Here is a 141,288-nt window from a genome sequence, read left to right as displayed (position 1 = left end):
AGTGCTCCCATCCCCCACCCTGCTCTGGCGGCTTGGCATCGGTGGGATACCAAGCCCGGAGCTCCCGGCTGCTCCAGCCACCCGAGCCAGCCCCACAATTGTTTTTCCACCTGGAGCGTCCAAGGAGTTGCTGGCAGCCAGGCCAGGCAGGGGAGGCGGGGGGCGGTGTTGGAGGAGACATCAGTGGGCGTGGGAGGAACAGGCTTCACCCTTTCCATCCACAGGGGTGCCGGTACTGGGATAAACTGGACGGCACTGGTCAGGGCCCACTTTCCTTTGACCTTAGGTGAATGACTTAACCGCCCCAGTCTTTTACTTCATGCATAAAATGGGGATAATATTAGTAACTGCCTCTTGGGGTTGCTGTGAGGAATAAATGTGTCAGCTCATGTAAAGCACTCAGAACCGTGCCCAGAAGCAAGTGGTCTTGATGGCAACCCTTGCTATAGGCACTCTAGGCTGGATGCGAGGGTTCTGCCGCACACAGCTGCCTGGTGCAGGCCGGCCACGTCCACTGTCTCTGCGTACCATGTGCACCCACAGCAAGCCTCTGGAGGTGACAGCCCCTCACAGAGGCTGCAGGAAGGAGAAGCGGAGTGGGTGGCAGCTCCCTCCCTTGCTTCCTCGGCTTTCCCTCCCTTTCTTTCTTCCACCAGCCTGGCAGGTGCCCCCAGAGGCAGGGGATGGGTCCCCTGACCTCGGGGAGGACCCCCAGCCCCATCAGCCGCGGAAATGGTGGACCCACGGGCCCTGGGCTACTGCCATGCTGCAGCCCTCAGAGGAACTGAGCAGGGACAGGGCCAGCCTGGGTCACCCGATGCAGCTGCACAGATGTGAGGCCCGGCATAGCCAAGGTGTGGTCAGGCCAGGTTCCCCTGGGCCCCGCTGTGGGAACAGGCTGTCCCGACAGCCTGGCTGCCATCCCTTGCTGCGTTGTTTGGAAGATAGAGCAGTCATCAGCCCCAGCCCCCGGCAGCCCCACCCTCCCCTCAGCTTCTGCAGCTCCCAGGCCTGGGACAGTCCCTGGCTGACTCAGGTTGTGTACTGGGTGGCCTGGGGCAGGCCCTGACCCTCTGTCGGCCTCCATCTTTTACCTCTACTGAGAAGCCGGGGGCGGAGCCCTCTGTCCCCACTGCCCTTCCAACTCAAGGCCCAGGGAAAAGGACAGGAGACACGTGGTGGGGTCTGGGGCCAGGGTGCTCACATGTGCTTAGTGAGCACCAGGAGCCACCTTAGAAGGAAGGCGAGGGATCTGTAACCTTGGCCAGGACAGCCACGCAGGAACTGTCTCCTGGACCCAGGAGGAGCAGAAGGACCCAGCCTTCTAGGCAGCAAGGGAAACTGGGGCAGGAGCCCAGTTATAGGGCCTAATAAACTTGATCTAGGAGGAGGCAGCTACTGCATGGAGACTTGGGCTCCAAGGTCCTTGTGAATCCAGGGCCCAAGACCATCGACCTCCAGCCCTACCCACTGATGGGAAGGAGGCTGCCATCTCTCCCACACCCGCTCAAGTGAGGCCCAGGCCCCACGCATGGGAGGCTGGTTTCAGGGGCATTGAAAATGGGTCCTGGGTTCAATCCTGCCTGTGCCACTTCCTGGCTGTGTGACCTTGGGCAGGTCCTTTCTCTCTTTTTCTCCATTTCTTCTATAAAGCGGGACAGTAATGCCACCAACACAATGCAGTGGAGGTAAAGCTTGGCTGTCACGTACACCAAAGGCCTGGTCTGCAGTCTGAGCTCTGTGCCTCTGTCTTCCTTCGCCTGCTCTTATCCATCCAGAGGGCCTGAGGAGGCAGGCACGGGTGGGGTTTGCTCTGGCACTTGCTTCGGAGTCCTTGGATACCTCCGGGCGAGTTCTTGATGCTTTTCCCAAATGATGCCAGCCCAGGGATGGATTCTCTGCCTATGGGAACTTGGGTCCATCCCAGGAATGTAGGCCAGATGGTGGGGAGGAGAAAGTGCAGGGTGGAGGCTCAGCCAGCATTCTACCAAGATCTCTCGGGCACGAGATGAAGAGTGGGCACCCGCCTGCAAAGGCAGTGCCAGGGACTGTCGGCCTAGGCTCAGCACAAATGTTGGGGCTGCCCCCCGAGGGTTGGTGGCAGGAGGCCCGGGGAAGCCTGCAGGCGGGAGCAGATATGTTCTGCTTGGAAGGATGCTTGGGAGAAAGCCAGCTCCGGGAGCTCCTCGTGTGGCTGGACACATGGGGTAATTCCTGGGCTAGGGGAGGAAGGTGGCGCCTGCTGAGGGGAGCGGAGGGCATCTTGCCAGGGTTGGCAGAGTCTAGGGCCTGCGAGCTGGGACCAGGCATCAGGGCCTGGGGCCAAGGCCTTGGGAGGGCTGGCGAGACCCAGGCAGGCCCCAGCTTGGGGGCCTCACAGACCAGGACTCTGGGTTCACTGTGCCTTGGGTGTCTCACACTCAGCCCTGAGTTGTCTTCAGGGCTGGTCCTTCCCTTCCCCCAGGCTGACCCTGGAGGGGCGGCTTCCTGGGTTCGGGGAAGCTTGGTGACAGTGCTTCGGCTGACTTTGTCTCCAGAGTCCCCTCTTCCCTCCCCAGTGATTCCAGGCCTCTGGGGTGGGCGAGGCCGGGTGATCTGCCGTCCTCTGATACCCTGGCCCCAGCATTACTGGAAGTCCTGCCCCCAGGTCCTATGACACATAGGGCTCTACTGTTTGGAAAACATTCTAATGAGGACAAGAGGGAAATAAACACAGAGAGTCTGGGGAGTGGGACAATGGTGTGTGTGTGTCTGTTGGGAAGGCCTTCCTGTAGTGGTACTGATGCTGCCGCCCGATACCCACAGGATTAGGGTGAGACTGCACTGCCCCTACCCCAAAACTCCATCTTTGCCCCTCCTGCCTCCCTGGCTGCCTGGCAGGCCTCTCCCAGCACTGTGGGAGTTCTGCTCCCATTCTCCTCCATCTCCTCTCCCAAGAGGCAGCCAGGCTGAGATTGGGGGCCCTTTCCCTCTTTGGTCCCCTGTCAGGAGGTGGGCTGAGGTCCCCAAGGAATCCCCACCCCTTGGCAGCCTGAGCATTGGAGAGACTCCTGGGGAGGGCTGGGGTGGGGCTGGGGAGCTGGGCACCCACGGCAACCCCAATGGACCTCAGAGCGCCGCAGCCCCTGTCTCAGCTGCAGGAACATGGAGAACGTGGGTGGAGCTCCATGCTAACTTGCAAGTCCTCTAGCTCCGACAAGAATCAACCCATCAGCTTCCCTTCCTCCTAGAGAGGTCCACTGGCTGCAGAGCCTCCGAGTATCTGGACCCAGAGCTTCTAGCCCACCCTTGAGCAGCCCAGCAAACTCAGTGCTCTGAAAGCTCAGGGGCTTTTGGCCTGAGGAGCTATTCCAGCCCAAGAGGGCTTCCTGGAGGAAGAGACGTTTGAGCTAAGCTTTGGGAAGGGCATTCTAAGCAGCAGGAACAGCATGTACAAAAGCCCAGGGGCACGAGAGAGCACAGCCCCTTCCAGAAGTGTCAGGTGGCCGTGGCTAGAAGCCTGAGAGACTGAGGACAGGGCAGAGCTCTGGTATTTTGGATGCCTTCTCCCCACTTCAGGCCTCATCTTGTTTTGGTCTTCCCCTGACCCCGACCTGGGCCCCTCCCTGGCTCTGCTAGTTGCTTGCTATTAGTCTTGAGCCAGTTACCTTTTCTCTCTGAGTCTCAGTTTCCCTATCTATAAAATGGGGTGGATCCTCCCTCCTCCCACAGCTGTTGTGAGGAAAACACCAGCATGAACTTGGCTAAACCCTCTCCCAAGGCCTGGTACAGAGTAGGGCTAACAAGGGAGAAGTGAAAGAACAAAACAGCAACATCAACATAGTGTTTTCCCCTCCTTGCCTTCCGTTGGAACTTCTGTCCTCAGGAAACCTCAGTCCCGTCTCCAGGGAAGAACAGAGATCCTGGGCCTGAGGGCTTCTCTGTTTTGGCCTCTCTGTGTGATGCCAAATGAAATCCACCTCCCTCCCGACCCTCAGTTTCCTCATCTGTGAAATGGGAGGGAGGAACCACGAGGCGGTTTGCAAAGGACAGCCAGCCCCTCTGCAGGGTGTCCTCCTTTCTGTCATGAGGAAGACCACCTGGATCGCCTACACCGGGAACACTGAGGCCCACAGAGAAGGACGGAGTCCCTGCCCTGCACATGCTGTGTGGCCCTGACAAGTCCCAACACTCCCTAGGCCTCTGTCTCCCTGCTCCTGATCTTTCAGGCTGTTCTTGGAACTCCAGGGACTCCAAGGCGGAGGGGCAGAGAAGGCTGAGGGGAGGAAGGGCGCTTGCCCTGGGCGCCCAGCTGCCACTGGGGTGAGACAGTGCTGTGCTACCTCAGGGGGCCCCCACCCCAACTGCATGTCCCTGCCCCCAAAGCCCTTTCCATCCTTCTAGCCCCACAAGGCAGGTATCAGTCCAGAGATGACACTGCTAGACCCAGGGAGAGGCTGGCAGTGTGGCCAGGAACTCTGGGTGACTGCTTGGTGCAGCACCCCTTCCTGACAGCCCCACAGGACACTGGACTCTCAGGCCAGAAGCCCCACTCCCAGAGGGGCCAGCGTGTGAGCTGCCGGGAAGAGCAGCTGTCCCGGGCAGGGAACCTGTGGGGGTCCTGAGTGGGGAGGTCATTTTACCACGCTCTCTACTTCTGCTAGAAACTTTCTGAAATAAAATCGTACAGTTCAGACCCTGGAGAGCAGCACACACCTGCCCATTGTGGCATGAACCCTTCCACTCAGGCCTTGGTTCCTGACTATTTTCTCTATGAATACATTAATTATAAGGAAGTGATCTGCCATATGGGTGTAAATGTGGCAATCTGGTTTACAATTTTGTGTCACATAAATGTGAGCCAAGAGGCAGAAACAACCCAAATGTGCATCAGCTGATGAATGGATGAGTAAAATGTGGTGTCTGCACCCAACGGAGTATTATTCAGCCATAAAAAGGAATGAAGGACTGAGGAGCCCTACCACGTGGAAGAACCCTGAAAACATCATGCTGAGTGAAAGCAGCCAGACACAAAAGCCCACAGAGTGTATGCTTCCATTTAAACCCACAGAGGGTATGCTTCCATTTGTTTCCAATGTCCAGAACAGTAAATCCATAAAGACAGAAGCTAGATCAGCAGTTGCCAGGGTGGGGAGCAGTGAATGGGCAGTGAGTGCTAGTGGACGTGGGATTTTTTTGTTGGGGTGATAGAAGTGTCCTAAAATTGATTGTGATGATGATTGTATAATCCTTCAAATATTCTAAAATCTACTGAGTTGTACATTGTATTTGTCTGTTCTCATGCTGCTAATAAAGACATACCCAAGACTGGGTAATTTATACAGGAAAGAGGTTTAATGGACTCACAGTTCTGCATGGCTAAGGAGGCCTCACAATCATGGTGGAAGGCAAAGGAGGAGCAAAGTCACATCTTACATGGCAGCAGGCAATAGAGAGCTTGTGCAGGGGACCTCTTCTTTATAAAACTGTCAGATCTTGTGAGACTCATTCACTATCGAGAGAACAGCATGGGAAAGCCCACCCTTCATGATTCAATTACCTCCCACCAGATCCCTCCCACCACACGTCAGAATTCAAGATGAGATTTGGGTAGGTACACAGCCAAACCATATTATACACTTTAAATGGGTGAATTATATGATATGTGAGTTATATATGAATAAAGAGGTCTTTAAAAAGACATGTACTCTATGTGTTAATGTGAGTATGCCAGTATTCAACTGTAAGGTGTTTTGTATTGGAAATTGTGAAAATAAAAATTATGGTCTTGGAGTCAGTGTGCCTGTGGCCCTAGGTGTGAGACACCCTCCCTGAGCCTCAGTCTCCTCATCTGTAAAGGGGGATAATACTAGCACTTCTCTCAGAGGGGGCACTTGTGAGGATTCGGAGGGGGAAGCACTCCAGGCTACCCCAGCTCTTACTGTTATTGTCGATGTTATCCTTGTTGGGCTGTGCCAGGAGGCCCTGCCCAGCTCTGGCTGATTTCACCCTGAGTTCGGGCCCTGCTGCCATGAGATAGCAGGTGTCTACCGGTAGTACCTGAGAGACTTGGGTCCTCTCCTGACTCTGTCCTGCACAGCTGTGTGCCTTTGGGCAGGCTGGTGAGCTCTGGAAGCTCAGTTTTCCCATCTGTGAAATGAGAATGAAGCCAGCAGAGCTCCCCCACTTCTTCCTTATGTCCCCTCCTCAGAGAAGCCTCCCCTGTGCCCTGTTCTAAAAACAGCCATCCTGCTACTCCCTCTTCTTTTTCCCCATTGCATTTTTTTTTTTCACTTGCCACTTCTGGACACAGATGTGTTGACCTACTTGTTTTTATCGCCTTTCTCCTTTCCCTGGAATGAGCTCTGTGAGGGTCTCAGGCAGCACCGGGCACATGGCCAGTGCTTGGGAATGTCTCTGGAGTGTGGAATGTATCCCCAGGTGTCGTTGGCCAGGACAGGGAGCTAGTGTGTTCCCGCCTCAGGGCCTTTGCACTTGCTGTTCTTTCAGTAAGTATCCACATGATTTGCTCTCTCATTTTATGTAGTTCTTTGCTTACCTATCACCTTCTCAGGGAGGCCGTGCCTGACTTGCCTCATATTTACCCTCCCCTCGTGCCAGCCCTGCCCAGCTTCCCCCTGCTTCCCATGTCACCAACTGACGTTCTGCGTGTTGGCTTACGGACGGGCCTGCTGGTGGTCTCCCCACACAGTGGTCAGCCCCAGGCCAGCAGAGATCTGTGCACCTTATTGCCTGCTGGGGCCCCTGTGTGCAAAGTCAGCACTCAGCAAGTATGTCTTGCATTAATGTCATTTATTTCCTGGAGGAGTAACCATGCATGGAAACCCCTTGAAAAATGCCTGGAAGCATAGACACCAAAACTCATGACCATGGATCTCTCTGGGCAGGGAGGAGAAGCCCTGGTTGTCCATTCTGTGTTCTAAGGAGAGGCAGGCAACTGTTCAAGGGGCTGGGCCACAGCAGGAAATGGGGGACAAAGACCCTGACCTTCGTGGGGCCAACAGTCCAGTGGCAGAGGCACAAATAAATCCATGCAACACAGAGCTTCCCAAAGTGTGGTCCGCAGACCCCCAGGAATCCCAAGGCTCTCTTAAAAGATCCACAGGGTCAAATGGTTTTCATAATGATCCTAAGATATCATTAGCCCCTTTCCCTCACTGACATTTGCTCGAATGATGCAGAAGATGAGGAGAAAAGCACAGTCGGGGCCGTGGTGCACCTGTTGGTGGCCCCTAGAGTCTTCACCAGCACACCTGGGCCACGTCCTTGCTAAGCGCACAGACTAGCAGTGGTGTTGAGCCTGACCCTTGAGTGCACATCTTCTGAATATTCTTCGTGGCAAAGTGGGAAGTGCACATAAAGCAAGCCCAAGTGCGATGGTTCTCAGAAAAAAGGCACATGTGAGATGTTTGAGTTGTCAGCCCAACTAGCCAGGTTTATGTAGAACTCGAGGGTTCTATAAAAATGGCAAAAGCTATGGTTATTCAGACTTGGTATTGTGGCAGATATTTTCTTGAAAATGATCGAAGTGAGCTGTCACTTCAAGGAAAACAATTGACAGGAATTGTTGCCAGTGAAAAGATTTCAGCTTTCAAGTGAAAATCAGAATGTTAGAAAACTGGCCAGGTATGGTGGCTCACACCTGTAATCCCAGCACTTTGGGAGGATTGCCTAAGCCCAGGAGTTCGAGACCAGACTGGGCAACATAACAAGACCCCATCTCTACTAAAAATGTGAAAATTAGCTGGGCATGGTGGCGTGCATGCCTGCAGTGAGCTGTGATTGGGCCACTGCACTCCAGCCTGGGTGACAGAGTGAGATCTTGTGTCAAAACAAAAAAACAAACAAAAACTTGTACCAGCACCAGAAGCCAATACTTACAGACTTTTCTGATGAGATTGGCAAGGATATCAGCAAACTGTGATGTTTACTTATTGAATAATAACATTTGGAAGGTGAGTGAACCAATATTCTTTAAATGATCAACCCATGTTGTTACAATATGTGTGAAGGTAAAAAAAAAAAAAAAAAAAAAAAGCCATTCAAAGAACGAGATAGACAGGCTGGGCGAGGTGGCTCACTCCTGTAATCCCAGCACTTTGGGAGACCTAGGCAGGTGGATCATTTGAGGTCAGGATTTCAAGACCAGCCTGGCCAACATGGTGAAATCCCATCTCTACTAAAAGTTCAAAAATTAGTTGGCGGGAGTGGCACACACCTGTAATCCCAGCTACTAGGGAGGCTGAGGCAGGAGAATTGCTTGAGCCTGGGAGGCAGAGGTTACAGTGAGTCAAGATTGCGCCACTGCATTTCTACCCCGGTGACAGAGTGAGACCTGGTCTCCAAAAAAAAAAAAAAAAAAAAAAAAAAGATGATGGATTTTTGTGTAACCAAGTATGAAAAGCTCTTCATATGGTTCCAAATTCCACATCATGAATAAAGTTTAGGAAATTAACACTTGTTGAGTTTTGATGTTATAGCAAAGAAAAATATTCATAACGATCTGAAAAGTCTATTAAAAAACTCCTCCCTTTTCTAACTGCATATCTGTGCAAGGCCAGATTTTGTTCACATAGTTCAATAAAACCACATATCGCAATGAACTGAATGAAGAAACAGCTATGAAAATCCAGCTGTCTTCAATTAAGTCAGACATTAAAAGGATTTGCAAAAGTGCAAAACAACACTACTTTTCCCACTGATTTCTTTGTTTTGAAAAATGTAGCTTTTTCATAAAAATGCTTTATGTGAACATGTATTATTTATTACTTTTAAAAATAGACTGATAAATATTCTAATAATTCATCTGTCTTAGTTTCAAATACAGTAAATATCAGTTTTCATAACTCACATGAACTACAGCTCTTTGAAGTCCTTGATAATTTTTAAGAGTATGGAGAATAGGCTTGCCAGATAAAATGGAAGTGTGTCCTGTGCAATATTTGGGAAGTAGTTGTCCTAAAAAAAATTACTTGTTATTTATCTGAAATTCAAATTGAACTGGGCATTCTGTACTTTTATGTATGTAGTAAATCCGGCGACCCTACTAAAGGGATCCTGAGAGCAACATATTTGAGAACTGCTGGTTGGGAAGAAAAATATATCGGGTAAGAATTCAGAGTGGTCTGCGTGATCAGGGCCCGTGTCATCGGGGCCAGCCACACGGGGAGGAGGGCTGTGGTTCGGGGCTTGGTGAGGTCAGGGCCTGGAGTCTGGATGGGGCTTGGGGAGCTGGAGACACAGCAAAGAGGGAGGGAGATGTGGTCTCCTACTGCGCTCAAATCTGTTCCAGGAAGGAGGACACCTCTATGTCCAAGAAGTGGGCTTGCAGAGAGGCAGGAACAAGCCCAGACTTGCGAAGCTAGTGTGTGGCATCAGGAGCAAACCCTCTCAGGCTTGACACAAAGCCCACGCCTGGCCTTTCTAGTCTCTTCTCAGCTGCGGACAGGGATGAGGATGGGAAGGGACGGCTGGCACCAGGCCTGGAGGTGGTGTGCTCGGCAGGGAGCTTCCTTCCTCCCTGACTGAAGAAAAGGCAGCCATGGGGGGCAGGGAGGAAGGGCAGCAGAACAAAGGCCTTTTGTGCAAGGGAGGGTTTTGGGCTGGCCCTGTCTGCACACAGGATTAGGGTCACCAGTCTGGTGGGGAGGCACGGGCTGACCCAGGCTGCCTGCCGGGCATGGCGTCCCTGCTGGTGTGAGGCTTGGCTGCTGCGGCACATCTGCGATGGGTGGACTTACAGCCATCTGGGCTGGGAAAGTGAGAGGGACCCTGATGAGTGTCCCTCTGGGGTCACAGGGCAGAGCCAGAAATGTCCTCATCCCCAGAGACCTCCTCCTCGGGCCAGCCCTGCCACTACTCAGATCAGGGGTGGTGGTTGCCCAGGCGGGACACAGTCAGGGTGAGGACCGAGGTGGTCTGGTGTCTCCAGGTGGGGGCCAGGGTATATGCAACAGTCTCCAGCCACAGGATCTGTGGGTTAGGTCAGAGGGTTAGGCCTGGGGGCGTCGGGCAGGACCCTTCCTCACAGCTAATGAAGTGCCAGGGGTGTGGCAGACTAAGGCAAGAGGCGGGAACCGTCTGTCCTGGGACAGCCAGTAAGGGGTGCATTGGCTGCACATGATGTGAATCAGTAATGAACCTGGCCAAAAGCCAGGCTGCTTTTTATTATCACCATGCTCTGAAAAATCTAAAAAAAAGGTGAATGATAGAATATTGGTCCTTGTGCTAAACAATTGCTGTAGATACTGTTAAGTTTTACTAACATATATGTATGCTCACATTAGCATATTCTGGTGACTTTTTTTTTCTTTTTTCAGATGGAGTTTCACTCTTGTCACCCAGGCTGGAGTGCAGTGGCGTGATCTCGGCTCACCGCAACCTCTGCCTCTTGGGTTCAAGCAATTCTCCCGCCTCAGCCTCCCAAGTAGCTGGGATTATAGGCATGCTCCACCATGCCTGGCTAATTTTGTATTTTTAGTAGAGATGGGGTTTCTCCATGCTGGTCAGGCTGGTCTCGAACTTCCGACCTCGGGTGATCCTCCCACCTTGGCCTCCCAGATTGCTGGGATTACAGGCGTGAGCCACTGTGCCCGGCCGACTTTTGTTTTAATAAACATGGAGAACTCAATTATGCAGTCAGCCCCGAAAAATGCCCATTCAATGATAAGCGTGTGTTTGGAGAGTCTGTTTGTGGTGATTTAGGATCATTTGAGCAGCTTAATGTAAACTTGTGTCTCTCGTTCCTGGCGGAGCTACCTACTCTTGCATTTAGGCAGTGGGTTTGAAATAATCAGCGACTGTGCAGTGATTAGAAAGACAAAGAAACATGGCTGGGCCTGGTGGCTCACGCCTGTAATCCCAGCACTTCGGGAGGCTGAGGCGGGTAAATCACCTGAGGTTGGGAGTTTGAGACCAGCCTGACCAACATGGGGAAACCCCGTCTCTACTGAAAATACAAAATTAGCTGGGCGTGATGGCGCATACCTGCAACTACTTGGGAGTCTGAGGCAGGAGAATTGCTTGAACCTGGGAGGCAGAGGTTGCGGTGAGCCGAGATCGAGCCACTGCATTCCAGCCTGGGCAAAAAAAGAGCAAAACCCTGTCTCAAAAGAAAAAAAAAAAGACAAAGAAACAAAAATTGAGTTATTTCAGTTCTTTCTCTGTGCCCACATGGAGTTTTTATTTGGGTTTAACATTTAAAACAGTGAAACGAATGCAAACAGAGTGAAATGGTTTTGCTTGGTTAATGCACATTTTAGTTCATCCATACAATGTTTTCATTTTGTGATTACTACCAAGAATAACTGTAAAAGTGACCTGCTCTGAGTGTCCGATGTGCTATGTCTGCCACTGGGCCAGAGTAACCACAGAGAGAACCCGGATGGGGTGCAAGACCCTGAGGTGTGCCAGGCAGAAGGTGACTCTGAACCCCAGGTCTGGGCAGGGAGGCAAGGCAGGGCTGGGGAAGGGGTGCTGAAGGCACAGCTGAAGTAGGGGTGGGAAAGAGGGCCAAACAGAGGCTGGGGTGCCACAACAGGCCAGGGTGGAGGAGTCTGCCAGGAGCCACCCCACTCCCACTTTCTGCACGTCGCATCTCTGTTAACAGGACCCTTGGCTGCTTCTGCTGGCAGACAGCCCTGCCGCCCTGGAGCTGCAAATAACAACTATTCTGCCCATGCCTCACCTCCTTCATCCTTTCTCTGCAATCATTTGTTTGACCCCAAGGGCAGAACTGGATGGAAGAGGAGGCCTAAGGGAAGGGAAGGAACTCTGACTGAATGCCCTCTCTGCAGCCCCTTGTGGCCTGGGCTTCTCCTGGGCTTCCCCACCCCTTTCCCCCCTCCCCACCCCTTTACTCCGTCCCCACCCCTTTCTCTTGGCTTCCTTCCTGGCTGGCTTCACTCTCCTGTCCCCAAGGTTTTGCCTTATCCTCTGGCTTTTTCCACCGATATCTGGACATTTCCCTCAATCCCACATGTTCCCTTCCCCTCTCTCTGTTAGAACCCCCAAGCACAGCTCCAGTTCCCATGACCCCCGTCTTTTCATCCTTGATGCCCTGGCCACTCCTCCCTGGACCCCAGCCCCTTCCCTAGGCTGGTCACCACCATCACTTAGGCTGCTCTCTCCACTCCCAATGACACTTTCAGCGCACCCCTGCTCCAGCTACCCCTCACTCCACGCAGCTCCTGCTGTGCACCCAACTCTGTGCTAGGCTCCAAGGAGGACCCCTGGGTCAGATGAAGACCTCATTGCCTCCCCAAGGGCCTCACCACACAGTGGGGTAAGGAAATCCCTCTTATCCCATCCCTCCATCTATCTCTCCCTCTCTCTGTTTCTGCATCCATCCATCCTTCTATATCTCCCCCTGTCCTCCCTTTCCTTCCTCTATTCATCTCTTTATCCATCCATCCATCCATCCAACCATCCATACCCTTTTCCCTCCATCCCTCCCGCCCTCTTTCCATTGAGCCATCCTTCCTTCTTTCAACTCATCATCCATCCATTTCTCCCTCTCTCCCTTTATCTACCTATTCTTCTCTCCCTCCTTCCATTCCTGCATCCATTCATCCTTCTATCCCTCTCTCTAGCCCTCCCTCCCTGTATCCATCCATTCTTCCCTTCTTCCACCCACCCATCTCTTCGCATCCTTCCCTTCCTCCATCCCTCCCTTTATCCATTTATTTATTCAATTTGTCCCACTTTGTGCCAGGCTCTGGGTTGGGCATGGGGGCTCAGGCCTGATTCAGACATGGTCTTTGCCCTTGCAGAGCTCAGTCTCATGAGAGAAGGGTAGTAGGAATACATCTAATGGAGAAAGCCCAGGGCAGAGAGCAATGCCTAAACTGGGCTCTGTAGGGTGACTAGGAGTTTACCAGGAGAAAGAGTGAGTGCAGGGAATCAAGACAGAGGGAAGAGTATCTGCAAAGGCAGAGGTGTGAATGATGTGGTCTGGCTGGAGGGGCAGATGTTAGGAAATGGGGAGGCAGGGCAGCTGAGCTTGCTCACAGGGACCTTGAAGGCCAGGCTGTTGCATTCAGACTCCATCCTGAAGGTGGTGGAGGCCCAGGAAGGCTTCTGGGCAGGGGAATAATGTAGGCAGGTGCATGCCTCCAGAAGGCCCTTCCTGGCCACAGTCTGGGATGCAAACTAGAGAGCAGTTTGGGATGCAGGTGAGGGCCTGTGGATGAGTCAGTACATTTCTCTCTGAGCATCCAGTCCCAACTTCCACAGTCAGATTTTCATTTGGTGTCTGCTTGTAGCCTGAGAGTTCTGGGTTCAAGTCCTGACTCAGCCACTTCCTTAACCTCTCTGCCTCAGTTTCCTCAGCTATAAAAATGGGAAGATGATGTCCTCCACTCCCCCAGCCTCAGCTAAAGGCTCACAAGCTCCATTGCTCACAGGGTCTCCGAGAGAGGGAGAATGAGTCCAGGATGGCCAGCAGTATTTGGCCCTCCACTCAGCATGGAGGAGTACAGGGAAGGGCAGGGAGCAGCAGGCCAGGCCCTGGCTAAGGGGCCACCACGTGGCTCCAGCTGTGGGAATGCAGGCCAAACCAGACCCGCTGGCTTTTCAATACAGAAAGCAAGAAATACAGATTCTTGAACTGTCCTGAGTTTTAAAGTATCGTGGCAAACAAAATGCTTTTGTGGCCCAGATTGGGGTTGCTGTGAAGATAAGCTGAGGCTGCACGTGTGGATGATGCCAACAAATGCAGCCCCTGACTCTTCTGCCCACCCACATCCCTCCCCTTCTTAAAAACAAGCCTCAGAAGGACTGAAAGCAGCCCTTCTGCAGCAAATCTCCCCAACCCCAGCGTCTGGGCTAGTGAGAGAGGAGCCAGTGTTCCTATGGTTTGAAATAATTGCAAGTAGGAACTTGAATAGATATTTGTTCCCCTATGTTCACAGCAGCATTACTCACAGCAGCAAAAAACGGAAGCAACCCAAGTACCCATCGACGGATGAATGGATAAAGAAAATATATGGTCTATTCATACAATGGAATATTATTCAGCCTTAAAAAGGAAGGAAATTCTGACCCATGCTGCAACATGGATGAGCCTTGAGGACATTATGCTCAGTGGAATAATCCAAGTCACGAAAGAACAAATACTGTATAATTCCACTTACGTGAGATCCCTAGAGGAGTCAAATTCATGGAGTCAGAAAGTAGAATGGTGGATGTGGGTGCCAGGGGCTGGGGAAGGGGGAACGGGAGTCAGTGTTTAATGGGGACAGAGTTTCAGTTTAGGAAGAGGAAAAAGTTCTGGAGCCCGATGGTGGTGATGGTTGCACGGCAATGTGAATGTACTTCATGCCACTGAAATGTACATTTAAAAATGGTTATGATGCTAAATTTTATGCTATGTGTATTTTACCACAATTTTTAAAGAAAAGTAGCAGCCGTTCATGTGAGGAAGGGAAAGGCAGGCCAGGAAACTGGCGTGTGGCACTGAGTGAGCTCTGCCTTGCTCCCCAACCCCAGGGACGGCCACCTCTATAACAAGAGAAGGCCTCGCTGAGGCTGGACAGGTACATTTAGTTCCACCAGGGTGAGGACCCTTGCTACTTTTGTGTGATGGGCCTGGCATGAGAGGTGTTGAGGGACACTTGCCTGCAAGAGCAAACTGGTCTTGAAATAGGACCTGCACGCTCATCTGGCCCTATCTTTAATTTTCTGTAGAAAATGAAATATTTAAATATACTTTATGATACTAAGGCAGTTCTTTCCACTGTAGCTTGTAAGGTGTTGCCTTCTGTTTTTTTTTTTTTTTTGAGATGGGGTTTCACTCTGTCACCCAGGCTAGAGTGCAGTGGCATGATCGCAGCTCATTGCAGCCTCCACCTCCCAGGCTCAAGTGATTCTCCCACCTCAGCCTCCCAAGTAGCTGGGATTACAGACGCCCGCCGCCTTGCCCAGCTAATCTTTGTATTTTTAGTAGAGACGGGTTTTGCCATGTTGGCCAGGCTGGTCTCGAACTCCTGATCTCAGGTGATCCGCTCGCCTTGGCCTCCCAAAGTGCTGGGATTACAAGCATGAGCCACCGCACCCAGCCTGGTCTTGCCTTTATTATACACATTTCCCTGTCTCTACTGAGGTGATCATATCACTTTCCTCCTTTACCTTGGTAAGCCAAATGCCTTGCTCTTCTAGGGTTAAGCCAAATTTGCCTTCCTGGATACCTCCTGCTGGCGGGTGATGAACTGCCTTCAGAAGTGGCTGCCCCGGGTTTGTTAGTGTTTGTACTATAGGGTGCTGAGTCTGTGTCTCTGCATGAGGCTGGCCTGTGCTTTCCTTTTCTCAAACTTACGACGTCCTATTGCTCAATCACCCCCACCCTGCTCCCCACCCAACCCTTGGCCATGCTCACCAGCTGAGCCATCTGAGCTGGACCAGACACCGAGACCAAGAGCTTGGCCGGGGCTGTGGGGCGAAGCTTCCTGAGGCCTGGGTGGGGATGAGCTGGGGGGACCTCTGGGGAGGGGAGTTAATGATCCTGAGCACGAAGCCGGTGGCCACTGGGACATAGTCACCGAGGGTGATGGAGACTTCCCTTAGCCTGGAGAGTGGCCGTCATGGTGCTTGGGTAAGTGGGGGGCTCCTGTGGCTGAGCCTTAGCCAGACTCCCCTTCCCCATAACCGCCAGCCACATCCCTGGCTCCCCTCCCATTCCTCCTTCACTCCTGGCAGCTTCCCAATCCAAGCACCACCAGTTTTGGGGCAGCCTGAACTCTCTGAAGGGAAAGAATTCTCTTTTCCCTCCATCGGTGCTGTCCCCCTTGGCTCTATGGACTCTGGTGTGCCCTAATCTCCAACTCTGGGACATCCCAGAACACTCAGATTGAAAATCCTGATCAGGCTTTTGTCAACTTCCACGCTCCCCCCTCCCCACTGGGTTTGGATGGTTGTGGCCTGAGGCACCAGGGATGGGGTGGGGAGGGTGTGGCCTGTCTTTCCCCGAGGCTGCAGACAGTGGGGAGGAGGCCGAGTTTGACTCTCCTGGCCAATTTCTGTCTCTGTAGCCTCCTGGCTGCACTGACCAGTCATCAACACCAACAATGCCTTTGGTATGGCCTTTGTCCACCAGAGCTTTTGTGATTCTTCCAGAAGTGCTATTGGGGGAGGCCCTCTCTGCATTTGGCTTCTGCTGGACCCCATCCCACCAGCTCAGTTCCTACTCCCATCAGGGTCCCCTGCTGCTGTGGTCCCCCTATGGCCAGGCATCCCTCTCTGGTGTGGAACCAGGGAGACAGCCCATGTCAGGCTCCCTACTATGGTGACACTTGACTTTCAGAAACTCATGGGACCAACCCTGCCGCCCCTCCTTGTCCTGAGGCCCTCTCCAGTTCTCCTCTCCCTGTGCCAATGGACCCAGGACACAGCACTGCCAGTCTGCTGCATGAGATGACACCCAGGCTGAGAGGGAGGTTCCTGTCTCCCCGCCTTGCAGGTGCCTTCAGTCTCCTGGAGATTTGGCTTTGGGCTTTCCTTTGGCTTTTTTTGGAGCAAAAAGGGAAGTGTCGCTCCCGTGCCATAGCAACAGTTCACAAGCCTGGTGATTTCTGAGCTCCCTTTTTCTTCTTGGATGTCTGCATATTTAGGCTGGTAGGGCTGGCCGAGGAGAGGATCTTGGGGTGTTGGCAAGGGCTGCTGGCTCTCTTTAAAATGTGGGCGTCTGGTTGCTTGTTTGTCCTGAGTTTTGGGTCCTGGCCACTAATTCCTGCAAAAGGAAAGGGCTCCTCAGCACCTCGTTCTCCTGCAGGAGGCTCAGGCAAGGCTGGTGACCTGTCTGAGGCCCTGTGTTATGTTCTGATTCCTTCGGAGTCTGGCATTCCCACCTCCTGATTCCCAGATACGAACAATCCCTCTTGTCTTAACATCTGGGGACATAAAAGAAGACCTAGAGCAAGGATTTGGGTGCAAGTAGTTTATTTGGAAGATTATCCCAGAGAGCACAGTGAGGGTGTGAGACAAAGAAAGGAGGAAGCCCACAAAGGGTGTGTTAGGCCTGGCACAGGGGCCACGCCTGTGATCCCAGCACTTTGGGAGGCCAAAGCAGGAAGATCGCTTGAGGCCAGGAATTTGAGGTGGCAGCGAGCTATGATTGCGCCACTGCACTCCAGCCTAGGGACAGAGTGAGATCCTGTCTCTAAATAAGAAGAGGCACGTTAATGAATGTCATCACTGGGAGCCGCTGGAGCTCAGTCCAGCCAGGATTCAAAGCGACAGTGCAGAGCACAGCTCAGAATTGTCCCAGTAAGAGACCTCCAGCACCGCCCCCCATTGCTTGAGAGGGGCTCCTGGGGGCACTAACTCAGGACATGCCTGGGCTGCCCGGTCAACGTGGGCCAGATGAGCTCTTGCAACCAGTGGTGTAGGTGAAAAGTCATCTGTGTATGCAGGAGCCAACCATGAGGCTGCAGGTGACCTCCAGCACCAGCTGAAGGACTATAGGCAGGATGTTGTCTGCACTGAACTACTCTAGCCATGCCTTTAGAGACCAACAACAAAATAAACATCCCCGGGGGAACAGTGCACCACAGCCCTGTCTTTCATCAGCTACTGACGCCTGTATCATAAATGTGTGCACACTGGCTTTTCACAAATTGAACATCCTTGTGGAACTGGCACACAGCTCAAGAAACAGAACCTGACCAGCTCCCCTCAATCCCTTTTGTGCCCCCTTTCAGGCACAACTACCCAAAGGGTACCTGCTCCTAACTTTTTTTTCCTTTTTTTGAGATGGAGTCTCGCTCTGTTGCCCAGGCTGGAGTGCAGTGGCACCATCTCGGCTCACTACAACCTCTGCCTCCTGGGCTCAAGCGATTCTCCTGCCTCAGCCTCCTGAGTAGCTGGGACTACAGGCGCACGCCACCATGCCCGGCTAATTTTTGTATTTTTAGTAGAGACAGGGTTTCTGCCATGTTGGCCAGGCTGGTCTTGATCTCCTGACCTCGTGATCCATCTGCCTCGGCCACCCCAAGGGCTGGGATTATAGGCGTGACCCACTGCGCCCAGCCCCTGCTCCTAACTTTTAACAGCATAGATGAGTGTTGTCTGTTCTGGAACTTCACACAAAATGTACAAAGTGCATATGCCATATGTGTGAACTTCTTTGTGTCTAATTTCTTTGGCTCTGAGTTGTGTCTGTGAGCTACATCCACCTTGCTGTGTGTAGTTGTGAGTTGTAGGTATTCAATTGTGTGGCGGCCCCATGACGCACCAGCCCATCTCCACTGTCAGTGGGTGAGGAGTGGCTTCCGGTTTGGGGAGCTGTGGCCAGCCCTGCTGGGGATCTTCTTGTTTGTGCCTCCTGCCTGGAGGACACACGCTGTCCTGATTGGAAACTGAGGAAGGGGATTTCTGGGTCACAGCACACACATATGTTCTGTTTTGGTCCCTTCTGCCAAAGTTTCTTACAATGGTCGCGCCATCTGAAACTCCCGCCGGCAGATAAACATTCCAGTGGTTTCCCTTCTTTGTCCACAGTTGTTATTTTTTGTATTTCTTGCCTCTTCCACAATTCCAGTGGGGCGGAGCCTCAGCTTTTCCATCCTCCCGCCAGCCACCCTTGTTCATATTTCACAGGTGAGAACGCAAAGGTGAGGGGAAGGAGTTCCTTACTCCACGTCACACACCCTGTGGGTGGCAGGATGGAGACTGAAGTCTCTCCGGAGGGAAGCAGGTGGTAGGGGGAGGCTGGAGGAGCATGGAGCTGATTTCGGCTGCGTGAAGTTGGCTGTGGGGTTGAGAGCCGCCTCTTCCTTGAAGTTGTCTGGCAGGCCGTATGGTGACATCTCTCCCTGCCCATTCTCGGGCTTGCTGCAGAGAGGTTGCACTGTGCCCACTCTTCTAGAGGGAAGGTCAGTATGGGATTTGGCACTTGCTGTGTGCTTTAGAAGACACTGTGGTCTCAGGCAGGAGCCTTAGGGGTGGCCGTGCTGTGGGGGTCAGGCTGCCTCTGCCCCTCCTGGCTGAGCCCAAGGGCTTACACCACCACCTCCAAGCATCCTGCATTTCTCATCTGTAAAACGGGCCTGAAAGCAGAGCCTGCCTGGCAGGTTGGCATGAGCCGTGTATGAGACAGGAAGGGGGTATGCTTTGCCTGGCTCCTGCTGCCCCATGGAAGACTCAGATGAGGGCCTGGTGCAGCCGGGGTTGGGGCAGGGGTGGAAGGGAGTTCTCCTCGAAGTCCGTGGCATCTGGCATTCCGGGCAGGGGCCCAGACATTGAGAAGGGTGCTGGGATGCTGGGATGCTGGCCGCCCACCTACCCCTCCTCCCACATGTTGGCATATGGTTTTGTTCAGCAGGAGCCAAGCTGTGGGGGGAAGTTTCCTCCAGAGAGCCCAGGGAACAAGGCCCCTTTGTCTGGTCTGGGGTCTGCCTGCTCCCTAGGCCTGGAATTATGGGTCAGACCTCAGGCTGGCCATCTAGGGGCACTGTCTGTGATGGAGGAGGCTGGGGTCACCCTCTGTTAGATGAGGAAACTGAGGCAGAGAGAGCAAGAGACTGGTCCAGAGAGCTCAGCTTGCCAGCAGTAGAGGCAGGACTAGCTCTCTGCTTCCCAATCCGGTGCTCTCCCTTCTCCACCCTAAGGTGGGTTCCTGGAAGTCCCTGGGTCGCTCATAGAGTTTGTTTGTGTTGGTGTAGGCACTCTTCTTTAACAACCCCCACTCCTTCAGCCCATCCTTCCCTCCTTCCTGCCCTTCTACCGAGAGTTTTAGAGTTTTAGAGTGTGGCTCTGTGCAGCCACATTCCCAGCTACCAGGAACAGAAGTGTAAACAAAACAGTCATGATCTTGGCCCTCAGGGAGCTTGCCATCCAGTGGCAAAGCCTGATGAACCCACTGACATTGATGTCACAGGAGTAGTGCCCCGAGACAGGCGCTCACAGGTGCTGTGGCTGCACAGTCCAGGGGGTGAGAGTGAGCCAGGAGAGCTCCCGGGAAGAGGTGAGGTTTCGGTTAAGACCTGAAGGCTGAGAAAGTAGCAGCCAGGAAAGAATGTGGCGCCCTGGTGGGGAGGGGCAGGATGCTCCTGGCAGGTGGCACAGCACAAGCAGGAGCTGGGAGGTTGCAGAGAGCAGGGAGTGGGCAAGCCAGTGGAGGAAGCAGGAGTTGGGGGAGGGGAGACCGTGAGCGGAAACAGGAAATAGCTCCCATCGAAAACGGAGACACAGGCTGGAGCCAAACCACTTTAGGGCCTTGCCGGCCAGGCTGCCGAGTATGGGCTTGACTCCGAGGCCCACGGGGAGCCACGGAGGGCTTAAAATCAAGGAGTCACATGGCCAGATTGTGCTTTAGAAATTAGTGATTGCAAAGAAGAAAGCAATGTTTTAAGGGGCAAAAGCCATGAGCAGAAATTTCACAAAAAAGAAAATGCAGATGGATGACGAACATGGCAAGATGTTCATCCTCATTAGTAACAAGGGACATGTGGACTAAAACCACACCAAGGTACCATTTCACACCTACTACACGGGCACACAAGAGTTGGTGAGGAGGTGGCACGCTTGGCAGCAACCGGTGGAAATACACATGGGCACAAACACTCTGCAGCAATTATTTGGCATGAGCTGATAAGCCTGAATATGTGCATGTCCCATACCTAACTGTATGTCTGCCCTAAAGGACTCATACAAATGTCTACAAATGTCACAGGGAGACAGGCATAAGGCGGTTATAGCAGCATTATTTGTAACAGGAAAAACAAAACATGACAAAAACCAGAAAGCAATCTAAATATCCATAGACAGAGAATCATTCAGTATGCAAGAGCTGGTCAGTAGAATACTATACAGCACTGAAAAGGAATGAAGACCACCTGTAGGCACTGATGGATGCATCTTATCTCCTCAGTGCAATGAGGAACACTTAAAGTATGAGTCTGTTTATATCAAGTTCAAAAACAGCCCTAACTGAACAGATTAGGGGTGCATACAAAAGTGGGAACACATTTAAGGAAACTCGAGGAGTTAGTGTGACTGGGAAGGGGCCCCAGAGAGGATTTCTGGGTCAAGAAGCCCGTGCTTTTCACAGGACCCCTTTCTGGTGTTTGCACGTGACCCAAATCAGCCCCTGGGCTCATGTCACATTCTCTCCTGCTGGCTAACATTTTTGCAATGGGTGTAACCTGCTTGTTTTATTATTAGTCACCAACCGCAGGCAACTTGCTTTTCCATCAGACCCTCGCGGTGTGCCTGGCCTTCGGTTCCCAGCCTAGTGGGAGCCAACGACCCTATGAGATCTGGGTATTTTTCTGAGTATCTCTGGGCTCTGATTGGTTGGATCACAGGGGCTTCCATGACTTGAGAGCCAATCACTGAGGAGCTTGATGAAGTCCCCTTGCATCTGTTGAAAACTTTAGAGAGAACATATTTTAAAAATGTGTGCTAAATACATATCTGACAGTGTCTGAATTTAATGTCCAAGAAATTGACCTGAAACTCAAGGCTGCAAATTTACCCGCCCTAATGGGGCCATTCATGGATCGCTCTCCAGCATCTGGGAACAGCCCTCAGTTTCCACGTGGAGATTCCTCCCACCCGTTCAGGCCTCTGGGCACATATATGACCTGGGCAGAGCCAATCAGCATAGCCCATCCCCGCTGCAGTGACTGGTTCAGGCCTGGGCACCTGAATTGAGTCCCTCCAACTGGGGAGAACCTTAAGACCAGTGCATTAGTGCTGCATTCTAGCTGGACTTGAAGGGTTATGAGTTGAGGGACAAGGGGGGAGAAACTTGCTCCTGGTAACATATTTGAGAGACTGGATCAAGCTGTGCTTGAAGTCCACCCTTGTACTCTGTTGGTACTGAAGTCAATAGTTCCCTTCTTGACTTAGCCTCTTTGAGTCAAGTGTACTGTGACTTGCAGCAGAAAGTCCAGACTGGCACCCTTTCCCAACTTGTCAGTCACTCCTCCTGAGCCAGAAACCTGTGTGTGTGTGTGTGTGTGTGTGTGTGTGTGTGTGAGCCTGCCCCTCCCTCTCTCTGGCTCCCAGCATCACACCGGTCTGTGTCCTCTCCCCACAGTATTTCTCCAATCCTACCATTGCCCCCATGCCACCAGCCCTGTCTGAACCCCATCATCTCCCACCTGGACTCTTGCACCAGCCTCCTGCAGTGGTTTCCCACTGCTCTCAGAATAAACATGGAGCTTCTTCCCGTGCCCACAGGCTCCCCTGTGAGGCCTGACCCTGCCGCCTCCTCTTCCCCCCAACTCTCCCTTCAGTGGACTCCTCAGCTTCCGGATCCCTTTCCCAGAGCCCACTTAACTGTCCTTGAGCACTTCCTGTGTGCCAGGCCCTGTCTGGTCCTTCCCACTGGTTAACTCGTGGAGCCCTCCCGAAGCCTGGCTATGTAGGAGCTGCTATTCCTATTTTATGGAAGAGGACAGGAAGCCCAAGTGGTCAGGAGCCTCCCGAGTCTGAGTTAGCACACAGCCAGGCAGCCGGGCTTCAGCTGACCACTGTCCGCACCACCTCCCCTGCAGCACTGCCTCAAGGCGCTTCGTACTGTGCGGGTGTGAGGTTGTTGGATTTATGTCTGTCTCCCACTAGAATGTGAGCTCCATGTGGTCAGGGGTGAGTCAGCCCTACTCATGGCCAGAGCCCTGGTGGGATGCACAGTGCCTGGCAGAGTGGGTGCCCTGGAAAGGTTTGTTGAGTAATATTAGCTAATACTTATTGAGCACTTACCACATGCAAGCCACCTCCTAAGCACTTTCCATATAACTCAGTCCTCACAACAGCGTGCCGAGGTAGGCAGTTATTTTATAGTTGGGACCCTGAGACACAGAGAGGCAACTTCTCCCAGGTCCCATGGCTACTAAGCAGCAGAGCTGGGCTTCAAACCCAGGCAGCCTGGCTCCAGAGTCTGACCTGGTAACCACGTGCTATGTCATCCCTGTGTGGGCGGATGGCTGCACAGATGGCTGGATGGACACTGAGGCTATGTTCCTGCTGGGGGTCAGGGTGAGTGGAGATCAGGGGCGTGGAGCCGAGACTGGGCCCATGTCCCAAACATGTCGGGAGGCCAGGGCTGACAGATGGAAATGAAAGATCAAGGCACACCTTGCGGGGGTCTTCTATACTTCCAGGGGCTTGGCCAGCTGGCCAGTGTGGTCCAGAGGATGTGGGTCTCCCGTCTGCTCCCTTATCAGGGCCCTGGTGAAGAGGCCTGGAGAAAGGAGGGGTTGAAGCACCTGGGGGAAAGTGGGAGGGATGAGAAGAGACCAGAGGGCAACTCAGTGAAGATACCCAGGAGAGAGGAACAGACCTGCCCACGGCCAAGCAGCTCTGGACCTTCAGCTAGGAGGTCAAGGGAACCTGGAGTCAGAGTGTGTTGGCAGCTTAATACATCACCCCGAATAACTACTGCCAGCTTAGGTCACATGGCCTGTAGGCTGGAATGTGGAAAGTGAAAGTTCTCTATGGGCCGTGCAGACCACCCTAAGGACCTGTGCTCAGTCCCAGGAATAGTCCTGGAAGAGGGGCGGCTGAATTGGCCCCAGGATACTAGAGCAGCTGTGGTGGCTCAGCCTGCAGAAGAGCAGGCTTGAGGCTTTGGCTGAAGAGAAGCAGACAGGCCAAGAGGACCAGAGGGTGGGGCCAGAACCCAGAAGGGGGTCACCTCTCTGTGCCAGGATGACTTTTCTCTCAACATCCAGAGTTGCTCAAGAAGAGAGGGTGTTGCCCTCCCACCCCATAGCTCAGTTCCTGGCTCCTTCCTCTGGGTTCAGCTAGGGCAGGGGCACCTGGGCTCTTTCCACCCAAGGAAGGGGGTTCCAGGCTCTGTCCTTCCTGGCATTCCAGTGGCCCACTGGGGCCCCAGGGCCTTAGGGCCGGTTGAGGAAACACAGAGCCTGCTGGGCCGTGGCCCCAGGCACAGGCTCTGGGCTGAGAGGCCTAGACAGAAGACCCTGGGACTCCAGGGGGCTGTGTGACTCACTCATGCTGCCTGGGGGGACCCAAGCTCAGCTGTCTCTGAGCTGTCTCAGTTTTGTTATCTGTGAAGTGGGGACACCCAGTGTTTAACCTTCAGCGGGTGGAGGACATGCAAGAGAGGCAGCTGTGTCTGAGCTTCATAAACTGTATAATGCAGTGACGATTTCAATTACCATTTCTATCATTGGATTAGTTTCGGTCTGTTAAGAAGCCCAAAGTGATTTTGCCAAGCAAAACAGGGTTAGATGTGCAAGGAAATTTTGCAGGGAGGGAGCAGGAGAAGGCAGAGAGAGGTTCAGAGGGCAGCACAATTCTGACACTTGTGCTGGGAGAAGGGGAAGAAGGATTGGGCAGGAGGAGTCTTGGAATGTGATGCAATTCCAAAAAGCTTCAGCCAGGATGATGATTGGGCCTGGGAACTTTTCCAGCAGGTGAGTGCAAGGAGTCCTGGGTCTCTCTGGGATGTTGCTGCATTCCCATTCCTAGCTCTGTGCTCTGTCGTTGGTTGGGAGCAGTTCACAGTGGCCTCAGTGCAAATGTGATGGCGGGTGTGGAGAAGCAGTCAGTGACCTATGCTGCAGAGATAAGTGGAGATCTGAGTGATACATCTTCACGGCCACCATAATCCTCATTATCCAAAACCCATCTATACCCAAGACGGGTTGGGTCAAGTCCTGCCAGGTAACCAGAGGTTACTTGGAGCCTCAGAGGCCAAAGTTTGTTATTTAAACAGAGATGTGTTTCCCTTCTTCACATTCCTAGAAGGGGAGGTTTCCAGGTATAACTGGAAATTCTTGCTCTATAACAAGGCAACCTGCTGGAGGACCAGCCATCGGCTGCATGGGAGGGGCAGCCAGAGGGGCTTGGGGTTAGATTCAAGGGCAGCAATAAATGAAGATTTGATGGATGGATGAAAAAAAAGACCTGGAATAGAATATAGGTAGCTTACTATTCTATTTCTATCTTGGAATAGAGGAAGGCTTTCCAAGCACAACCCCAAAACCATAGACCACAAAGAAAAATACTGGTCGGTCTGTCTACATCAAATTTTTAAAATTCTATGTGTAAAAAAGTACATAACCGAAGCTAAACTAGAGGAGTCTGCAGCATGTGCTTGGCAGACAATAGGTCGGCACTTCTGCTATACAAAAAATGCTTATCAGTTACTACGACCAAGATGGACACCTCCATAGTATACGTGCCCTTTGTCCTTGCAACTTCTTGGAAATAGACAAGTGCTCCAAAATATAGATTTATGTTTTTTTCTTTCTTTCTTTTTTTTTTTTAGAAATAGGGTCTCACCCATCCTGGCTAACACGGTGAAACCCCGTCTCTACTAAAAATACAAAAAATTAGCCGGGCGTGTTGGTGGGCGCCTGTAGTCCCAGCTACTCAGGAGGCTGAGGCAGGAGAATGGCGTGAACCCGGGAGGCGGAGCTTGCAGTGAGTCGAGATCGCGCCACTGCACTCCAGCCTGGGCGACAGAGCGAGACTTCGTCTCAAAAAAAAAAATAATAAATAAAATAAAAATAAAATAAAAAAAAGAAATAGGGTCTCACTCTGTCTCCCAGACTGGAGTTCAGGGGTCAATCATGGCTCACTGCACTCTCCCATCTCTGCCTACCAAGTAGTTGGCATTACAGGTGTTAGAAATAAACTTTCAGTGCTGCAAAAGAAATAGCACTCAAACGTGAAATTTCTCAGCAAGCTTCTATAGAAGGGTGCATCTTGCAGATGGAGCAATGGCGAGAGCACACAAGGGAGGGGAAGGGGTTCTTATCCCTAACGCAGGTAGCCCCTACTGCAGTGTCGTTCCCCTATTGGCTAGAATTGGACTGCACAGTCTAAGCTAATTCTGATAGAATACTGGACAGCTATTGACAGTGATTCCAAAGATTTCTGTTATAGATATCTTTGGATATTTGTTATTGATATCTGTTATTGATAGAAAAATGACCATAATATATCACATGATGGAAAATATTTATTAGAAGCTGTGGGCAGGCATACATACATACATTCATGTATATGTATAAAACAAAAGCAGTTGGGGCCGGGTGCAATGGCTCATGCCTGTAATCCCAGCACTTTGGGAGGCAGAGGTGGGCAGATCACCTGAGGTCAGGAGTTCGAGACCAGCCTGGTCAAAATGGTGAAACCCCCGTCTCTACTAAAAATACAAAATTTAGCTGGGTGTGGTAGCATAACTCCAGCTGCTTGGGAGGCTGAGGCAGGAGAATCGCTTGAACCTGGGAGTTGGAGGTTGCAGTGAGCTGAGATTGCTCCACTGCACTCCAGCCTGGGCGACAGAGTGAGACTCTGTCTCAAAAAAAAACCAAACCAAACCAAAATAAAAAACCCACCAAAAAAAAACAAAAAACAAAAACAAAAGCGGTTGAATGAGATTCTCTTGGGAAGATAGAATCTCCCAATATTGAGTGTTTTATTATATGTAGTTTCTAACTTAGTTATTAAAATCAGAGCCAGTCTCTCTCATTTCACAAATGAGGAAACTGAGGTTGAGAGTGGGCAAGAGCCTTTCTGGGACCAGGCCCCCTGTGTCTGGGCTGCCTTCACTGTCCTGCGGGCCCCCTTCAGCCCCTTAGGATTTCACAGTGTGGCCTTAGGCAAGTCTCTTCCCTCTCTGGCTGGCTGCAGTGGGGAAGGGGCTCTGAGGCTGCTCAGCCTATTTTTCCAGCCTGCTGGGGAGGTCCCAGCCTCTGAGACCAGCACCCTGCCTCCTCACCCTTCCCCCTGCCTGAAGAGTTGGCCCCAACAGCAAGGCTGGGCCAAATTTCATCACACCAGGCAAACGAATGGGCCAGCATGACTCATGAGCAAGCCGGGCCATAGGAGGTAGGGGCTGACCATTCCCAGATGGGAGTTGTGAGGCCAGGCGGCTTTCCTGGAATAAGTAGACTGCTTGGGAAAGTGCAGAGAAATCCCAGAGTGGAATAAAAGTTGCAATGCCTCTCCCCCACTCCTCTCCCCAGACACTCTATTCCATGCACTTCAGCCCTTTTTGCCACTCTGCCAAGGGGTCACCCAGTCCTTGTCCACACATCCCAGCTCCCCACTACCTCACTACGATGTTCTCCCTGTTCCTCTGGAAGAGCAGGGAAAAGCATGCTGACTCTGGAATTGGGCTGCTCCAGGTGGGGGTCCTAGCTATGATGCTGAGCCTCAGTTTCTTTGTAAAATGGGAGAAATATCTAGTACCTCTAGAATTGTGTAGAAGATTAAATGAACTAATCCATGTAAGGTGCCTGTTAAAATGCTTAGTACACAGTATATGGTTAACAGACATGAGTTTATTTTTCATCACAATCACTGCCCCCTTTACTTAAGGCAAACCACCTTTGGAGAGAGCCTAGACATCATAAAAAATAGAACCTCAATGGCAAACACCAGTGTTCAAAGGGGACTGGCAAGTGCAGGTGCTGGACTTGGTGGGTAATGTTGTCTCAGTGAGATGAATTCTATTAGCCAAGGCTCTTGGGTGATAGAAGTGAGCACACCAAATCTCAGGTACAAGAAACCCCAACTCAAATTGGCTGTAGCCTCAACTAAACCAACTCAAAAACAAAACCCCAACTCAAATTGGCTGAAGCCCCAAAGAGCATTTATTGACCCCTGTAACTGAAAGATCCAAGGGCAAGATGGCTTCAGGCTGAGCTCTAACCAGGTGCTTAAACATCATGCCATCAGAAAGCCTCTCTCTCCTTCTCCTCCTCCTCTCAGCCCTTACCTCTGAGCTGGTTTCATTCTCATCAAGTTCCCCTAAGAGGTGGTCTCCAAGCTACTGGCTTACACCACCAGCTGACCAATAGGGCAGAAAGAGTGCTCCCTCCCCTGGCTCCAGGACAGGCACAATCTGCCTTACATACAGATGCCCCTCACTAGGGCCACATACCTTTCCCTGAGCCAACCACTGTGGCTGGGGAAGGGATTCCCCAGTGGGCCACACCACATCAACCAAATGAACCACATCAACCCAGAACGGAGCCAAGAAGGCTGTGCAGAGGAGCCTCAAGGGCTGGCAGCTGGAGCAGGGGATGGGGATGGGCAGAAACCAAAGGTGTAGACTGCACAAGTCTTCTTGGAAGGCTCTGAGTCATGAGCTTTGGTGGGAGACTAGAGAACACAGCTTGTCTATGACTTCTCAGTGGAGCATTTGAGCTCGATATTGAAGTGGGAGGGGTGGTCGTTAGTTGGGTGTAGGTTAGGCTGTTAGCTATAGCAAGGCTATAAAAGACTCATGTGAAGGTACAGGCCAGGTGTGGTGCTCCTCTGCTGCCCAGGGACTCCTTCCATGCAAATGTGACTCTCACCTGGTAATACAAAGTGGCTATTTCCAGCCAGCGGGAAGGGAAAGGAAGGAGAAGACATCTTTTTCTTTAAGGCCATGAGCCAGAAATTGTCCACATTACTCTGCCCCAATTCAACAGCACAACATGTTTGTGGTCCCACCTGGCTGCCAGGGAGGCTGGCAGTGAAATCTTCAGCCAGAAAGCCATCTAAAATTTCTATAGTTATGTTTCTTACATGAAAGGTGGGGGCCGATGAGGGTTTCTGCCACAGGGTAGGAAGGATCTGGGTAGGTGGAACAGCATTCATAGTGGGATGGACAGGCAGAGAGGTGGGGAAGTTCCTGGTGTAAGAGAAGAAATCAGCTTTTCTGATTTCTGATTTTCTGATTACATCCCAGAGTAGGGCTCTGGGATGTAAGGACGGGGTGTAGGTGGGTGAAGGGCTGGAGAGGCAGTGGGGATCCAGACCAAAGAGAGCCTGAACTCAGCTCCCAGGAGTGACTGTGTGCCCACATGTCCATGCTCTGCTCGTGCTACCTGCCGGCGGCTGCCCTTGGGCCTGGGCCTGGGGTGTGTAGACTGGTGTGCAGTCCACTCTTGGGAGGAGGGAAGATGGGAAGAGACTTGTGCAGGCCTTGGGGGTCAGGGCCATTTAAGCAGAGACTTTCGGGCACTGGCATATGATCTGGAAAGGAGTAGGGGGTCATCAGGGACTCCTGGCGGTCACATCTCATTGTTCTCTTAGACTCTTCACTCTGGGGAGGGACAAAGCTGAAAGAGGAAGGCTAGAGGGAGGTACCCTAAGTGGTGTTTTTCAAATCTGGCAGCATCTTACAACCTACTAGGGATTACAAAAAAAAAAAAAAAAAAAAAAGTACTGATGCCCAACTCCACCCTCTGGAGACTGGGATTTAATTGTTCTGGAGTAGAGTCTAGACAGTGGTATTTCCAAAAAAAACCAAAAAAAAAAAAAAACCAAAAAAACAAAAAAGAGAAATTCCCCAGGTGATTCAGATGCACTGCCAGGTCTAAGAAGCCTTGTTCTAAAGCCTGGGAGCAGGTGTGGTGTCCTGGGTCTTCGTTGGGCAGCAGGACGGCAGGTGGGGCTCTCCCCTGGGGGAGGTGGGCCTATGTCTAGATATCTTTGCTATTGTGTGGAATTCTTCCCCTTGAGGGTCTTGGTGGGCCTGGACCCTGACTTTCCTAGTCTCTCTTGCAGCTGGGGACAGATGGGAGACCCACACTGCCCCCACTGTGGCTGCAGCTGCTGTTAAATGGGAGGCGGAAGAGATGACTAAGCAGGCTCAGGGCCGAACCCACTGCTGGGGAAAGAGAGGCACTGTGACCCTTGGAGGGAGCTGGAGAGAAGTCCTGGTGGGGAGTCCTGGGCCCACCATGCAAGGAGTGGGCAGCCCTCATGCTGTCTGCACCCAGGTGGGCAGCGAGATTTTGGGCCCTGTCGCTGGGTCTTTCTCCCTGAAGCTTGGTTTCCAGACACACTGTGATCACAAATCTCTTTTCTCATCCAAACAGCTCAAGTTAGTTTATGTTGTTAGTAATTAACAACAACAAACATTTAATGGAGGGCTTATGATATGCTAGACACTGCTGTAAGCATCTTAACTTCAAAACAATCCTATAAGGCAGGAACTAGTTTATAGGCTAAGACACTGAGGCCAGAGGGTTGAAGCCACCTGCTGAAGGTCATATAGGGAGGATGTGGATTTAAATCAAAGCCAATGGGTCCCAGAGCCCATGCTCCAACGCAGGCAGCCTCCCCAAGGCTACCCAGTGAGGATGCAGACCCAGGAAGCTCAGGAAGGCTTCTCTTCCCAATCCAGGCTGCACAGGTGGGACAAGTGAGCCTCATGCCTGCTGACCCTGGCGCCTCAGTGCCCAGGGAGCTGGTGAGATTGTCACTGATGTAAATAACTTCGCTGCCTACTGTGATCATTCTGTCTAGGCCTTATCAGCCTGAAACTTCCTCCAACCATGTCTCAGCCAGGCCCTGGGCCCCAAATTCCTGGTGGGTGATGCGTGCTCTGTCTGCGATAACAGCCTTGGAAGGGCTCTGAAGGGACGGCCGCTTTGGCCGCATCTCTGGCTCAGATAACAGGACGGGAGAAGTGTCTCCACTTTATCTTGTGGAAGGCGGGCCAGGCCTTGGGCTCCCTGGGCTGCAGGGTGAGTTGCATCTGGCTCAGTGCCTCCCCTCCCAGGCCTGGGCCCTGTTGGGGAAGGAAGCCTCATTAGCAGTTGCCCAGGGTCTCTATCACCCCAGCCCACTGCCCCTCCTTCCTCCACAGGAGGAAGGATTCAATCTGTCACTTACTCATCAGATATTTACTGAGCACTCCCTTGGGTCAAGTCCCATCCAAAGTACAGATAATCCCTGACTTACGATGGTTCGATTTAGGATTTTTTGAATTTAGGATGTTGAGAAAGTGGTACACACCCAGGAGAAACCCTACTTAGAATCCCCAGGCAATCATTCTGTTTTTCACTTTCTGTGCAGTATAAAATGAGTTACATGAGATATTCAACACTTCATTATAAAACAGGCTTTGTGTTAGATGATTTTGCCCACCTGTAGGCCAGTAATGGAAGTGTTCTGAGCACATTTAAGGTAGGCTTGGCTGAGCTATGACGTTCTGTAGGTTAGGTAGATGAAATGCATTTTCAACTTACTATATTTTCGATTTATGATGGGTTTATGAGGACATGATCCCATTATAATCGAGAAGCATCTGTACTTTCGGTTTGGCTCATTTCGGTTCATTTGATCTTTCCAATAACATTATAAGGTAGGCTTTGATGTCGTTATGTTCATTTTACAGGTGAGGAAATAAAGGCCCAGAGAGGTGAAGTAACTTGCCCAAGGTCACACAGCTGGTGTGTGGTGACTTTCTTAATGACCAGGTGATCCTACCTATAGTCATTTATAAATGAGTAAGAGAAATCAGCCAGTGACAAGCACTGTAATAAGAGTGCGGCCGAGTCCCAGGGTGGAGAGTGGTAGTTGCTACCTCTGCTGGGGTCTCAGGGAGGGCTTCTCTGGGGCTGGTGGCATTTCAGCTGCATCTTAATGCAGGGATGAGTCAGCCACCGTAGATCTGGGGAAGAGCATCCCAGGCATAGGGAACAGCAATGGCAAAGGCCCTGAGGGAACAGCAAGCACAGAGCTCCAATGGGGAAACCGGCCCAGAGGGAAGGGACCTGCCTGGGGTTAGACACAAGTTGGGGCAGGCCAGGCCCAGGCTGCCAGCTCAGGCTTTGGCCCCTCCATGCGCTCCTGGCTCCTCTATGGGTGGCCCCATCTGAGCCAATGGGCCCTTCCTGGCTCCACTTCCTCTCTGCTGTGTGGCCCTGGGCAGGCAGCTGCCCTGCCCTGTGCCTTTGCTCTTGGCTGCCTCACCCCTGTCCTGGGCTGCAGGGAGACCCCTGGGGGTAGGGGCGGGCACACTTTGGGCCCATGGCTGCCGCTCAGATGTGAGGTAGTGACCACCAGGCCATGTGTCTCTGGACAGGGATGGGAGAGACTCAGAGAGACACAGAGACCAAGAGATAAAGTCAGAGGGAGATGCAGAGACCAAGAGGGACAAACCAAGGGAGACAGAGAGACGACATTAGATCAGAGATGGAGACCCCGAAAGAGACCCAGAAAGGGATCAGTGTGGGCTGGGGGAAGAGACACCCCGGGGGTCACACAGTGGTCACAGGCATCAGAGCTGGGCTAAGGAAAAGGACAAACTGAGCCTGTCCCAAAGCTGGGGGCTCGGTACCGTCTGCCCAGGGACGTGCAGCAGCAGTGGGGCTGCAGGCAGGCCCCCAGGGTAGGAAGCAAGCCGGGTGGGAGGCAGGGCCTGGCCTCTGGGCAGTTTTGTACCTGGGCCCCTCAGGCCCTCACAATGTGCCTAAGGCTGCTGGGCCCATCTTCCAGGGGTGATCACTGAGGCTCAAGCTGGCTGAGGCGACCGGACCCCAATCCCTAGCCCTGCCCTGTGGGCAGCAATGCCAGGTCTGGCACTCAGAGGTTAGGCTGGGCGCAGGGAGGGTGCGGGCTCCGCAGCGAGCGCGCCGGGCGGCCTCTAGGAGCCGGGTCTGTGAGTCTGGGCTCTGAGCGAGCGGCGCCGTCACGGCCCCCTCCCCGGCGGGCGGCCGAGACCCCGCCCCGGAGGCGGAGGCGGAGTCAGGGGAGGGGGTCGGGGGCCGGCTGGTCCCGCCCCTCGCGCCTCCGCCCCGCCCCGCGCGCACACAGCCGGGGGCCGCCCGGGCTCTCGACGCGCCGACGGCCGGGCGGACGGACGGACGGACGGACGCCGAGCGCAGCGCCTCGCGGTGAGTGCACGCGGCCCCTCTCGCCCGGACTCATCCCCGTCGGTCCGCGCCTCGCAGCTCAGGACTCGGGGGAGCTCGGACTCACCGACGGCTAGGCTGACCCTCGGACGCGCCTTGCGGGCTGCCCGCGCCTCCACCCGCGCCGCCGGTCCGACCGGGTCTCGCTCTCCCGGTCCCAGCGCGGGGACGGCCCGCGAGCGCCGCGACCCAGTGTACAGATGCGGGCTCAGAGGCCGGCGTGGGGTGGAGGCCGGGGGTCCGCGGGCGGGTTCCCCCACCCCAAGTCCGCAGCTTCCTCCGCTCTGGGTCTCACTTCTCCCCCCTCCCCGGGCCAGCTCCCACCAGTCATCTCCTCTTGTCCCACTGCCCACCCCCACCCCGACCGCAGGACCCCGCCGCCCCTCCAGTCCAGAGGGCCGGGTCAACACCCTCGGGGAAAGAAGACTGGAGTCCCTGGTCTAACACTACCCCCTCCATCACCCCCAAGTCACACTCACCGCCACACACGCACTCGCACCAGCAGAAGTTTCTGCGCGCTCTGCATTGGCGCACCCACCCTCCCTGTCACCACATCCTCCCTCTCCCAGCCCCATGCTCACCTGGCCAGCTCCCCCAGGCCAGAATCTCTCACACTCATCTCACATCCCCTTAGCACACAATGCTCCACACACACGTGCCTTGCACACTGGCACCCCTGCGAGACATGCCTCTCTAGCAGACAGTTGTATCTCTGATAAACACATGTGCCCTTACTGCCCTCTGACACGCACACACGTCCGCCACACAGGGGTAGCTATCACATGCATATCTCCATCATATGTATTACACATGTGTCTCTCACATGCGTGTGCTCCTCATACCTGGAATCACAAACACTGGGAGTGCCACACACACTGTGAGTCTCACATACGAGTTACAGACCCCCACGAATTCACAGTCCCAGCCCCCCTGGCACTCCATGGGCAGTCCTCCCCTGTTCTAGGGGGTGGGAGCCGATTTTGGAGGAGGGAGGTGGTTGCTCCTGACGGAGGCTGCTTACCATGCATGGGACCTGGGTGGCTGTGGGGAGCATGGGGTGGCTCAGCCTCAGGCTGGGCCTGACTCCTCACCTCCCTGCATCCTCTCTCCCTTCCTCTGCTCCAGTCTCCTAAATAGGGGTGCCCTCCCTCCCTTTTTTGCTGCCACAAGGAGTTGCCCATATCAGCTTTGCAGTGACCACTTGGGCCAGTCCCAAGCAGGCCTGAGCCAGGCGGCGTCCCCTGACAGGCCAAAAAGAGAAAAAGGGAAGTCAAACAGGATGGTTTGGGTGCTTGTGTCTACCCTGATGCCCCTGAGGTGCTGGTCCGGGCCCTCCCAGAGGGAGCCCTGATGAATTGGGTAGCAGCTGAGAAGTGTGCCCTTGGCCTGGCATGGATTGGGAGCCGGTGTGTGTTTGTGGCTGATAGGGGCTCTGGGCCTTAACTTCCCCATATGCAAAATGGGGTGAAGGCTCCCCAGCAGGAGGAAGAGAGGGAGGGGGAGCTACTCCCTTGGGGTGCACCCTTGACTTCCCGCCCTCCCCTCCTGCAGCTGAGCTGTGTGATGGGGGTGAGCAGGGGATGAAGTCAAAGGATCTTATTCCGGAGGCACAAACCTGCCAACCCCGGCTGTGGCTGGCCCTGCATGTTTTGTTTGGCTCTCACCATGTTATTATTATTTTAAAAAATTAATTAGCTGCCAGCATTTACAAATTGGCAGTTTTCAGGTAAAAGTCCGGATTTCCGTCTTCTCTTGAAAAATCACAAGGTCTGGTAGTTCAGGATCTGCATCCCCTGGCTGGTGCTGCCCGCCCCCAACCCAGGGGATGGGGCAGGGGCGCTGTTTGGTCCGCGTCCCCACCTGGCCCTCTTATGCCTTCTCAGCTCCTGCCTGGCCTGCATGGCCTTTGTGCGGCTGTGACTGCTGCATGCATTGGGCTGATTTTGCTCCATTGCCCGCCTCAAGCATAGGCCCAGGCTGGTCCTCCATGCATGGCTGAGGAAGCCCTGGGTGGGCCTCCTACCGTTCAAGGCCTTAGTCATTGAAGCAATGAGTGGCGCCCAGGGCCCTGGGCCACAGGGCATCTTTGTGATGGTGGCAGACACTTCCTGCTAGGCTGTGGGGGACGGTGGTGTGGGGATCCCATGAAGCAAGAGCTCATGCCAGACAGCATTCTCCGAGGCAGGCTTTGTTCATCGCTTTTCTTCCCAGATCCCGCCACCCCTCCTGCAGGGTGGAACTTTTGCACCTATTTAAGAGATGGGGAAGGGGAGGTTGAGACAGGGCCTCCCAGCAGGCAAGGGGGAAAGCTGGGGTTCAGCCCAGGATCTTCTCCCTCCAAAGCAAAGCTCTTTGCCCCTCTCATTGAGCCACTAGTGGGAGGACTTGGTCTCCTTGGCCGTAGAGGGAGTGCCCTGAGCCTATCCACACCTGACACGCAATAGGTGCTTCATAAATGCTTGGAGCATGCTGATGGTGAGTGAAACTGTGTTCTCTGCAGCAAATTCGGGCCTAGGGTGAAGATTGCACAGCCACTTACATGACCTTTGATACTTTTCATCTGCTGTAAAACCCAGCCCAGGATTCCTACTTGGGTCTTGATGGTCACATTCACTGTGACCCCATCGCCACCACGTGGAGGCCACTGAGTCCTGGATGAGTCCGGGAGGTCTTGGGACCATCATGAAGTGTCCTGTTGAATGCCGCATGCAGTGTTTGCTTTGCATTTAGGAGCCGTGGGTGTGAGCATCGTTTCCTTAAACCCCTGGTTGGCCTAGGCACCTGAGATCCCACATGGGACTGAGGGACTCGGGGCCAGCGTTAGGTGGGGGTCAGCTCCCCTTCCCAGCTCATGTTCCCCTGGGTGGCTGGGTGGGCAGCATGAGGTGGGGCAGTTGCTGCATTGTTCTATCCCAATTCCTGTGGCCCTCTGCTCTCTGCCTGCCATCTGTATGTGGCTGAATTCATGTAAACTAAGGGCTTCGTTATATGTGGCCTCCTGGAAGTTTGCTGCCTGAATGAAGACCAGGCCTGTGCGTGGCACGTGGGACTTGGGGTGGGGGAAGCAGCCCTGGCTTCTTCCTTGTATCTCCTGGAGAGGCTGACCCTAGCTTTTTTATTTCTGTCCTGCTGGGGGAGAGGTGCTGGGCCTGGACGTGTGAGGTGACACGGAGGGCCTGGGGCCAGGGCTAGTCTGTGTGTGGCTGTGTTGTGCTCCTGGGTCTGGCCCTCCCTCTGCTGGGCCTCAGTCTTCCATTCTGTAAAGTGAACGCTTCTGATGGTTTTCAGTGCTCAGGGTCCTGCTGTGGGGCCGTGGGGGGTGAGATTCTGAGACTGCTCTGCAGGAGGCAGTTGGGTATGGGCCACCTCTCTGGCTTCCTGAACTCAGGGGCCTCCACCATCTGAAAGCCTTTCCCTGAGTTGCAGTTCCAACCTGGGACAGGCTTCTGGGCACTGTGTTCTCCCTGGTCCTTTGTGAGGCAGGAGCTGCAGCTGGGGGCCTGGCTCTCCTGGGCTAAGTGGGGAGTCACTTGCCCATTCTGGGCCAGGCATGGTCTGGGTAGGGGGCTCACAGAGGACAATGCAGACACTGTCATGACTCCCATACAGCTTATATTCTGGTTGGAGTGGTGAAGTGGGGTGAGTTGAATGATTGGAGCTGTATTTAGACGGGTTAGATGCTGTCAAGGAGGTAAGGCCTGCCAGGTAGCGGCATCTAGGTGGGCAGGGAGGGTGCCTTTGAGGAGGGGATTTCTGAGCTGAGCAAGGGGGGAAGGAGGGGACAGCTTGTGCAAAAGACCTGAGGTGGAGCGTGGTTGGCATGCTAGGGACAAAGAAAGAGAGGAGGCTAGAGTGGGTGACAGAGGGGAGAATGGGGCAGACGAGGCAGGCAGGGAGTTGGAAAGCTGCTGGAAAGTTTTGAACCAGAGCGCAATGAGGTCCAATTTTCATTCTAAGACTCCCTCCCTAGCTGCAAGGTCAAGAGGCTTTGTGCCTCTGTGGAGAGATTTTTTTTTTTTTTTAAGACAGAGTCTGGCTCTGTTGCCCAGGCTGGAGTGCAATGGTGCAATCTTGGCTCACTGCAAGATCCACCTCCCGGGTTCAAGCGATTCTCCTGCCTCAGCCTCCCGAGTAGCTGGGATTACTGACACCCACCACCATGCCTGGCTAATTTTTTGTATTTTTAGTAGAGACGGGGTTTCACTGTGTTAGCCAGGATGGTCTCGGTCTCCTGACCTTGTGATCCACCTGCCTCGGCCTCCCAAAGTGCTGGGATTACAGGTGCCTCTGTGGAGAGATGTTGGCAGGACTGCTAAGCTGCCTGCTCCCCTGTGCCAGGCCCTGTGCTGGGGACAGGCCTCACCTTGAGAAGCTACAGGCAGGTGGGGGAGGTCAGTCTGTCCATAGGTGCTGAGGCCTGGGTGATGCATGCCACTTCAACAGATGATGGCTCATCCTCACAGGGAATATTATGCAGCTGCAAAAAATGAAGATGCTCTCGATGGAAAGATCTTTAAGATCTGTTACGAGAAGAAAGCAAGGTGTTGACTGGTGTGTAAAGTGTGCCACCTCTTGTGTAAAATAGGGATATAAATTCACATCCGATTGTATGTGCATCAGCAAATCAGGAGCTAGTTTCCATAGTTAACTGTGGTCACCTGGGGGTGGGGGGGGGACAAGGGTGCAAAGGGAGGTGAGACTTCCCACCTCGTGACCTGTTATATTTTCTGGTTTTTGGGCTGTGTCACTGTATTGCCTGTTCACATTACATGAAATTAAAAAGCAGTTGGTGGTTGAATGTTCATTTGTGAGTTTTAAGTGAAAATGTTTAAGATGGCTTTAAATTCCCCGTGTTACTGACCTTGTTGAACAGACTTCTTCCTGGTGTGATATATGAAGTTTCCATTGTGATTAAAATAATATGTTACCGAAGTCATTTTTTGCAGTTTAGCCAGTGGACAAAAGAAAAAACCCCACCCATTCTCCCTCCCGCCTTGCCTTCACCTCTCTTCCTGTGGGTGTTTCCTTCTGTGGAGCAGACTGCAGGCTCTTTCTGCGGGGACATCACTGCATTTAACATTCTGTCCGGAGCCTGTTTTCTCAGTCTGCCCCACTGTCCCAGGGTTTGGTGACAGGTCCAGGCCCCGGGGGGCGGGGAGCAGGCCCAGCTCCTGGGCAGGGAGCAGCCGGGTGCAGGGAAGTCCCTTTCTGGCATTCTGCAAGGCTCCAATCCAGCTCTGCTACTCACATGCTGTGTTCCTTGGGGCCAGTGTGTCACATCTCAGGTCTCAGTTTCCTTCTGTGAAGTGGGTGTCAAACTCCCTAGCTCTCAGGGTGGTTGGAAAGAGGAAAAGAGGAAGTGAGGCTGGGCTTGGTGGCTCACGTCTGCAATCCTAGCCCTTTGGGAGGCCAATGCAGGAGGATCACTTGAGGCCAAGAGTTCAAGATCAGCCTGAGTAACAAACTGAGACCTCATCTCTACAAAAAATAGAAAATTAGCTGGCTGGTGTGCGCCTGTAGCCCCAACTACTTGGGAGGCTGAGGCTGGAGGATCACTTGAGCCCAGGAGTTTGAGGCTGCAGTGAGCTGTGATCACACTACTGCACTCCAGCCTGAAAGACAGGACGAGATCCTGTCTTAAAAAAAAAAAAAAAAAGGGGCTGGGCACGGTGGCTCACACCTGTAATCCCAGCACTTTGGGAGACCGAGGCAGGCAGATCACGAGATCAAGAGATGGAGACCATCCTGGCCAACATGGTGAAACCCCATCTCTACTAAAAATACAAAAATTAGCTGGGTGTGGTGGCACACACCTGTAGTCCCAGCTACTTGGGAGGCTGAGGCAGGAGAATCGCTTGAACCCGGGAGGTGGAGGTTGCAGTGAGCTGAGTTGATGCCACTCCACTCCAGCCTGGTGACAGAGCGAGACTCTGTCTCAAAAAAAAAAAAAAAAAAAAAAAAGGGAAGAAATGAGAGCACACGTTCCTTTATTCTGCAGGTGTTTATTGACCACCTGCTGGGTGCTGGGGACTGTTCTGAGGGCTGGAGTAAAGCAGTGACCAAGACAGCCCCCACAGAGCTCGCTCCTGCAGGGAGACTCAGATGGGAAACACACTGATGCACACTATAGTTAGTGTCCTTGCTGACCCTGTGTGTGAGGAGGGGCGGAAACACTGGTCCAGGACAGGGACTAGAATTGGGGCTGTTTTAGGTAAAGTGTCAGTGGGGGTCAGGACCCAGCCTTGGATGTTGCTGAGGGGAGGGACATTAGGACTGAGGATACAGCAGGTGCAGGTGATTGGGTGTGATGAGGAGCTGCTGGTGGATTCTGGTTTGGGGAGGGGTGGGGTCTAATTGAGATCCTAAAGGTCCCTTCCCCCACACTGCTGCTAGCAGGGAGCAGGCTGGAGGGCAGCCGTGGGGATCCATGCAGCAGCGTCCAGGCGAGAGAATTTGGGGCTGGGATTAGGGCGGTGGCAGCACTGGAGGTGAGAGTGGTCAGATTTGGACTGACTTTGCAGGTGGGGCTGCCAGGATTTCTTGACGGATTGGAAGTGGAGTGAGTGAAAGGGGAGGCCAGGGTGAGGCCGGCCGTCCTGCCCCGTGGTGGACAGAAACACCATGCATGGCTTCTGGTCCTTAGCAGCCCTCTGTCATCCAGTTTCCTTCCCCAGGTCCCCGAGTGTGGGCGGTGCAGGTGTCCGTGTGGCTGCAGGCAGCTCTGCCTCCAGGGCTCCTTCTGAATGCTGGGGCTGCAGAAGTCTACCTTCCCAATAGACCAGACAGAGGTGCTGCTCCTGTATGCTACAGGGGCAGAGGGGACCACAGGGCTGTGCCTCCAGCCAGGCATTATGGGGTGGTGGGGAGCAGTGGGTTTGTGGCTTCACCTCGGGAGGGCCGGGAGCCATGACTGGGTGTCGTTTGGGGGCGGCCAGGGCGGGGCTCCCTGGAGTTGGCGTTCCTGCTTTAGCAGCTCTATGAAACCCTTTGCCAGGGAGTGTGCCCAGGGCCTTGGATTCTCTTCATCACCCCACAGTGCTGGCAGTAGCCTCTGGTGTGGGCCGACGCTGTACCAGGGGCTGGTGCACAGAGGAGCGGAACACAGGGCCCCTTCCAAGGTCATCCCCAGGGGCGCCTGCATGGGTTGTTCTGAAATGCTTTGTTGGGGCCATCCTGGAGGAGAGCGCTGAAGTCATGGGAACTGGGGAGGCATCAAGCTGAGCCTGGGTAGTCAGGGAGGGCTTCCTGGAGGTGGTGCAGGCACTGTGATATGAAGGTAGAGGGGTGAGGGACACCTGGGGACAGGAGAAAGCCTGGCTCCTTTCAGAGTGGGGCTTGGAGGAATAGTGGGAAGTAAGGCTGGTGAGGCCAACTAGACCCTGAAAATGGAGGCCCTCCAGTCCTGGTCTGTGAGCAAGCAACAGGCAGCCTCAGGGCGTTCTGAGCAGAGGAGGCGCTGCCAGACTGTGAGGTTGAAGGGTCCCTCTGCAGCCCAGGTGTAGGGGTGGGCCTGGAGAGGACAAGGCGGCAGGTGGGAGGCCTGTGAGAGTGACAGGGCCAGGAAACTGAGGTGCGGGGGGGGTGTGCTTGCCTGCAGTCACATAGCGACTGAGGAGGAAGAGCTGGGGCGGGAGCCAGCTCCGTCCACCTCCAGGTCCTGCCTGGCGAGCTGCCCTCGCATACAGGGCACCACTGCACGCCCACACTACAAACTTACCTCCTCTGGGCATGTCCTTTCCCAGGGCCCCTCGTGGGTCAAGCTGTGCGTCATTTTGTGCCATTGTCTTCAGTTATTGGAATTTGGAAACGTTGCAGAAATGCCTCTCTCTCTCCTCATATATGGAGATTGTTGCAAAGCAAGTGCTGGTTTGGGGAAAGGTTATTTCCTTCCTCGAGGGCGGGGAGCCCGGCTTTCCTGAGAGGGGCTGTATTGTAGGCGGCCAGTGCGTCCCGCCTAGGTCTGTGTGCTGGGGAGGAAGTGGTGCCACCCACCTGTGCCGGGCCAGGGATGTGGAGGGGAGCACCCATGTGCTCAGGCAGACCCTGCCGGTCCCAGGTCTCACACCTTGTCGGGCCTCTGGTTGCTCATCTGTGAATCGGGGGCGCCCCCCTGGCTATGCTGACATTGTTGCCCAGGAAGAGCCTGAAATAGGAGGAGGGCTCTGAAGTGTGATGAGGCCCAGCCGGGCGCATGGGGAGCACCGTGGGCATTGAGCGCTGCCTGGGCCTGAGCCCCTGGAGCCTGCCTCAGGAGGGAGTTGTCTCCCAGCCTCAGCTTCTCCGTCCAGAAAATGGGCCTGGTGGTAGGGGCCCCCAGTAGGGTTGGTATGAAGGCTGAAGGATGAATGGAGAGCCCCAGGCCCGCTCTGGGGAGGCGGACAGTGCTGCTGGCCGTAGCTGGTTCTTGAGTGTGGCTGAGTGCAGCCACCCATGTCCCCTGTGGCTTCTGTCTTCTGGCCATGGAGACACCATCATCTGTGTTGGGGCCAGCCCTTGGGCTTGTGATCGGGGCACCCCAGTGCTTGATAAGCCTCCCAGAGTTCTTCCCTCCTTAGTTTGGGACCCCCATCCTGGCCCTGAATTCCCAGCCCCGACCTTGATCCCCAGTTGAGCTTTTAGGTGATCCAGAAAGTTCTGTTCTTCTTAGAGTCTCCTCAAAATGAAAACACATCGTCAAAAAACATTGACAAGCATGCATGTGCGTGCCCACACACACCTTCTCTCTGTCTCTTGTCTGTCTCTGAAGATCCTGCTCATCACTGTGGTTTCTTAGATAACTTCCCTAGTCCTTGGAGCAGAGACACTCACTGTCCTCATGGTTTTTGGTGTTGGCTGAGCACCTCAGTGTCCTCCCTCATCTCTATTCCCTTGCAAGGCTGTGGAAACAAATTAATTTCACCGCTTTGGCCCATGGGCGTCCCAGGGGCCCTAATGGCTGTTGTCTGATTATGGGGCTGGTAGAGGCAGAGGGCTTATATGGGGACCTGTGTACTTTCTTGGGGAATAAGCCAGAGGGTGTCAGCTTCGTTTCTGACAGAGTGGGGTTGAGCTTCACCACCGTGTTTTCGGCTGCATCCTCCTACCTCCTCTCCTTGACATCATACTTAATAACTTAATGTTGTTTTAAAAAAAATCCCTTCCCTGTTTTGCTTATACTTACTTTTTTTTTTTTTTTTTTAATACTGAATCTCACTCTGTCACCCAGGCTGGAGTGCAGTGGTGCAATTCCAGCTCACTGCAACCTCTGCCTTCCAGGTTCCAGTGATTTTCCTGCCTCAGCCTCCCAAGTAGCTGGGACTACAGGTGTGCGCCACCACACCGGGTTACTTTTGTATTTTCAGTAGAGACGGGGTTTCACCATGTTGGCCAGGCTGGTCCCAAACTCTTGACCTCAGGTGATCCACCCGTCTTGGTCTCCCAAACTGCTGGGATTACAGGCGTGAACCATTGCGCCTGGCTGCTTATACTTACTTTTAAAGGAAACCTTTGATCACAACTGTAGATAGAAATCAGGATCACTTGCCCTAAACCAGCAATACCCATAAAAATAAATATAGCACTAAAAATACAGGGCTTAGCATCCTAGCCACCTTGTATTCCCTACCATAGCCTTGAGCCTGAGCTAGTGTTGCCTGGTTTTTATTTATTTATTTTTATTTTTATTTATTTATTTTTTAGATGGAGTCTCGCTCTGTCGCCCAGGCTGGAGTGCAGTGGCGCCATCTCGGCTCACTGCAAGCTCCGCCTCCCGGGTTCACGCCATTCTCCTGCCTCAGCCTCCTGAGTAGCTGGGACTACAGGTGCCCGGCACCATGCCTGGCTAATTTTTTTGTGTTTTTAGTAGAGACGGAGTTTCACCGTGTTAGCCAGGATGGTCTCAATCTCCTGATCTCGTGATCCGCCTGCCTCGGCCTTCCAAAGTGCTGGGATTACAGGCGTAAGCCACTGTGCCCAGTGCCCTGGTTTTTAAAAAGAATGATTGGCAAGCGTCTGAGAGGTGTGGGAGGCACACCCGTGCTGCCCAGAGACGGTCTTCAATAGCCAGATTGGTTCAGAGGGATTCGCGGGGACGTTTCCTCACCGAGCGTTGGTGCTTGTCCCTGAAATCAGCTGTCCCTGCACAGTCATCTCTATCCCTGCCTGGAAAGGCCCCTGTGGTGGGGGCGTCACATACCTCACATCTCCTGGGGCCGCCTTGGCGTGTTTCGTGCTAGGCTGGGGTTGATGGAGGAGGCCCCAGCCCTCTAGCAGAAATGTCTTCTCTGAGACCAAGTGTCTGGCTCTCAGGGAGTGGCCATGTCCTCTGTGCCCCCAGCTCCATGCCCTAAGACTGTCCTGGTGGGTTCCGGCTGCTATAACAAATGTCACAGATGAGTCGGGGAGGAGATTGAAGATGGACATTTATTTCTCAGTTGTGGAGGCCGGAAGTCTAAGCCCTAGATTTCGTTCCTGGTGAGAGTTTTCTTCCCGGCATGCACATGGCTGCCTTCTTGCTGTGTCCTCACAAGGTAGGGGGCGGGGAGCAGTGGAGGGAGAGAGAGAGAGAAGGGAAGAGAGGGAGGGAGGGAGGGAGGGAGGGAGGGAGAGCGAGTGAGCTCTGGTCTTTCTTTCTGTAAGGACACTAATCTACACATGGGGGCTCCACCCATGTGACCTCATCTAAACCTCCTAATGGGGGGCCCCACCCCCTGATACCATCCCACTGGGGTCAGGGCTTTCACATAGGAATGTGGGGAGGACACAGATGTTCAGCCTGTAAGACTGGTTTAATGAACTGCCAAGGATGGAAACACTGTAACACCAGCTGCCGGTCCCTGAATGGTCACCCTGTGACCCCAAGGCAGGGTGTGGTGGGGAGGCCATGGCTTCCTGTGCATGGGATGGGAGGAGTGACCCCTCCTTGGCCCTAGACGTTGGGGTTCCCAGGGTCTGGTTGGGCATCAGCACATGATACTGTAGCCCACCTGTGACCTGGGCTTGGTCCCCCACAATGACTTCGGAAGTTGGCCTGCCCATTGCTGGAAGCAGGGGCCCCTTTGCACAGGCTTCTCTGTGTCTGAGGCTACTCAGGAGACGTAGGGGCCCCACTACATCCTCATGGAAGGACTAGTGATCCGTCAGCCCTGGGTCAAGTTGCGGCCACCAGGACTCCCTCACGCCCCATCTTTCTTTTGTCTCTGCCTTTCTCTGTGAGCCTGGTTGATTCTCTCGAAATGATGCCCGCCACATGGCAGGAAATGTGCCCACCTTCAGAACTTGCTGTTTCTTCCCCTGCAGGTGGGCTGCGCTTTCTTTTATTTCCACTTCAAGAGCTCAGGGAGGAGATGTGACCAGCCCAGCCTGGGAAGAACGTCTGCCCTGGGCCAGTCAGCTGTGGCTGGGGAGGGTCAGGGGGTCATGCATTGATGTGGCCCCAGGTGCATGTCTGGAGCCATTCCCTGAGCCTGGGGACTGAGCGAGGCAACCTGCTGCCCTAGGAGGGGTCTAGTCTACTGCAGGGACACAGTTTCATAACCCCAGCAACTCAGACATTTTGGGGTTAAGTCAGCCATGAATACAAGAAGATGGTTCTTCTTTCTTTGTTTTCACAAATGTCAGGATAATTTTGGTTACAGGTGATAGAAAGTACAATTTCAGCAAAAAAGTCATGGAACTAAAAAAGTACAGGGTGTAGCTTCAGGCATGGCTGTATCCAGGGCCTCTGCAGATGCCATCAGGACCGGGTCTCCGTCTCTCGCTCTGCTGTTCTCCGTGTTCCATACTCCCAGGCAGGCTCTGCCGTGTGGTGATCAGGTGTCCCAGCAGCTCTAGGCTCATCCTTGAGCTCAGAAGCTCTGGAGCAAGGCAGCCCCCTCCCAGGAGCATCAGCCTGGGCCATGTGACTGGGTTGTGTGACTGCTCTGACCTGTCACTGTGGATGGGGCAGGGAGACCTCTCATTGGCCATCCAGCAGTCCACGTAGCCTGAATTGTGAGGGGGTTTCCCCAGAGGAAAAAGGCTGCTGTGATTAGACCCATTGTGTAGATGAAAGCATTGCTGCTCAGAGGGTCACATGCTCCGAGGTGCCCAGCAGCCTAGTGGCAGGGCTAGGTTCAAATTTGAGCTCTGATCTCTGGGAGTCCAGAGCTTGGTCCTGCTGGCTGTCTCTCTTGGCTTTGGCAGCAGAGGCTGACTGCCTTGGGGGCCTCCAAGGCTCTTGAGCCCAATGGTTATACCACAGACTGGGCCAGACCCCGCTGTTGGTTGTACACCGGCCGCCTCACTGGCAGCCCTGAGAAATTCCTAAATTTCAGGGCCGTGCAAATAAATTGGGCACAGCAAAGGCCTGAGGGAGTCGCAGAGAGACTGGGCTGCCCGCTTCCCTGGCTGCTGCCTCCTTCTAGATGCTGTGGTGGCCAAGGGAGCCTGGGTCTGCCATAGGCCAGCCCCGCCTGCCTGTCTCCATTGGCTGTCTGTCTCTGGCTGTCTGCTTGGCTTTCAGTCTGTGCTTCTCTCCATCTCTCTGTCTTGCTCTCTTTCTGTCTCCCTGATGGATCTCTTTCCTTGTCTGTGTCAGTCTCTGTGTCTCTTTGTCTCTCTGTGTCTCTTTCTGCCTGTCTCTTGCTGGCACCACTCCCCCCACCCCGCCACCCAAGTCTAGGATCTCAGCCCTTTGTGAGACTAAAAGGCGGACGCAGGAGTGAAAGTGCTTCTGTATGAAAGGTGGACACGTACCTTGGTTGTTTAAGTCACTTAGCCAGTGACTAGCCAGGTGACTTCAGGGAAGCCTTTTCTGTTTCTGAAGGCCCTTCTGGGATAATGTTTGTGATACTCACATTCATAACTGGTCCCATCCTCTGTTCCAGCCCTGTGCTCGGGCCATACGGATTAATTAATCTACCCCTCTCCACTCACCCACCCATCCATATACCCACACACCCATCTATCCACCCACCCACCCATCCATTCACTCACCCACCCATCCACCCACCCACTTTTTTAGCCACCCATCCATTCACTCGTCCATCCATCCATCCATCCATCCATCCATCCATCCATCCATCCACCCATCCACCCCACCCTCCCACCTATCTACCTAGCCATTCATCCATCTACCTACTTAACCTACCCTCGGGGCTTGGCTTTAAAGCATGGGGTGGGATTTGGGTGTTCAGGGTTCTAGGAGAGTTTCAGGAGAGAGGGCATCACAGGTTGAGCTAATGATAAGAGAAAGATAAGGGGTTGGGAACCAGAGAGGGTTTTCCAGTTTAGCAGGAGTTGGGTGTGTGGAGGACAACAGAGGGGGATGGGTTAGGAAAGCTAGGTGGAGTTAGATGGTGAAGGGCTTTGAATGTCTCCGTTAGGAGTTTTTTCTTTATCCTTGGGCCACAGGACTTCAGCCAGGGGTCTGTGAGTGGACTCCAGGGAGTCTATGAAACTCCCTCACACAGCAGTCTTAGGTATGTGCCCATATATCTGTTAAGGCTCTTGGTTGCAAGGGACAGAAAACCTGGTCCAAGTTAGGTTAATCAAAAGGGGTTCATGTCATTGTGAAGTTCAGCTTTTCAGTTAGCTTCAGGCACGGCTGGATCCAGGTGCTGGGCAGCTATCACTATGACCCTGTTTCTCTTTCTTGGATTTCTTGGCTTTTATGTGTTTTATGAGCAGGTGCCAGCCTCTGATGGTCTCCACTTGATGACAAGATGGCTTCAGGTACCCTTGATGTTAAATCATCTTAGTCTAATACAGTAGGAAAGAGAGAAGCTGTTTGCCCAGTGTTTCACCTGAGGCGGGTCTTATAGGCTCTAATTGTCCTGGTGTCCATCTCTGAGTCAGGCACTGTTGCGAGGGGAATGGGAAGTGCTGATTGGAGCTCCAGTGGGGTGATGGGACCACAGAATGAAATCTAGGGGCTGTTCTTGGAAAGAGGCTGAATATGTGCCAGGTGGTCAGAAATCACCCAGCGTTGCTGCAGAGCTTGGTTCATTATGTGCTTTTTTTGGTGGAGCTGGGTGTGTATTATCCATAGCTTTTTTCACATTCTCCAGGGGGCCAGAGCTGATGGAGAACCATTCAGGGTTTGGAGCAGGGATGAGAGGTGATGAGCAGTCCCTGGAGGCAGGATCTCGGTCCAGGGGCAGACCATGTGGAGGATGCCTGGGGATCTTAGGACTCCTCCCACCCCAGGGGGGGGCATGGGTGTGCCTCCTTCTAGGGTCGGGTGGAGGGTGTGTGGAGCGCCAGGTGGGGAGGGCGGTGATCTCAGCCTTGGCCGTGGGCAGCCTCATTTCTCATCGCTCCCACCCTGGGAGTGTTTCCTCTTTGCAGAGGAGCAACTTGTGGGGAAGGAAAATACCAGCTCCTTTCAATGCCAAAAGCAACATTTTCTTTTCTCAAAGGTTGATTAAAAGTCACGGACATTAATCTTTGTAATTTTTCACCTGCTTATGTTGGTAATGAGATTAGTGATTGTGTATGTAGGGTCAGCTTTACCTAAAATTTAAGGAGCTTTTTATTCATTTCTTTTTTTTTTTTTTTTTTTTTTTTTTTAGGGAGCAGAGGGAAGGGAGGGGAGACAACCCTGGCTGTTCCACTTAAAAGATTATTTTTCCCAGGGTTCTCATGAGCTCACCCTGTTGAAGGAAGGCCCAGTGACCAGTGAGCATGTGAGGAGCATGGGGCACCTGCTACCCTAAGCCCCACCTGCAGCCCACAGCTTGGTCTGTACTTCACGTGTAGGGCTTGCCCTGGACCTGCTGTCTCCCCGCTCCTCCTTGGGGTCTCACACCACCAACCAGTGTCATCAGCCTCACCTGCTCAACAGAAAGGACCACAGACCTCTCCTTATCCTCCTGGCCTGGTGGTCCTTTCCTCGCAGCCAAGCTTCTGGTCTTTTGCACATCATGCTATTATTAAGACATTTGCCCATGAGGAAATGAAGGCAACTGTAGTTTTCAAGATTGAAGCCAACTTGATTACTTTGCTCTAATAATTTGTGAGTTTCAAATCACTCCCCTTCTTTCTGTTTCTCCTGCCAACACCTTCTCTGGCTTTTGTTTCCTTTTTCTGGATTGCTGCAATGGTTCTTTTTTATTTTCTTTAAAAAGTCTCTCTTTCTCTGTCTTTTAGATATGGGGTTTTGCGCTGTCACCCAGGCTGGAGTGCAGTGGTGTGATTATAGCTCAATGCAGCCTCCAACTCCTGGGTTCCAGTAATCCTCCTGCCTCAGCCTCCCAAGTAGCTAGATACAAAGTCTCTTTGAAGGGAAAAAAAAAACAAACATACAAAAGAGTACCTAAAAGTCGGTGTAGGGTGGTAGAGGAAATTCTTGGATAACCACCACCTGGGCAAAGCAAGAGGACACTGCCTGCCCCCATAGGTCCTCCAATTTCCCTTACTGGCCACTAGACTTTGATGGTGACAACTGCTGCTTGACTTTCTAGTTCTGGTTCCTACATTTGCAGTCCCTAAATGATATAGCTTAGATTTTACCAGGTTTTGTACTTTATGACTGGAATCTGTCTCAGATTTCTTTTTTATTTATTTATTTATTTTTTTTTTATTAATTTTTTTTTGCATACAAAAACAATAAACATTTTCTAAAAATACATACAAACAAAAAGATGCGTATCAAACATATCAGGAAGGTTGCACATGGGAAGTCGGGGAATAGAAATGGGGGTGGGAGTTAAAATAAATGAGAGAGGGACTTTATATGGATCAGTGATAATAACTCAATCCTCTATTTGACAAAGAAGAGGGAGAAGGAAGAGGAAGAAAAAGAAAGTGGGATAAAGGATCAGAAAGGGAGGAAAATAGAAAAAATTAGAGTATGACTCCAGGGTAGACCTGTTTTGTTGTCATTGAGTTGGTTGGTTGGTTTGTCTGTTGTATTCTTCATGTTTCGCCAAGTTGGCCAGACTGGTCTCGAACTCCTAGCCCGAAGAGATCAACCCGCCTCGCCCCCCAGAGTGCCGGGACCACAGGCGTGAGCCACCACGTCCAGCCCCCACATTGCTTCTGGCCTCCGTGGTAGACTTCCCAGACGGAGCGGCCAGGCAGAGGAGCTCCTCACTTCTACCCAGACACGGGGCGGCCGGGCAGAGGGGCTCCTCACTTCCCAGACGGGGCGGCCAGGCAGAGACGCTCCTCACTTCTTCCCAGACGATAGGTGGCCGGGCAGAGGCGCTCCTCACTTCCCAAACGATGGGTGGTCGGGCAGAGGCGCTCCCCACTTCCCAGACGATGGGTGGCCGGGCAGAGGCGCTCCTCACTTCCCAGACGATGGGCGGCCGGGCAGAGGCGCTCCTCACCTCCCAGACGATGGGTGGCCGGGCAGAGGCACTCCTCACTTCCCAGACGGGGCACCCGGGCAGAGGCGCTCCTCACTTCCCAGACGGTGGGTGGCCGGGCAGAGGCGCTCCTCACTTCCCAGACGATGGGTGGCCGGGCAGAGGCGCTCCTCACTTCTTCCCGGATGGGGCGGCCGGGCAGAGGCACTCCTCACTTCTTCCCGGATGGGGCGCCCGGGCAGAGGCGCTCCTCATTTCTTCCCGGACGGGGCGGCCGGGCAGAGGCGCTCCTCACTTCCCAGACGGGGCGGCCGGGCCGAGGCGCTCCTCACTTCTTCCCGGACGGGGCGGCCGGGCAGAGGCGCTCCTCACTTCTTCCCGGACGGGGCGCCCGGGCAGAGGCGCTCCTCATTTCTTCCCGGACGGGGCGGCCGGGCAGAGGTGCTCCTCACTTCCCAGACGGGGCGGCCGGGCAGAGGCGCTCCTCACTTCTTCCCGGATGGGGCGGCCGGGCAGAGGCGCTCCTCACTTCCCAGATGGTGGGTGGCCGGGCAGAGGCGCTCCTCACTTCCCAGACGGTGGGTGGCCGGGCAGAGGCGCTCCTCACTTCCCAGACGGGGCGGCTGGGCAGAGGCGCTCCTCACTTCCCAGACGGTGGGTGGCCGGACAGAGGCGCTCCTCACTTCCCAGACGGTGGGTGGCCGGGCAGAGGCGCTCCTCACTTCCCAGACGGTGGGTGGCCGGGCAGAGGCGCTCCTCACTTCCCAGACGGGGCGGCTGGGCAGAGGCGCTCCTCACTTCCCAGACGGGGCGGCCGGGCAGAGGTGCTCCTCACCTCCCAGACGGGGCGGCCGGGCAGAGGCGCTCCCCACCTTCCAGATGGGGCGGCGGCCGGGCAGGGGCTGCAATCCCAGCACCCTGGCAGGCCAAGGCAAGCGGCCGGGGGGGTAGAGGCTGCCGCGAGGCCAGACCACGCCACCGCACTCCAGCCCGGGCAACACCGAGCACTGGGTGAGCGAGACTCCGTCTGTAGTCCCAGTACCTCGGGAGGCTGAGGCGGGCAGAGCACTCGGCGTCAGGAGCTGGCGACCAGCGTGGCCAAGATGGCGAACGCGTGCCTGCATCCAAAGGACAAAAGGCAGGCAGCGGTGGCGCGCGCCGGCAGTCCCAGGCAGTCGGCGGCGCGGGCAGCAGCAAGCCAAGTAGATTGTAGCCTGCGCCAGAGAGGGAAAGAAAAAGAAAGAAAGAAAGAAAGAAAGGAAGGGAGGGAGAGAGGAAGGAAGGAAGGAAGGAAGGGTCTCGGATTTCTTGAAAGGGGTGTCTACAGTTTGTTCTTGAATTCCCAGTGTGCTGTGACCTAGTGGTGGCCCTGCCACCCTGTTGGGACAACATCCACTAAATGTACCAGATGTTTTGCTGAGGTCCTGGGCCCCGGATTCAGTGACTGACTGATCGCCCTCTCCTTGGCATCTCTTCTTCCTTGACGTGTGTGTCCCCCTCCCCCACCTCTATCATTTTTCTTTGTGCTGCTCACTTCCCAGCGACCACTCTCTTCCTCATTCCCTGCATTCCGGCTGCAGTGTGTCAGCCTGGTTCCTGCCTCAGGGCTTTTGCACACACTGTTAGTGCTGCTTAGGATACCATTCCCCAGATCTTTGCATGGCCACCACATTTTTGCATGATATCACCAAGTAGGTGTCGGCTGAAATGTTGCCTCCTAGGCCTCCTCGTCTGACCATTCTTGCCAAAGGAGCATGCGGTCTGTCTCTGTCGCAACGCCCTTATCTCTTCCCCCCATCAGAACATTGGCTGCACGCGGGTAGGATTTTCTTTCATCTTGTTCACTGCCATATCCCAGCACCTGCAGTGGGCTGGCTGGTAGCATCTGTTTGATGAATAGCTGCAAACTAAAGGACTCTAGCTCTACTTTCTCGGCCAGACAGACCTGTTCAAATCCTTTTACTACTTTTACTACTTACGTGGCCTTGGACAGATCATTTACTCTGTCTGGGCCTCAGTTTCCTCATTTGTAGGTGTTAAATGGTTAAGGAAAATAAATATCCCTGGAAACTCTCAGTCCAGTGATTGGCATTGTGTTGGCACTGAGAGAGTGATAGTTAGACACGAACTTGATTAACAGCTAAAATCCCTACTTGATGCTTTGTGCCAAGAACAAGCTTATTTTTCCCAGTGAACTAGATGACTTCCTCTTATCAGAGAAGGAGCACCGGGTCACCTCTCATTTCCCTTTTGGCCTTGGCTGCCAGGAAGCATACTGCTACGGGGAGGTGTCAGGAGCAGCCCTTATTTCCTGTCCATCTTCAGTGCAGTTCTTCTTCCCGTTCTTCTCCCTGTTCTTTGGTTATTTACGTTTGGCTCTACAGTGCACATGTGTGATTATTGTCTTTTATTTTGGTAAAATATACATAACATGAAGTTTACTTTTTTTTTTTTTTGGTGACGGAGTCTTGCTGTGTCGCCCAGGCTGGAGTGCAGTGGAGCAATCTTGGCTCACTGCAACCTCCACCTCCTGGGTTCAAGCAATTCTCATGCCTCAGCCTCCCAAGTAGCTGGGATTATAGGTATATGCCACCACACCTGGCTAATTTTTGTATTTTTTTTTTAGTAGAGATGGGGTTTCACCATGTTGGCCAGGATGGCCTCTATCCCCTGACCTCATGATCTACCCGCCTTGGCCTCCCAAAGTGCTGGGATTGCAGGCCGCGCCTGGCTGAAATTTACCATTTTAACCTTTTTAAGTGCACAGCTCAGTGGCATTATGGAAATTCACATTATGCAACCATTACCACTATCTATTTCCAGAACTTTTTCATTATCCTGAACAGAAACTGTGTCCCCATTAAGCAGGAACTCCTCCTGCTTCCCACCTCCAGTCCCTGCACCCACCATTCTACTTTCTGTCTCTGAATTTGGTGACTCTAGATATCTCATAGAAGTGGAATCACACAGGATTTGTCCTTTGGTGTCTGGCTTATTCACCTAGCACAGTGTCCTCAGGGTTCATCTGTGTTGCAGCATGGGTCAGAATGCCCCTCCTTTCAAGGCTGATAATGTTCCATTGTATGGAATATTTTGTTTATCTATCCATCCATTGATGGTCACTTGGGTTGATCCGTGTGACTCGAGTCTATCATGAATAACACTGTAGTGAACTTGGATGCGCAAATATTATTTTTAAAAAATTACTTTCTGGGCCTCAGGTGGTCTCAGGCCCACTTATAAATTAAGGGTAGATTTTTGGACAGTTTCTAGGATCAGGCTGTTTTCCCTGCCTCTGCCTGGTGTGTGGCTGTGTGTCTGTGCTCAGTAAACTCCATGGCCACTGTGGGTGCCCACCCAGGTCTCTCACCTGGAGGTGCACATGTCTCCCAGCGGCCACAGGCGCTGGCTGCTGATGGCTGACACCTGTGCCTTCTCCAGCTGCCTGCCCTTTGCTGGCAGGTGTCACTTCCCCGTGAAGTGCCTGGGAGGTCACTCTCCATGGTCTTTGGCCAGTGACTGACATGCCTCTGAGTGAGATGCGCCCGGGGTGCCCCCCACACTGCATGGCTTCTCGTGAGTCACGACTCCAGCTGAGATGCAGCCTTGCCCAGCTCCCCCTGGCTCTGCCTGCTTTCCTTTGCCCTTCTCCTGAGAGCTCTCCCCCGACAGACCATGCCCTCAAGCGTCCCTGCCTCGGACTCTGCTTCTGGGGAGCCCCGTCTAAGACAGTGTGCAGCTCACGTACCCCTCTGAGCACTATGGGTCTTTCATTACTGTGGGCGTTGGGTTGGATTCTGATGCAGCTGACCTACTGAGGCCGACTACACCATGTGGCTAGGGGTGGTCTCCTTGGAAGAGGGTGAGAACTCCCAGCGTCTGTCACATATAGAAGAGGCAGGTACTAACCCAGGAAACAAAGCTATTCTGGAGGCGACCCTGGGGTGGGGTGGTTGGAGGGGCAGGAGCTCGCACCTCATCCAGGCCTCTCTCCTCCTGGTGTGGACAAGAGACGCTCAGGCCTTGGAGTGTTCAGGCTGGTAGAGACGACCCAGGAAGCCCAGCGATGCCAATGGGAAGGGAGTGTGGATCCAAATTAGCCCAGGGAAGCCCTGTTGCTGGGCCCCACAGCTTCAATGTCAAGTGTCCTGACATTAAATGTTATCATTTTAAACTAATTATCGATGAATAATATTGGCAACTAATTTAAAAAGCAGCACGTGGGCCCCACAAACACATCTGTGTGTGAGCAGGCTGGGTGGCTGGTTTGTGCCTGCTCTCTGCTCGGACTCGGGCCCAGGGGCAGCCGTGTGGGCACAGCCAGCGGGCCAGGTGGTACTGATTATGGGTTTCTTTGTCACTGTCTTGTCTGTGTCTTGTGTGTTTATTTCCCTGCTGCCATCCCCAGCAGTCCCAGTTTGCAAGTCCCAGTGTTTTGATATAGCTGCTTATTATTTTTTAAAAGAGATCCCCTGCAAATATTTAAAAAATTTTAAAGCCATACTGGCGCCAACCTGAGACTTTGTTCTTATCTGTAGTTGCCTGATCAAATGGAGGTTGCCCAGTTAAGTTGGAATTTCAGATAAGTGACAGATGTGTCCCAAATACTGTACAGGACATCCTTAAATGCTAGACAGTTCTCCATCATTTCTCTGAGATGCCTGTGCACATCCCAGATCTGTATTTGCTGGATCTCATCAGAGCCAGAAGGGTCAGAGCTGGAGGTGGGAAGACCTTTCCTTCCGATCCAGTGTCATATCCTGTGGCCTGTGTGCTCACTAAGGTGGGACCCCCCCTTTCCACAGTGGCAGCACTGGGGATGTCCCCCCAGGTGGCCTTGACCTTCCAGTGTCCTGGCCAGCCCAGAGAGGTTTCATCTGGGGCCTGCTGTGGATGAATGTGAAGGTTAATTTATCAAAGGAGGCAGTGTCGCTTTACTATAGGATGTGTGTTTGTTTTTGCGGTAGGTTGGGGCCCAGCCCTATCAGGACAGCAGAGCGAGGAGCTTGTGGCCAGGTGAGAGAGGCAGCTGGGGCCTGAGCCACATCCTGAGGCACTTCTGACCCTGATGTGCCGGAGCCCTCCCTCCCCATCCTGCCTGCCCCAGGCGCCTTGTGAGGAGTGGGCAAGTCTCCAGGGGGCTCACACTGTGTGCGGAGTCACCTGTCCCCTGTCACCTGACACTCCCTGGGGAGACCCTGGCTGAATTTCTCCCCGCCCCCACACTGCCCTGTGCACATTCCAGTGATGGCCCTGAATATGTAACTCCAGGTGTGAACCCTGCTGCCACTTTAGAATACCCTGGTCCCCCCACCCACAGCAGGGATTTGATCAACAAAGACCAAAGCTGTGATAGCCCCACCCGCTGCTGGTCCTATCTGGAGCCTGCTCTTGTGTCTCCACCCCGGTGGCAAAGCCTTCCTCACAGTGCTGGATGCACTCCCAGATGCTAAGTGCTGAGTGCCACTTCATGGTGGCTTGACGTCCTTATTGTCACCTAAATGTCCATTGTCATTTTGGCTCTTCCTATGAAGAATGGGCCACCAAATACAGAGGAATGGCTAGGCACAGAGGCTCACGCTTGTGATCCCAGCACTTTGGGAGGCCGAGACAGGGCGATTGCTTGAGGCTAGGAGTTTGAGACCAGTCTGGGCAGCAGAGCAAGATCCTGTCTCCTGCCTATTTTTTAATGCCGTGATATATGTTACACACATGATACGTAAAGCATTCATCTTTTAAAAGTGCCAGCAGTTGCCAACCTTCACCCCTCCTAGGGTTGCAGCCTGAGGCCAGCCTGGACAGTGACTGGCCCGGTGGCCTCCATCTGCCAACCTTTCCTGCCCCCAGATGGCAGCCCGCTGACCACCAGGGGCCATATGGACCTGGTACAGACATCTCTGAGTCGCACACTGGGCGTCAGAAGCACAGGGTCATGGAGTGCACGTGCTGAATTCTCACGTGGGTACTGCCTTGCAAAGAGGCTACTCCAGGTGACACTTCGGCCAGTGGCATAAGAATGATAATAACACCACTATCCTAGTGTTTGCCTTCCTGATGGGCGCAAGGGAGAGGCTGCAGTGGTTTTACTTTGTATCTTGTTTTTTGTGTCCCCACCTGGGAGGGCTGGCTTGGCGCAGTGTGACTGCCTGGCTGGCCACCGCAGCCAGTCTCCCAGGGGCTTTGTTTGCTGGCCAGGCTCTGACTGCTGGGACTGCCCCCCGCAGGGAGGTCAGGCCTCCTTCCCCACCCCATCTCCAGGGGCTTCTTTTTTCAGGTTGCTGAGGGGTGGGGGCTGTCTGCAGAAGCCGGGGTTGTGGGAAAACTCAGTTGGAGCTCCCAGGAGAGGCATGTTTGATTCTGTGACCCTGCAGTGTAGAGACTGTGCCCTCCTGCTTCTCTCTTGTACGAGTGTCCCCAGCCCTGCTTGCTTATCTCTGGCGATAGGGAGCTCACTCCTTCCCAGCAGCCTGGTCTGTCCCTGCCCTGGAGGGAGCGTTCTTCACTTGGAGCTGACATCTGCCATCTCCTCCATGCCCCCACCTCCCGCCCCACACATACACGCCCCATTGGGAGCAGCTGTGGAGATGTGAGGACAGGGAGGTCTGCTATTCTCCCAGGTGAGCCACCCCAAGGGGCCTGGCTCCCCTCACCACGTGGGCCACTCCCTCTCGACACATCCCAGATGGTCCTTTCCCCTCCTGAGTGGACATACAACCATCAGACAGCACCAGGATACTCTGAGCTGCATACATCTGGGGGGGCCCACACGACATGGGGAACCTGGGAGCTCACACCCCACGTGACATCTCAGGGTGGCCAGAGCTCTGTGGCTTGAAACAGGAGTTGGAAACCTGAATTTTTATGTGAACGTTTTCAATTTATGCATGCTGGTAACCAATTTAAAATGAGAAACCCACTGTGTGAGCCCGACAAAATGCACTTACGGGCCAGATAATGCGGGTGGGCCCCCGACCATGACCTGAGGTATGGTGGAACACGTTCACTGGGTGGATGCAGAACTAGGGCTCAGAGAGGGCCAGGGCTGTGCCTGGGGTTGCGCAGCAAATATGGAGAATGCAGAGTCAGGCTTGGGCCTGATGTTCTTTATCATTGCCCTGGGCCTGGAGTGGGGAGATGGGCAAGCCTGAGGTTTGGGATTGCTTGAGCATGGACAGAATGTGATGCTGGGGGCCCCGAGGGCCAAGGGGCCAGGTCACCCTGGGGGCTGTGCCGGTTAGCAGAGCAAGGGGACAGACTTGGTGGACTGGGTGGGCTGGGAAGGAAGTTCTTCTGGAAGAAGTTCTAGGACAGCCCTGTGTCCTGTGGCCAGAGTACTGTCCTCTCAGGACGCAAAGTTCATGCCTAGGTGTGTGATGCACCTGAAGGCAGGAGGGCAGGGAGCTTGGATCTCAGTTCGCCAAAGATTTCCTTTTGTTTTGAGATGGGGTCTCCCTCTGTTGCCCAGGATGGGGTGCAGTGGCACAATCTCGGCTCACTCCAACCTCTGCCTCCGGAGTTCAAGCAGTTCTCCTGCCTCAGCCTCCTGAGTTGCTGGGATTATAGGCACACGCCATGCCTGGCTAATTTTTGTATTTCTGATAGAGACAGAGTTTCACCATGTTGTCCAGGCTGGTCTCGAACTCCTGACCACAAGTGATCTGCCTGTCTTGGCCTCCCAAAGTGCTGGGATTACAGGCGTCAGCCACCTCGCCTGGCCAAAGACTTCCTTTCTTAAAAGACACTGTCAGCTGGCACGGTGGCTCACGCCTGTAATCCTAGCACTGTAGGAGGCTGAGGCAGGAGGATCGCTTGAGGTCAAGAGTTCAAGACCAACCTGGGCAACACAGTGAGACCCCTGTTTAAAAAAAATTAGTTGAGTGTAGTGGTGTGCACCTGTAGTTCCACCTACTCAGAAGGCTGAGGTGGGAAGATCGCTTGAGCTCGGGAGGTTGAGGCTGCGATGAGCTATGATCACATAACTGTGCTCTAGCCTGGACAACAGAGTAAGACCCTGTCTCTAAAAACAAACACAGAAAGAACTGTTGAGAGTGGACCTGAGGGCCTCTCCCTTGCAGTCTGACTTTTGCTGACTGCGATTAAAGGCCCTGATTCTCCCAGGGGCCCACTCCTAATGTCAGTGGCTTTACGGAGTCCTTCAGCCTCCTGAAGTGGCACCTCAGTGTGAGGGCAGGGACGTCAGCCCTGGAGTCCCCAAAGGCTCCCTGGTACTCCCCCGGCCCTGAGCCTGGTCTGAGCATGGGCTTCCATCTCCCCGCCCGTCCATGGCCCTCCACCGCAGCCTTCCCTGCCTCGGTCACACAGCTCCCGCTTCCAGGCGCTCCTGGACTTCTGTCCACTGCATCCTATCCATCAGCAAATCCTGTGGGTCCTACAAAATAGATCCCCTGTGCCACCGTCTCCTGCCTCTCTTCACTCACTGCCCTGGGCTCTCTCACCTGCTCTCTGCTGGCTTCCCTGTCTCAGCGCAGTGGGCAGCTGGGTGGGTCCCTTGCACTGGAGAGTCCAGGCTCCAGCGCTTGCAGGCACGCCCAGAGGCCCTCACAGCAGGCCGGAAGCCCATTGCTCCGCAGTTACCACCTGTGTGCTGGCGTGGCTCAGCCCTGGGGTCCCTCTCTGTCCCTCACCTTCCTGCTGCTGGTCCGTCCTCAGCCCCTTGGCCCTGCCACTCCCTGCCTGACGCCCTCCTCAGAGAAGGCGTCCTCTTCCGCCGGACTGACATGGGCTCCCCTGACACTGCCACGTCCTCCTTCCGTCTCTTTGATTCCCTTCAGTTATTTCATCATGGGGCTCATGCCTGCCTGGCATTCAGTTCTCTGCAGATTTGCTCTTGGGTTTATTATCTGCCCCTCCACCCCTGAGGGTGTCAGTGCTGGGAGGACGCTGGGAACCTGTCTTGCTGGCTGATAAACCCCTGGTTCCTAGAGGGGCCGGGCGCAGAGGAGGCCTTCCTTCGGAGATGGGGCAGGCCTGGGGACCACTGCTATGGTGACGAGCCCCACTGTCCCTCTATCACTGCCCTGTGGGGCTGGGCTTTAGGCTGGGAGTTGGAGAAGAAGCTCTTACTTGTGACTTTGGGGAGCACGCTGTCTATAAGAGGCAGGTACGGCCACTGGGTCACAAGTGAGGCTACAGGCACTGGGGACTTGGGCCAGGGTGGAGGAGGGAGGAGGCATGAGGACTGGTGAGAAGGTGGCATTTGAGTGGCTTATGCAAGATGAGAGGGGAGAAGAGAGCCCTTGGGGGTATGCACACCCAGTACTGACAGGCTTCCTTTCTGATTCCCCCAGGGTCTTGCTGGAGAGGGGACCGTCCTGGGCTGGCCTGGACCATGGTGCTGCTTTGGGAGCCTGCAGGAGCCTGGCTTGCTCTGGGCCTGGCCCTGGCCCTGGGCCCCAGCGTGGCCACAGCTGCCCCTCGGCAGGACTGCACAGGCGTGGAGTGCCCGCCGCTGGAGAACTGCATTGAGGAGGCACTGGAGCCGGGTGCCTGCTGCGCCACGTGTGTGCAGCAGGGCTGCGCCTGTGAGGGCTACCAGTACTACGACTGCCTACAGGGTGGCTTCGTGCGTGGCCGTGTGCCCGCCGGTCAGTCCTATTTTGTGGACTTCGGCAGCACTGAGTGCTCCTGCCCACCAGGCGGCGGCAAGATCAGCTGCCAGTTCATGCTGTGCCCGGAGCTGCCGCCCAACTGCATCGAGGCTGTAGTGGTGGCTGATAGCTGCCCACAGTGCGGCCAGGTGGGCTGCGTCCACGTGGGCCGCAAGTACGCCGCTGGCCACACTGTTCACCTGCCGCCCTGCCGGGCCTGCCACTGCCCCGACGCCGGTGGAGAGCTCATCTGCTACCAGCTCCCCGGTTGCCACGGGAACTTCTCAGATGCCGAGGAGGGTGACCCCGAGCGACACTACGAAGACCCCTACAGCTATGACCAGGAGGTGGCCGAGGTGGAAGCAGCAGCAGCCCTGGGGGGCGAGGTCCAGGCGGGTGCAGTCCAGGCAGGCGCAGGGGGCCCCCCAGCTGCTCTGGGAGGTGGGAGTCAGCCACTGTCCACCATCCAGGCACCTCCCTGGCCAGCTGCCCTACCCAGGCCCACAGTGGCTGCTGCCCTGGGTCCTCCAGCCCCAGTGCAGGCCAAAGCTAGGAGAGTGACCGAGGACAGTGAGGAGGAAGAAGAGGAGGAGGAGAGAGAGGAAATGGCTGTCACTGAGCAGCTGGCAGCAGGTGGCCACAGGGGGCTGGATGGGCTGCCCACTACAGCCCCAGCTGGACCCAGTCTTCCCATCCAGGAGGAGAGGGCAGAAGCTGGGGCAAGGGCAGAAGCTGGGGCAAGGCCCGAAGAGAACCTCATCCCGGATGCCCAAGCCATGTCCCGCAGCACTGGGCCGGAGGGCGCGACGCCTGCACCGGGCCTGGGCAAGGCCGCTCTCGTCCCGACTCAGGCCATGCCTGGCTCTCCCAGGGATCCAGTCAAACCCAGCCCCAGCACCATCCTGTCCATACCACTGCCTGATGCAGCCTGGATCCCACCCACCCGGGAAGTGCCCAGGAAGCCGCAAGTTCTGTCCCATTCCCACGTGGAGGAGGACACAGACCCCAACTCTGTCCATTCTGTCCCCAGAAGTAGCCCTGAAGGTAAGACCCTGTCCTGGTTCCTTCAGGGCACTTTGTGCGGGATGGGCAGCCTCAGGCTCTGGCCATTGCCCCAGGTCTCTGCCTGGGGCTGGGGATGCTGGACTGTGGCACCAGGCCTAGGGCGGCCAGCCCAGGCCCTTGGTGTGGGCAGGAGGCTGTGAGAGTGCACCTTTTCCCAGGCCCAGCTCCTGGGATGGGGCGGGTGGGTGGGCGTGGGGTTCCTGTTGTGGGAGGTGCTGGGCCCCCTGGTAGGGCTGCGGTAGTGGTCAAGGGTCCAGAAGGTGCACATCTTCAGAGCTGGGGGCCCTGAGGAGGGTTCCTGCCTCAGCCCGGTAGGCCCCCATGTGTCCTGGCAGGAAATGCGAAGGGCGGTCTCTTCTCAGCTGCCCCGGTGGCTGGCCTGTGGCCTAGGAGCCTAGCATGGCCACCTCTGCCAATTTTTCAACAAATGTCAGCCAGAAAGCTGAATTTTGTGTGACATCTTCCCATTTCTAAGTGTCTGCAGCAAATTCTAATCTCACAAGCACGTGTTGTAGAAAGAAGTGAACTTGTGGACAGAGGCGAGGTGGGTGGGCCATTTGGGCAGGGGCGCTGGCCATGCTGGGCCAGTGGAGGTGGTGGGGCCACACCAGCTGTACCCTCACTCCATGGAGGCCTCTCTCCGAGCTGGTCAGGCAGCTTCCCGTCAGTCCTTCCAGCAGCACCGAGTGCTTACAACCATGTATGCTGTTTCGCCAGTGAGGCAACTGGGGCTCAAGGGTGGTGCTGGAGGCTCAGGTCACACAACCAGTGAGCAGTGGGCCTGGAAGGCCCTGGAGCCTGCACTTCTGACCCTATATCCTCCAAGCCACCTGACACAGAGTTCAACACACTCCATCGGGCACATCAGAGCAGGCAGCCAGGACCAGGGCACCCAGGCTTCAGATGGGGACCGGCCCGACGCTGTGCAGAGGCTGGTAGGTGGTCCAGGCTTCTTCTTGCCCATCCATGCCTGCTCCCAGCAGGTCCTCCATAGCCCAGCACAGTCAGACACCCCATTTGAAGACTCCATGAGCTGTGGTGAGAAGGGGAATGGTCCACTGAGCCTACCTAAGAACCGTCCTCAAAGGGCTCTGCTGCTAAACAGGGGCCACAGCCCCCACGAGGCTGACCCCTTCCTGCTCACTTTAGGAGCCTTGAACTCCTGCAGGGGGTGATTCTGTCACATCAGCTGGGGGCTTGCAGATCCAGAAGCCTGGTCTAGCTTCCATGGGGACCTGAGGTGATGCTCCTAAGACCCCACGCAAGTTTGAAACCCCCGTGGGCCAACACTGGAGAGGAGAGGCTTCAGGAGTCCTCTAGCAAACAGGTTAATCTGGGCGGATGACCCTATGCTGCCACAGCCTGGGGAATCTGGGGGCCTCACAGACCCATGGACATTGGAAAGGCCCAGAGCTCCCTCAGTGTGAGGGGACAGCCCCGCACCTGGGGGGAGCACCTCAAACACAAATCAGATCATGCCACCCTCTGCCCTATATGGCTCCCTCCTGCCCCTCCCCAGCCTCTTCTCACACCAGTCAGAGCTTCCTTTCAATCAAGTTCAATTCCCTCTGGCTACAGGGCCTTTGCACATGCTGTTTCCCCTGCCTGGAGCACCCGCTTCTCACCACTGCCCACTTATCACCTCATCCTCCACATTGCAGCTCAAGTGGAAGCTCAAGGCTCCCTCCAGGGAGCCTTCCCTGACCCCTAGGAGGAGTCAGATCCCCTGAGTGAGGCTCACCACTTCACTCCTCAGCTCACATCACTGCTTATAACATCACACCTCTGTGACTGCTGGGGTCTTTATCTCCTCCTCAAAGCCCCAAGCTCCCCAAGGTCAGGGTCTCTGCTGGGTTTTGCTCAACCCTGTACATTCAGCATCTTACTGGCTCCTGTGCACATGCTGGGCACTCAGAAGCTACTGTCAGAGGGTGGGCTGGGCGTGGTGGCTCATGCCTGTAATCCCAGCACTTTGGGAGGCCGAGGTGGGTGGATCACCAGAGGTCAGGAGTTCGAGACCAGCCTGGCCAACATGGTGAAACCCCAAATCTACTAAAAATACAAAATTAGTCTGGCGTGGTGGCAGCCACCCGCAATCCCAGCTACTTGGGCGGCTGAGGCAGGAGAATCACCACCTGGGAGGCAGAGGTTGCAGTGAGCCAAGATTGTGCCATTGCGCTCCAGCCTGGGCGACAAGAGTGAAACTCAAAAAAAAAAAAAAAAAAAAAAAAAGAAAGAAACCACTGTCAGAGATTGAAGAGCTGAAGAAGGCAGAAGAGAAGCCTGCTTCCATCACTTTCTGCCCTTATGTCCACAGGCGGTGGCCCGAGCTCCCTGTAGCCCACTCTCTACTCCTGTAAACTAAGAGGGCTGTTGTGCTCAGTAATCACAGAGCGCTGAGCACGGTGCCTAACAGAGTCACCGTGTTGAGGGGTGTCTGCAGTGGACAGCAGCAGTCATTTGAGTTTTAGGGTTTTCCTGTTAGCCAGAGCATCACAGCATTCAGATACTCCTGCCCTGCAGAACCTGCTTGTGTGAGGCCCTGAGGAAGGGGCCCCTTTCCTGCCATGCATTCCTGGGGCCACAGGCTGTGCTGAGAGGCCTTCTGCAGGTCAGGGGCTGCCCCCAGCTGCTCTGGGAACCTCCGACCTCCTGAGGGCTGCCCTGCCCGAGGGTTCCTCCATGTGGCCCTCCACTGTGCCAGCCCTACGGGAAAAGCCGCCCTCACAAAGCCCCTTGAGTGACAACAGACGTCAGACCCCTTCTTCCCAGCCCAGGGAGCCGGGCATGTGGCTTCCATTAGGCCACATCTGGACATGCTCTGAGGCAGGGACGGCCTGGCCGAGGCAGTCTGGATCCCTGGCAGGGCTCCAGCTCAAAGACAGGACCCCCAGCCCAGCCAGGCCTGGGGCACTGGCTGGAAACCCCTTTTCTAGGCCCCAGGGCTGCCATGGCAACGTGGCTGGAGGGGTCACTTCCGGCCCCATTACCTCCCTTTCTGCAGGGCCCAGGGCTGAGCAGGGCAAAGCCACCTCCCCAGCTTCTCCTCACCAAGGGCTGCTCCATCATCTAGATCCCCAAGGCCTCCCCCAACAACAGCAGCCAGGGGCTCTAAGGCCCAAACCCCACTTCCCCCAAGAGGCTCAGTTGGGCAGCCTGATACCCTACCCGCTGGGCTTCTATCTCCCATCCCTCCCATGCTGCGTGCACATGGCCGTGACCAGGGATAAACCTGCCTGTGTACATCCCTGTAACGCCCTCCTCCCCCATTAGACTCTAAACGAGGGCGAGTTGCGTCTGCCTTGCTCACTGTCGCAGTCTTGGCTCAGTGAGGGTGCTCTGTGAGTATCTGTTGAAGATATCAGCGGGTGGGCTGAGGACAGATGGTGACTAATCATCGTCACATTTCTAATTGCTCAGCAAGTCCTCAGCTGAGCGTTGGACACGAATTAGCTCATTTAATCCTCAAAGCAGCCTCATGATGCAGGGACTTCCCTACTGCTTACAGATGGAAAAACTGAGGCACAAAATCATAAGCCACATGCTCAAATTCTGTGGGTTGTGGAGCCAGAGCCCATGAATTGGTGATGATGAGTGGGCCATGGGTGGGCAGAAGGGTGAGAGGTGGGGTGCGGGTGTGGATGTTTATCTGTCCAGGCCTGAGCTTCTGGGTCCCCTTTGAATTCATCCTCTACCCCTGGGTCCTTAAACCTTCCATTCCCTGCACACCAAAAGCTGCAGCTGCCTGTCCCTGCCCTAATTCTGATCTCTGGGCCTTTGCGTGTGCTGGGTCCCCTGCCAGATCAGCCATCAGACAAGATAAGGGGGACTCAGTTGGGGGCCTAACAGCCAGCAGGCCTCATCAAAGCCCACACCCAGAAATTTATTTGAGAAAGCTCAGGGCAGAGGGGAAAACTGGGGCTCCTGAGAACAAAGCTGCTCTCCAGGATCCCACAGCCCAGACCACAGAGAGGCCTCGGGCATTAAGAGGCAGGATTGGGGACCAGGGGTGGGGCCGCTTCTATTTCAGAAACCCTGGAAGCTGCACTGCACGCACCACGCTCCTGAGCCTGGCTGCATGCCCTCCCTGGCACACGTGCACTTCATTACACACTCCACCCACAACATGCATGCTCCCCACCTCCCCCATCCCAGCCCACCACCTCCCGCCTGTGACCTGGTGCTGCTAGCCACACCTCTGGGACTGTGCTCTGCTGAGAATAGGGAGATGGAGCCTACCTCCCCAGCTTGTTGGGAGGATCATATCACAGAAACAAGAGCCGGGCACCCAGGAGGTGCTCGGTGAGGGCGAGTTCTGTGTCCTGCCCACCATAAGCAGGCTGGAAGCAGAGTTGGCAGGGGTGGCAGCTGGTGGGCCTGGAGGAACCCACAGAGACCCCAGTTTCACCCTCGCTGCATGTGCATGGGCTTTGCACATGGTCCATGCCCAGCAAGTGCTGTGGGAGGACTTGGGAGATGGGAAAACAGGATCCAAGCTGGTTAAGAGCCTTGCCCAAGGCCACAGCTATGGGCAGCAGAATGAGTAGATGGGAACACTGCTGACGCTGCAGAGCCCCTCATGCCCCCTCCTTCAGGAAGCCTTCCCAGATATCACACAGGCCTCTCTTCCTCACAGTCCCCAGCCTGTGAACCAAGTCCATACTGGTTCATCTCTGCCTTCCCAGGGACGCCAGGACATGCTCACAGCTGACACCTGATGAAGGTTATAGAGTAAATGATATGGGATTGAACAAGACACAGGCATCCAGCTGTGGGGACAGATCTCTAGAAACATCAGAAGGGAGACAGGAAGAAAGTAGAGCTGGAGCTGGGGGAGGGGGCTGAGCGAAGGCACAAAGATTCAGGAAGGCTTCCCAGAGGAGGTGCTATCTGAGCTGGTCAGGAACAGTGTACGCAAATGCTTGGAACAGAGGAGAGACGGTTTGGGATGCTCAGAGGGTGGCAAGAGAACTAGGGTGAGGAGGAATTACTGAGAGAAAGGGTGGTCAGGGGGATCCCCCCCAGTTCACTCATTTATCCACCCAATATTTATAGAGCTCCAACTGTGTGCAGGCCCTGCTACAGGCCCTTGGGCTCTGCAGAGAATATGAGAGGTATGGTCCCCACCCTCACCTCACAGTGCTGACATTCTGTTGGGGAAGAAAACAGTAAACAAGTCCATGGGAATTATCTGCTGTAATGTGAGGTATTGCTAAGAGAAATTAAAGCAAGGTGAGGCGGCTCACACCTGTAATCCCAGCACTTTGGGAGGCCGAGGTGGGTGGATGGATCACCTGAGGTCAGGAGTTCAAGACCATCCTGGCCAACATGGTGAAACCCCTGTCTTTACTAAAAATACAAAAATTAGCTGGGTGTGGTGGTGGGCGCCTGTAATCCCAGTTACTCAGGAGGCTGAGGCAGGAGAATCGCTTGAACCCGGGAGGCAGAGGTTGCAGTGAGCCGAGATTGCGCCACTGCACTCCAACCTGGGCGACAGAGCCAGACTCCATCTCAAAAAAAAGAAGAAAAAAAAGCACAGTGAGAGGAAGGGTGGGTGGACAGGGGAGTCCTCCCTGGGGCGGTGACCTGAGCAGAAAGCTGAAAGGAGGGGAGGAGCGAGCCATGCGGACACCTGAAAGAGGGAGCAGGAGCGGCAAGTGCGAAGGCCCCAGGGCAGGAAGGTGCCCGGACAGGAGGCCAGTGGGGGAGAGGGAGGGGGATAGGAGATCTGGGAGGTCACTGGGGCAGGCTGTCCAGGGCCTGTGGCCACCATGAGGACTTTGGCTTCTACTCTGAGGTGAGAGCTACAGCAGGGTATTGAGCAGAGGAGTGACACCAGCCAACTTATGTGTTAACAGGATCCCTGGCTAGGAAGAGTGGCAGAGTTGGTACAGGGCCCTCACAAGGAGCTCCCGAAAGGGAACACATCCTCTCTGTTGTCAATGCAGAGACCCAGAGCACAGCTGTGCGTAGAGGCTCTGCGGGAGAGGATGGGAGCAGGTGGCTGCCCCAGGTCCACAGAGCTCTGCGGCTGGACAGGTGCCCTGCATTTGCTGCAGGCCCCTCCAGGCCAGCTCCCCAGGTCTCATTGCCACCAGCCCTGGCTAGCAGCTGGGTTCAGGCCCTCTGCTCAGGGGCATCTGTCAGAAGCAGCAGGTTTCACTCTGTGGCAACCTGGAGATACTCTGCGTGGACATCCCATTTCATGGAAGAGAAAACTGTCATCTTGGGGCTGTAGCAGGGGGCCCCAGTCTCCCAATGGAAGAGGAGGGCTTGTGGTTCCCATGGGGGACCTAGAGGTACAAGTGGGTTTGGGTGGCTGGTAGCTGGGTGCTCCCTGTGTTTGCCTGCCTGGGCAAAATGTGTGCATTTCACAGCCGGACCCAACCCATCTTGAGGGTCTGGGGCCAAGGCTAGGCCGGCGGTGGGTTTCTTTATTTTAATTTTTAAAACTAACTCTGTTAGTTTATGCAAATAAAACCACTTTATTGAGATATTATTTGCAAGTCATAAAGTCCCCATTTTGAGGGAGCAGAATCTAGTGGGTTTTAGTAGATTCGGAGTTGTGGAGACATTCCCAGAATCTAATCTCAGAGCATTGTCATCGCTCCAGAAAGACACCCACATCCTGTAGCAGTCACTTTCCATTCCCTTTCTCCCAGTCCCCAGTAGCCAGGAATCTTCCTTCTGAGTCTATGGATTTGCATATTCTGGATACCCCTGGACTCTCTGGGAATCATGCACTATGTGGTTTCTTGTGTGTGACTCTTTCACTTAGCACAATGTTTTCAGTGTCCATTCATGTGGTAGCATGTGTCATTAATTCCTTTTCATGGTTGAATAATGTTGTATGAATATACCACATTTCAAAAATCTGTTCATCTGTTGATGGACATTATTCTTCCAACTTTTCGGTATTATGAGTAATGTAGCTATATATATTCATGTGTAAGTTTTTATATGGACACATGTTTTCATTCATCTTGGGACCATATCTAGGAGTGGCATTGCTGGACCACATGGTAATTCTGTGTTTAACCCTTAGAAGAACTACCATACTGAGGCCGGGCGCGGTGGCTCACGCCTGTAATCCCAGCACTTTGGGAGGCTGAGGCAGACAGATCGCCTGAGGTCGGGAATTCAAGACCAGCCTGACCAACATGGAGAAACCCCGTTTCTACTAAAAATAAAAAATTAGCCAGGCGTGGTGGCGCATGCCTGTAATCCCAGCTGCTTGGGAGGTTGAGGCAGGAGAATTGCTTGAACCTAGGAGGTGGAGGTTGTGGTGAGTCACGATCGCGTCATTGCACTCCAGCCTGGGCAACAAGAGTGAAACTCCGCCTCAAAAAAAAAAAAGAACTATCAGACTGTTTTCCAAAGCGACTGCACCATTTTACATTCCCACCAGCAGTGCACAAGCGTTCCAGTTTCTCCACATCCTCACCAGTTGTTATAGCCATCCTAGTGTATATGAAATAGCATCTCATCGTGGTTTAGATTGCAATTCCCTGATGACTAATGATGCTGAGCATGTGTTCATGAGATTGCTCTAGAAACTTCTAGAATATGCAAGCACACATCCCATTAGCCTCAAAGTGATGACATCATCACACTGTCATGTAGTCTCCGGAGAACTCCACTATACACTGTGCTCTGGGGGAGAGTGTATGAAGAAGGCAACCGATGTCCTAATGTTATGACAAACATAATTTTGACCTTATGGATCCCTGAAAGGGTCTTGGAGACCCTATAGGGCCAGGACCACACTTGAGAACCACTGGTCAGTGCAACTACAAGCATGTAGGTGCGTGCATGTATTTTTCACAAGCACTAACAGAGGATGTACAGTGTTCTGTTCTATGCCTTTTTCAAATAACAATGGATCTTGGAGCTTTTCCCTGTCACTGCATGGAAAGTCCCCTTTCTGTGTTTGACGGCCATGGTGCCCCACAGCATGCAGACTCCATCTTTGATTTACCAGTTCTCTTACTGATGGATATTCAGGTTGGTTCCAGTCTTTTGCTCTTAAAAAGTGATGCTGCTGTGAGCATCTCTACACCATGCCCCAGTGTGGAATTGTGAGGTCAATGTGTCTGTGCTTTTTTTCTTTGTACGCTGTTCATTGACACATAACCACTAGAACCTGTCAGAAGCACACAACTCAAATGAATTTTCACAAGTGAACACACTGTGGAGCTGACCCTCAGCTCATGAGACAAGACCAGGCCCTAGGAAGCCTCCTTTGTGCCCCTCCTGGGAAACCACTTCTCTTGACTTCCAATGGCAGAGGTTAGTTTTCCTGCTCTTAAACTTTTATAAATGAACAGACCGTGCCATTGCGTGTATCGGCAGGGGGTCTTTTTGATTGTTGCATAGTGTTTCGTTATAGGGATCGACCTTGCCTGGCTTGTTCCCCGGCTGGGGGCATCGGGGTTGTTTCCAGTGGAGGCCATGAGCTTTCTCTGCCAGGCTTCTGGTCCTTATGCCTGTGCATTTCTGTTGAGAGGTGCTGGCTGGCTGAGCTCTAGGAGATATGGATGTATTTTTTTTTATATGGATATATTTTTATAGCCCTGGTAGATGTCGTTCACTTGTTCGCCCTGGAGGGTGTACTGGATTTTACTTACGCCTGCAGTGCATGAGAATGTCTCTTTCCTCATTCTATTCATGCAACAAATATTTATTGAGTGCCTATCTCACCGTTGCTGGTGCTGGGGAGACAGGGTGAGCAAAACAGACGAGACTGGAGCTGCCAGTCATGGGGTGGGGATTCACACAGTCAACAAAATGAACATCTGAAATCTGGCATGTTAGATGGTGAAAGTGCTAAAGAGGAAATTAAGCAGGTTCTGGACTTTGCCAGTCTGAGAGGTGGGGGGCAGCCTCTCCTGGTGGTTTTAGTTTGTGTATGCGTAGCTCTCCACCCACCTCATCTGAGGTTTCCCAAGTGAGTCTCACTGGTCACACTCCCACCAATACTGCTGTGGGGTGGCCTTCCTGCCATTCTCGCTAAACCAATGTTATTCTTTCCTCCTTGGACACACCTCGGCCATGTACAAATGACCCATTGTCACACTAATGCAAGTGAGGCAACCACAGCACCTCCGTAGCACATGCATTGCACATTTATTATTGCTCCCAAGTCCACAGGCCAGTTGGGCAGTCCTGCTAACCTGGCTAGGTGTGGCTGACATCAGCTGGGCCTGAGCGTGTATCTGTGGTCATCTGGCAGCTCAGCTGGTCCGGGATGGCCCCAGACAGGATGGCTCATGTCTGTGCCACGTGGTCTCTCATGCTCCAGCTGGTTAGCTCTGGTGTGTTCTCATTGTGGAAACAGAAGTCCAAGAGAAAGATTAGAAACACACAGGTGTTTTAATTTAGGATCTTGACGATGGAGTGCACTCCTTCAACGATTAAGATAGACTTGAGATGGAGATTGAGATTTTATTACTTCCTGGGGGATACGTGGCACACCTGGGGGCCACACACACACATACAGGGAAGTCAGGGAGCACAAGGCAGGGGCGGGGGTGGGGGGGTGCGGGGAGAGGCATGGGCCTGGGGCACTGGCTTTCATTGGAGTCCAGGGTGGGGAACATGAAAGTCCAATAGTGATTGGACAGTTTAAAGCAAGCAGGCCTGAGATTTGAAACAAACCAATGCAAAATCCTTTCCTGGACGGAGGTGTTATTTTGGAATCCCACTGACCTGGAGGCCAGGTGTGGGTTTGGGGAGACAGCTCTCTGGGCTGAAGTAGAGGAAAGACAGCAGGAATTTATTGTCTAAGTTAGGTGGCCAATCAAACATGGAGGCTGAGGTAGTACGTGTGCCATAAACCTCAACACCCACAGACTCTTGCACCTGGGCCCAGAACTAGCAGGGCCACTTCTTTTGCCACATTGTGTTGTCAGCCAGTCAGGAGGCCAGCCCAGGGTTAAGGCTCCTGGCCACGAGAGTCACTGCAGAGTCCTTCTGCCATGGTGGGGATTAAGGATGGGGAGAATGCAGGCGGTCATTCAGTGGGTGCCCCTATGCCTGAGCACCAAGCCCCAGACCCCGTGCCAGTGCTTTACATGCCTCATCTCATTTAGTTCCCATAGTGACCCTACAGCAAAGGGATTATGAGTCCCTTCCCACTGTGGTGTCAACCTGTGCCTGGCCACGGCCTAGGGCGAGGAAGTGTTGAGTCCAGCTCTGAACCCAGATCTGTTGATATAAAAGGCATCTCTGTATTTTCTGCTTGGGTCCTGGCACAGGGCTCCCCAGATTGGAGGCTGGCTCCACCCCTCACTAGCTGTGTGACCTCAGGCAAATTGCTTAACTGTCCTGGGCCTCAAGGTTTCTCATCTGTAAAAGGGGCTTACTAATGGCTCCCTCCCAGAGCTGTGTTCTCAATGGGAAGAAAGCCTGCGGTGGACACCAGGTGCAGGGGAGGCCTGCCACAGAGCAGAGCTCCACTCATGGCTGGTGTCCCGGATGCTGTGGTTCCAAGTCCTGAGGCCCTGCTGAGAGGGTGGCGGCTTCTGAGCCCTGGGCTGCATCCTGTTCACACACCCAGGCCAAGGCAGCAGATGCGGCTTTCCTGAGGCTGAACCATGCCCAGGAGTCCTTGGCCTCCTGAGCCTTCCAGAATCCTGGGGGCCTCAGTCAGCTGGAGTTCAGGATTTGTGCTGCGAGTTTCCCTGCTGGCAGCGTCAGCATCCTCTACCTGCCAGCACCTCCTCTAGGCTAGGCCAGGCTGTGGACCTCTAGGAACTCTGGCCTGCAGCATCCGGGGCTTTGAGGTGAAGCTTCTGGTTGAGATCAGAGTTGTGTGGGCTGGGGCTGTGGTGAGACCTCCACCCCCTTGTCCACTCCTAGGCCTCCATGCTGGGAAAGTAGGCTTGGGGCCAAGTTGCAGTCAGATTGAGCCTGCTTTGGCCCTCAGAGAGTGAATTCCTGCCTCTGCCGCTCCTGGCTGTGTGACCTCAGGCAAGTGACTCACCTTCTCTGAGCCTTAGTTTCTGCATGTGTACAATGGGGTGGTCCTGTTAGTCTCAGGATTACTGAGAAGAGCAGGTGGGCTAACGACAGCCAGCACACAGTGCTGCTCTGGGCCACGGGCTCCCTGCCTCTTCCTGCCAGAGGTTCTGCAGGAACTGGGGTGGCGGGGGAGGGATGAGAAGAGGGCTTTGTGTTCTTGTTTCTTCAAACAGATGTAGATGTGTATCTTCTGGTGGCCAGAAGTTGTCCCCTCTGGCAAAAGAGCAGGGGAGACAGGCCTGGCGGGATTGGGCAGGGGCCGTTCAGCTGCTGTGTTTGCCACTCCAGCTGCCTCCAGATGTGCAGCAGCGTGTTCCTCACTGGCTCTCTCCCGCCCATGCTGCACTCTTGTTTCAGCCCCTGCCAACTGCGTCAGCAAACGCGTGAGCTGTGAGACCCCTCCTTCAGCCATACAGCCTGGCTGCAAGGCTGGCTTCCCACAGACAAGGGGAGGGGCACCCTCCTCTACTAAGTCTGCATGCAGGGCCCTCTTCACCACCCTCACAGGTCACCCTGCATCAGTGGAGCATTTATTATGTGCCAGGCACTGTGTTAATCACTGGACGCGTATCAGTCCATTATGTGTCGTGACCCCCCTGTGAGGGGATGTCATCATTATGTCCATTTTGCAGACGAGGTGACTGAGGCCCAGGCAGGTTAAGTGAATTGTCCAAGGTTCCTGAAACCAGTGAAGCAGATGTTTGCCAACCCCTGACTTGGCCACCTGCACCGGGCACTTCTACCTCCTGCCTGCTGCCTCCCTGAGTTTGCCTGGCTGCCCAGTGTGAGCAGGCATTTCCCTGTTGTGGGCAGACTGAGGCTTCAGGACTGTCTGGATGGCTGGCCCTCAAGGGGCAAAGCTGAGCCCAGGGCAAGCTGGCAGGCCTCAGGCTGTGCACTCTCCCCCCTGCCCCAACCCCTCAGGCCTCTCCCTGGTACCTGCCTGGTGAAGGTCTAGGCCGGTGGACCTGGTGGGACTGTGGTTCCAAGTATAGTCAAGGGCCACATAAGGACGTTTTGGTCAGTGATAGACCCCATATGTGACGGTGGGATTAGCAGGTAGGCAAGCCTGCTTGGCACAGAGGGCCCAGAACCTGGGGGCGGGGGAGTAGGGAGAGAGGGAGTGAGAGGCTTTCTCTCCTGCTTCCAGCCCCACCCTCTCGCCTGCCCCCCTCACCCTTTGGGTGCCAGGGATTCAGTGGGAACCACAAAGGTGAAGACCCTTAGGGATGAGGGTCCCTGCAGTCACTCCAGTGACTGGCCAGCCGGAGAATGCATACGATGGAGAAGCAGCACTGGAAGTCTGGGAGTGCAACAGCTCATTGGAAAGTGGGGGCCGTGGGGACCAGAGACTGTACCTAGAACACAAGGGCAGTCGCCCCTGCTGTTGCCCTGGGGCCGTGGAGGCCCGGCATGGTCTGAAATTTTGGATTTTCTACAAGAAGCCTGGGATCTGGAACTTCATATGACAGCTCCCAATTTGTAAATATTAGCAATTCGTTCACATATTTTTAAAGCACCCACAAAGTACACTACAGGCACCTGCTTGCTGCCATAACTTGGACTCTCCCTCTGCCACCCCTCATGACACAACTAGGATGACACAGACGTCCAGTGCTGAGTGAGGAGCTGGCTGAGAGCTCTGCAGATGCAGAGGATGGGGGCCCAGGAGTCCTGACTCCAGCACAGGCTCTCGCTGCCCAGACCTCCCATCCCAGCTGAGTCAGAGCTGGTGGGATCAGTGTCATGGCGAGGCTACATGGAGGTCTGAGGGCAGGGACCTGCAGGTTACTGTGCAGTACCTGGACCAGCAACAGTGGGAGCACCACCCCTGGCCTGCAGGGGAGACTGGTGAGAGCTGAGGCTCCAGGGAGTAGCCGTGGCCATAGGTAGAGGCAACTGTGCCTGTATGGGGACCCCGGGATGCCACCCTCCAGGCCAGCCTCCCTCAACAAAGAGCAGGGCTGACTGGTGGAAGGTGGGTCTAGGGCAGATAGGGAGTGGGCAGTAGGCTTTGGGGAGGATGGCCGTGCGGGTGTGGTGGTTGGGGATCAGGGACTGTCCGCAATGCCACCACACAGGCATGGGCGTGAGATGAGCAGCCTCAAGCTCATCTCTGTGTGCTCCTCACGTGCTCACACGGGAGGAGTTAGAGTCAGCTCAGATGCCCAGGTAGAGATGCCATATTGGCGGTGGGAACTTGAGCATGGAGCTCAGGGCACAGGCCTAAGCTGGAGGTGGAAACTGATCAGAGAATGGCTGTGCTTCTGTCCCTTCCCCACCAAGCTGGCCCAGCTGGCAGTTGGGGCTGGGTTGGTGGTGGGTGAGTGATGGAGGACGACCTCACAATTCCTCATCTGTCACCGTGAGCCCGGATGCAGGAGCAGGGAGGCCAAGGGTCTTGCCGGAGGTGGCTTGGCTGGTGGGGGCATGGCTGGGCTTTGAGTGGAGCCCTCTGGCTTCCTGGCTCTGTGCCTCCCACCCCCTACCAGCCGTGGCCATCAGGATAGAAGTGTTTCCTGCTTGGCGTGAGGCTGGTGAGCGTGTTACCCTGACCTCTCCTAGGCACCTTTGATCAGTGCTGATTGCTTCACTTTGAGTGTCCAGAGTGGCCAGTTATTCTGCAGGAGCAACTAGACAGAGGAGGGATGTATTTTAGTGGGGGGTGTGCATGGGGGAATCAGATCAATCAGTGCCTGGTCAAGTTCTAGGAAGGCGGGCCTGGTGGGGCCACGGTCCCAAGTACAGTCAAGTGCCGCATAATGACATTAACATCAATGATATACTCCGTATGTGATGGTCCCATACGATTATGGTGAAGCTGAAGGAGCTGAAAAATGCCTTTTGCCTAGTGACAGCGTAGCCATTACTCGTGTTTGTGGTGATGCTGGTATAAGCAAACCTACTGCACTGCCAATAGTACAAAAGCCTAGCACATGGTCTGGATGTGGTGGCTCATGCCTGTAATCCCAGCACTTTGGGAGGCCAAGGCAGGAGAATCGCTTGAACCCGGGAGGCGGAGGTTGCGATGAGCTAAGATCGCACCATTGCACTCCAGCCTGGGTAACAAAAGTGAAACTCTTTCTCAAAAAAGCAAAACAAAACAAAAAGCCTAGCACATGTAGTTAGTTACAGTGCATCATACTTGATAATGAATGTCTGTGTTACCAGTTTATGTATTTACTATGTTTTTGTTGTTATTTTGGTAGGCCTAGGGCACTACTGTGTGCTAGTGTGTTATTTGGCTTTCTACTTATTTAAAAAATAGTTAACTATAAAACAGCCTCTGGCAGGTCCTTTGGGAGGTATCCAGGAGAAGGCATTGCTATCATAGGAGATGACAGCTCCCTGCATGTTACTGCCCCTTAAGATTTCCCAGCGGGATAAGATGTGGAGGTGGAAGGCAGTGATATTGATGATCCTGACCCTGTGTAGGCCTAGGCTAGTGTGTGTGTTTATGTCTTAGTTTCTTTTTTTCTTTTTCTTTTTTTTGAGATGGATTCTCGCTCTGTCCCCTAGGCTGGAGTGCAGTGGCGTGATCTCAGCTCACTGCAACCTCTGCCTCCTGGGTTCAAGCTATTCTCCTGCTTCAGCCTCCTGAGTAGCTGGGATTACAGGTGCCCGCCACCACGCCAGGCTAATTTTTGTATTTTTAGTAGAGACAGGGTTACACCATGTTGGTCAGGCTGGTCTCGAACTCCTGACCTCGTGATCCGCCTGCCTCGGCCTCTCAAAGGGTTGGGATTACAGGTGTAAGCCACCACACCTGGCCTATGTCTTAGCTTTTTTTTTTTTTTTTTTTGAGACGGAGTCTTGCTCTGTCACCCAGGCTGGAGTGCAGTGGTGTGATCTTGGCTCACTGCAACCTCCACCCCTGGGGTTCAAGCAATTCTCCTGCCTCAGCCTCCTGAGTAGCTGGGACTACAGGCGCGTGGTGCCACGCCCAGCTAATTTTTTTTTTTTTTTTTGTATTTTAGTAGAGACGGGTTTCACCGTGTTGCCCAGGCTGGTTGCAAACTCCTGAGCTGAGGCAATCTGCCTGTCTCAGCCTCCCAAAGTGCTGGGATTACAGGATGGAGCCACCACACCCGGCCTATGTCTTAGTTTTTAAGAAAAAAGATTTAAAAGTTAAAAAAAAAAATTGAAAATAGGCTGGGTGCAGTGGCTTATGCCTGTAATCCCAGCACTTTGGGAGGCTGAGGAGGGCGGATCACCTGAGGTCAGGAGTTTGAAACCAGCTTGGCCAACATGGTGAAACCCCGTCTCTACTAAAAATACAAAAATTAGCCGGTCACAGTGGCTCTGGGCTATAATCCTAGCTACTCAGGAGGCTGAAGTAGGAGAATCGCTTGAGCCCGGGAGGCGGAGTTTGTAGTGAGCCCAGATCGGGCCACTGCACTCCAGCCTGGGTGACATAGTGAGACTCCGTCTCAAAAAAAATAAAAAATAAAAAATAAAAAAATAAAAACACATATAGAGTAAGGATATAAAAAATATTTTTCTATAGCTGTACGATGAGGGCATTTATGTTTTAAGGTAAGCGTTATTACAAAAGGGTAAAAAATTAAAGTTTATAAAGTAAAAACATTACAGTAAGCTAAGATGAATTTATTATTGAAGAAAGAAAAATATTTTAAACTAAATTTAGTGTAGCTGAAGTGTCCAGTGTTTCTAAAATCTGCAGTAGTGCACAGTAGTGCCCTAGGTCTTCAAATGCACTCACCACTCACTCATTGAGTCACCCAGGGCAGCGTCCAGTCCTGCAAGCTCCATGCATGGTAAGGGCCCTGTAAACCAAAAATAAAATTCTAAGGCTCCTGCCACCAACCATCTAACTGGACTTCCTCCTCAGCAGGCGCTCTTAAAATTTAACTTGAAAGACTGGTTCAGGCCATGAAGGGAAGTGGGGGTCAGACAGTCCTCATTATACCTCTCACCTTAACATCAATACAGACTTTAAGTCTGATAAGAAACATTTTACAGCCTAGCTAAAAGCTTCATCTGCATGATAAAACTACACCATGCACAACCTCTTATCCCAACCTAAACATCATTCCTTTCTATTGATCCCAGGTCTTTAGACAAACTCAACCAACTGTCAAGCAGAAAATGTTTAAATTTACCTATGGCCTGGAGGCGCCCCCCCATCTTGCTTTGAGTTGTCCTGTCTTTCTGGACCAAACTAGTGTGTTTCTTAAATGTACTTGATTGATGTCTCATGCCTCCCTAAAATGTACAAAACCAAGCTGCACTCCAGCCACCTTGGGCAAAAGTGGTCAGGACTTCCTGAGGCTGTGTCTTGGGCACGTATCCTCAACCTTGGCAAAGTACTTTCTGAATTAACTGAGACCTGTCTCAGATTTTCTGGGTCTGCAGGCCCTATACAGGGGAACCACTTTTTATCTTTTATACCGTATTCTTACCGTGCCTTTTTTATGTCTAGCTTTGTTTAGATTCACAAATACTTACCATTGTGTTCCAGTTGCCTGTAGTACTCAGTACAGTCATGTTCTGGACAGGTGTGTCACCTAGGAGCAAGGCTACATCATGCAGCCCAGGTGTGTAGTAGTCTATGCCATTTAGGTGTGGGTAAGGACACTCTATGTCCTCACACGATGACGACACCACCTAACCACGCGTTTCTCAGAACGTGTCCCCTTCGTTAAGTGATGCATGATTGTGTGGGGTGAAGGGAAATGGAAAGCTGCCAGGCGGAGGCACAGGGCATTCGGTTCTGGAAGGGCCCCAGCCTGGCCCTGCGGCTTCTCATTGGGAACCCTGAGCTCCAGGTCCCAGACCACCTTGGCTTTGCTCTGGCAGAGCATGGCTGGTTGCTGCTCCCAGGGTACCTGCTGCGTCTTCTCCAGGCAGGACTTCTGAGTCAACGCCTCCCCGGCCAGCGCGGATCACCTGAGGCTTTGCAGAAGACCATGCTGGACAGTGCTGGTGCCCCACTTCCTGTTTACTTCTAAGAGAAAAAAAGATCCAGTTTATATTATGTGCTATTTTTACTTTTATTTTTTATCAATCACTATTTATATTTCTAAAAAGGTATGTTTACATTTCTCATAGTAAATGCTGGCGTGGGAATACCAAAATTGCTATGCAGTTAAATATCTCTTATTAAACTGTATGATGGGCTGGAAATAAAGTGAGAAAGAAAAAACAACAGAATTAAATCATTTATAAGATTCATCTATAAGTAACACAAAACATTATTCTAAGAATCAGAATTACATCAAACTTCAGTTTGAGCAGAAATATAGTCTCTTAGGTAATAGCAGTTCCTTAAATAATAATGAAAGAGGTAATTCATAGTTCTTTCTGAGAAGGGACAGTGCACACTTTTAGTGTCTTGCAAGTTCCACACATTATTTTTAAACAGAGTTAAACTTATCAAGAATTTCTGTGCTTCTTCTGAATCAGGGCAGCCCAGAGTTGTGCAAGATACTTTTCTTCTTTCACGTAGAGTTGGCCCCTAGACATCTCAACAAAAATAACCCATGAAAATGCCGATGACAGTCGCATACATCACTGGCTCCCTGGAAGGCTGTGGAAGGGTGAGGCTTGTCCATGGGTCATCCGACTGCAAACATACCACTTTCCAGAGCTTTCTTTTTTTTTTTTTTTTCTCTTTCGGTTTTTTTTTTTTTTTTTTTTAATACTTTAGGGTTTTAGGGTACATGTGCACAATGTGCAGGTTTGTTACATATGTATCCATGTGCCATGTTGATTTCCTGCACCCATTAACTCGTCATTTAGCATTAGGTGTATCTCCTAATGCTGTCCCTCCCCCCACCCCACCCCACAACAGTCCCCGGAGTGTGATGTTCCCCTTCCTGTGTCCATGAGTTCTCACTGTTCAATTCCCACCTATGAGTGAGAACATGCGGTGTTTGGTTTTTTGTCCTTGCGATAGTTTACTGAGAATGATGTTTTCCAGTTTCATCCATGTCCCTACAAAGGACACGAACTCATCATTTTTTATGGCTGCATAGTATTCCATGGTGTATATGTGCCACATTTTCTTAATCCAGCTTTCTAAGGAGCAGCTGGAAGTCAAATACTATGGGGTCTCACAGCATCTCCCACCCATGTTGTTGAAGCCCACCATCAAGCCCCCATTGGTAACTGTGACTCTCCCAGCCACAGCTCACTAACATCCCAGGGTTCCACCTGGAACCCCAGCCCACACCAAGCAGCTGGGACACACTTTCAGTGGGGCTGTTTGAGAGGGAAGGGGGCTCAGTGAAGAAGGGGCTCAGCCTCATCATTGTCCAGTGCTCTCTCTCATTTGGGACACACAACGGATATTTCAGTTTTGACACTATATCTTGCAACTCTAAAAAATAACGATATTTTCTAATATTATCACATACCATGACCCTACACTTAACCCAATTACCAATTCCCTAATGCCTTCTAATATTCAGACTATATTAATCTCTCTCTTCTTCTTCCCAAAGGGTATTGTATAGCTCGTTTTGCAAAAGCAATGTCTAATCAAGGATGATTAAATATTTGGTTTATTTTTGGTTGTTATGTCTCCCGAGTTTCCTTCTTTCTTAAAGTTTCTATTGAAGCATAACGTACATGCTCTTGAATGTCTTTTAATCCAGATTAATGTAACAGTACTCGTCTTAGAACTTTTTATTAGAGTAAAATGTATAGACAGTAAAGCAACAAGCCTTAATAGAACAGCCCAGCAAGTTTCTTCTTATGTGTAAACCCAGATATTCCACAGTCAAGATAGCATTTCAAGCACCCCAGAGTTTTCCTGGTGCCCTTTCTCAGTTCTTAACCCCATTGCTGCCAGAAACCATTATTTTGACTTTTATCACCATCTATTACTCCTGCCAATTATTTTTTATTTTTTTGTAGAGATGGGGTCTACCTATGTTGCCCAGGTGGGTCTCAAACTCCTGGCCTCAAGCAATCCTCCTGCCTCGCCCTCCCAAAGTGCTGGGATTATAGGCAGGAGCCACCGTGCCTGGCCTAACTCTTGCCTAGTCTTTAATTAATTTATTTATTGAGACAGAGTCTCGCTCTGTTGCCCAGGCTGGAGTGCAGAGGTGCCATCTTGGCTCACTGCAACCTCCGCCTCCCAGGTTCAAGTGATTCTCGTGCCTCAGCCTGCCAAGTAGCTAGGACTACTGGTGCCCACCACGACGCCTGGCTAACTTTTGTATTTTTAGTAGAGATGGGGTTTCACCATGTTGGCCAGGCTGGTCTTGAACTCCTGACCTCAAATGATCCACCTGCTTCAGCCTCCCAAAGTACTGGGATTACAGGCGTGAGCCACCATGCCTAGCCCTGTTTTGTTTTCTATTCTTGAATTTATTTTGAATGATGGGAATGTACAGCGTGATCTTGCTTGTGTTTGGCTTCTTTAGCTCAAGGTAAAGTATTTGAGACTCATGCATGTTGGTGCATATAGCAGTAGTTCATTTTTAGAAAATTACTGCTTATGATTCCATTGTAGGAATAAATCATAGTTTTAAAAATCAGTTTTAGTGTCAATGGACATTTGGGTTCCGTGCTGCACACAGTTGCTGTGAGCATTCTCGTCTGCGTCTTTGGAAGACTTAGGCATCCATGTCTGTTGGATACAGACGGAGGAGTAGAGCTGCTGCATCAAAGGTTATGTTTAACGTTAGCAGATACTGCCAAATGGTTTTCCAAAGTACATTGCCAATTTGCATCCCTACCAGCCATGCATGAGAGTTCCATTTGCTCCACATTTCTGCCAACTCTGGCGGTTGCCATTCTTTGTAATTTTGGCCAGTCTGGAGGATGTGTAGTAATAGCTTACTGTGGCCTTTATTTGCCTTCTCTTACAAGTTATGATGTTGTCTACATTTTGATATTACTCTTGGCTATTTTGTTGTCATTTGCCTATTTTAAAATTAAGTTTCTTTGTCTTATTGATTCATAAGAGTTTTAAAAATATGTTCTGGTTATGAGTCTCTTGTTGGATTCCACATATGTGATCTCATTCTATGACTTGCCTTTCTACTCTCTTAATAAAACTTTCTGATGAATTCATTGCAAATGTTGTCATTTGAGGAACACAAATTCCAAATTGAAATGAAGTATCATCTATTGATCTATATATTTATGTTAATACATTTTGTATTAACAAATGGCTCCTGGACATCTCACATGGGGTTTCACCATGTTGGCCAGGCCGCCGTCGAACTCCTGACCTCAAGTGATCCACCTACCTCAGCCTCCCAACGTGCTGGAATTACAGGCGTGAGCCACCACACCCGGCCAATGTTTTCTGGCCTCTCTTTTCTGTCCCATTATCTATCTTTGCACCATTACCACTCCATCTTGATTACTGTAGCCTTGTAGTAATTTTTAGTATCTGCTAGTGAGAGTTTTCCAGCGTTGTTCTTCTTTTTCAAGATTGTTTCAGCTATTCTGGGTCCTTTGCATTTCCATTGAAATTTGGAATTAGCCCTTTTAAAAGGCTGCTAGCATCTCAGTTGGTATTGTATTGAATCTGTAGCTCAAATTTGACAGAATTGACATCTCAATATTAAGTTTCCAGCCCATGAACATGATATATCCCCCTATTTATTTAGGTTGCTTTTATTTTCTTTTGGGAGTGTTTTGTCATGTTTAGTGTAGAGTTCTTGCATATCTTTAATTAGATGTATTCTTAGCTAATTGATGTTTTTAATACTATTGCAAATTGTATTGATTTTAACCGTTTATTTTCTAAGTATTTGTGGCTCATATTAGTTTGCTTTGGCAACAGTTTATTTAGCTCATTCTGTGAGTTGGGAATTTGGGCTGGGCTCTGCTGATGTGGGCCAGGTGTGGCTGAGCTTGCTCATGTGTTTATGGTCAGCTGGGAGCTCAGCTGGGGGATGGCTGATCTGGGATGGCCGCTGCTGGGATGGTTGTCTATGCTCTCTCATCCTCCATCAGGCCAGCCCAGACTACAGAGTCCCAGGAGAGAGAGCAGAAGCCACAAGGCCGCTTTGGATTTCACGTGTGCCATATCCTGTTGTCCAGGGCAGCATAGTCACGAGGTCAGCCCAGATTCAACAGGTGGGGAAATAGATGCCACTTCTCAATGGGAGGAACTGCAAAGCGTTGAGGCAATTTCTGCAGTCGTCACAGATAGGATGGCAATATTCACACTGAATTTAGCAGCCACCTCTGGAGGGTTGGATCTTCATTGGAGTCCTGCACATGTTAACTACCCAGACATGGGTTAAAGTTAATCTGCACACTCACATTGTGATATAAACATAAGGAAATGTTTTCAAGTTTGTCTCTGGTAGACAACAGCCTGGGCTTTGGGGACAGGCAGAGCTGCATTCCAGTCTCAGTACAGTCACTTTTTTCACCTTTAAGAGGAAGGTAATTGGCCGGGCGCAGTGGCTCATACCTGTAATCCCAGCACTTTAGGAGGCTGAGGTGGGTGGATCACGAGGTCAGGAGTTCAAGGCCAGCTTGGCCAACATGGTCTCTACTAAAAATACAAAATTAGCCAGGCGTAGTGGTGCGCCCCTGTAGTCCCAGCTACTTGGGAGGCTGAGGTGCGGGAGAATTGCTTGAACCTGAGAAGCAGAGGTTACAGTGAGCCGAGACTGCGCCACTGCACTCCAGCCTGGGCGACAGAGTGAGACTCTATCTCAAAAAAAAAAAGAAGAAAAGTGGAAGATAATTGCCCCTAGCCTGCAGGGTTGTGGGGAGAATTAAGTGATTAAGTGGGTGACATATTCAAAAGTCCCCAGCACGGGCAGCTATGACCATTAGTAATTATGAATTCTTCTTCTCTCAGCCCTGGAAGCAGCCCGTCTTAAGCCAGTGTACCTCCTCTTCCTCTGCCCCTGACACTGCAAGCTTTTATAACACTCATTTTACCTCCACTTCAGAGTTGAACTGAGCTACAGTCGACAAGCTGATATCTTGTAAAATTGATAGACTTTTAAGTGAACATTTTCCCAGTTCTTTTCTGTGGTTGTCTCTTTAGATTTTGGAGCCATTATATTTTCTTCCCAGGCCCAGGAGTCAAGCATTTTTTCTGGAGACTTTTGGAAAGCTCATAGACCCCAGTGGGCGGGTAGGATACTGAGGGTGTGGTTAAACCCACCCTCCTTGATGTTTGGGGGCTGCGTGTTGAAACATAGGCAGAGTTCTGTCGCTAGGAGACCTGCTTGTCCGGGCTTGATGGGCTGGGGGTGGTGCTGGGCAGGGCAGAGGTTCCTGCTGTGATGGGCTTCTCTCTGGGTGGTGCAGAGGTCCCTGCTGTGATGGGCTTCTCTCTGTGCTCAGACCCAGTCTCTCACCATTCCTGGGCTCTGGGGACCTGCAGCTTGGGCAGCTTTGACTCCTGTCCTGGGGAATGGGGGATCACCTCACAAAATAAGCCTGTCGTTTAAACCCTGTATGTGACCTTGGGCACGTCACTCTGCCTCCCTGGGTCTTGGTTTTCCCAGCTAGATGGTGGCTGTTACTAAAGTGCTCCTGGCTCCGTGGGCTCTGGAGGGAGGGGGAGCCCTAGCCCCCGACCTGGGCCCAGGAAACAGCTTTTGCCAGGCATCTCAAGCTGGCAGAGCTGAATGGTCAAGCTGGCTTTCAGGTGGCACTCTGCTGGGGATGCAGAGGGACCCCAGAGCCCAGGCCCCCGCTCCAGACCCTATGCAGGATGGTGCACAGCTGAGAGCCTGCTGTGAGAGTGGGCTTGGGGAAGGCGCCAGAGGGGTGGCAGGGAGGGCCCTGCTTCCCTTGGAAGAACTGATGCGGATGGGGACTTGAACTTCCCTCTCCTTCTTTCCTTTCTTTGATGCTTGGCTCAGGAGCCTGCATTCTGGAGCCATGCAGCTGGGGTGAGATCCTGCGGCCACCCCGGCTGGGTGTGTGGTCTGGGGCAAGCTGTGCCTCCTCTTTCCACAGCTGTCTGCTGGTCTGCAAAATGGGGGCTGGGGCTGGGACGTTCCTTCTAGAGCCAGAGGGAAGATACCATGGGTGCAGTCTGGGGTCCAGCAGGCAGCTCTGCCAAGCCTGAGATCCGGCCGGTTGGCCTGACTGGCCAGGTGCCTGCTCTGGGCCGGGCTGGGGTATCCAGACAGTAAACACCCACAGAGGAGAAGGTGATGTGAGGGCCGCAGAGAGCAGTGGGGATGCAGAAGCCGGTGCTGAGGGGGCTGGCTAGGGCTGCTCTGTCTGCTGAGGAAGGCATCCCTCGGGCTGAGTTGGGTGAGCTCAGGCAGACCCTGCCGCCTGGCCACTCCTGCTATTTCTTAGCCATCCCCTGCTGGTTTCTGTGATCCCGGGGAGGAAGGCAGACCCAGGTTCAGAAACCCTTTCTGTCTGTCCACTTTACAGTCCTCATAAAAAAAACTCAAGGTGCCTCCACAGACCTTCAGGTAATCCCCCCACCCTGTCCCTCCACACCCCCAGGAGAACACCAAGGCTGGCGGGAACATCAGGGCTGCAGCCTTCTCTGCGCTATTTGCTCAGGCCCCACAAACATCCTGTCCAAACAGGGGCCTGGCGGAGATGGCCCTATCACCACCCTCCTGTCAGGTGTGGAAACTTCTCTGCAGCATTTTCCAAGCCAGAATTCTTTAAGTCTTTAATGTCAAGGGACGGGGACTGTCTAGAGGGGTCATGACCTCTGCACTGGATTGTTCAGGGAACCACTTGTCCTATGATCAAAGGAGCTTAGAATCCTCAGAAAATGGGTAATACCTGCATAAGATAAGAAACAAATACAAAATACAAAAGGGGTAAACAGTCAGTTTCCTTCCTCCCTCCCCAGGGCTGAGTCCCTCCCCAAGATAGCCACAGTTACCAGTTTCTTGGGTCTCCTTCCAGAAATAATCTATGCATATCCATGCATCTTTTTAGAAAGATAAATGGTAGCTTACTAGAGATACTATTCAGGATTGACCCTTAAAAAATTCTTCATAGTACATATGGAAGTTATTTCATATAAGTGCATGCAGATCTAACGCTTTTTAACAGCTGGATACGATTAGATGGATATAGCATCAGTTTTGCTTTGTTTTGAGATAAGGTCTTGCTGTGTCCCCAGGCTGGAGTGCAGTGGCGTGATCACCGCTCCCTGCAGCCTAGACCTTCTGGGCTCAAGGCATCCTCCTGCCTCAGCCTCCCAAGTAGTGGGGACCACAGGTGCATGCCACCGTGCCTGGCTAATTTTTTAAATTTTGTTGTGGAGATGGAGGCTCACTGTGTTACCTAGGCTGGTCAGCATCAGTTATTTAATCACTGCCCTGCAGATGGGATTTAGGTTGTTTCTGGATCTTTGCTGTCACAAATGCAGGTGCATCAGAATCTGTGATGCTCCTGTTTGTGTTCATGGGTGCATCTCATCTATCAGCAGATTAGATCCCTACAAGGAGAATTGCGGGGTCACAAATTTTTTACACTGCAATGCGTTATTATTATTTTTTAAATCACATAACATGACATTTTCCATTTTTAGTTGTGCTTTTCCAAGGCATGAATTACATCCACCTCGTTGTGCAGCTGTCACCACCATCCACCCCCAGAAATTTTTCATCTTCTCAAACTGAAACTCTGTCTCCATTAAACCCTAACTCCCTATATCCTCACTCCCAGCCCTTGGCACCCACCATTCCATTTTCTGTCTGTATGAATTGACTACTGTAAGGACCCCATACAAGTGGAATCACAGTCTTTATCCTTGTGTATCTGGCTTGTTTCACTTACCTTGATTTTATTTTTTAAACTTATTATTTAAATTTAAAAAATAAATTTGTTTTATTTAAAGTTAAAAAATAAATTTGTTTATTTATTTATTTATTTTAGATAAGGCCTTGCTCTGTTGCCCAGGCTGAAGTGTGGTGGCATGATCATAGCTCACTGCAGCCTTGATCTCCCAGGCTCAAGTGATCCTCCTCCCTTGGGACTATAGGCACACACCATCATACCTGGCTAATTTTTGAATTTTTTGTAGAGATGGAGTCTGGCTATGTTGCCCAGGCTGGTCTTGAACTCCTGGCCTCAAGCAACCCTCCCGCTTTGGCCTCCCAAAATGCTGGTATTATAGGTGTGAGCCACTGCATCTGGCCTGGATCTATTTTTAAAAGACTCTTTTAGTCTTTAGTCTTAGAGTTTTCTGATCATACTACCTTTTTTCAGTACTGTTTTTGTTTGGGAGGAGAAGAGTAGTTAAGGAAGTGTCCACATGGGCAGCAGGACAGAAACCATAGGGTCACCCCTGACACCCTACTCCACCATCCTGATGGCAGTCAGCAGGAGTTCCCTCCTTTTCCTTATAATTTTACCCCCGAACAATCTTGCTTCATTCTTCTGTTGTTGTGCCTCACATGAAAGGCTGTGTGCAGTATTCCCCTGTGACCTGCCTCTTTCCCCGGTGCAGTGCTGGTGTGGTCCTTGTGGGTCATTGCACGTGGTGGCAGTGAGGTGGCTGGCATCATGTGGTCACACTGCAGCCTATGGACCCTTTCTCTCATTTGTGGGCACTTGGAAACCACCTGGAGACCACCGGAATACTCAGGGTCGTGGGTGTGGCGCCTTCTGCTTTACCAGGGGACAGTGAGTGGTTTTCCAAAGTGGACCTGCTCTGTGCCACTCGGCGTGGGAACAGCGGGGTTTCTGCTGGGCAAGGGTTGTGCACACCCTGCTGCCAGGCCCAGAGCCCTGATGCTGTGAAGTCAACTGTGGCAGTGTGTTCTGAAGCTGGGATGTTGCTGGGCCATGTCACTGCCAATCCCAGGAGGCCAGAGAGAACCTCTGAGTCGAGGCTGGGCTGTCAGAGTGGGAGAGCACCTGCGTCTCTCTTTCCACAGTGCTGCTGAGAGCCAGCAGGTGGGGAAGACATTCCTACCCCTCGGCCTGAGCTCCTGCAAAGTAGCAAAGTGGACAGAAATGGAGAATTCTCGAAAAGCCAGAGGAAAGAGGAGGCAGGGTAGGCGTGGCTGAAGGCTGCACCAGCTTCTGCTGCTGAAGGGATGGTTGCTAATCCTTCCATGGATTTGTCTGCCCCTTTGTTAATTAACTTGGAAAGTAGTCACCAAGCATCTTGTATGTGCCAGGAGACAGGAGGCTGTGTTTACTGAATACCAGCTATTTGCCACGCACTGAATCTTACGTTCCCACTTGTGAAATGTGGGCGGGGAGAGTTACTTGCCCATTTTACAAGCAAGGAAATGGAGGCTCAGAAGCTGAGTGACTTGCCCAAGTGCCCCAGCCAGTGAGTGGTGGCCCAGCCACACACCTGTGCTTCCAGCGGTGGAAGGACACACCTGTGCTCATCTTGTGACCCTGGTAGCATCTGCTACATAGAAGTGGTGTAAGGGGAGGCGGCCAGTAAGGGTTTGCGTTCTTCCTTGTCATTTCCCTAAGGCTGTGCCCCTGGGCTCCCTCTCTTAAACTCTTAGAACCTCTTTTTACACCTCTGGGACAGGGAGATCATCCCACCGACCTCTTGTTGTTGATGTGAGCTTTACATGAGATGATATACACCAAGAGCCTGAAGTATTTCACCCAGCCCCAGATTTTACCAGGGACCCAGTCTGTGCTGTGTGCTTGGCACTGGAGACCCTGAAATGATTAGGCTGATTCTTGGCCCATGAGACCCTCCCAATCTGGTGGTTGGGACAGCCTGCCACCTGACAGGGACATCGTGGTGGAAGGACATGAGTGAAGTCAGAGGAGGGAGCTGCTTTTCCTGGGTGCCAGACAGAGCCTGCTGGACAGACAGACAGGCAGGGAGTCACATTTGGACTGGCTCATGAGGGATGGGTAGTTGGATACTTGCCAGTTGGCCAAGGTAGAAGAAGGGCATCCCAGCATGGAACAGCGTGTGCAAAGGCATAGAACAAGAGAAGGTGCATGTGGCTGGGAGCTGAGTCTGGGCTGTGCTGTGAAGGCCCTGAGTCTCACTCCAGAGAGAGGCACTTTATCCTGTGGGGCAGTGGCTTTTCCGTGGGATCTGTGGAGCCCAAGGCTCCCCAAGATGACTCATGGATGTGGAAGGCCAGGGCATTGTGAGGAAGACTAGGTAAGATGATGTGATGAGGGTTGAGTAGGAGTTAGTTTAGATATGGAAGTTAGGGAGACCCTCTCTGAGGAGGAGAGACCCCCAGAAAGAGAAGGAGCCTGCCCCATAGAGAATGGGGGCAGCAGATGGCACAGGGAGAGGTGGAAGATTCCAGGCAGGCAGCATGGCAAATGCCAAGGCCCTGGGGCAAGACTGAGTCTGAGGAGCTCCTGAGTAGAGAGAGCGAGTGGGAGAGTGAGTCAGAGAAAGGAGGTCAGGAGGGGAGGCGGGCAGGGCCCCACTGTGTAGGACTTTGTAAGGAAACTGGGGACCTTGGGGGGCCATAGGCACAGGAGTGATCCAATCTGATTTGTATTTGTGGACAGTCATTCTATAGCCCTGTGGGTGATGGGCTGGAGGGTGACAGAAGTGGAAGCAAGGAGGGCAGGAGGGGGTGGTGGAGGAGGGGGTGGCTGGTGGACTTGGATGCCTTTGGAGGTGGCCCTGTGAGTGATAGATTGGAGGGAGGTGGGGGATGGGGGATTGGCCTGGGAGAGTCCTGAGGATGGTAGGGCCTTTGTTGACATAGGAAGACCCAGGGAGGGGGTGGCTTGGGAAAATCCGGAGCTGAGCAAATTCCAGCTGGGGAAATACCAGGGAGACATCTGGGGTGGTTTCTTGGCCAGCTGTGGGCATGTGCATGTGACATGGGGGGCGGGGGCAAGAGGAAGGTGGCATTGGAAGCTTAGAGATGAGATCAGCCAGGCCAGGGTGTGTTAGAGAAGAGAAGAAGCCCCAGGGCTGAGACTCCAAAAGTCTGGTGCTCCGGAACTTAAAAAACACGACACAGAGAGAGAGAGAGCACCAGGCAGGGGCTAGGGGACCTGTGAGAGGTGGTCTCAGAAGGAGACCTAGAGGAGAGGAGGTGGCTGCTGGGCGGAGCCTTGGAGAATCAGGGTGGAGGGCTGGGGCCTCTGGACATGAGATGAGGGGTACTCACTCATCTTGTTGGGCTTTGCCTGGCTCTGCCTCCCACATTTTGGATGGCACCTGGCAATGCCACTCATGGTACCTGCACAATTTCCCCTCCTGCTGCAACTGGGTGGCCCTCCCAGCATAAGGGTCACAGCTCCTGAGCTTTGTTTGAGAAGGAAGGTGACCAGGAGAGAATGGGGGGAAACCTGGCACCTGATCAAGGAGGAACAGGCAGAGAGCACCATTCAACACCCACGAAAGCAGAGCCACCTCTTGGGCTGGTGATGGTTAGAGTCCCAGAGAGGACCTTCAGGATCGGCTGCATCAGGTCACCTGTGCGACAGACATGGGGAAGTTCAGGCCTGGAGAAAGGAGAGTAAGAGGGGAAATTGAGGCTTGCGACTTCTTTTTAAAATTTGTACTTTTTTTTTTTTTTTGAGACGGAGTCTTGTTCTTGTTGCCCAGGCTGGAGTGCAGTGGCATGATCTTGGCTCACTGCAACCTCTGCCTCACGGGTTCAAGCGATTCTCCTGCCTCAGCCTCCTGAGTAGCTGGGATTACAGGTGCCCACCACCATGCCCAGCTAATTTTTGTACTTTTAGTAGACACGGGTTTTCGCCATGTTGGCCAGGTTGGTCTCAAACTCCTGACCTCAGGTGATCTGCCCACCTCGGCCTCCCAAAGTGCTGGGATCACAGGTGTGAGCCACTGCACCTGGCCATTTGTACACATTTATGGGGCAGGTACATGTGAAATTCTGTGACATGTATGTGATTCACAGTGATCACATCAGGGTGTTGAGGGTGTCCATCACCTGACTACAATGCATTTTTGTTAAGGGTAGTCACTCTGCCTGGGATTTCTAATTCCCCAGCTCATCTGTGAAATAGGAATGCTAACAGTTCTTACTATTAGTAACTGTGAGGTTCGTGTGCTGGGACCCTGCCTGGCTGGTTGCTAGCACTGCTATATTTCAGCTGTTACTGTTATCCTCATTGGGCATCCCAATGATGTCATCTGGCTAACAGCCAGGGACCATAATCTCTGTAAAGCAATCTTGGAAGAAGTTTAGGGAGGAAGGATTCGGTCCTGTAGAAAAATGTTGTGAGTCTGAGCTGTGCAGAAGAGAGGATAAGCTGCCTGGGCAGAGTCGCCTCCTGTCACCAGAAGTATTCAAATAAGGAGAGTCTCCCACATGCCCAGAGTGTAACAAGAGGGGATGAGACATTGAATGGTGGTATCACTCTCAGTGGCCACAGAGACTCAAGTCAGGACTGTGGCATCCTGGGAGGTGGAGGCAGGACTCTGCCTGGCACCCAGTGCTCCTGAGTCCTGGGACAGACATGTCTGAGCCATGTTCCATTCAGACGGTGAGCACTGATCCCGGCCTCCGACACAGTGCCTCTCAGTTGCCCAGGGTCTCCTAGATTCATTCAGCAAATACTCATTGAACACCCACCAGGTGCCAGGGGCTGGGATATGGCTGTGAGGAAGACAGATAAGAGACCTACCCTCTGGGAGCTGACATTGCAAAGGAGGAAACAGAGGACTGAGAAAGTAAACTCATCAACAAGAGGCTCTCACAGTGCTGACTGCTGTGAGAGGGTTATTTATTTGTTTGTTTGAGACAAGGTCTTACCCAGTCACCCAGGTTGGAGTGCGATGGCACAAGCATGGCTCACTGAAGCCTCTGTCTCCTGGGCTCAAGCAGTCCCTTCCCCTCGGGCTCCTGAGTAGCTGGGAATGCAGGCATGTACCACCATGCCTGGTTACATTTTTTCTTTTTGAGAGACGGTAACACTATGTTGTTCAGGCTAGTCTCAAACTATTGGCCTCAAGTGATCCTCCTGCTTCAGCCTCCCAGAGTTCTGGGATTACAGGCTATGGATTTTATTTCTGAAGAAGATTCTCTTTTTTCTAAAATTATCTTTGTAAATTTTATTCTAATCCTGCCTTTATAGATTTGGAACTTACTTTCGTGTATGGTGTGATGTGGGTCCCAGCATCATGTATTAAATTCTTTCCCTGCTAAGTTTGAATGCCACCTTCATCATATATTCAATTCTTATATGCATATAGGTCTGTTTCTGAAGTCTTTTCTCTTCCATTGAGCTCCTTGTCTTCTTGTTTTGATTATTAGAACTTTGAAGTGTATTCGGGTACTGTTAGTTCTAGAAAGTCTACCTTCTCTGTTCTTATTTTTCAGAAATGTTCTCGGGTATTCTTAAGCATTTCTTTTTTTGGATGAATTTTAGAATTAACATGACAAATTCTGTGACAGTTACATTTTGCTTTGGTTGGAATCGCATTGAAGTTGTAGAGTAAGTAGAGGAGAATTGACATTTTTAAGGTACATATTAGACACATGGTATGTATTTTGAATAAAGTGTAAGTTATACCCATTAGACAATCAGATTTTCTTCTTCATGTGAATCAAGCATGTTTACTGTAGATTTATTTCTAGGTTTGTTTCTCTTTTGAATGGGAATTTTTTCCTATTAACTTTTCTATTTAATTGTTACGGGGTATAGGAAAGCCACTAATTTGAGTGTGTTGTTTTTGTTTTTGGCTATTGTATTACAGTAATTATTGTTAATTGTATTAATTCTAATACTTTGTGAGTTTTGATTCTCTTGGATTGTCTAGGAAGATGAAACCATAACATCTGCTAATAATGACTGTTGTTTCTTCTATTATTTCTTTGGCCCTTTTTTCTTTCTTTCTTTTTCTTTTTTTTTTTCAAGACGGGTCTTGCTCTGTCGCCCAGGCTGGAGTGCAGTGGTGTGATCTTGGCTCACTGCAACCTCCGCCTCCTGGGTTCAAGCAATTTTCTTGCCTCAGCCTCCCGAGTAGCTGGGATTACAGGTGCACGCCACCAAGCCTGGCTAATTTTTTTGTATTTTTAGCAGAGACGAGGTTTCATTATGTTGGCTAGGCTGGTCTTGAGCTCCTGACCTCGTGATCCACATGTCTCAGCCTCTCAAAGTGCTGGGATTACAGGTGTGAGCCACCACGCTTGGCCTCCTTTTTTCCTTCTTTCTTTTTTTTTTTTTAATACTTTAAGTTCTAGGGTACCTGTGCACAACAGGCAGGTTTGTTACATATGTATACATGTGCCATGTTGGTGTGCTGCACCTGTTAACTTGTCATTTACATTAGGTATATCTCCTAATGCTATCCCTCCCCCCTCCACCCACCCCACGACAGGCCCTGGTGTGTAATGTCCCCCACCCTGTGTCCAAGTGTGCTCATTGTTCAGTTCCCACCTATGAATGAGAACATGCGGTGTTTGGTTTTCTGTCCTTGCAATAATTTCCTCAGAATGATGGTTTCCAGCTTCATCCATGACCCTACAAAGGACATGAACTCATCCTTTTTTATGGCTGCATAGTAGTCCATGGTGTATATGTGCCACATTTTCTTAATCCAGTCTATCATCGATGGACATTTGGGTTGGTACCAAGTCTTTGCTATTGTGAATAGTGCTGCAATAAATATACGTGTGCATGTGTCTTTATAGCAGCATGATCTATAATCCTTTGGGTATATACCCAGTAATGGGATGGCTGGGTCAAATGGTATTTCTAGTTCTGGATCCCTGAGGAATTGCCATACTGTCTTCCACAATGGTTGAACTAGTTTACAGTCCCACTAACAGTGTAAAAGTGTTCCTATTTCTCCACATCCTCTCCAGCACCTGTTGTTTCCTGACTTTTTAATGATGGCCATTCTAACTGGTGTGAGATGGTATCTCATTGTGGTTTTGATTTGCATTTCTCTGATGGCCAGTGATGATGAGCATTTTTTCATGTGTTTTTTGGCTGCATAAATGTCTTCTTTTGAGAAGTGTCTGTTCATATCCTTAGCCCACTTTTTGATGGGGTTGTTTGATTTTTTCTTGTAAATTTGTTTAAGTTCTTTGTAGATTCTGGATATTAGCCTTTTGTTAGATGAGTAGATTGCAAAAATTTTCTCCCATTCTGTAGGTTGCCTGTTCACTGTGATGGTGGCTTCTTTTGCTGTGCAGAAGCTCTTGAGTTTAATGAGATCCCATTTGTCAATTTTGGCTTTTGTTGTCATTGCTTTTGGTGTTTCAGACGTGAAGTCCTTGCCCATGCCTATGTCCTGAATGGTATTGCCTAGGTTTTTTTCTAGGGTTTTTGTGGTTTTAGGTCTGACATTTAAGTCTTTAATCCATCTTGAATTAATTTTTGTATAAGGTGTAAGGAAGGGATCCAGTTTTAGCTTTCTACATATGGCTAGCCAGTTTTCCCAGCACCGTTTATTAAATAGGGAATCCTTTCCCCATTGCTTGTTTTTGTCAGGTTTGTCAAAGATCAGATGGTTGTAGATGTGTGGTATTATTTCTGAGCTGGCCTCCTTTTTTCTTGTTTTACTGCATTTGCTGGTATCTCCAGGACAATGCTATACAGTAGCATGGCCCATGGGCATTATTTTTGTAATATTTAATAATTCAGTGGCGGATGTGTCTAATGTTTCCCCACTGAATATGGTGTTTGCTATGTGCTTCTGGTAGACATCAGTTCTCATTCCTCTCGGTGCCTCAGAGCAGAACAGTAACAGGTTGTGATGGAAGCTGTTTTCCCTGTTTTACGGAAAAGGAATGAAAACTTAGGAAAGCTTGGTAACTTGCCGTGCCTGCTAAGGCGATGCAGCCGATGACCCTCAGTGAGCTCTTGCTCCTGCTGGAGTGTGCAGGTGCCGTCCTTCACAGCATCTGTCCCTCAGCCCTGTGCCCTTACGTGAACTGCTCAGGACATTTAGAGGGCTTTGTGGGCCTTAGCACCTACACAGCCATTCAGTCCTCATGCAGAGAAGGACACTGAGTCTGTAGGGAGGAGAAGCGGCTGTCAGTGATAACGCTGAGATGTGGACCCAGGCCCATCAGGCTCAGAGGCACTCATCTGTTACTTGTTGTCCTCAGCACGAATGTCTAGGCATTCTGTGTAAACTTGACTTAGGAATGTCACTTCAGACCTCAGGGGCAAACGCTTGGGTTAATTACACTTCTCATTTCTTGGCATGGCTCTTATTATCCTCTTTGCGAGGCTCTCTCTTGTTTTATTTATATATTAATATTTTATTTCCTTTCATCTTCTTTTTCCATTCCCATCCACCACCTCCATCTGCATAGCTGACAGTTTCATCTCATCAGTGTGTTTTTTGCTGTCATGTGTTCTTGCGAAGTCTGCATTGTTATTTGATGTGTGATAGTTTAAATTTGTATAGTAGAACTGATTTGGTTTCTTCCTTTTCTCCCTTAGTGCTGTGTTCCTCCACACTTCTGTGTGTCTGTGTGTCCAGCTCATACTGCTGTGTGTGTATCCAGTCTGTTGTTTCAGACAGCTCCTCCATGTAGCATGGCCCCAGATTTTCCTCATCTTCCCCCCAAGTGGTGGATACCCAGGCTGTCCCCAACCCCCTTCCACAAATAACACTTCACATGGGCATCCTTGTTCTGGTTGTCTTATGGGCTGTGGTGAGGACTTCCCTGGCACAGACACCAGGAGCAGAGTGTCTGGGTCCTCGATGATGCGTGTGCTTAACTGTATAAGTGGTGCCACATCTCTCCAGCTGGCCGCAGTCTCCACTCCCACCCGAGACACACGGACATGCAGCAGTGTAGAGGAATACAGCACTAAGGGAGAAAAGGAGGTCCCCACCTCTGCGTGGCATTTCTCACTCTTTCTTATATTTCTAGTTTAATGGATATTTTATTATTATTTTTTGATCAGAGTCTCATTCTGTCGCCCAGGCTGGAGTGCAGTGGCTCCATCTCAGCTCACTGCAACCTCCAACCCCCCTCCCCATCCCTGGGCTCAAGCAATCCTCACACCCCAGCTTCCCGAGTAGCTGGGCTTTTTGTGGAGTTGGAGTTTCGCCATGTTGTCCAGGCTGGTCTCGAACTCCTGAGCTCAAGTGATGAACCCACCTTAGCCTCCCAAAATGCTGGGATATAGGCGTGAACCACCACATCTGGCCTAAGGAGTATTTTACTTTGGAGTTCTTTTTTTCTTGTTAATTTTCAGGAGTTTATTATGTTTTGTAGATGGCAATTCCTTGTCAGTTTTGGACATTCCAGAAACATCTCTTAATATGTCAGCAGTCTATTATATGTGTACATGGAGTTCTTTGTTATACATATTTGAATTTTGGGGTAATCAAATTCATTAATTTTTGTAACCTATAGCTTATGCCTTTGAGTTTTAAGACATTCTCCCCTACCCTTGACTCCTTCCAACCTCCCCAGTCACAAATACAGTTGAACCTTGAACAACTCAGGAGTGAGGGGTGCTGACCCCACTAACAGTCAAGAATCCACGTGTAACTTTTGACTCCTCAAAAACTTAACTAATAGCTGACTGTTGACAGGAAGTCTTGCTGATAGCACAAATAGTTAACACATATTTTATATGTTATATGTATTATATACTGTATTTTTTTTTTTTTTTTTTTTTTTGAGATGGAGTTTCACTCTTATTGCCCAGGCTGGAGTGCAATGGAGTGATCTCGGCTCACCACAACCTCCGCCTCCCAGGTTCAAGTGATTCTCCTGCCTCAGCCTCCCGAGTAGCTGGGATTACAGGCATGTGCCACCATGCCCGGCTAATTTTTTGTATTTTTAGTAGAGATGGAGTTTCTCCATGTTAGTCAGGCTGGTCTCGAACTCCTGACCTCAGGTGATCCTCCTGCCTAGGCCCCCCAAAGTGCTGGGATTACAAGCGTGAGCCACCGTGCCCGGCTGACTATATTCTGTATTCTTTTCTTGTTGTTTGTTTGTTTGTTTTTTTCCCCAAGACAGAGTCTTGCTCTGTCACCCAGGCTGGAGTGTAGTGGCACAATCTCGGCTCACTACAACCTCCGCCTCCTGGGTTTAAGCAATTCTCCTGCCTCAGCCTCCTGAGTAGCTGGGATTACAGGTGCCTGCCACTGTGCCTGGCTAGTTTTTGTATTTTTAGTAGAGACGGGGTTTCACCATGGTGGCCAGGCTGGTCTTGAACTCCTGATCTTGTAATCTGCCCGCCTCGGCTTCTCAAAGTGCTGGGATTACAGGCGTGAGCCACTGCACCCAGCATATATTCTGTATTCTTATAGTAAAGTAAGCTTGAGAAAAGAAAATGTTATTAAGAAAATCATAAGAGAAAATATGTTTACTATTCATGCAGTGGAAGTGGACCATCATAAAGATCTTCATCCTCGCTGTCTTCAGGCTGAGTAGGCTCAGGAGGAGGAGGAGGGGCTGCTCTTGCTGTCTTAGGGGTTGCAGAGGTGGAAGAAACTGCTGTGTTGTCCCAGAGGTCAAGTGTGTATTCAACATGAACCTTCCGTGAATTTCCTGGATGAGCTTAAACTTCCCTTGCTGCCACTGCTGCTGTTTTCTTATCTCTTGTCCTGTCTTAGCATCTTAGGTTGGGTTCCTTAGAAGCAGAGCCTGAGTTGGGGGGTCTTGTGCATGTGTTGGTTCATTTGGGGAGACCTCTCAGGAGAAACTCTCTGAGGAGCGAGGGTTGAGAGGTGGACAAAGCTGTGGCCCGCGTGAGGTCTGACCCTGTGGGGGCTCTAGAGTGTGAGTGGCCCCCACAGAACTGGCTGCTTTGAGAGTGGGGGCTGAGCTCTAGCCCCATGTTAGCCTGTTATTGGCTGGGCTCCTCCCAGCCCCCACAGGGAGGACTCCACCTCACAGCCAGTTCACCAAAGACAGTTGTGTTGTGAGCTGTTAGCGACCACCATGCACAACAGTGGTGGGTGAGTTTGCCTGCCCAGTAAAGGAGACCTGGACAGGCCACTGCATATCTGCTGGACTTGGTGACCTCTGAATGGTGACTGTGCCTCATGTTGCTATCCACAGGCTCCACCAAGGACCTGATCGAGACTTGCTGTGCAGCCGGACAGCAGTGGGCCATCGACAATGACGAGTGCCTGGAGATCCCTGAGAGCGGCATGGAGGGCAACGTCTGCAGGTAGGGTGGGCTCCCTGGAGCAGGCAGAGCTGCCCATTTGCCTTCTCCAGAACCCTGCTTGCCTAGGACCCCAGGCAGCCCAGAGAGAGTGCACCTTCACAGGCCTCTGGGGCATGAAGGGGATTGGGTGTGGCTGCCGTGCACCATCTGGCCAGGCTTTCTCCAGGGGTGGAAAGTTCAAGACTGATCCTAGGAACAAACCAGCCACATAAATTGGTAGCTGGTCTAGTGAGCAAGATCCAAGGAATGTATAATTTGAAACAAGTTTTAAAGGAGTGCTATCCCCTAGGAATAGTTGGGTGCTCCCCTCACCACATGCTGCGGTTGCTGCCACACTCATGCCCCTCAGGCTTTCTCTCCTCTGCCCTCTTCCTTTCTCCGCTTTGCTACCCTTGGGTCTTCAGGAGGCTGGCCTCTCACTGTGCTCCCTTGCTGCTGTGCTGGTTGTTTCTTCTGACTCTGATACCGCAGCAAAGCAATCCTTTATCCCCATGCCTTCCCTTTTCGAGGCCCAGGAGAGCTCTTGGTCAGCTGCTCATGCTTTCTTTTTTTCCAGGGACCCCATCTAACCTACTCATTTTTTCAAATAAGAAAGATAAAGTTCAGAGAGGCAGTGTGATTCACTCAAAGCCACACAGCTCACTGGCAGCATGGCCTGGATTAGACCCCATGTTTCCCAATGTCCAGACCACTCTGCTTCCTGTAAAAAAAATTTATCTTCTAACCTTGTCTTTCCCTTCAGCCATTCTACCAATATGGGGCAACTTAGGAGTTAGAGCATGCAGCACTGGGACTCCTGGAGTTTGGGGCTAAGCGGTCCTAGTGTATGCTTGCATCCCTCTTGTGGATGTGCCCCACCTCAGGGGGTGCTGAGCCCTGTCCCCTGTAATCCCCGCCACCCTGTCCTGGCTCTGGCCTCTGTACCCGATTCGTCAGCCACCTCTGCCCCAGGCAGCTGAACAGTGACTGGCAGGCAGTGACCAGGGACCTGGAGGCTGTGCTCCTCCAGGCTGACCTGCCAGCCTTTTCTGGGATTGGGTCTCTCTGTCCTCCCCGACCGTTGTGGGGGTGGGGACTCTGATGCCAGCTGCTCTCTCTGAGGTCAGGAACACACATCTCCGAGTCCAGTGGGACCCAGGCCTGCATCTTCTTGGTTAAGCCAAGAAATGAAACCCATGCAACCCCATGGAGGTTGTGCCGGCTCTGCCACCTGCACCAGCTCCCTTGCTGTGGACCTTGTGCAGGGCTTCCCTCCTCTGAGCCTCACTCACTTTCCACTCTCGGAGGATGGGGTGGGCGATTGGGGGCTGAGTTACCCCCTCTGTTGCAGGACAGCCCAGAGGCACTGCTGTGTCTCCTACTTGCAAGAGAAGAGCTGCATGGCCGGCGTCCTGGGAGCCAAAGAGGGTGAGACCTGTGGGGCTGAGGACAACGACACCTGCAGCATCTCCCTGTACAAGGCAAGCCTGACCTGTGGTCTTCAAGGCAGGGTGGGGCGGGGGCAGGAAGCTGGCCTGGGCCTGAAGGTCCTTGTGGCCCAAGAAGTTAGGCTGTGCTTGGGGCTCCTACTGGGAGTGACCCTCACGCCTGGGGTGGAAGGACTCATCATCTGCGCAGAAAACATCATCAGTTATTATACTGACCAATTAATTCACAAAATATTTTTAGAGCACCACTGTGTGCCCTGGGCATCAGGGATGTAGCAGTGAGTAACACAGATGGCAATTCCCGCCCCCCCGGTGATTTCTTTCTGGCCAGGAAGACAGAGGAAGATCACGATGAATATGTTAGCACCTGGCGTGGTTGCACGCGATTGTGCTAAGGAGGAAAACCTAAGGAGAGGCGGGAGAAGCAGTGTCAGGGCTGGGGAGGGCCTGCAGTATCAGCTGACAGTGGCCAGGGACAGCCTCACTGAGGAGGGGACATTTGTGCAATGCCTGGGGTGGCGGACGTCTGTGAAATGCTTTCAGGCAGAGTGCAACACGTGCAAAGGCCCTGAGATCAGAGCCTGCTTGGCATGTCTAGGCTGTGTGGCTAGAGTGCATCGAGTGACAGAGGGCAGGTGGAACTGAGCCCAGAGAGATGACAGGGCTCCTGGCCATCATCGGAATGACTGTGGTTTGACTCTGAGTGAGGTGGACCCCATGGAGAGTTTGAGGGTCCCTTCTGGCAGTTGTGGGGACCGGTTATTGAGTGTGTTTCTCCCACATGGGAGGTGGGATTGGGATGGGGTAAAACCCCACCAGGCAGCAGTGGTGCAGAGAACAGTGTGAGCTAACACACAGGCGAGGATGTCGGGAAATGGGGTGTATGGTCCAGTGGTCTGGCAGCAGTAGAGACAGGCCACCAGGAGTCCTCAGGCTGGAACATAAAGGACAGTAAATGCTGAGAGCTTTGGGCTTCAAGCAGAGTGTCTGTAAAGCTGTGGGAGGGATTTGCAGCAGGAGATCAGTTTGTGTACTAGGGCTCATGGTGGCCACTGGGGGACAGGGTGTCAGTTTGGCTACAAGTAATGGAAAACTTCCTGGACCACTAGTTTTTCTCTCATATGCTGCAGGCTGGAGGAAGGCAGGGCTGAGTTAGAGGAGTGAGCGGCTCCATGGTCATGAGGAATGGGGCACAGGCATAGTGGTCTTGCCCTGCCAGCTCTCATTTGCCACCTCTTGGTCCAGGACGAACTCCAGAAAGGGGCAGGAGAGCCCCCTTGTTTTAAATTATTATTATTTTAAGACAGAGTCTCTGTCACCCAGGCTGGAATGCAGAGGTACGATCTCGGCTCACTGCAACTCCACCTCCCGGGTTCAAGCAATTCTCCTGCCTCAGCCTCCCAAGTAGCTGGGATTATAGGCATATGCCACCATGCTTGGTTTTGTATTTTTACTAGAGATGGGGTTTCACCACATTGGCCAGGTTGGTCTCGAACTACTGACCTCAAGTGATCCACCCACCTTGGCCTCCCAAAGTGCTGGGATTACAGGCATGAGGCACTGCATCCAGCTTAAATTATTTTTGATCATGGTGAAATACACATGATGTAAAATTGATCGTCTTAACCATTTTTAAGCGCACAGCTCAGTGGCATGAAGCACATTCACATTGTTGTGCAACCATCACCACCAAGCATCCAAGGAACTTTCTTATCTTCTCAAGCTGAAACTGTTCCCATTAAACACTAACTCCCATTCCCTCTCCCTGTAGCTCCTGGTAACCACCATTCCTCTTTCTGTCTCTGTGGGTTTGACTCCTCTAGGGAACTCATGTAAGTGGAATTATACAGTGTTTGATCTTTTGTGTCTGGCTTATTTCACTTAGCATAATGTCTTCAAGGTTCATCCATGCCATATGTAGCAAATATAAGTGTTTCCTTCCTTTTTGAGGTGGAATAATATTCCATTGTGTGGACAGACCACATTTTCTGTATCTGTCCATTCATCGATGGATACTTGGGTTGCTTCCACCTTTTGGCTATTGCGAATAATAATGCTGCTGTGAACATGAGCAGAAGAAGTACTCCCTTTTTTGAGGGCGGACTGTAGTTCTGCTTAGATTTCATTGGCTGGAGTTTCATCTCCTGGCTACATCTAGCTGCGAGGAAGACTAGGGAATGTAGTGTCTTTATTCTGGGAGGTCAGGTGCCCCACTGAACATGAGAAAGAAGGGAAACAGACATTGGGATGGATAGCTGGCTGTCTACAGCAGAGATGAGGGCAAACTAGGACAGTGGCACAGTTTCAGGAAACTTTCCAGAAGGGACCTCATCCTGACTGAGGAGCGGGGGAAGGAATTGAAGAAGCCCAAGGTCTCAAGCCTGGGTGATGGTGACAGAGACCGCTGGATGGTTCTGGCATTTGGGAGAGGATTTTGACTTCAATTTTGGTCATCTTGGGGTCAATTTTTTCCTTAAAACAACTAGTATTCGTGAGAGGACCCTGTTGACAGGGTCTAGAAACGTTTAGAATCCCCTTTTCCGTCTTTATGTTTGACCCTGGACCAGTTCTCTTTTCTTTCTTTCCTTCCTTCCCTTCCTTCCCTTCCTTTCCTTCCTTCCTTCCCTTCCTTCCCTTCTCTCCCTCCCCTCCCTCCTCCCTTCCTCCCTTCCTCCCTTCCTCCCTTCTTTTCTTTGTTTTCTTTGTTTTCTTTCTTTCTTTCGAGACGGAGTCTCGCTCTGTCACCCAGGCTGGAGTGCAGTGGCGCCATCTCGGCTCACTGCAAGCTCTGCCTTCCAGGTTCATGCCATTCTCCTGCCTCAGCCTCCCGAGTAGGTAGGACTACAGGCGCCCGCCACTACGGCTAAATTTTGTATTTTTAGTAGAGGTGGGGTTTCACCGTGTTAGCCAGAATGGTCTCAATCTCCTGACCTCGTGATCCACCCACCTTGGCCTCCCAAAGTGCTGGGATTACAGGCATGAGCCACTGTGCCCGGCCAGTTCTCTTTTCTGAACCTCAGCTTTTCTATCTGTAAAATGAGGATAATAATCCATGTCTTTTTGGGTGGTTGTGGGGATCAGAGATAATGCAAACTAAGTGTTAGGTATGTGATGGGCCTTCATTAGTGGGAAGTGTTCGACATTGAGAGATGCAAAAATAGAGTATCGGTTAGCTGTTGCTGGGTAACATACCATCTAAAGCCTAGTGGCCTGTTGCTGGCTTAATGTATGAATTAGCGGTCAGCTGAGTACTTCTGCTAACCTGAGCCATGCTCAGCTGATCCTGGGGGCAGGGGTGGGTGCTTGCTTATGTGGCTGCTGTCAGCTGACGGCTCCACTGGAGCTAGATGACCTAGGATGGCCTCGGCTGGGATGACTTGTTTCTGCTCCCTGCAGTTGTCTCAATCCCCAGCAGGCTAGCATGGGCCTGTTCAGTTAGTGGATATGCAGAGTTCCAAGAAAATAAGCATTCAAGGTCTTTTGAGGCCTAGGCTAAGAACTGGCACACCATCATGTGTATCTCATTCTATTGGCCAAAGCAAGACAGAAGGCACAACCAAACGGTTGGGAAATACACACTTTCTCTTAATAGAAGCAGCTGCAATATCACATTGCAAAGACAGTGAACACAGAAAAGACTGAATAATTGGTGCTGTTATTGTAACCAAAATACCACTGTATTTTAAAATAAATAAAACCAATTTATTTTTGAAGAAAAGCAGCCTGGGCTGGGGTAGATCTACATCTTTAGGAACCTAGTCTTCTATTTTTATGTTTAATTATCTTTAACTTGTAGCTTCCATCTTCAGGGTCACTTCATGGCCCAAGTTGGCTGCTAAAGCTCCAGCCATCACATATGTGCTCCAAGAAGGAGAAAGAGGGGGAGCAAAAACGATATACTTGATTCAAGTAGAGTCATCCCCAGTTTAAAGCCCTCCTGAAGGCTCCGCTGAGTGAATCTATCTCTAACTGCAAAGGCCCCTGGGAAATGCCATCTTTTAACTGACTTGAATAGAATTGGGGTTTGCTAGTAAACATGAGGGGATAGTGAGTGTGGCTGGGGGGTTATAGTTCCTTCCACAAAAGGCCATTTATTTGTTATCTGTTTCAAAAGACTTATATTAGTCCTACCCGTGCCAGACTTACGAAACAGAGGCAGAGGACCCCTCTGCCCTGGGAGAGCGCATAGTCTGGCAGAGGAGATAAGATAATGGTGAATTCACCACCATTTATCAGTCCCTCCCCTGAGCCTAGCTCCAGGCTGGGGCCAGAGATTGGGCAGTGATAACTGTCTCTCCCTGCAGCAATGCTGTGACTGCTGTGGCCTGGGCCTCCGCGTGCGGGCCGAGGGCCAGTCGTGTGAGTCCAATCCTAATCTGGGCTATCCCTGCAATCATGTCATGCTCTCCTGCTGTGAGGGTGAAGAGCCTCTCATAGTACCTGAGGTTCGCCGACCTCCAGAGCCTGCAGCTGCACCACGGAGAGGTGAGTGCTGCCCTTCCCTGGCTGCGGCATATGGGGCAAAGGCTGGGTGACCTCTGGCCTTCTGTGGGGACCCTGGGTCCATCATCACCTGTGGCTTGAGACACAAGTTCTGCTGTAAACAGAGTTCTGAGGATGGTGATTTCATTGTTTTCTGTGGACTACCCCCTCCACCAACTTAACCACCAACTGCCACCCATCCCCCTTTCAGTGTCCACTCACCACCCTCCCTTCTCTTTGTCTATACATCTTCCTCCCTATCTACTTTGTCTATACATCTTCCTCCCTACCCACTTATCAGTCTGCTCTTTTTCCATCCATTGCACTTGTCTCCCACCCATCCTCCCATCCTCTTGTCCATCTCTCCATCCATTCATTCATTCACTTCCTGATTCATCCTCTATCCCATCATCTGTCCATCCATCCATCCATCCATCCATCCATCCATCCACCTACCCACCCGATTATCCATCCATCCATCCATCCATCCACACACCCACCCTCCCACCCACCCACCTACCCACCCATCCACACATTCACTCACCCACCCATCCATCTATCCATCCATCCATTCATCCATGTATCTATCTACCTATCCACTATCCACTCATCCATCCGTTTATCCATCCATCCATCCATCCATCCCTCATCCATCCATCCGTTTATCCATCTACCTACCCATCCATTCATTCATTCATTCATCTGTCCATCTGTCCATCTATCCATCTGTCTGATCGTCTATTCATCTATCTATCCATCCATCCATCCACCCACCCACGCACCCGTCCGTCTGTTCATCCATCTGCTTATCCATCCATCTATCCATCCATCCATCCATCCATCCATCCATCCATCCATCCACCCATCCATCCGTGCATCCATCCTCGTTGTCCTTGGTGTCACCCCCTTCTTCTTCCCTTCTTGTGCTGTGGCCACTGTTCCAGCTGCCATGTCCAGTCCCTGACCCCTAGCCAGGGCTGTCTCCTGGACCCATGACCATTAGCTTCTGTGCCTGGTGGGTCTGCAGGAGCCTGATGAGGGTGCCCCAGTGAGTCAGCAGGTGTCCTTTGTGTACATGGGCCTTGGTGGCCCTGGGGCTGGCGCCATGAGAGTCCTGGCAGGCCTGCTTTGTTGGTGTCCACATGTTCAGCCTCAACTGATTGGGGACCAGATGTCCAGGTGGGTTCCAGAACCACCAGCCCAGTTTTTTCGCTGTTCCTATGGACTGTCATCTGGGGCCCCTGTGGATTTGTCCTGGGCACTTCATGGAGTGGGAATTAAAGCCACAGATGAGGTCCTGGTATCAAGATTAAACTCTTGGCCTCTGGAGTCAGGCAGACTTTGTCGGAATCCTAGTTCCTTTGCTTAGCTGGGGCAGGTCACACAGAAGGAAGGCTCCTTCTCAGAGCCTTCACTGTGGCATCTGTCAAATGGTCTTGTATTCTTTACCTTGTTCAGTGCAAGGATGAATGATAGGATGCCTGTCAAGGGCTTTTGGCAGTGCCTAGTGATGCACCCAGCATTGCCACCACTGTTGCTGTTACCATTGCCATGCTTCAGTAGCTCAGAGGGGGAAGATGAGGCCCAGAGAAGGGCAGGATCTTGCCCCAGGTACATGCCGGGTCTTTGGCACAGCCACTACTGGACACTTTGGCTCTAATGACTCCCATTTCTGCCCCAGCCTTCCTGCTGCCCTGAGTTTTATTTAGACCCAGTCAGCCTTGGTTCCAGTCGACCCAGATCTCTGTCACTATAATGCAAGATGGCAGAAGTCTGTGCATAGGGATTAAGATGCCTGCTGTCCACAGGTGCCAGGGCTCAGGAGATCCTACAGGAAGAGCTCATATCCTGTGTGGTACAGGTGGGAGAACAGATAACTGGATCTCCCGTCAGGGTGAGGCAGGGGTGAGTGTGTGGGGGTTGGACCAGGCCAGGCCTGGGCAGATCAACCAAAACAGATGTACAAACCACCCTCGCCAATCCATTGTGGGTACAGAGAGTTAAGTCCAGTCCAAGGAAGTGCTACTTGCTGAGATTGGCTCTAAGGGGGCTGGTTGAGTACTGGTGTGAAGGCCAGGTTAGTACCCAGAAGAGTCTGGCTGAAGGTAGAGTTTGGGAGGAAGTCCGGCTTCAAAAGTCAAAGGGCAGGTGGGTGGAAGGGAGTAGGTGGGCAACAGAGCCAGGCACGATCCTGGCCAGAGATCCATGTTCCCTCCTCCTGTGAGGAAGATGCTGATGAGGGTGAGCTGAGCCTGAATCCTGGAGGTACTGTCTAGCCTGTGGTGTGCTAGGAGGAGCTCTGGGTCCAGGTCTGTCCGCCGCCTGCCTGCAGTGCTGAGTCTCTGCAGGGCCAGACCGCCAGCCATCATGGCCATGCCTGGAGGCACCGGCTGGGACTGATTGGGCTGCAGCTTAATGTAAACACCCTCCATATGAAACACGTTCCTCAGATGTGACTTCATGTAGCTACTCTCTCTATGGGCTCTGCTGCCTGGGTGGGGTGGGAAGGGCAGAGGCCCTGGGCTGGCACAGAGCTTAGAGGGGCTGTAGGCCTCCCCCTGAAGTCCTGGCTGCATGCTTTCCCCACACTTGTCATACAAAGAGCTTCCCAAGGCAGCTCAGCCTCAGGAGCCTTCTTTTCCACTCTCACCTGCTCCCCAGCACAACCCTGGGAGATGGGTTTATCCCAGAAGCTGGAGGCACAGAGAGGCCTCGTGCTGCCCAAGTTGACCCAGCTAGGGAAGGCCCAGGTCAGTGGTCACATCTGATCCAATGAAGCCCAGATTTGGAGCCCCTTTCTGCTGCTAAGGATGGTCCTCCCTGATGTCACTGAGGTCAGGAGTCTGAATCCATTGTAACACTTTAGTGAGAGCTTCTTTGTGTTTCTGACCCTGTCCTATTGTAGGGGACTCAGTGAGGAAGACTTGGACCTGGCTCTGATGGGTTCATTCTTACTGCTTGAGGTCTGTTCATTCATTTGCCCATCCATCCATCTATCCATCCATCCATCCATCCATCCATCCATCCACCTACCAGTCCATCCATCCGTTCGTCTGTCTGTCCACCCGTCCATCTACCCATCCACTCATCCACTCTTTCGTCTACCCATTCATCTACTCATCCATCTATTCAGCCCCACACCCATTCATCCATCCACTCACATATCCATCCACCTACCCATCCTTCCATTCACTCATCCACCCATCCATCCACTCACCCATCCATCTATCCATCTACTCATCCATTCATCTACCCATCCATCTATCCATCCACCCACCCATCCATCCATTCAGCCAAATACTCATTCATCCGTCCACCCATGTATCCATCTATCCACCCATCCTTCCATCTACCCATCCATCTATCCATCCATCCTCCTTCATTCATCCACCCATCCAGTCACCCACCCACCCATCCATCCACCCACCCATCCGCCCATCCACCCATCCACCCACCAATCCATCCACCCACCCGTTCATTCACCCACCCATCCACCCACCCATCCACCCACCCATCCATCTACCCATCCATCCATCCATCCATCCATCCATCCATTCATCCACCCCCCCACCCCCCACCCATCATTCACCCACCCATCCATCTACCCATCCATCTATAGCCATCCATCTATCTATTTACCTGCCCACCCTCCCATCTATCCACCCATCTACCCACCCACCCACCCATCCATCCTGCTTCATCCATCCTTGCTGTCTGCTGGGCACACAGAGGTCTTGATGAGGACCTGCACTAGTTTCCCAAAGTTGATGGTCTCAGCCACCTACTCTGACCAAGCTGGCTCTGTCTTGAGCTCTAACCCCTGTCCTAGTTTCAGAGGCGGAGATGGTGGGTCGAGAGGCCCTGTCACTGGGCACAGAGGCCGAGCTGCCCAACAGCTTGCCGGGTGATGACCAGGATGAGTGCCTTCTTCTCCCGGGAGAGCTGTGCCAGCACCTTTGCATCAATACTGTGGGCTCTTACCACTGTGCCTGCTTTCCTGGCTTCTCACTGCAGGACGATGGCCGCACTTGCCGCCCAGGTAAGGGCCCTGATGGCCAGGGCAGGGGCTATGGGAAGGGCTGATCTTGCCAGGGGGTGTGGCATTCCTGGGGTGCACACTGTGGGGTCCTTCACTTCCTGCTACCCCACACGTTGGAACCCACAGAAGCCTGAGGCTTCCAGTGATGGGGGATTTGTGAGGCAGGAAAGATAGAAGCTTTCTTCCTGGGGCTCCATCTGCAGGGACCCGGCCCCAGCACCTTGTCCCATATTCGAGCTCAGGGACAGGCTCAGGCCACAGAGGCTCTCACCAAAACCCAGCTATCTCCCCAATGCTGGGCCCATGGTAATCCTGAGGGATTTCCTCCCAGCCACTGGTCCCAGAATTGATTGGTTTTTAATCCAGACACTTTTTTTCCTTTCCCCCCTCTCTTCTTCCTTGCCTCCTTTCCTTCTACCCCCTCTGCCCCCAGTAGCTGAGACTGATCTTTCCCAAGGTATATGCACACTCCAAACTTCATTTTCCTCTCCTGTGAAATGGGGGTGGGGATTAAATGTCAGTGCCCTGCGTGAGAAGGGCAGGTGCCTGGAAGTGCCTGAGGCCTGGCTCAAGACCTGAGACCTCCCCGCAACCCCCGCTCTGCTCTACCCATGACAGAGGGTCACCCTCCACAGCCGGAAGCCCCACAGGAGCCTGCACTGAAGTCAGAATTTTCCCAGGTGGCCTCTAACACCATCCCACTGCCACTGCCGCAGCCCAATACCTGCAAAGGTAAGCAGTGGGGGTGGTGTCTTCAGGACAGGGCCCAGGGTCCAGGGTCCAGGGGGTGGGTCTGGGCTGCTTGCAGGTGGTGAGCTGTCTGGTGCAGGGTATGTGCAAGATGGCCCCTCCAAAGGGTGTGCTTCTGTTTTGGGGATGATGGGCTTACCCGGGGCTGAGTGAGGAGCTGAGGAAGTCACTGGGGAGATGTGGTGTGGGGGCAGCCTAGGGCCTGGTGTGTGACCCCAAACAAGCCAGTTAGCTGCTTTTTGTCTCCATTCTTGTAACGTTGAGGTAGTCAAATCCTGGTTTGCCGACCTATTGTGGAGGCTGTGTTCAGCGTTGCATAGAGAGTCCTCTTCTTTGTTGTTCTTCTTCTAATTCCCTTCCCCTGCTTTTTTCCCTGCCCCCTTCCCTTTCTCTTCCTCCTTCTCTCTACTCCTCCATCTCCTCACTGTTCTTGCTGTCACTCAAGGCATGGGCTGGGATCCCAGTGGTGGGGGAGGTAGATCCAGAACATCGTCCCCGATGCCAGACGGTGTTGGAGCAGACTTAATGGATGAACCAGTGAAAAAGACCAGGAGTGGGGTTCCTTGTCTCCCAGCCTTCCTGCCTCCCAGGGGCCTTGTTTCTGTGTCTCACTAGTAGGTTAGAGCCAGGGATAGGGAATGAGCCAGAGTGGACCAAGGCCAGGGCCTGGTGGTCTCTGATTTCTGTGTGGTTTCCTCCAGACAACGGACCCTGCAAGCAGGTGTGCAGCACTGTTGGGGGCTCAGCCATATGTTCCTGTTTTCCCGGCTATGCCATCATGGCGGATGGCGTGTCCTGTGAAGGTGAGTGCCTTGGGGTGCTCTCCTACCTGTGCAAACCTGAGTTGACCTGTAATGGGGGCCTCCAGGTGGGGGTGGCTGGGACTTAAAACTTGCTGAGTTTGTACAGGAAAAGTCTTGGCTGCTATGATGAGCACCCCCAGTGGAGCAGGTTAAACAGTCACTCCCTCTCACTGTACATGTGGTGTATACGTGCACTCCAGGGTGGGCCCGCAGCGTGGCTGCAGAGGAACAGGGCCCGGGCTCCTCGCGTGGTGTTGCTCCGCATTTCCTGGAGCAGTGCTTCTCCCGCTGAGTGTGCACCTGAGTCCCTGGAAGCCTGGGTCAAACAGGCAGTCCTGAGATTCTACCGAATCCCCAAAGATCGAGCCAATAGGTCTGGGTGGTTGGGCCTGAGAATTTGTGCTTCTAACGAGGTGATATGGATGCTGCTGGTCCATGGACACCACCTCCACTCACCTTGCCCTTGAAGGTTGCCCTGGTCTGTGCAGCCATGTCCAGGCCTAGGTGGAGAGGGGGAAGGGGAAGCAATGCTGGTTGTTTTAAGGGCAGCCGGAAGTGTCCCTGATGGGGAGTGGGAGGGAGGCTGGACAGCAGGAATGCCTGGCTGAATCTGTTCCCAAATGAAGGACATTGGTGATGATTAGCTGTCCAAGGATCACATTCCTTCCACCCCCGTGGCCCCGCCTAGGTCTGGGTCTTGTCTCTGTGGGGCCTCTGTGGGCCAGGACACCCCACTGTAAAATGAGGCCATTGGATCCAGCACCTGCTGGGTTGGTTCCCACAGTGAATGGCTTCTGAAGAACCAGGTTGAGAGGTCTCAAGACTCCACCTCCTGCCTGGAGGCAGGACAGAAATGGAGTATGCAGAGTCTAGGAAGCATGGCAGTTCTGGCTCAGAGATGAGACCCTGGTGGGTGTCTGGGGGAGAACAGAGTCAAGTCTGCCTGGGTGAATATCCACATCTCTCCCAGAAGCTGAAAGCCCGTGTCCATCCCCAGCCGAGACTGTGTTCTGATGTGGACAAACACCGTCCTACGAGCCCAGAGAGGACAGTAGACTTGCCCAGGGTACATGACGTGGCAGTGACCGGCAGGCCTTCCTCTCCGATGCTGGGGACAGCTCTCAGGTCCAGGTGGTGCTGGGTTCTCTGGGCCCCGCTCCCCATCTCCCAGGGTCCTGAAGATGTAAGAGCTGCATCTTTTCTGGGGCAGGCCTCCTTTGGGCCCAGCCCTGTGAGGCCCCTCTGCCTGTGCTGGTCATGCAGCCTAGCCCATGTCTGCTCATCCCCAGGACCCCCTCCCTCCTCTTGAAGCCCTGGTAGTGAAAGCTGGGGTCCAGGTTGCAATGGGCATTCAGAGGGGCACCTGCTCTGTGGAGGAGCGCTGCTCAACTCTGCTGCATTGGAAATAAGTGAGTTCCAAACATGTTGAGCACAAGAATGATTAAAACACTTCCAGATTTCAGGTTTCTCTTGAAACTTTGTGAAATCTGCATACAAGGGACCCACCACTCTGTCCCCTTTTGGATGGAGCACAGACAGTCAGTGTCCTGGAGCCTCTGTGGGCCCTTCCCTGGTTTATGTGGCTGGCCTGGTCCCCTAAGTACTGGACTTTGCAGGCTCTCGGTGGCATGGTTCTCTTGGCGCCTGTGGATGTGGGAAGTATTGAGTGCGTACAGGAGGCAGCCTCTGGTCCTGTCCCCACTGTGACTGTGGGCAGCCACCACCCTCTCTGAGTCTCACCTCGCCACCGTCCTTACTGGAGCAGTGGGGACCAGCTCTGCACACTCAGACTTGGGCCCAAGGCCCAGCTACACACAGTCAGGTGGGGAGGCCCCAGGCAGGCCCCCGCCCCTTGCTGGGTCTCATTCTCCTGTCGCTGGATGCTCTGTGGCAGCCCATGTCCCTCTAACAGTCCTTCTGTTTTTCCTCCTGCGGCTGCCACTAGACCAAGACGAGTGCCTGATGGGTGCTCACGATTGTAGCCGGCGACAGTTCTGTGTGAACACCCTGGGATCCTTCTACTGTGTCAACCACACAGTGCTCTGTGCCGATGGCTATATCCTCAATGCGCACAGGAAGTGCGTGGGTAAGCCAGGGCCCCGCCTGCCGCCCGCCGTCACAGCTCTCCGCTCTGCTCCACGCCAAGCTCGCCACACTGGCCACATGCCAAAGGGTCTGCCCTTTGCATGTGAGCTCTCAGCACAGCCGGCATCCCCGTGCCCCATGTCGTGCCCTTGTGTCTTGGCGTCTTGTCCCGCTTGGCTGCCAGCTCCGCCCGGAGGCTGCTTTCCCCAGGGACATGTCTATGTGTCAGGGAACTGGATGTGTGGCCTGGTGGATCATGGACCCCACCAGGGCTGCAGGAAAATGAGGGGGTCAGACACGCTGGGAGCAGGATAGCATGTGTGGGGTGTGGAGGCAGGAGGCCTAGCCAAGCAGAACCCCCCAGAAGCTCCGTAGCCTTAGATGAATGACTTGTCCTCCCCCAGCCGTGGTTTTCTCATCTGTAATAAGGAGGCTGTTGATCCTCTTTTGACGATTGTGTGATGTGTGCGGGGTAGCACAGAGCCCGGGCACCGTGAGCATGCGGCTCACGTGCCTTCCCCAAGGTGCCCCACAGAGGCTGGTGGATGGAGGCTGGGGTCCAGCAGAGCCCGCCTCACACACCAGCTTGGCGTTCCTTTGCTATGTGACCTTGAGCAGTGGAACTCTCCTCTCTGAGCCTCCCTTTCCTCCCCTCTGACCACGGGGCCAGAGGACAGGGTGAGGGCTCATACCCGGCACCTGGCCTGCACATCGCCTGGGTCGGTGCTCAGTGATGCCTCTTCCTTCCCCTCTCTTAGGCCCCATGTGTGCCTGGCGCTGTGGCTCTGGTAGTGCTCTGCGTACATGTCTGCAGCCTCTGATGTTTTCATAGAGGACTGTAAGCCCTTGTCGTCCTCCAGTTTGTGGTCCCAAACGGAGATAGACCCAAAGTAGCTGGGACTCAGGGCAGACTGTGATAAATGCCATCACAGAGACACACACAGAGGGCGAGGTCATTCCAGCTGGTGGCATCGGGTTAGCATTTGGAAATCAGGAAGGGCATGCGGGGTGGAAGGAACAGCTCGAATAAAGGTATAGAAGTAGGATCAGAACATAGTGCATTCAGGGCATGTGACCAGAGCCCCGTTTGTCTTCTCTGTGCTTGGGGACCATGTCCAGCCTGGACATACCCCCTCCTTCCTCGCCTTTCACCGCTGGGCACATGGGCCCATGGTGCTGGGCTGAACGCCTGCTGCAGACATGTTTGCCCTAGGCCTCTAGCCCTCGGGACAACATGCACCTCCTGACCACGCTTGCCAGCAGCCGGCCAGCTCTTCCTGTCTGGGTTGGGTCCATGTGTGTATGTCTGGGAAGGCGGATCCCACTAGGGCCCACGAGCACCCCTCCCGTGATGCCCTGCCCTCTCGCGGTGCCTGAGTACACAGGCTCGTCTGGCTGCCTGGAGATAAGACCTCATGCTAAAAGGGATCCCCAGGCAGCTGCAAAGTGGGTTCTGGGAATGAAAGAGCAAGGGCGCATTCCATTCAGCAAAATTGATGAGCTCACACGCATTCCTTTATTTCTTTCCCTCCTTGTTCATCCTGTACAAACCCATCAGCGCCTCTTCTTCATCCTTCCATGCCCCTCGCACACGTGTTCATCCCGTCGTGTTAGCACCTGCTGCGCGTTCTTTCCGTCATTTGTACGTCCACAAATGTCCACTGGGCTCTCCTGCAGTTCATTTGTTTGCTCTGCACTTGTTTATTAACCCAGGCAGGTGAGATAGAAGGCTCATGCTAGGATCAAGAGTGTGGCCTCTGCAGCCAGCCTGCCTGCCTGTGCTGAAATCCTGGCTCTTTCGATTTCTAATCATAAGACCTTAAACCAGTTGGTTAAACTCTCTGAGCCTCAGTTTCTTCATCTGTGAATGAGATAACAGCACCTACCTCAAAGAGTCATTGTGGGGATTAAATGAATTAGTCCATTTAAAGAAGTTGCTACTCTTGTGACATCATTGTTATGATTCAACCAATGTTACACTGAGGCAACCTGCAGAGGTAGTAAGCTCCCCATCACTGGAGGTATGTAAATCAAAGTGGGACATATTGGGTGTAACCTGTGCCAGGGACTCCCCTGTGTTTACCATTTGCCTTTTGTGTTCTGTACTTTGAAGACTGTCTTGGGCACAGGGAAAAGTGTTTCAGGTGGGCCAGGCTGCAAGAAGATGTGAAGGAGGCAGCCCCCAGCTCTGAGCACCCCATGAAGTGGTGCTGCAGCAGTGCCTGAATGATGGGGCAAGGGTACAGCTCTGGGTCGGGCACTCTGGCTTCCGTTCTTGATCTGCCACATGGCTGTCTGTGTGAATCTGGTCCAGTCACAGCACTACTGGGAGGCTGATTTCCTCCTCTGAGAAATGGGGCTTGCAGAACGATGTCCTGTAAACCACCTGACCCTGGTGAGCCTCCGCTCATGGTGCTGCTGTTTTTATTACCATAATTCTTCCAGGCTGTGGGAGGCTCCTTGGGTTATGGACATTTCTGGGGTCCTGGGAACGGTCTCCCTCTGTAAGTCCAGCCTATAAATCAGAAATCTTTATCTTGCCCAGCCAAGCCTTCCTTGGAAACCACTGGCCCAGAACTGTCCCTTTCCCTCCTCCCCATTCCCAGCCATCCCCAGGTCTGCCTAGGCTGGACACTGTTTGGTTCACCTGTGAGTTTGGGAGGGTCTCTTTCCCCAGGGCCTTGGCCTCCACCTCTCCACCTGGTCCTCTAGTCATCCTTGTAGACTCAGCGTGAATGTCACCACTCCTGAGAAGTGGCTCTGATGGTCCAGACCACAGCAGGCAGTTCTCTGGCCAGAGCCCCCAAGCCTCCACCTGCCTGTCCTTGAGGGCCAGGGCTGGGGCCGACACACCCACTTGGTCACAGGAGCCTAGCACAGAGTTATGTGTGTGGAATGGATGGATAAGCAGAGGACTAGTGCACCTGACCGCCGCCACAAGGTGGAGCACCAGGAGGGGGTAAATGGGTCAGCCTTCCACACTGGCTTAGCGCTGGCCTTGGGGTGGTTTCTGAGTTGGTGGCCTCTGTGGCCACTGTGGCCCTGGGGTGGTTTCTGAGTTGGTGGCCTCTGTGGCCACTGTGGCCTGGGGGTGGTTTCTGAGTTGGTGGCCTCTGTGGCCCCAGGGGTGGTTTCTGAGTTGGTGGCCTCTGTGGCCCTGGGGCTGTTTCTGAGTTGGTGGCCTCTGTGGCCCTGGGGTGGTTTCTGAGTTGGTGGCCTCTGTGGCCCTGGGGCGGTTTCTGAGTTGGTGGCCTCTGTGGCCCTGGGCTGGTTTCTGAGTTGGTGGCCTCTGTGGCCCGGGGACGGTTTCTGAGCCTCTGTGGCTCCCCACCTCCCTTATGCATCCTCTCTCTCCTTCACTGGCTTCTCCTCTCCCCAACTTATCCCTGGAATCTCCCAGGAGCTGGTCCTTGGCCTCCTTTCCATGTGATCTCTCCCCTGGGTGGCCTCAGCCATCTGACCATTCTCAAGTTAGTATTCCCACTCAGACCCCTTGTGTGAACTCCAAGGCATGTCCTCGGCTGCCTCTTCACCCTCAAACTCTCATGGTCAGCAGGGCTCCCACCTTCCCCTGCAGCCTACACCTCACAGCCGGCCCTCACTGCCACCTGTCCAGCTGCTTGGCCAGAAGCTCTGGGCCCCTCTTCCTGCCTCACCTTCATCTCTTCCATCAGTGGGTTTTGTTGGTTCCAGCTTCACAATATTTCAGAATCTAGCCACTTCTCCCAGCCCAGTGAAAGTAGTCTGAACCACTGAATCTCCTGCCTGGATCCTCAGCCCTATTCTCCAGCCCCTGCCAGGGATCCCTGCTCCAAATAAATAAGACCACTCTCTCTTCTGCTTGGAACTCTCTATGGCTCCCTGCGTTCCTCCTGCTCACCCTCTTTCTCCCTTCGCTCCCCTGCAGCACTCCTACCTCCTGGCGGGCCCTTGAACCTGCACAGCTGGCTTCCTTCTCAGGGCCTTCATGTCCCTGACCCCTATGCCTGGACTGTCTGCATGGCCCAGTCTGTCACCTTGTCACATCTTTGCTCAGATGTCATCTTTTCTGAGAATCCATCCCTGACCCATCCCCCCCAGTGCCCCCCGCTGTACCTGGGCACTCCCTGTCTCCTGCGTCCTACTCTGTTTGGTCCATAGCACTCAGCACCACCTCCATTTATGTTTGTTTATGTATTTATTGTGTCCTCTCCCCTTGAGTGTCTGCCCCACAAGGGCAGGGATTTCTGTCTTGATCACTGATGTACACCCAGTGCCAAGAGCAGTGCTTGGTGCATAGCAGGTGCTCAATAAATCTTTGTTGAATGAAGGGATGTTTGGGTGCCGAGACATCAGCCACATCTCTGAATGGTGAGCTCCTTGAGGGCGGGGCCTGGAGCTCTGTCCCTCCTGGTGGCCCAAGGTCTGCTGGCTTCACTCAGCCACTGTCCTGGGGACTCTGCAGCCTCTGATGGCCTCACTCTCCCTGCAGACATCAACGAGTGTGTGACGGACCTGCACACGTGCAGCCGGGGCGAGCACTGTGTGAACACGCTGGGCTCCTTCCACTGCTACAAGGCACTCACCTGTGAGCCAGGCTATGCCCTCAAGGATGGCGAGTGCGAAGGTGAGAAGGGCCCAGAAGGACCAACTGGAGGCCCCGCCCCATGGCCAGCTTTGCCCCGCCCCTCCCTGGTCCCACCCCTGTCCTGCCCTGGCCACGCTTAGGCCTAGCCATGCCCCTCTCCATCCCCTCCTTTCTAGCAAGCTCCCCTTAGTTGGGTTTTCCTGCTGGTGGGAAGACCCCACAATGGTGGTGTTTGGGGCGGAGATAGGAGTCTGAGGCAGGGTGAGGGCATGCTAGGTCCACCCCGGCTTTGCTCCTGCCTGCTGGTGTCTGGGTGCCAGTTATCCCCCTTGCTGTGGCCTGGTTTGTACATTGAGGTGGAGCCCATAGAAGGCTCACTCTGTCCCTTTCACTGGAAAATTCCAGCCTTCTAAGCAGAGGGAGGGATTTCATCCAACCCTTTCAACAAGTACTTCTTGAGCTGCTCTTATGTGCCTGCCGGGTCCTGGGTACCAGCGATCCAGGGTGGGGTGCTGTGGCGCTTCTCTGACCTCGTGGTTGGGGCAGTGGGGTCCACACAGGCAAACAGAGATGGCAGAGTGACTGGGGGCTGGGGGCCCCTGTACGTGGTGGGTTCAAGGAGGCCCCAGAGGAGGTGGTGTTGGAGTTGAGACCTGAATGAGAAGCTCCTGGGGAGGGTGTTCAGGCAGAGGGGGCAGCGTGCCAAGGCCTGTTGGGTGTGGGGAGGAAGCACTCTTGGCATGTTCCAGAAACAGAAAGAAAGTCTCTGGGGTTGGAGCCTTCTTGCTACTGTGAACACATGACGTTACCTTAGAGATTTAGGCACACGGTGGGGACATCCCCACTTCTGCCCCCTGCAAGTGTGGGACAGTGGCTAACAGAGCAGGCTTGGGAGCCAGTCCCCCGGGTTCTGGCCCTGGTCCAGTGCTCCCCAGCAGTACAGCCTTGTCTGTGCCTCAGCTTCCCTCTTTGTAAGATGGGGCTTGTCATGACATCTGCTTCTTAGGGCTGTGTGGGGATTAAGGAAATAAATCATCTCAGAGTGTCCAGAACAATGGTGGGACCAAGGAGAAGCGCAGTAAACATGGTCACGTCATTATTACTCCTGGGACAAAGGCCATGCCAGCAACAATGTGGCTGTGCCAGCTTCCCAGGGAGATCTTTGTGGCCATCAGGGTCATGGGTCTGAGGGCGGGGATGTGTGGGCAGGGCTGCTGGGTGTAAAGGCAGGACCTGCCCCCCAGCCCTTGACACCCAGCCTCTCTGCTGTAGATGTGGATGAGTGTGCGATGGGCACGCACACCTGCCAGGCGGGCTTCTTGTGCCAGAACACCAAGGGCTCCTTCTACTGCCAGGCCCGGCAGCGCTGCATGGATGGCTTCCTGCAGGATCCTGAAGGCAACTGTGTGGGTGAGCGGGGGCTGCAGGGCTGGGGACCACCAGCCTAGGGCTCTACTGGAGGCAATGTGGGGGCTTTGAGGGCTTTAGAGACCAGGGAGGCCGGCTTGCTGCTCCATTCCTCTGCCAGCCCCCTTGTCCCTACCTGTGAATGGGCATGTCAAGTGTTCAACCCTGGGGGCACCACTGTCCCCAAAGTATAGCTGCTCCTATTACCTTGAGCTGTGAAACCTTGGCTGAGTTATTATTCAGTGGCCTCTGTGAAGCTATCTGTGGGGTTGGACTGGATGTGAATGACTATCCAGTTTTTTAACCAGTCAGCAGTGGCTATGTGATAGATCATGACCTGGCACATACATCTACACACATCCAGGAAGAACTGCAACACCAATGTCCCCACACAGTACTGCATGTGACACCCACTGAAATTTCCCATTTTCAGAGAATGCTAGTGAGACCTCTTAGAGTGATTCCATGCTGTACTCGAGGGTTGAGACTTAACAGTTTTACAGATGCCAGCCTAGTCCCCAAGTGGGTCTGAGATTCTACCCGCTCTGCGCCCCCCATCAACTCCTTCCAAAAAGGGTTTGCTAACTTAGTCTCTGTGCCTCCAAAACTTCTTGTTAATGTGCTGTACTTCCCCGGCACCTAGACCCCTGGCACGTGGTTGGTGTAGTTATCCTAGCACTCAGCCTCGATCCCGCCCTGCCTCCAGCTGCTCTGTTGGGCAGATGTGAGAGGGCGTAGGGCCAGCCTTCAGGTGCTTGGGTTCTGGGAGGTGTATCCCTTGGGTAGTGGGGCACAGGGGTGGGACAGTCTGGCCCTGCAGCTCTGACCAGGGCTGGTCTGGAGCCCAGGACCAACCCCCTCCCAGTGTGGCCCTGGGAGGGGCTGGGGCCTGGGAGGACGCCATGCCAGGCTCCTGTCACCTACATCTGCCTCTGCAGACATCAACGAGTGCACGTCACTGTCCGAGCCATGTCGGCCAGGCTTCAGCTGCATCAACACAGTGGGCTCCTACACGTGCCAGAGGAACCCGCTGATCTGCGCGCGCGGCTACCACGCCAGCGATGATGGGGCCAAGTGTGTGGGTAAGGCCAGCTGTCTCTGCCCTGCGAGCCAGCCCAGCCTGCCCGCCTCCCCACCCGTGGGAGGTGTGTGTGGAGGGAGCCCCAGGCCTCAATGTACCTTGCTCACCCCCCACAGACGTGAATGAGTGTGAGACGGGTGTGCACCGCTGCGGTGAGGGCCAGGTGTGCCACAACCTCCCCGGCTCCTACCGCTGTGACTGCAAAGCTGGCTTTCAGCGGGATGCCTTCGGCCGGGGCTGCATCGGTAGGTAGGCTGGTGGCCAGGACCCCTGGGGAACACCTGGCTGGGCCCCTGCCCTCTGTGCACTCCACCTCCCCATGCCCAGCACCTCCACTGCCTGAGTGGGGCCCACCTGCTGGAGCCCCCAAGGTCGCCTTCCAGCTGGCCTCATCCTCCTGCTGGGCCTGCCGGGGCCTGGCTCTGGCCCCCGCCCCCACATTCTCAGTCCCTCCTGTCTCATCCCTGTGGCTCTGCCCCTCTTACTCTGGTCTTTCCTGCTTCCCTTGGTCTCTGTCACCACCTCTTCTTGTCTCTTGCTTTGCCTGTGTCTGTCCCTCTGGCCTCTTCCTCTCACCTTCCTCCAACACCCTTGCTGCCTCCCCGCCACCTGGTCTCTTTGCCTCTCGCTTTCCCTTTCCTGGCCTCTCCCTGTTTTTCCTTCTGGGTCCCTCTCCCACTTAGCCTTCCCTTCGGCCCTGGATGGCCCTTGGGGGTGCAGGGAGCTGGCTTTAGGGCCACCCACTCTGTGCCTGCTGCCTGCCCTCCCACAGACGTGAATGAGTGCTGGGCCTCGCCAGGCCGCCTGTGCCAGCACACGTGTGAGAACACACTCGGCTCCTACCGCTGTTCCTGCGCCTCCGGGTTCCTGCTAGCAGCGGACGGCAAGCGCTGTGAAGGTACGCTGGCCCTCATCTCTGACCCTGTGCCGCCTGGTATCTGCAGTGGCAGACCCACCGAGGAAGGCCCAGGGCCTTCCCCGACCCTTCACCCTCACACCTTCACCCTCACACCTTCACCCTCATACCTTTACCCATGCTGGCCCTTCCCTCCTCCTCTGTCTGCCCTAACCCCTCTGGCCTCCACTCTCACCTTCCTCCTGTTGTTTTCCGCCCTGAATTCCCCTGCTGAGGTCCTGGGGCCCCAGCTTCCTCAGTCCAGAGAGGCTGGGTCTCTGTGTCATCTGTACCCACAAATAGGGTATCTGAGGCATCCAAGGTCCGTGTACCCACCTGTGCGGGATGCACCTGTGGCTGAGGGAGGGGCTGTAACCTTATTCCCATATGTGTTCATGGTGCTGTTTGCCCCAGCTCAGTGGGGACTGGAGTGGAGTAAGGCCACCAGGCTGCTCAGTGAGGGGGCGAGGGGCCAAGCCAGAGGGCCATGGAGTCTCGGCCCCATTTACCTGGCATGGTCTTTCCCAGCCCCTCCCCAGCCTGGAGGCAATTTCCTCATTTTCTCCTGGTGAGGTGAGTTGGCTGAGACCTCTGGGAGTCTCAGCCTCAGGGAGAGGAACCATGGATCCCTTCCCAGTCACCAGGGAACCGTGGATCCCTTCCCAGTCACCAGGCCTGGCAGGAGAGCTGGCCCTTGCATGGGTCAACCCCAGTCCAGGCCGGGGAGCTTGGTGGGACTGGCTGTCAGACAGCATTTGGATGGCCTCTCCAAGGCAGACTTGGGCCCTGCCATGACTGCCTGCTGGTGTCCCTGCAGACGTGAATGAGTGTGAGGCCCAGCGCTGCAGCCAGGAGTGTGCCAACATCTACGGCTCCTACCAGTGCTACTGCCGCCAGGGCTACCAGCTGGCTGAAGACGGGCACACCTGCACAGGTACCTCTCCCCTGTCCAAGGGCCCCCTTCCAGAGAGGCATTCCTTTCCCTTGTGCCAGGCTCCCCGAGGGTCCCTCCTGGGCCATGGACACAGAAAGGTTTTAGCATCAGATCTGAGTTCAAGCCCTAGCCCTGCAGTTTCCTGGCTGTGTGACCTTGAGCAGATTGCCTCTCCACTCTGACCTCAGGCTCCTCCTCTGTAAAATGGGAAGAAGGGTCCCGACTTCTGAAGAACTAAGTTTACATAGGTGCCCATGACTGGCATCTGATTGTCCCCTCAGCTGGTAGCAGTAGTCACGGAGCAGCCCTAGGGCATAAGCACTGGAGTGGGAGTCCTGTTTCGCTTCGTGGCCTTGGGCAACTCTCTTCTACTCTCTCAGTCCTTGTCTTCATTTAAGAAATGGGCCCCTAAGCTCTACGGCTGTGACAGGGACAGGCTGACTGTCAGTGGCTGGGCTCTGTGGGTGGACGAGGTTCTCCAGGGGCTGAACCTCTCTCTGACAGACATCGACGAGTGTGCTCAAGGCGCCGGCATCCTCTGCACCTTCCGCTGTCTCAACGTGCCAGGGAGCTACCAGTGTGCATGCCCTGAGCAGGGCTATACCATGACGGCCAACGGGAGGTCCTGCAAGGGTAAGCAAGTCCCCCCACATGCCCCTGCCTCCATCAGGGCCTTGGGCAGGCTCCAAGCAGGCACAGAAAAGCTCACACAGCTTGCATGCACTTGGAGCCCCCACACCCAGTGAATAAATGCAGGATGGCCAATACTACCAGTGGTCATGTTAACTGAGGTTGTGCCTGGGATGAAGAACGTGACAATCTTGCTGCTGCTCAATCCAGCTTAGAATCTTCCAGGCTTGTGCTCACCTCTGGACCCTGCCCTGAGAGTGGAACAGGGATACTATGGGATGGTTCTACGGAGGCACGAAGCCTGCCCAGTGAGGAGACTGCAGAAGAGCCGCAGGGGTCCCAGGCAGTGTCCCGAGTCTCTGCAGTGTTATGCAGGGACAAGGGGATCAGGCAGATCTGTGGAACCAGAGAGTAGGGCGGGATCCTGGGGAGTAGGGAAGGGTGTCATGGGGAGGCTTATCCCAACCCTGGTGCAGAAAGGCATTCTCCTCATCAGAGCTGTTGTAGAGCTGGGAGGGGCTGCACAATGGTAGGGTCCCCCAATTCCCTGCTATTGAGGATGTACAAGAGCTGGGCAGTCACCTGTGGAATTTGCAAGAGAGGGGACTGTGTCCCTGGATAGAGACCATGTTCTGTAGTATTTAATGTTCCTCCTCAACTAGAGAGTCATAATTCTAAGTCCAGTGCCATTTGCCACCAGATTCTGGGCCTGGTAAGCCACCAGGGCAAGGTGAGGGGCCAGGACGCAGAAGGAGTCATTGCCCCAGGAGAACCAACCTCTCAGCCCCTTGGCCCCTTGGCCCCTTGGCCCCTCGCTCCCTAGGCCCCTCGGTCCCTTGGTGCCACAGAGCTCAGACCTCCTCCTGACTTCAGTGGCCAGGTATTCCCCACACATGGAGCTGAGAACCTGGAGTTCCCTGGGGTGCAGCTTTCAGGGTGTGACCAGGGTCCTGGCCCAGCCTTGGGCATCTTCTTGGCCCACAAAAGCAGAGGGGTCAGAGTTAGCTCCCAGAAGGGTTTGGAGTTAGCCCAGCACGGTGCAGGCTGGTGGTTGCTACCTGTCAGTGGATCCTGAGATCAAGTCAGTAGACTTCAGCCAGCTGTCTGTATTCTCCTTTCCATTAGCATAGAACAGAAAGCAGCATAGGGCAGGGTGGAGTGGCGTGGCATGGGGCAGGTCAGAGTGCAGTGTGCCCCTAGGTTCCAGCCCTTATGTGTGTACCTAGTCCCAATGCATAAGGGGTGCTTTGTGTGGGTGGATGCAAACATATCAGAGTCATAAGTTAGAAGACCGTGAGAAGACCCTATAAATCACTGACTGGGAGGCCTGCTGGGCCCACAGAAGCTGGCTTAGGTCTTGCTGGCTGCAAAGCCCTCTTCTTTTTAATTAAAAAAAGTCAGTATGGACTCCGTAAAAGGTAAGGATTCTGTTCACCATGTGCTCAGCTCGGCAGGAAATACGACTTTATCCTTCTGGATTGTGATTTCACATGTGACACCAAGGCCCTTTTCCTCCTGGTGGCAGAACACAAGTGTGGCCACTTCAAGGAAGCCCTATCAGACACTGCAGTGACATTTGCTTTTGGAGGAGTTTCAGGATGCAAACCTGTCTACATTGAGGACAGACTGTCCCTGGCTGTTTATTTTCTGACCCACACCAAGCACCTTGGGGGTGCTTGGGACACCTGGATGCCCACATGTGCCTGGCTGGCCACTAAAGAGGGCTTCCCGGGACCTGGCATACGCCCATCGTGGGTACACCTGACCCCAGCGCTTCTCTCCTGCCTGGGCTTGCCTGCCACCCCGTCTCTGCGTCCTCTTCTTGGGGTGGCTGCCCCTCTGCCCCAACGACTTGCTCTGTGTTGAAGAACTGGCGAGGCCAGGTCCCCTCTGCAGGCCCCCAGTGTGCCACCAGCCCCACCAGGAGGTTGGGGCAAGGTAGAGCCCCACACCTGCACATCTGCCACCCTCGCTTCCTCTCCAGACCTTCCTTCTGGAAGAGCCTTCTGACTCACATGGTGGGCGAGGGCACAGTGGGGGCTGCCGGCTCCCTGGCCTCATCCATTTCACAGGTCACTCCATGTAGCCACTTCTGCAGCTCCTGACCTTCAGAGCTAAGAGGCTGTCCTCTTCTCCTGTTCTGGCTTGGGCCAAACCCTGAGGTCTCTTGGCTCAAACAGGGTGCCGGGAGGCTGGCTTGGGGGAAAGAATGTGTTGGATAATGTCTCCGTTAGCCTTTAGCCTCTCTCCAATAGTTAAAAAAAAAGGACAGGAAAATCTGAAGGAATTTAGACTCAGCCCTCTCCCCTGGTATGCACACTCCATGAAGGTAGGGCCCTGTCTGTCTGGCTCACCAGCATCTAGAGCAATGCCCAGCACATAGTAGATGCTCATTGGACATTTCACCCCATGACTGAGCTGAGAGGGAACCACGCTCATGTTTGCATTCATTTCCCTCCAGTCTTTCCCTAAGCAGATATAAACACACACACACACACACACACACCCCACTGCGGAAAGTCACCCTGAGTCCCGCTCCTTCTGTGGAGTAAGAGCCCATCTCTGCATGCCACTCGATGGGGCAGGCCAGCTTTGAGCAGCACTCTCGGTCTTGCCCCTGAGCTGTTGTGGGCTTCTGGGCCTCAGGTCCTTCAGAAGCCCTTGGAAGCCTCTCTTCCGGGGCTGCATTTTGTAGGACTCCCCTGTTTCGTCCTTTTTGCTCTGTCACCCACTTTTGCACATCTGCATTGTGGCTGACCCTGGCTGTCTCTGATGAGGCTGCGATGGCAGCCCTAGATACGGGGCCTAGTCCAGCTCCCATGTTAGCCCGCGCTCTCCAGGGGCCTGGTGGCACCGATGGGCGAGGCCCTGGGGCGTTAGGGAAGACCTGCGACTGACCGCCTCCCGTGAGCTTGGTGAGGCCAGGCTGCAGCCGCTCACCCTCCTCAGCCCTTCCCTTCTGGGCATCTCCATCAGCAGCAGCCCAGAGCCAAAGCAAAAAGCTCCCAAGTCCTTTCTGCCCCACCCACATAAGCTCCAGGGTCACTGGAGCGGGCCACCCGGGGCATAGGCCGAGGAGCAGGAGGAGGCCCTCTCCATGTGGAGTCCACTAGTGAATAATCAGCAGCCCGGGACCACCCAGTTGGGCTCTACCCTGCCTGGCCTCTTGCCATGTTTTCTCCCACTCACCTCCGCGCCACCCTGGGGCCCATTTTACGGAGGGAGGGAAGTGAGGCCTGGAGAGGTAAACAGATGTAAGCTGACCCCCTACAAGAGAGCCTGGTGGCCAAGAGCCCAGAGTCTGAGGCGGGCCAGGAGTATTGAGTCCTGGCCTTGCCCTGGCATCTGTGTGACCCTGGGCACATTTGTGGACACCTGCACCTGCCCCGTGGGGTTGGCGTGGGTGCAGAGTCCCTCAGGCATCACAGGGATGTCAGGCGGTAAACTCTGGAGGCAGGCTGACTGTTGGTATTATTACTGTTATGTTGTTGTTATTGTTAGGAGTCAGCTTGGCATCATGATTGGATCCCAGATTTTGGCATCAGGCATGCCTGGCTTGCTGTCCTGCTCGCTGCTGTGTGACCTTGAGCAAGGCTTTGCCCCTCCTCTCTGAGCCTCCACACCCTCCTCTGTCTGAGGAAGCCAGTGACCCTCGCTGCACAGAGCTGGTGTGAGGACTTTGTGAGGAGAAATTCCTAAATGGTGTCAATATGGAGGATTGGAAAACAAAAACTGAAGCCCTCTGTGGTTGTCCCTGGAAGACCCCCTGCCTCTACCCCACGGGACTTCCCGGAGTCCTCCTGAGGCGGCCCTCTCTGAGCTGAGCAGCTCATCCTCAAAGTTCCTCAAGAACCCATTTCTAAGACCTTTTGTCCTCCAGGGTGCCTGTGGGTTACACACACACACACACACACACACACACCCCTACCCCACCCCTGCTTCTCTGAGCTTTTGTGAACAGTATCTATTCATATGTCTGTTGACGTTTACATGTGTATGTTTCTTTGTCCCAAATGGGCCTTCTGTGTGTTTGTTTCTGTGCACCTGTGTGGGTGTGTGTGTGCTCACGTGTGTGCTGAACCTATGTGCCTGTTGGAATTGCACATGTATGTTTGCTTCTGAATGTACAGGAAGCGTGAGCACATCTGTTGCTCATGGGGGACATTCACTCATAGCTCTGCGTCTCGGAGTTGGGACTTGCAAGTGATGGGTCTTGGACTTCTGTCCAGCAAGAAGTATTGAGTGCTGCTCCGTGCAGGCACTCCACTGGGCACTGGGGACACCATGGGAATGAGAAAGACAAACACCCCTGCCCTCCTGGAGCCCAGGTTGAGGGGGGACGGTAGAAACATACAAAACATGCAGCCATACAAAACAGCCTCGGTGTGTTGCAGAGCGTGATGAGCCATAGGAGGATGATAAAATGGGTGGGATGGAGGGTGATGGGGCAGGAGAACCACTGTAGAGTGGTCAGGGAGGCCATCCCGGCGGGGGTGACTCAAGATCTGAAAGTTAAAAGATGAGAAGGTGCCAGCAGTAGGAAAAGCTGGGGATAGCATTCTGGTAGCAGCAAAGGCCCTGGGGTAGGATAAGGGTCAGGCTATTGGGGCAGCCCAAGGTTGTCCAGCAGGACTGTGGCCTCTGTGGAAGAGCAGGGGCTTAGAGAGGCCAGAGAGCCTTGCACTGTGTGGCTCGACATCCAAGGGAGGGAGTTGGGCTTTATTCTGGAGCTCAAGAAGCCTTGGGAGGGCATGACATGAGGTGATTGACACTTTAGAGCCAGGCCCCCTGCTGCGGGGTGCCGAGCAGGTGAGATGGGGCATGTGTGTGCAGGGAGGCACGTGGGCTGTTCTCACAGGTCCGGCTGCCATGGGGCCCAGGCCTTTCATGCAGGCTGGGGAGTTTCAGGCTGGGCTCCCCAGCTGTGGGGACCCTGCCATTGCCCCTCTTTTCCCCCAGACCTGGATGAGTGTGCACTGGGTACCCACAACTGTTCCGAGGCTGAGACCTGCCACAACATCCAGGGTAGCTTCCGCTGCCTGCGCTTCGAGTGTCCTCCCAACTATGTCCAAGTCTCCAAAACGTGAGTGTCCCCACCCCAGTCCCAGTCCCAGGGAGCCTGTCCTGGTCCTGTGCTATCCAGGGGAGAGGCTGAAAGATGGGCACCTACCTTGACCACCTCCCTCTCTTCCCAGCCCCTGACTGCTGGGTCTGCGGGCTAGGTGACCAAAACAAATATAAGTACCTTGTAGAGAGTTCAGGGTTGAGAGAAAGAAGGGGAAAAGACACACAGAAGACACCAGCCCTCTTCCTCATACACACACATAGTAGTTACTGCTGTGTGACCAGTTATCCCAACCAACATTTAGCACCGTAATACAACAGATACTTACTCTTTGTCACGCAGTGTCTGAGGGCTAGGAGCCTGGGAGTGGTGTAGCTAGGTGGTCTGGCTCAGGGTCTCAGGGGCTGCCTGTCCGGGCTGCGGGGTCCTGCCACCGCTCATGTGGCTCTGGGCAGGAGGCCCCAGCTCCGCATCACATGAGCTCCTCCACAAGGCTGCTTGTGACATGACACTCCCCAGCTCAGGGTATCAGGAGTGCAAGCGACAGCCCCTTAACTGCACTTAACCTCAGAACTGACAGACCGCTACTCTGCCACCAGCCACATGGCCCGGCACTTGGGAGGGACACTGGGTGCACTGGGAAGAAGGGAGAAGGGAGGAGGAAGGGAAGGGCAGAGGGAAAAGGAAGGAGAAAGGAAGAATGGGAGGATGGCAGGAGGGAGGAAGAAAGGAGCATGGGGACAGGTAAGAGCTGTTAACGAGCCTGGCCAGTGCCATGCTAAACTCACCCATTCCAGTGAGCCTGTGAAGCTTTTATTAACCTCATCTCGCCGGCAAGGAAACTGAGACTCAGGGGACGTAAGGGGACTTACCTGAGGCTTCCAAGCCATTAGGGAGAGAGCTGGCCCTTGATCCTGCCGCTGAGCTGTGCCATCTGTGTCCTTGTCTGGGGTTGGGGGGTTGGTGGGCGAGCCGTGGGTGACCCGGCCCATCCTTCCTGCAGGAAGTGCGAGCGCACCACGTGCCACGACTTCCTGGAGTGCCAGAACTCGCCGGCGCGCATCACGCACTACCAGCTCAACTTCCAGACGGGCCTCCTGGTGCCTGCGCATATCTTCCGCATTGGCCCCGCGCCAGCCTTCACGGGGGACACCATCGCCCTGAACATCATCAAGGGCAACGAGGAGGGCTACTTTGGCACGCGCAGGCTCAACGCCTACACGGGCGTGGTCTACCTGCAGCGGGCCGTGCTGGAGCCCCGGGACTTTGCCCTGGACGTGGAAATGAAGCTCTGGCGGCAGGGCTCCGTCACCACCTTTCTGGCCAAGATGCACATCTTCTTCACCACCTTTGCCCTGTGAGGTGCCAGCACGGGCCACCTGCGGGTGCGGCGCAGCCCAGGGCTCATACTGCGTGGGAGGGACTGGGTCACTATTGTGGTTTTTACTATAACTTTGTAAATTAACTTAACTTTGCTGACTTGACTCCTGTGGGCTTCTGGGCCCCTCCTCTGCCCCACAGGAGGAAGCTCCACGGCAGGTGGTGCGTTCCCATGCAGGCACCAAGTGGAAGCTTGCAGGGTGGGCCACGGCCGTGGCGGGTGCCCTGTGGCTGAGGCTGGGTGATGACCTGAGGACCAGAGACACGTGACCACGTTGGGGCTCTTGGACTCCTCTGGATGACCCGTCCCCAAAGTTGACATTCCATTTCATGTTCCACTGTGATTCTTTTCTTTTTTAAAAAATCATTTTAAAGTTTTTTGTTTAATTATAAAGTAGTACATATACATTATAAAAAAAATGTTCAACTAGTATGAAAGGGTTATAAAGTAACAGAGGAAAACGCCTCTTAGTCCCTTTACTTTTGTAAAGTGTTTAGAGTTTGACAACGTTGTCCAGATGTCACAGGGCTCTATGGCCTGGCCAGCATGTCAGTTCATTGATGAAGACCTTGATGTCCTTCTCAAATAACGAGCCCCAAACCTGAAGTTCACTTTGGGGTGAGGGCACCCCAGTGTGAGCAGTCACTGACCAGGCCCTTTATTCTGCTTTTATCACTTCAGCTTTCCCTCCTCCTTCCTCCTCCATCCTCCCTCCTCCCTCCTCTGCCTTCCCCAAATGAAGACCTCCACTGATGGCCTGTCACTTGGATGTCGTCCAGAACTTGTCCTGGCCCCTGTTGCTGAGCTGTCAGGTCAGGCAGTAGACCTGGGCAGGAGCCTGAAGGAACCTGGGAAACTGAGGTCCTGAGAGCGGAAGGGATGTGCCCCCAGCCCACAGCGAGCATCAGAGCAGGTGTCAGGACCCAGCTCTGAGGACCCTGCTCGGGCTCCCTGGGTCTAGAGTTAAATATAGGGGGCGACAGCCAGCACTTTTAAAATGACGTAGAATAGAGCAGATGAGATGTGAGTGCTTCACACCCTGTAAAGAGAAGAACTGCTTCACCAAACCACAGTGCATGTGGCATGTGCACCTATGCGTGGGCACGCTAGCTCTGGCTTTTGGTAGAAAGTGTTTCTCACTGTGGGTGGAGGGAAGCAGGCCTGTCGGGGCGCACTGGGGAGCACACACCCTGCGTGAAGGGGGCGGCTACACTTGGCTCCAGCAAGGCCGCCTTCTGGGCGCGTGGCCTGGGATGGCCAGATGTTCTCATTCCTCAACACAAGCTCTCCCAGTGTTAAGAGGTGGCGACTGGTTCAGGCTTCTAAAGAACAGGTGTTTGGGAGCCTCTTGCCGGAAGCCTGCGGTGGGGGCCCTCTGTCCCTGCTCCTCGCCGGCCCCCATCCCCAAGGGTGCAGCAGAAGCCAGGTCTTCCCTGTCCCTGGCCGGGCTGTCTCTGTTCCTTCTATTTTGCTGATTTTCAGAAAAACTAGATCCAGCACCTTTGTGGTGCACAGTCCCCACCAGCGGGAACCAGTAGGCGACAGGCTCCGTTCAAGAGGACAGGCAGGTTAGGGACACCCCTGGCTGGCAGCAGCCATTCCTACTTCTACCCAGCCCCGGTTACTCCTTCTGGGACCTCAGGCAAGTGACTTCGCCTCCCCTCACTGGTCTCCCCTGTGAATGGGGGCTCCAGTTGTTCTTCCTGCACAGGCCATCTAGCCAATAAAATGAACTTGGCACCCAGCGCATCCATACGGAGGCTCTTGGAGAACAACTTCTCTTCGGACCTTAGAGTTTCTAAGGTGATTCTAGAATTCCATGCCGGCACGTTTGGCAAACTGCAGCTTCAGGGAATAGCCCCTACGAGACTACTCACTGCAGACCAAGAACTGCACACCAGAAACAAGCTCAGGCATCCCCAGGACCACCCTCACGTCTGAGCAATGGGCTACAGATTTGGGGGTCCTTACATCCACCCTCAGGCTCATTAATTCACCTGCGTGACTCAGACAGTTTATGGTGAAAGGAAGCAGGTTAAAGTCATTGATGAATTCTAGAGCGGAGTCCAGGAGAGCCCAGTCACAGAGCTCCCGTGTCCTCAGGATGCAGCACACAGAATAGAGCTGAACAGGGCCTTTTGGGGTTCAGGTGTGTCTGGGAGCTTGATCACCTGGCTATCAGTGTGGCCGGCCCTAAGTCTCCAGTCCCTTGCAGAGCTCAGAACTGAGGCAGAAAAGCCCCTGGAAACACTGGTGCTCCAGTGCCAGCCAGGACGTTCTGGGGGCTGATAGCTCACCCTGCAGGCCACCCCCGGCCCCAGCCCCATCCCCAGCGTTCTTGCAGTGGAATAGTCACGTTTGTCTGGGCAGCTCCTTTAGCATTGCCTGCTTCCTCCCTTGCTGCAGGGCTGCCTGCGCCTATGATGCACGAAAAGAACCACCGCGTGCCGGCGTTAGCCCAGGGTTGGCTCCACCTGCTCTTCCACAGATGTCGTTCTCCATCGTTGCTACATCCTGAGGAGGCTGGAACTCAGGGTTTCAATACATTTGCCATCACCATCAACGTTGTAACCTTACCAACAGTGCCAGGTAGGACCATTTTGCAGTCTGGTGGATGTCACCTAAAAAGGAAGACCAGAGTCCCACTCAGTCATAGCAGTTTATCTAGTCCATCACCACATCAGACCAGCAGATGTCCCCGAGGGTGAGGCCACTCAGGTTTGCAGGCTGCCATTCGACCTTGTCAAGTTCCAAAAGCAGAGGCGGCCTTGGTGTCACCCTTTCAGGCATCTAGTGTAGTTGAGCTGAGATGATGCCCTCCACGCCCCTCTTAAGGTAGTACTGTAATGTAGGATTCATGTAAAATTGGATTTCCCGGCAGGGCGCGGTGGCTCACACCTGTAATCCCAGCACTTTGGGAGGCCGAGGTGGGCGGATCACCTGAGGTTGGGAGTTCAAGACCAGCCTGACCAACATGGAGAAACCCTGTCTCTACTAAAAATACAAAATTAGCTGGGCGTGGTGGCGCATGCCTATAATTCCAGCTACTCAGGAGGCTGAGGCAGAATTGCTTGAACCAGGGAGGCAGAGGTTGTGGTGAGCTGAGATTGTGCCATTGCACTCCAGCCTGGGCAACAAGAGCGAAACTCCGTCTCAAAAAAAAAAAAAAAAAAAGGATTTCCCTCACTGCATAACCCACGTATTGGTTCCTTTACCCTCAGCTCTGGTTCCTCCTTTTCTCCATTTGTATCCAGGTATTTCCACCTTTGGAAGGGCCATGAGGTTTGGCCATGCTGTTGGGCCGGATTGTCAGAAGCAACGCCAGCCTAGCAAGTGCCTCTCTGACAGTCCACTCCGGTTGGTGTAGGATGGGGCTTCACAGGTGTAGAACTAGTGGGCTGTGTCCACCACCAGGCAATATGCCTGCCCTCACTAGCAGCCCTGATTTTTCCGATGGGGTGAAGGCACCATCTGCTCCATCAGCCCTCAGGAGCTCTGGCATGAAGCTTTAGAGCTAGAGGTGCACCCTCCTGCCTAGGAGTCTGCTACCTCAGCACTTGCAGCTGCAGCCCTGGTCCTGGGGCCACTGCAGCAGATAGGAAAGGAGGAAGGCGAGGTGATGTGCAGAAGAAAAAAAAAAGCAGTCTTACCAGCAACCTCCCTTCCCTAGTTCTCTTAGAAAAGGCACAGGAGGCCAGGCACAGTGGCTCATGCCTGTAATCCCAACAATTTGGGAGGCCAAGGCAGGTGGATCACTTGAGGTCAGGAGTTCGAGACCAGCCTGGCCAGTATGGTGAAACCCCATCTCTACTAAAAATACAAAAAAAAATTTAGCCAGGTGTGGTGATGCATGTCTGTAATCCCAGCTACTTGGGAGGCTGAGGCAGGAGAATCACTTGAACCCAGGAGGTGGAGGTTGCAGTGCGCTGAGATCGTGTGACTGCACTCCAGCCTGGGTGACAGAGTGAGACTCAAAACAACAAAACAAAACAAAAACAGAAAAGAAAAGGTGTAGGACTCTATCTAGTGGGGACCCTCTCCTGGCCCCCTCTCATGTTTGGGGTGGACACACACTTGTGATGGCATGCAAGTCACTCCTGCCCCACCACCTCTGTTTTAGACAACCAGTATCCATTACATGTTCCGGTTCTCTATCCAACCTTACGCCAAGGATGAGAGTGCTCTGCCCCTTGTGGGACATTCAGGGCTGTAAAGTGTGTCCCTTGGTCCGGAGTAGTGGGCAGTGCAAATGCGTGCACTGTCTCCCATCGCCACGCTTTTATAGTACCTCGAGCGTCTGCCGCCAGGGAGGCAAAGCCCAGGCGAGAGTCAGTGTCTCGCCTTTCCCTCTCAGGGCCCTTTGGTGGCCTCCTGGGGCTTCTATGTTTGGTTTGTTTTGCCAGCTCCGTGCAGGGCCTTCCCTCGTGGGACTCTGCCGCACAGCCATCAGCAGTCTCTGTGTCTCCGTCTGTTGGCAGACAGAACAGCTCTTATGAACTGTGCCTTGGGGGTGCAAGAGGAATGTGTCTAGGTTCATCTGCAGCCCCAGTGTCCACTCATTTTGTGGACAGGGGGCCACCCCAAGTGAGCACACCAGGACACCTACTTGCCAACCCAATCACTTCTTGATCCTGGAAGGGGGTTCCTTTGATGGGCATCAACATGTCCCACTTTAATGCACCCCTCAGATTCCCTGGGTGATTCGGCAGGGCCGTGCTGCACATGGGTATCCCTTTAATAGGCCAGGTTTCCGCTGCCCTCCTGCCTGACCATAGGGTCTGACGGGGTCACCCATGAATCAGTAAAAGTACAAACACATGACTAAACAGCACGCAGTCCCTCCCACTGAGCTGATTCATTTTCACCTTCTTCCATTGGAGGGCTGGCCTTCCAAACCATGCTGTCCGCATACCTTGGAACCACCATCTATACACACTGGCCAGTCAAGAGCTCTCACAGAGCATCAGCCAAGTGACAGTAGGATCTGGCAGCCCCTCGGGTGGTTCTAAAGTTGGCCCTAGGGGAAAGCCTGTCTGCTCGTGACTACACCAAGTACCTCTTTGCATTCCCAGGCAGCACATTCCTGCACAAACCATTTCGATTTTATTAAGAAACTCTGGGGCCGGGCGTGGTGGTTCACACCTGTAACCAAGTCAGGTGGATCTCCTGAGCTCAGGAGTTTGCAACCAGCCCGGGCAACATGGCAGAAACCCATTTCTACAAAAAATCCAAAAATTAGCCAGGTATGGTGGTGCACGCCTGTAGTCCCAGGTACTCAGGAGGCTGAAGTGGGAGGATGGCCTGAGTCCAAGAGGCAGAGGTTGCAGTGAGCTGAGATGGCACCACTGTACTCCAGCCTGGGTGACAGAGCTAGACCTTGGCTCAAAAAAAAAAAAAAAAAAAGGAAATTCTGGGTGTTGCCCTCCCCATTAGGGTGTTTCTTTGACATCGTCCAGAACATTATGTGTATTTCAGATTTTTAGATTATTTTATAGCCTTCAATCATAAGGGTGGCCTCAGTCAAAATCCAATCATTGTCTCGCAGATGAAAATTTTCTAGTCCCAAATCCCAGTGGTCACCCCTGGGTGGCACTAACAGGCTTTTTCCATAAAGCCCCGTCTGTGTAAGGACTCCAGGGCTTTTGGGGGGTAGTTTTATGGGAAGGAGTTGCAATATTCCTGGACGTGGAGTGTGTACCCTCCAAAGTCTGAATCAGCTGACCAGATGCTGGTCTTCAATCACTATTGCCAGAAAGGCATGTTTACCTGCCTTCTATTTTACGGCAATCGGTGGGAGAAGCATTACCCAGCCAGACCATCTCTATCCCCAGCATATGCTCCGATAAAGCAGGTGCAGCCACTTCACAGAGTTTGTTCCAACATTCCAGTTTTCACCTAAGTATCCACCTTAATTCCATCAACCATCACATTTCTAAATCCTCCCCATTGAACGAGAGCCTCCGTTTGGGCTTCACTGACAGGGTTTGGAATCACAGAGCAGAGGCTCCCACAGACGGAGTCTGTTCTCCTCCCCCGGCCATTTTACCCACCATGTGTGTACGGCTTTGTGTCCCCAGCTAGCGGATGGGCCAAGGGACTCAGGCCTTCTCCTGGTTAGATGGTGAGACCACTGCCTCAGGCAACTCGAGATCAGAATTCTCACTGTCATTTTAGGCCTCCCAGGTTTTAAAAATCCTCCAAACTAGAATGAATAAAGCAGATTTTTTAGGGCCTTTTCACACTGGGCAGCCGGCAGGGTCCATCCAGCTTCTGTGAGTGCTGCATTGAGACCATTGTTTTGTCCCCATCAATATCCACTTTATTCATCTTATTTCTTAACACCTTTTTAAAAGCTTCCACCCTGCTGGGATGAGTCCCTTGACTCTCTCCTCGGCCCTACCCCTTTGTTTTGCCCATGGTCTTATGAAAACCTTTACTATCTGTTGTCTCGGCACACCTTTCCCTTTGGAGGCGGCTCTGAGGCCAGTAGCTACACCTTGGGTCAATTGACTGTACCCTGGCCCAGCATCAGAATCTACCCCACACATTCCTTGGGTAGGGCCTCAGGCTACAGGCTGTGGTCCAGGGTGACCAGAACCTTGACTCAGCACCAGGGTCCCCTCCTACACTCACCCTTACTTACCTTTTAACCACTGCAGATAACAATAACCAAGGGATTTCACATTTTCCCTTTTCGTTGTTTCTTTGCATTTCCTTATACTCTAGTGCTTAGGAGTTGGATCCATCATTGCTAAATTCCATTGGTAACTTTTACCTTACAAAAAATTGATTGTATTGATTATACCTGCAAGTGTATTTGAAAAAAAAGAAAAAGACAAAAAATGGATTGCAGCACAGCCACCACCAGGAATGAAAGTTTCCTCAGCTCTTACCCTTTTACTCTTCCCAAACCACATGTTCCAGTGAGTCAGGGTTGGTCTAGAAAGTCCCAACTCTGACACCGACTGTAAGGAGTTCGGCAAATGATAGTTTAAGGAAGGAGTCCCCATCAGGCTGCCCTCACTTCAGGCACCAGCCGAGAGTGGGGTTTTCAGGATCACCCTCCCTTCGGACCAGTTGGTGACATAGTCAGAGGTTCCTGTAACCACCCTAAAGGTACAATCATTCACTAGAATGACTCAGAGAAAAGTATAGCACTCAGGAAAGTGCTATACTCGTGAAAGCATACAGATCCAAGCCAGCCAAGGGGAGAGACACAGAGGGCAAAGTCCGGGAAGAGTCCAAACATGGAGTTTCTGGTTGTCTCAGATGGTCTGACCTCCTCCCAGACATGATGTATGATAATACACAAAAAGGATAAACAACCAAGGAAGTTTATTTGAGCCTTTGGTATCCAGGGTTTTTACTGGAGCTCATTGGTGGTTGGGGCACAGATATTCCCCAGCACAAGGTGGCAGCACAATTGCTAAGGATGGCACCAGTGGTGGCCCGGGAACACTCACAGGGAATGCTGGTAGAGGGAATGCTGTGGCTGGGAATGCTGACGCAGGCATTGGAAACATTTGAGGGAATGATGACTACAAAGACAGAGGAATTGGACTGCTGAGTTGCACTGCCCTGCAGAGGGATGAGAGAGTCTGAGCTGTGAGTTGGAGGTTGGCGGCTAAGTGGGAGGCAGAAAGCCTATGGCAGCTCACAAAGCAGCACCTGTCTCCTGAAGGGAAAGGGCAGGCAGAGCTGAGTGGCAGGCAGAAGACCTGATTGTGAATTTTCTGTTGAACATAATAAAAAAAAGTCCAGCTGGATGCAGTGAAAAGCGGGGAAGGGCATGCCAGCCCATGGGAACAGCATGTGCAAAGCTTCTGAAGTGAAGCCTGATCTGCCTGGAAGGACTGGATGAGGGAAAAGGGTGGAGGGGATGGGGTGAGGCAGGGTCAGCAAGGCACCACGAGCATCCACCTGAGCTCTAAGCAAATCCCCAGAGCACTGGGAGCAGCTGAAGCATGGGGCAGTGGTGACAGCCTTGGATCTGCATTTCCCCACACCCCTCTGGCTGTAGGCTGGAGAACGGATTACAAGGGAGGCGCTGCTGGAGCTGATCCCTCTGGGGATATGGGGATGCTATGGTGTGGGGTCCTGGGATGCCAGTCTTATCACTTGGGCTGTATCTCATGCCTGGGCCCCTCTCTTATCTCAGGGATAAGCCGGTGACTCACCCATCTCAGACTGGACAAGCCTGGCGGACCCATCTCAGCTAGAGCAGCGACATTCACATCCATGTTCATGATTTCTGCCCTCCCACATGTGCTCTGCTCTCCCGGCCCTAAGGAGGAGTGTGTGGAATGGAGCACAGGCCACGAGGCCCCAGACACACTCATATGTGTTAGTCCCATATGGTCAGGGCAGCATCCAGCCCACCTGCTGGCCTCCTGCCACGGCCTTCCTGTTGCCTGTGGGGCCCGCAACTGGGTCAGCCTGCCTGTCCTCTCTGGGCATGGCCAGCCTGGGACCAACTAGAGATGGGCATACCATGATGGGCGGGTCTGTGCGGCTGCCCCACCATCAGGGCATGCAGAGGGCAAGTGGGGAGTGCCTGGGGCCCCTGGCCTTGCTGTTGGGTTGGTTTTGGAGAGCTAGGGGGTGAGGGCTGGCACTCACCCGCACCACTGTCCCTGGGGGCTGTGTCAATATCCCCATCCCTGCCCCCCAGGCCTCCATCCTAACACCTTCATTGTGTATCTCTGTGCTGAAAATTGTTTAGAAAATGGGTACTGTGGTGCGGTGGGCATGTATTTTTTTTAAATAAAATTTTAGTTTTAGAATAGTTTTTGACTTCTAGGAAATGTGCAAAGATAATTCTGAGTAGTCCCCCACCTAATTCCCTTTACTGTTAATACCTTACATTACTATATGTGCACAGTGAGATATGTGTCAATCAATATTGATACATTCTTAACTAAAGTCCATACTTTATTTAGCTTTCGTTTGCTTTTATTTAATGTCCTTTTTGTGTCCCAGGACCTCCTCTGGGATACACATTATGGTTTCTTAGACTAGCTCTGGGATTTTGTTTTTGTTTTGAGATGGGGGGGGGGGGCTCTCTGTGTTGCCTAGGCTGATCTTGAACTCCTGGTCTCAAGCAATCTTCTCATTTTAGCCTCCCAAAGTACTGGGACTACAGGTACATGCCGCTGTGCCTGGCTCTTGCCTTGGTTTTGACGATTTTGACAGTTGAGGAGGACTGGCCGGATATGTTGTAGGATGCCCACTACTGGGGTTTGTCTGATGCTTTTCTCATGATTAGACTGGGATTGTGGGTCTGGGTGTGTCCGGAATTGGTGGGTTCTTGGTCTCACTGACTTCAAGAATGAAGCTGCGGACTCTCGCAGTGAGTGTTACAGTTCTAAAGGCGGCGTGTCCGGAGTTTGTTCCTTCTGATGTTCGGATGTGTTCGGAGTTTCTTCCTTCTGGTGGGTTCGTGGTCTCGCTGGCTCAGGAGTGAAGCTGCAGACCTTCACGGTGAGTGTTACAGCTCTTAAGGCAGCGCGTCTGGAGTTGTTCGTTCCTCCCGGTGGGCTCGTGGTCTCGCTGGCTTCAGGAGTGAAGCTGCAGACCTTGGCGGTGAGTGTTACAGTTCATAAAAGCAGTGTGGACCCAAAGAGTGAGCAGTAGCAAGATTTACTGCAAAGAGCGAAAGAACAAAGCTACCACAGCGTGGAAGGGGACCCGAGTAGGTTGCCGCTGCTGGCTCGGGCAGCCTGGTTTTATTCTCTTATCTGGCCCCACCCACGTCCTGCTGATTGGTAGAGCCCAGTGGTCTGTTCTGACAGGGCGCTGATTGGTGCATTTACCATCCCTGAGCTAGACATAAAGGTTCTCCACGTCCCCATCAGATCAGTTAGATACAGAGTATCACACAAAGGTTCTCCAAGGCCCCACCAGAGCAGCTAGATACAGAGTGTCGATTGGTGCATCCACAAACCTCGAGCTAGACACAGGGTGCTGATTGGTGTGTTTACAATCCCTGAGCTAGACATAAAGGTTCTCCACATCTCCACCAGACTCAGGAGCCCAGCTGGCTTCACTCAGTGGATCCCGTACCGGGGCTGCAGGTGGAGCTGCCTGCCAGTCCCGCACCGTGCGCTTGCACTCCTCAGCCCTTGGGCGGTTGATGGGACTGGGCGCTGTGGAGCAGCGGGTGGCGCTCGTCGAGGAGGCTCGGGCCGCACAGGAGCCCATGGAGGGGGTGGGAGGCTCAGGCTTGGCGGGCTGCAGGTCCCGAGCCCTGCCCTACGGGAAGGCAGCTAAGGTCCGGTGAGAAATCGAGTGCAGCGCCGGTGGGTCGGCACTGCTGGGGGACCCAGTACACCCTCCACAGCCGCTGGCCTGGGTGCTAAGCCCCTCATTGCCCGGGGCCGGCAGGGCCGGCCGGCTGCTCTGAGTGAGGGGCCCGCCAAGCCCACGCCCACCCGGAACTCCAGCTGGCCCGCAAGCGCCGCGCGCAGCCCGGGTTCCGGCTCGCGCCTCTCCCTCCACACCTCCCTGCAAGCTGAGGGAGCCGGCTCCCGCCTTGGCTAGCCCAGAAAGGGGCTCCCACAGTGCAGCGGTGGGCTGAAGGGCTCCTCAAGTGCCGCCAAAGTGGGAGCCCAGGCAGAGGAGGCACCGAGAGCAAGCGAGGGCCGTGAGGACTGCCAGCATGCTGTCACCTCTCATGGGGAGGAAGATCACAGAGGTAAGGTGCCCTGATCAGCACATCCAATGAAGGGCAGCTGCTGTCAACATGACGCATCCCCTGTGATGCTGGCGTTGCCCACCTGGCTGAGGTCGTGCTGGTTGGGTCTGTCCACTGTGAAGTTTCTCTTCCTCCCCACTCGCTGCAGCGTGCTCTTTGGTGCACAGATTTGCAGTTGCTTTGCAGCATGGTGTTACGGATGCCACTCAGCTCCCTGATTGTGTAGTCAGCAGTGTTAAGTGTTCCTTCCTGTTGGAAGTCTTGTCTGTTGCTGGTGCCTGCTATGGAGTCCTCCGAGGGGTACCCCACACTTTCCCTGGGATCACGTGTCCAGGCTGCTCCCAGGTACGCACCTCACAGACTGCTGCAGTGAAGGGGGCCCATTTGTGGACTTCCCTGGACATGCAACCAAGGAGCGAACTGCTGATCGTGGGTGTTTGTACTCCAGTTTTGACCCCATTTTATCAGGCTGCCCTCCAGAAAGCCTGTGCGTCCCCATCAATCATCCCACTTCCCGAGATGTGCCAAGTTGAGGGGCGTGCGGCGCTTGCTTGCCGGCTGTGCTGCCCACGGGCGCTAAGGGTTCTGCTTTCTCTGAGTCACTGAGCTACACCCAAAACCAGCATCCCATCCTGTGGGCTGTAGGCTCAAGTGGGTCATTGCTTGGCTTGGGCACAATATTTAGAAAAGTTTTGAGCCAACATGTCAACACTGAGGAATTTCACATGCCCTTTTAGGTTTAGGGCTTCTCTGGAAACCCCAAGCTGCTTCTTTCTTATGGTTCCCAAGGTAAATCTGTTCTTCTCAGCGTTTTTCATTTGGAAGACCCTGTGGCCCCACAGGACCTTATGGCTTCTGCAAAATAGACTGGGAGCATTGCAAAGCCCTTTCTCCAGGCAGAGTTTTTCCCGCGAAGGGCCGGGCAGCCTGGCTGGAGGCAGTGAGCACCCATCGCAGGAGGTGTGAGAGCGGCCTCAACAGGTCCTGGGTGTGGGATGGGGCCACTGACGTTCCCCTCGTTTAGTTTCCGTGGCTTTGTAAGACAGGCATTCTCCTTGCCTGCTTTTCTGCAAGCTGGTGGGACAGAGGCGCCTTCCAGCTTTGTGGATGAGTTCTGACGCAGCTGCGGGGCAACAGTGCCCCCTCGTGGTTGCAGCCCCAGCTTGGCCGCTCTGCCTGCAACTAATGGAGGGGTGGATTTGGACAAGTGGCATGGAGGAAAGGTGTTTCTGACTGCAGGGAGGGCTGCAAGGCTTTCCCACGGCCAGTGTGGCTGGAGGGAAAGGTGCGGTGGGAGCAGAGGCCAGAGGTCTGTGGGGACCAAGTGGGGAGAGGATAGGATGCTGAGTGAGGGGTGGTCCTTGAGGGAATTTGGGCAGAGTGGCCACCCCTCCCCTGAACAGTAGGTCTGTCCATGATCCCAAGGTCTCCCTGGGGTCGGCTCCTCTGACCCATTCCTAAGACCAAGGGATTCCAACCACAGGAATCTTCCTGCAAACAGATTTGTGGGCTGGCCTGGCCTGCTCTGCCATGGCTGGAACCATCGTTGATAGCTAGGGGCTTTAATGATGGAACTGTGGGCAAAATGCACCCCCAAGAGAATGGAGGTGACTCAGTTCCACCAGCAACTACCGGCAGCCCCTGCCGTGTTCCAGGCTCTGTGCTGGCAAGCTCTGCGTTGCTCAGATCCTGTTCAAACCTACAACCTGGAGGGAGGGCTCCCAGCCCCATCTATAGAGGTGGAAACCGAGGTTCAGAGAGTGTGTATGACTTGCCTAGGGCCACACAGGGATTCAACTCTGTAAGGGAAACCTCTTGCTCAGGAGAATGAGAAGAAAAGCCACAGACTGGGAGAAAATATTTGCAAAGGACATAGCTGATAAATGACTATTATCCAAAATCTACAAATAACTTAACACTCAACAATTGGAAAACAACCCAATTAAAAAGTGGGCAGAAGATCTAAACAGACACCTCATTCAAGAAGATACACAGGTGGCAAATAAGCACATGAAAGATGCTCCACATAGATATGTCATTAGGGAACTGCAAATTAAACCAACCATGAGATACTGCCACACACCTACTGGAGTGGCTCATATCCAAAGCACTAACACACCAAATGCTGGTGAGGATGTGGAGCAACAGGAACTCACATTCATTGCTGATGGGAATGCAAAATGGCACAACCACTTTGGAAAACAGTTTGGCGGTTTTTTTTTTTTTTTTTTTTTTGAGACAGGGTCTTTCTCTGTCACCCAGGCTGGAGTGCAGTGAAGCAATCACGGCTCACTGCAGCCTCAACCTACCAGGCTCATGTGATTCTTCCACCTCAGCCTCTTGAGTAGCTGGGACTACAGGCGTGCACCACCATGCCCAACTGATTTTTGTATTTTTTGTAGAGGCGGGGTTTTGCCATGTGGCCCAGCCAATCTGAAGCCAATCTGAAAAGGCTACACACTGTATGATTCCAACAATATGACATTCTGGAAAAGGCAAAACTATGGGAACAGTAAAAAGATCTGTGGTTGCCAGGGGTTGGGGGAAGGGAGCACAGGGGATTACAGGTGGAGCTTAGAGAATTTTTTGGGCGGTGACACTATTCTGTGTGATAGAATAATGGTTGATAAGGGTCGTCGTTGTACATTTGTCCAAACACATGGAATGTACAGCTCCAAGAATGAGCCCTCACGTAAACCATGGGCTGTGGGTGATGCTGATATGGCAGTGCAGGTCCCTCATGCACCCGTCTGCTGGGGATGTTGATAGAGGGGAGGTTGTGCACGTGTAGGGGCAGGGAGTGTGTGAGAACTCTCTGTACTTTCTGCTCAATTTTCCTGGGAACCTAAAACTGTTCTAAAAAATTAAGTCTACTTAAAAAACAAAACAGAACAGCCCACTGTGTGGCCCTCCGCATACTCCCAAAGCTCACATTCTAATGGGAAGTCAGACACAGAAACAGACACAACCATGTTGGCAGTCACTGCAATGATGAGGCAGCCACAGGGGGCTGTGGAAACTCAAGAGGGGCCACTATAGTGGCATCAGGGAAGGCTTCCTGGAGGAGGTGTTGCCTCCAGTGGGTTTTGACGTGCAGCAGGAATTACCCAGCTGGAGATCAGGGCAGGCACTGCAGGCAGCATGCTCAAAGGCACCAAGGAGTGAGGTGTTGGGGGAGCAGTGGAAGTTCCTAGTACAGCATGGGAGTGCTGCGTGCACAGATAAGTTGCGGGCCGCGGGAAACAGCACCCTGGGGGCCCCCTAGAGCCTCGCGGAGCGGCTTGCAGAGGAGCCTCGGGGCCACGGCGTGTGTGCAGCGACACCTGGTGGTGGCATGCGGAACTGCGGACGGCTGCGCAGGAGCGGACAGCGGAGAGGCGGTGCTGACCGGTGCGAGGCGGTGCTGACCGGTGCGGGCCGGTGCGGGCCGGTGCGGGCCAGTGCGGGCCAGGCCCTGCCGGGGCGAGGCAGGTGGCCAGGTCCGAGGACCGCGTCCCACAGCAGCTTCCAGGACCTGGAGAGAAATCGGGGGGGGGGGGGCGGGGGGGCGGTGCGTAAACGTGGATGGGCAGAAATAACATCTTTTGTACTCTAATTGGAACATAGCATGTCTTTTAATTATGAACGCAATGAGCTACAGTAGCACTACTCATTTCAGAGATGGCGCAATCTCGCTTTCTTTCCTTAGTACTTTGAAATTACAGTGGGTATTAGACCCGCTGCTAGACCGTGTCATTCACTGGGTTAAGAAGGAAGCCCACGTAGCACCATGTCGCAGACCCCTTTTAGTATTTTGATAACTATAATTTAAATCTAATCGGCATTTAAGAGCCTACAGGCTTGCCCAGACTGCCAAAGGCGTCTCTGGCACACACACACGCACACACACTAACATGCACACAAGCAGACACACGTGCACTCAGACATGCACATGAACACGTGCACACGCACACCTGCATGTACACACGTGTGTACACATACATGCATGGTTGAGAACCTCTCTGGAGAGGAAAGGCAACACCAGTGTGTCCGCTATGTAGTAGTTTATCAGATAGTTTATTGTGGACATGGACATGAATAAGAAAGGGGCACTGCTAATTAGGCCAGGGCAGTGGATATGAGGTGGGACTGTCCCTAGCACACTGGGACCAGGGCTACCCTGAGGCCTGCAGGACACCGGGAGCTGTGTGTGAGTTTGCATCTCTGTAGGCACATGGCTGTGAGTGTGGGGGAACGCGGTGAAATGCATCTGAGGAGGGGAGGGGGTGTCTGCCACTGTCCTGTGTGTGTGTGTGTGTGTGTGTGTGTGTGTGTGCAGGGCATTCTGATCTCCAGTACCTGGGTTCTAGCAGATGCCTGACCTACAGCCCTGTGTTCAGCCTGGTCATTCCAGCTCTCAGAGAGACCTTGCCCAGCCGTTTTCTGGGGTAGCAAATGGTCCGGAACCAGTCTGTGTTGCCTCCCCTGAGGGAGACAGGCAGGCTACATGTGTAGCCTTCTTACCTCACTAAACTCATCCTTCCTTCCATGATGATCCCCATTTTACAGATACAGAAACTGAGGCCCAGAAGAGCTGAATATTTGGCCCAGGCCACACAGGGAGTCCAGCCATGGGTGATGAGGGGCTGAGGATCGGGGAGGGACAGGAAACCTGGCCTTTCTGAGCCTTGCTGTCCTTATCTGCTGTGTCAGGAGGTGAGAGGAAGATGTTTGGGGCTGAGCTAGCAGAGAGGACACTGAGCTTTTGGCCTCTCCCCTGTGTAAACCCCACCATGACTCCCCATTGCCACGGCATCAAGTTCCAGTTCCATGGCCTGACATTCCGGTCCCTGCCCCGCTTCAGATTCATTGCCCATCACTCCCCGTCCACTCCCTGCACTCCAGCCACCCTGGCCGCCAGCCCTTCCTAGCACCCTGCAAGACCCTTCTCATCTCCACGCCTCTGCCCATTCTGTACCTTTTGCTTAGAGTGCCTGGCAAACTCCTACGCATCTTGCAATGCTCAGCTCTGAGCACCCCACACAGAGTTGGCATCTCCCTGCTGTGTGCCCCTACTGCCCTCACACATCTCTGCAGGTAGCCCTTCTCAGGACTGATGCAGCTAAATATGATCCGAGTCCCCAGCACCTAGCACCAGGCGTGCATAAAGCAGGCGCTAACAAATGTGTGTCGAATGAATAAGCAAATGTGTGCGTGCACACTCCACCCGCCCCTCTCCTCATGAACTGCTTGAGAGAAGGGCTGGGTCCTTTCCAGCTACTCAGGTGGCAATCGGAGTTTGTCCAATGTCCAGACTGGAGCCAGAGTTGAAGGGAGAAGCAGGCTGGTGGTGGCTGCATTTGGGGTTAGGAGGCCCAGGCTGGGCCTGTGAGCTGGACACCCCACCCCAACACCTGAGGTATCTGCTCCAGGTCCCTCTCTGCATGCTCCTGGATGAGGCTTGGCTGTGGCTTCCACTCAGGCCCCTGGATATCCCCACTGCAGCTTGGCCCTCTG

The 141,288-nt window shown here is 53.2% G+C and overlaps 1 protein-coding gene across 2 annotated transcripts; it reads left to right on the top strand.

Moving 5' to 3' along the window:
• Nucleotides 1–32,509: 32,509 nt before the first annotated feature.
• Nucleotides 32,510–125,560, top strand: FBLN2 (fibulin 2). 2 transcript variants are annotated; one of them, XM_055259923.2, is made up of 18 exons: nucleotides 32,510–32,597; nucleotides 58,195–59,538; nucleotides 95,442–95,553; nucleotides 96,884–97,013; nucleotides 101,285–101,465; nucleotides 105,292–105,501; nucleotides 106,120–106,233; nucleotides 106,953–107,054; nucleotides 109,000–109,140; nucleotides 113,611–113,745; nucleotides 114,979–115,116; nucleotides 116,052–116,195; nucleotides 116,311–116,439; nucleotides 116,967–117,092; nucleotides 117,907–118,023; nucleotides 118,528–118,656; nucleotides 123,613–123,736; nucleotides 124,722–125,560. In XM_055259923.2, the coding sequence occupies exons 2-18, from the start codon at nucleotides 58,236–58,238 to the stop codon at nucleotides 125,077–125,079; spliced, it is 3,693 nt and encodes a 1,230-aa protein (XP_055115898.2). In that variant the 5' UTR covers nucleotides 32,510–32,597; nucleotides 58,195–58,235; the 3' UTR covers nucleotides 125,080–125,560. The 2 variants fall into 2 exon arrangements, with proteins under 2 accessions (XP_055115898.2, XP_055115900.2); XM_055259925.2 differs by lacking the exon at nucleotides 109,000–109,140.
• The last annotated feature ends 15,728 nt before the right edge of the window (nucleotides 125,561–141,288 follow it).

This window comes from Symphalangus syndactylus, chromosome 21 (genome assembly GCF_028878055.3).
Source record: "Symphalangus syndactylus isolate Jambi chromosome 21, NHGRI_mSymSyn1-v2.1_pri, whole genome shotgun sequence".
NCBI classification, from domain to species: Eukaryota; Metazoa; Chordata; class Mammalia; order Primates; family Hylobatidae; genus Symphalangus; species Symphalangus syndactylus.
This window is presented reverse-complemented; position numbering and strand designations above follow the sequence as displayed.

Excerpts from the sequence above, each read along its gene's own strand:
- FBLN2 (XM_055259923.2), top strand. The coding sequence starts at position 58,236 with ATGGTGCTGCTTTGGGAGCCTGCAGGAGCCTGGCTTGCTCTGGGCCTG. Across the intron at positions 59,539-95,441 it reads CCCCAGAAGTAGCCCTGAAG|GCTCCACCAAGGACCTGATC; the intron begins GTAAGACCCTGT and ends TGCTATCCACAG. Across the intron at positions 106,234-106,952 it reads GCAGCCCAATACCTGCAAAG|ACAACGGACCCTGCAAGCAG; the intron begins GTAAGCAGTGGG and ends GGTTTCCTCCAG.